Below are 105,489 nucleotides of genomic sequence, written 5' to 3' on the forward strand. Positions count from 1 at the left end.
GCTTCCAGGTGGATGAGGCAGGGCTGCCCCGAGGCCCACCCTCCAGGGCAGCCTCCAGGGCCCCATCCCAGGGCAGGACCCGCCGGGTGGTGTGAGCGGGAGAGGGGGCGGAGTTAGGGGCAGACCCGCCGGGTGGTGTGAGCGGGAGCTGGAGGGGCGTTAGGGGCGGACCCGCCGGGTGGTGTGAGCGGGAGAGGGGGCGGAGTTAGGGGCGGGCCCGCCGGGTGGTGTGAGCGGGAGAGGGGGCGGAGTTAGGGGCGGACCCGCCGGGTGGTGTGAGCGGGAGAGGGGGCGGAGTTAGGGGCGGACCCGCCGGGTGGTGTGAGCGGGAGAGGGGGCGGAGTTAGGGGTGGACCGGCCGGGTGGTGTGAGCGGGAGCTGGAGGGGCGTTAGGGGCGGACCCGCCGGGTGGTGTGAGCAGGGAGAGGGGGCGGAGTTAGGGGCGGACCCGCCGGGTGGTGTGAGCGGGAGAGGGGGCGACGTTAGGGGCAGACCCGCCGGGTGGTGTGAGCGGGAGCTGGAGGGGCGTTAGGGGCGGACCCGCCGGGTGGTGTGAGCGGGAGAGGGGGCGGAGTTAGGGGCGGACCCGCAGGATGGTGTGAGCGGGAGAGGGGGCGGAGTTAGGGGCGGACCCGCCGGGTGGTGTGAGCGGGAGCGGGGGCGGCGTTAGGGGCAGGAGAACCCCAAAGCTGTGTGTCTGCAGGATGGGCGTCCGGTTCCCCCGCCCGCAGGTGCGCTGGGAGCCCAGGTCCCCGCCGGGCCCTGTGGGTCGGCCGGGGTGCATGGCCTGCGTTCGTGGCGGCTGAGCAGCATTTGGGGCCCGGGCAGCTGTGTTGAGGGCGCCCCAGTGGAGGAGGGGCAGGGCCTGAGACAGATGCACCGTGCCATCGGCGAGTCTTTTCCCACAGAGGCCCCCCCTGCAAAGCCGACCTCCCGCCCCAAGAACAGGGTGCAGCCCTTTCTCTCCCCCGAGGCCCGGAGGGAGGGAGGCCGCACAGGGTCCCGCAGCCTCGCCCCCCCCCTCCTCCCTTTCTGACGATGTAATAGGGTCCAGCAAGGTGGATGGCCATGGGCAAGGGAGCGGCCGCCGGCCTCCCGCCCACCCCACGGGCCCTGGGCGCGCTGCAGGCCCTGCTTGGGGCAGGGCCGGGGGCTGCCCGGAGGAGATGCCACACGGAGGCTGGCAGCAGCCGCTCACTCCTGCCCCCAGCCCGGGCCTCCTGGCCTCACCCTGACTAACGGTTCGCTCCCTGCTCCCGCCCTCCCCGCAAAGAGGCCCTGGGCCTAGCCTGGCGGGGTGCAGAGGGCCCCCACCCAGTCCCCCGGCTGGAAGGAAAGAGCTGAGCGGCCTGCAGGGTCCCCCTGAGCCTTGGCTCCCTGAAGCCTCTGAGGGCTGGGAGGCCTGCGAGGCCCTGCCAACGGGGTGGCCAACAGGGTGGCCAACAGGGCGCGGGAGGGGGACGGGGGGGCCAGGACGGGAGAAGACGGGCTCTCCTGCTCCTGCCTGGACAGCTTCTCACATTGGTGCCGGGAAGTGCTCTGGGCCCGGCGAGGCCGTACCGGCGCAGAGCTGACCTGCGGGTGTGGGATGGGGGGTCTCAGTACCCCTGGCCTGGGGTGTGGGGTGGGAACTGGGTCCAGCAGTGCCCGGGCAGCTCCGATGGCTGCTCAGGGGGTGTCTGCGCACAGAGGAGTGGACGATGGTGTCGACGATGGTGTGGATCTCGGTGAAAATGACAGCAGCGCCAGGTCCGACGCCCCTGAGGGCAGGTCCCTCTGGACTCAGACCCTCCTGGGGCTCCTGCGCCCAGAGCCTGAGCTGAGTGGGGTCCTCCCGGTGCCCCGGACCTGGGCAGCCAAAGCCCGCCACCAGCCACGCTCCTCCCTCCCCACCACCGCCCACCACGCCCCGCCTGCCGTGGCCCCACTGCCAGGCCCCACACCAGAGCCCCCCAGCCCCTCTGGTGGTCCCTGGCCCCTGTCTCCCTTCCTCTGTGCCCCTGTGTCCTGCCCGCCTCCACCCTGTGCACGCCTGGCCCACCTGCAGCCACAGGCTGGCCTGGGAGGGACTGGCCCGGGGACATGTGTCGTACCTGTGTGTCACCTGGCGGGCGGGAGGGGGTGGCCTGGGTGGTGTGTGCCCCCCGCTGCTCACAGGAGGCCTGGGCACCGCCCTGCACTCCCCGCCTTCGAAGGCCCCAGCCCCTGAGCCGAACTGGCAACCGACGGTGGGAGCAAAAGCCAGGCTGGTCACGCTGTGGTCCGGGTATCTGGGCTGTTCAGACGCGGCCCCTGTGCTGAGAAATTAAGTGGCTGCTAATCTCCCGGCCCAGGGGCAGGTGGGCGGTCAGATAAATACCCAGGTATTCTCATGGGTGCAGAGCAGTCACGGGGCGTCTCCTGAGGGAGCCCCCAGGAGGAGGAGGTGGGGCAGGGGTGCTCAGAGTGGAGAGAGGGCGCCAGAGACAGGGCCACGGGCTGACGGGGCCCAGGAGGCGGCCCATGGGGGACCAAGGGGGGTGGACAGGAACGGGGGTGGGGCTGGCGGGGCCTCTGATTCGGGGAGCCAGGCCCCACGAGCCTGGTTTCCGATGGGTTTCAGACAGGCCTTGGTGCACCCCACTTTTCCCGCGCGTACGGTAAGGAAGGCCGGCTGTAAGGAGTCTGTAAAGGGGTGCAGAGCGGCCCCGGCTCAGGGGCTGAGGAAGCGGGGCCTCCCCCGGGCTCCGGGTGAGCTGGTGAGCAGCTCCCTCCGGGGGATTCCAACCGCCAGCCCGGGGTCATTGGGGCCGATCGGCCGCTGTCCACAGGCCGCGGTCATCGAAGGCTGGGTGTCTCAGCTTCCTGGCCGTGCGGGGCCCGTGGGTGCCCTGGTCACGGATCTTCCCGAGTCTGTCTCCTGGGGACCCCTCGCCGGCTGGATGGGGGAGGCTGGCCCGACCTCCTCCGAGGACCAGGGCGGCCCTGGGAGGGCGTTCTGGCCGCAGCGTGGGAGCGGGCGGGGGCTCACTGAGCAGAGAAGCTGAGGTGGGAGAGAGGTGCCCCACGGTCAGATGCCAGACAGGCCGGGCGGCCGGGCACCTCCCTGAGCCTGGACCCAGGAGGCCACACTGGCGGACGCGGGGTGACAGGGTTCCTCTGAGCCTGGCGAGCGGAGAGGGCTGGCGGCTGGGCGTGCACATGCCAGGAGCTCCGGGGACAGCCGGACAGCCAGGTCCTCGTGTGGCCCGGGGGCTCGCTGGGCGGTATGCGGGCGAGAGCTCACCTCTGCTGGCGCCCCTGTGCTGGCCGGGCCAGCAGGGGCCATGCCCCCAGTCAGCTCAGAGCGGCCCCACGGGGAGGCCCCCTGCCCGCCCCAGCCTCGCGCTTCTTCAGAGCCGAGACCCAGGGCTGAGCCGGCAGGACAGCATGTGGGGGGACCCTCAGCCCTCAGGGCCTGAGCCACCTGCCTGTCTCTCAGCCTCCACTGGAGGCCTCAGTGCCCGGAAGGCCAGGGGGCAGCAGTGCACCCTGGGACAGCGGGGCATTGCTGTGTGTGCTTTCACCCCGGCCGCTGGCGGCTCTGTGCCCCCCCCCCCCCCCCCGCGTCCCCACAGGAGCCCTGAGGCTCCGCCCATCGCCCCTCCTCCCGCTGGGCAGGCGGACTCGGCCAGGAGGGTCTGACCCTCAGAGCTCCGGACCGGCTCGCACCCCAGGCCTGGGTGCCAGGAGCCGGGCGTGGGGAGGCCGGGAACAGCGTTCCCTCCCCGGTCCCTGCCCCTGGGGAGGAGGCGGGGCAGAGGGGCGGAGGGCCCCTGTGGATGCCTGCAGCCTGCGGGCCGGGCTGGGGGGAGGCAGGTGTGCGCAGTACAGGGTGCTGCCTGAAGGGGGACCCGGGTGCTGCACTGCCAACAGTAAGGTTCCTGGCGGTCCCCTGCGTGACCATGTCGCGTGGCCACAGCAGGAGGGCGGGCATGTGTGAGTGTGTGTGTGAGTGTGTTGGGGTGTGTGAGTGTGAGTGTGTGAGTGTGTGTGAGTGAGAGTGTGTGTGTGTGAGTGTGTGTGAGTGAGAGTGTGTGTGTGTGAGTGTGTGTGTGAGTGTGAGTGTGTGAGTGTGTGAGTGTGTGTGTGTGTGTGTGAGTGTGTGTGTGTGAGTGTGTTGGGGTGTGTGAGTGTGAGTGTGTGAGTGTGTGTGAGTGAGAGTGTGTGTGTGTGAGTGTGTGTGAGTGAGAGTGTGTGTGTGTGAGTGTGTGTGTGTGTGAGTGTGTGAGTGTGTGAGTGTGTGTGTGTGTGTGTGAGTGTGTGTGTGTGAGTGTGTTGGGGTGTGTGAGTGTGTGAGTGTGTGAGTGTGTGTGTGAGTGAGTGTGTGAGTGTGTGAGTGTGTGTGAGTGTGTGTGTAAGTGTGTGTGTGTGAGTGTGTGTGAGTGTGTGTGAGTGTGTGTGTATGTGTGTGTGTGTGTGAGTGTGTGTGTGTGAGTGTGTGTGTGAGTGTGTGAGTGTGTGTGTGAGTGTGTGTGTGTGAGTGAGTGTGAGTGTGTGTGTGAGTGTGTGAGTGTGTGTGTGAATGTGTGTGTGTTGCGGGGGGGTGTTGCGGGTGTGTGTGTGTGAGTGTGTGAATGTGTGTGTGTTGTGGGGTGTGTGTGCTGCGGGTGTGTGTGTTGCGGGGTGTGTGTGTTGCGGGGGTGTGTTGCGGGGGTGTGTGTTGCGGGGTGTGTGTGTTGTGGGGGTGTGTGTTGCGGGGTGTGTGTGCTGCGGGGTGTGTGTTGTGGGGGTGTGTGCTACAGGGGTGTGTGTTGCGGGGTGTGTTGCGGGGGTGTGTGTTGTGGGGTGTGTGTGCTGCGGGGGTATGTGTGTTGCGGGGGTGTGTGCTGCAGGGGTGTGTGTTGTGGGGTGTGTGTGTTGCGGGGGGTGTTGCGGGGGTGTGTGTTGCGGGGGGGTGTTGCGGGGGGTGTGTGTTGTGGGGTGTGTGTGTGTGAGTGTGTGAATGTGTGTGTGTTGCGGGGTGTGTGTGTTGCGGGGGGTGTGCTGCGGGGGGTGTGTTGCGTGTATGTGTGTGTTGTGGGGTGTGTGTGTTGCGGGGGTGTGTTGCGGGGTGTGTGTGTGAGTGTGTGAATGTGTGTGTGTTGTGGGGTGTGTGTGCTGCGGGGGTGTGTGTGTTGCGGGGGTGTGTGCTGCAGGGGTGTGTGTTGTGGGGTGTGTGTGTTGCGGGGGGTGTTGCGGGGGTGTGTGTTGCGGGGAGGTGTTGCGGGGGGTGTTGCGGGGTGTGTTGCGGGGTGTGTTGCGGGGGGTGTTGCGGGGGTGTGTTGCGGGTGTGTGTGTTGCGGGGTGTGTTGCGGGGTGTGTTGTGGGGTGTGTGTGTTGCGGGGTGTGTTGCGGGATGTGTTGTGGGGTGTGTGTGTTGCGGGGGGGTGTTGCGGGGGTGTGTTGCGGGGTGTGTGTGTTGCGGGGTGTGTTGCGGGGTGTGTTGCGGGGGGTGTGTGTTGCGGGGTGTGTTGCGGGGTGTGTTGCGGGGTGTGTTGCGGGGTGTGTTGCGGGGTGTGTGTGTTGCGGGGTGTGTTGCGGGGTGTGTTGCGGGGTGTGTTGCGGGTGTGTGTGTTGCGGGGGGTGTTGCGGGGGGTGTACCGGGGTGTGTGTGTTGTGGGGTGTGTGTTGCGGGGGGTGTTGCGGGGGTGTGTTGCGGGGTGTGTGTGTTGCGGGGTGTGTTGCGGGGGGTGTTGCGGGGGGTGTACCGGAGTGTGTGTGTTGTGGGGTGTGTGTGTTGCGGGGGGTGTTGCGGGTGTGTGTTGCGGGGGGTGTGTGTTGCGGGGTGTGTTGCGGGGGGGTGTTGCGGGGTGTGTTGCGGGGTGTGTTGCGGGGGGTGTTGCGGGGGGTGTACCGGGGTGTGTGTGTTGTGGGGTGTGTGTTGCGGGGGGTGTTGCGGGGGTGTGTTGCGGGGTGTGTGTGTTGCGGGGTGTGTTGCGGGGGGGGGTTGCGGGGGGTGTACCGGAGTGTGTGTGTTGTGGGGTGTGTGTGTTGCGGGGGGTGTTGCGGGGGTGTGTTGCGGGGTGTGTGTGTTGCGGGGTGTGTTGCGGGGGGTGTTGCGGGGGGTGTGTGTTGCGGGGTGTGTTGCGGGGTGTGTTGCGGGGTGTGTTGGGGGTGTGTTGCGGGGGGTGTTGCGGGGGGTGTACGGGGTGTGTGTGTGGGGGGGTGTGTGGGGGGGGGGGGGTGTGGGGGTGTGTTGCGGGGTGTGTGTGTTGCGGGGTGTGTTGCGGGGGGTGTTGCGGGGGGTGTACCGGAGTGTGTGTGTTGTGGGGTGTGTGTGTTGCGGGGTGTGTTGCGGGGTGTGTTGCGGGGGGTGTTGCGGGGGGTGTTGCGGGGGGTGTTGCTGGGGGGGTGTTGCGGGGGGTGTACCGGAGTGTGTGTGTTGTGGGGTGTGTGTGTTGCGGGGTGTGTTGCGGGGTGTGTTGCGGGGTGTGTTGCGGGGGGGTGTTGCGGGGGGTGTTGCTGGGGGGGTGTTGCGGGGGGTGTTGCGGGGGGTGTGTGTTGCGGGGGTGTGTTGCGGGGTGTGTGCGGGGTTGTGTTGCGGGGGTGTGTTGCGGGGTGTGTTGTGGGTGTGTTGCGGGGGTGTGTTGTGGGGTGTGTTGCGGGGTGTGTTGTGGGGTGTGTTGCGGGGGGTGTTGCGGGGTGTGTTGTGGGGTGTGTTGCGGGGGTGTGTTGCGGGGGGTGTTGCGGGGGGTGTTGCGGGGGGTGTTGCGGGGTGTGTTGCGGGGTGTGTTGCGGGGTGTGTTGCGGGGTGTGTTGTGGGGTGTGTTGCGGGGTGTGTTGTGGGGTGTGTTGCGGGGGGTGTTGCGGGGTGTGTTGTGGGGTGTGTTGTGGGGTGTGTTGCGGGGGGGGTGTTGCGGGGTGTGTTGCGGGGTGTGTTGCGGGGGGTGTTGCGGGGGGTGTTGCGGGGGGTGTGTGTTGCGGGGGGTGTTGCGGGGGGTGTTGTGGGGTGTGTGTGTTGCGGGGGGTGTTGCGGGTGTGTGTTGCGGGGGTGTGTGTTGCGGGGTGTGTTGCGGGGGGTGTTGCGGGGGGTGTTGCGGGGGGTGTGTGTTGCGGGGGGTGTTGCGGGGGGGTGTTGTGGGGTGTGGGTGTTGCGGGGGGTGTTGCGGGTGTGTGTTGCGGGGGTGTGTGTTGCGGGGTGTGTTGCGGGGGGTGTTGCGGGGGGTGTTGCGGGGGGTGTTGCGGGGGGGTGTTGTGGGTGTGTGTTGCGGGGTGTGTGTGTTGCGGGGGGTGTTGCGGGGGGTGTTGCGGGGGGTGTTGCGGGGGGTGTTGCGGGGGGTGTGTTGCGGGGGTGTGTTGCGGGGTGTGTGTGTTGCGGGGTGTGTTGCGGGGGGTGTTGCGGGGGGTGTTGTGGGGGGTGTTTGGGGGTGTGTTGCGGGGTGTGTGTGTTGCGGGGTGTGTTGCGGGGGGTGTTGGGGGGGGGTGCCCAGGAGGAATGAGGTCCCACCCAAAGGGCTTAGGCAGGGAGAGCTGTGTCTCCGGGGGCTCTTCCGCCCCTGGGAGGGGCGTCCTGGCCGCAGGCAGACGAGCTGAGACCCTCCCCTCGTGGCCAGTTCAGGACGGCGCCCCTGGTCAGGGGAGAAGCGAAGGCCGAATGTCACCACGAAGAAACTCACCTAGAGTAGCTGGTGGGAGGGGCAGGGGCCGGCGGGGGGATCCAGGTGGGGTGGCAGGAGGTGGGTCATGGTGGAAGGGGGTGAACCCCAGACATTTTCTCAGTGGGAGACCCCGAGCCCTTCCCACAGCAAACCCCAAAAGGCTTCCCGGTGGGTAAATGCTCCAGGCTTCAAGGCCCCCCCAACCTCTGGTGCCAAAGACCCACTGAGAAAACCGCCTTTCTCCTCCAGCCTCAGTTTACCAATGGCCTGTCCAGGCGGCGGGCCCGCGGGCTGGCGGGGTCTGTGGGAAGCCCCGCGAAGGGCTGCTCTGGGGACAGGCACCAGCTCGCTCCCCGGACCTCTCCACCCTCCATCCCTGCACCGGCTCGCTCCCCGGACCTCTCCACCCTCCATCCCTGCACCGGCTCGCTCCCCGGACCTCTCCACCCTCCATCCCTGCACCGGCTCCCTCCCCGGACCTCTCCACCCTCCATCCCTGCACTGGCTCCCTCCCCGGACCTCTCCACCCTCCATCCCTGCACTGGCTCCCTCCCCAGACCTCTCCACCCTCCATCCCTGCACCAGCTCGCTCCCCGGACCTCTCCATCCCGCAGCGCGAGCGCCTTGCTTTATGACGCCATCAATAACCGCCGGCCCCGGCCACATCCGTAATATTTAACGCACGTGGAGGGCGACAGAGACAGATGGGCATTCCCGATCCCAGCAGGCCATTCCGTCCGCTCACGTCTGTCAGATAAATATTGTGGATCATTTCCCGTTATCTTTATGGGCAAGTCTCCGTCGCTGATCCTGGGCCGGGGGCTCCCGCGTGTGTGGCCGCTTATGTGTATGTCCTAGTGCACAGGCGGGATGGACGCATGTGGCCGATGTCCGTGTCCTAGCGTGTGCACAGGCGGGATGGACGCATGTGGCCGATGTCCGTGTCCTAGCGTGTGCACAGGAGGGACGGGATGTGCACGGCCGGCTGAGGGCCTCGCCGCGCCTTGCCCTCTGCGCGCGCAGTGCGTCCACACGGGTTTTCCCGTCACGTGTTCCCGCGGCCACAGCGGCCCTGGAGGCACTGGCTCTCCTCGCCCCTCACAGGAGAGGAGGCCGAGGCTCAGAGGGCGCCGCGGGCGAGCTGGTGGCTGGGCAGATGGTACCCCCCGCCTGGTACCCAGTTTTCCAGTCTGCGGCCTGACGTTCTCCCTGGACTGGGTCTTCCCTGGCCCCTCCTGCCCACCCGCCCGGACAGGCAGGAGGGGGTGCAGCCCGCTGAAGGCGGACTCTGTGCCGTGGCTGCCCCGGGCTTCCCCGGGGTCTGACTGTTCTCCTCTGCCACGGTGACTGGACAGGGACGGGCTGCACACAGACAGGCTGGCCACGTCAAAGCCACGTGTGCTTGTGGGGACAAGGGCCCCAGACCCCTGCGAGGTCCTGCTGGTCGCCACTCGGGGTCACAGGGGCCCCCTTTGCGGGACGGAGCCGCTGAGGTGCCTCCTGGGGGTTGCCGGAGCTGCTGGGGGCCGCCCACCCCGACGCCAGCCTCAGGAGCCCCCGCCCGGCAGACACCCGCCTTTAAAAATATTATTCCCGGCGATCCGGAGACTGTTTACAAGACGGAGCGAGACAGGCGCGCGGAACGGGCCCAAGTCCTTTAAAGAGCGTCCTTCAGGGGGAACAGAGCCCCAAACAGAACACAGCGAGCGCTCTCAGCTCCCAGGTGGTAAATAGATGGATATTATACGAAAATAGCTCTGGCCGCTGCGCAGGCAGGAAGGCCGGGCGGGTTTTTCCACGGCTGGCTCGGACCCGGCCGCTCCAAGCCGGGCAGCCGCTGTCTGGGGAGGTGTCGTGTGTGTGAGTGTGTGTGTGTGTGTGTGTGACCGTTTGCACCAAAGGGGAGAGTGAGAATAGAAACACGGAGCCATGCCCGCATGTTCCAGCCGAGCCCTGAGGCCGGGCCCCTCCCTCTGCCGACTCCCAGGCAGGGCTCCTCTCCCGAGCACCCGCCACCCCGCACCCGCCACCCCGCACCCCCACCCCGCAGGTGAGGGGGCCGGAGAGCAGGCAGCGTCTGCAGCCGAGGCTGGCTGGCTGCCAGGCCTGCGGGGTGCTGGGCCCCGCTCCCGTCCACGTGTCCCCCGGGAGAGCGGAGAGTGGCTGAGGTCTCTCTGGGGAACAGAGGCCCTCAGACCCTGACAGCCTGGCCTGGGCCTCCCTGGAAAACTGCGTGTGGCTCCCCGTCTCCAGGCGCCGCCTGTGCCAAGCGGTCTCGAGTTTTTCCGTGGCAAGGGTGCCATGGAGGCGGGGGGCGGGGAGGCCAGGTGCGGCTGCCCCGGCGGAGGCGCCCGCGACGGGAGCCCGGCCTGCAGGCTCCGGACGGTTTCCCACCAACGCCCGGCCTGCGTGCTCCGACCTGCTCGCCCCAGGGCTACCCGCGGCTCCGCCCGCTGCTCCCTCACCCGCCGCCGGTGCCTCCCACCTCCGGCCTTGCTCCTGCCTGTCCTCCTGCCTGGGGCGCCCTCACCCGCCTCCGCCAGCGGGAACTCCCGCCTCCAAAACGCCGGGCAGGAACCCGCCGCCCGCCGGGGCCTTGCTCTCCCGCACCCTCGCCGTCCCCGGGCTTCCTGTCTGCCCGCAGCTCCGTCCCAGGGAAAGTTCCCGTGGGCGTGTCCGGAGGGCGATCCCTCGCCTCCTAACAGTGGAGGTAGAAGGCCCGGCCAGACTCTCCGTGTTATCTCCGTGAGTCAGCGGTGACTCAGGGAGGAAGGCGTGGCTCTCAGGTGAGGCCAGATGAGGAAACCGAGGCGCAGGGAGGAGAGAGGCCTGGTCAGGCGCCGCTGGCCCTGCCTGTCGGTCTGGGACCACACCTGCACCCGAGTCAGTCCCCTGCCCAGCACAGCGGGCCCGAGCCAAGGTTTGCTGGAGGAGTGGTCCCGACTCTGAAAACAGGGACCATTCCTGCCCCCCTGCCCCCTACCCTGCCCCGGAGCGAGGACGGGCTGTCCACGGGGCAGGGGCAGGCAGGCAGGCGGGCCTGCGCCACGGATCCCCGGCTCACGTCCTTCGATGGCCCAGAGCAGGGTTTCCCAACGTGGGGTACCGGGGGGCCATTTGATTTTTAAGAGGGACAATTCCAGAATGTGTTTACTAAGGGCCCAGTGCACAGAATTTGTGCATGAGGGCGGGGGGTGTCTCCCAGCTCAGCCTGCATCCTTTTGCAATCCAGGACCCCTCAGATCGGGATGTCTGACTGCTGGTTTAGGCCCGATCCCACACAGGGCCTAAACTGGCAGGCAGACATCCCTTTTGCAATACCGGACTGCTGGCTTCTAACCACTCGCCTGCCTGCTGATCGCCCCTCACCACTTGCCTGCTGCCTGCCTGATTGCCCCTAACCACCTCCCCCTCAGCCCCAGCCACTATAGCTTTGTCCAGAAGGAGGTCCGGAAGGTTGTTTGGCTGCCTGGTCTAATTAGCATATTACCCTCTTATTATTATAGACATTGTGATATATTTATGCACTTCAGTTCTCTATTGGAAACTTTATTTGCTGCTTTTTATCACTTCACATTATTATTATTTTTTAACAATTTCCTAGCGATTTCTTCCTCCGTACTTCAACTGTCCTTTCGTCTTTTATTTCTCTCTCATGGGTGCCGTGTTCTTTGGAAGCTTGCTTAGACCAAGTTCATGGCCCTTGAGGCTTCCTACATGTGACTAGGAGTCACTCTTTGAAAAATGAGAATGACATGTCCCAGGGGGCATCAGGGTTTTAGACGCTCAGGTGGGGTGGCCAAAAGAGGTTGGGAACCCCTGGTCCAGAGGTTCCGAGGACAGGTCCTGGTTCCACTGCCGGCTTCTCCTCTCTGCCTGCGCCGTGCCATCCTGTCACCTCTCCCGGCCTCACTGCCCTCACTGGTCAGGTGGGTTAGCAGTACCCACTGCCCACCAGTGGTTGGGGTGACAAGCAAACTACTTTCTGGTGCCACGGCCAAGGGCAAGCCAGGGGCGATGGAGCCAGGCCCGAGGACCAGGCTGACCCACGCACCCCGTCTGTCCGCGGGCCTAGGTTTGCTCCGTGTCCAACCTGTCCCCCGTGATGCCTGCCCCAGCCCCGTGATGCCGCCCCCAGCCCTGAAGGGAGGGAATCAGGGCTAACCGTGCCGGGGCAGCAGGGAGGGGCGGGCATAGGAGGTGTGTGCTGGGGGCCAGGTGGGCAGAGGGCCCAGGAGCCAGCACGGAGGACTTTTTCCAGAGCAGGCCTCAGCTGTGGCCTGGGGTGTGCGGGGGGAGGCTCCCCAGCCAGCGCTGCCCCCCAGACCTCCAAGGGGTTCCTACCCAGAGGCAATCAGCGCTTCCCTCCTGGACAGGCCCCTCCTGGACAGGCTGCCCCGTGGAGGTGGGCCCTGATTCTCCCCCATTTCTCAGACCAGCGTGCGCCTGACTGCGGTCCCGCGGGGCAGTGAGCACCAGGCGGGAGGGCCTCCGGGGGGCTGTGTCTGTGTCTGGGCAGCCAGGAGGGCCATGCCACCCTCTCCATCACCCCCTGGCCCCAGGGCCACCCCAGGTGCCTTAGGTAAGCTCTCTGCCCCCAGAGCCCGGGCCAGCACTGGGAAGGCAGGTCCAGGTGGCAGCGAACTGGTGAGGGTGGTGAGAGGAAGCCGCCTGAGCGGGCCGGCCCGGAGCAGGGCGCAGGGCGGTGGGAGCGGGGCGCAGGAGCGGGCGCAGGGGGTGGGCCGGCCCGGAGCGGGCGCAGGGGGGCGGGAGCGGGGCGCAGGGCGGTGGGCCGACCCGGAGCGGGCGCAGGGGGGCGGGCGCGGGCGCAGGGGGGCGGGAGAGGGGTGCAGGGGGGCGGGAGCGGGCGCAGGGCGATGGGCCGGCCCGGAGCGGGCGCAGGGGGGCGGGAGAGGGGCGCAGGGGGGCGGGAGCGGGGCGCAGGGCGGTGGGCCGGCCCGGAGCGGGCGCAGGGGGTGCAGGTAACTCACCGCCCCCCCAGCTCCAGCAGCCCAGGCTGCCGGGGGCCGGCGGCTCCCTTCCATTTCCACACAAACCCCGAATTTAAAAGTCGGAGCAGAGGACGACCCAGGGCACAAAAATAGCCGCAACCACAAAGTCAGGGCTCCGCTCCCGGCTCCTCCCGGCCCGGTGCCTCCCCAGGGGTCCCCGGGGTGGCCCCACGTGCAGCGGAAACGGCGCCCCCGCGGCCGTCCGGGGGATGGGGTCCCCTCCGGTGTTTGCTCTCCCGGCGGGAAGTGCGGGGAGGACGGAGCCTGGGGGGCCCAGGAGAGCCCCCCCCCCCCCCCGGCCTGCTCCCCGGGCTCGGCGCCGGCCTCAGTGTCCCCGCCGCGGCGGAGCGGGTCGCGGGCAGCTTTGTGCGGCGCAGACAATGGCCCGCCGCGCGCTCCGGCCTCTCCTCCCGCCGCCCGCCCAGCGGCGTTTTGATTTTCCTTCTTTCTTTTGGCAGCAGCGGGGGGAGCCCTGCCCCGCCGCCCCGCCCCCGCGGCTCCGGGAACCCCGGGCGGAGGCAAACTTGCAAGTTTGCACGGCGCTGGCGGGCTCGCCGCGACGCGGCGGCGGCGGCGGCGGCGGCGGCGGGGGCGCGGGCCGCGGGCGCGCGCGGGGGCGGGGGCGCGCGGCGGGCGGGCGGGGCCGCGGGCGGGGCGGCGGCGCTGCGCCGAGTCCGCGCCCGTCGCGGGCCCCCCGCCGCCCCCCCGCGCCGCGGTCGGACGGAGCGGCCGGGCGGGCGGGGGCGCGCGGCGGGCGCGCGCACAAGTAGTTACATTGTTGGGCGACTTTTGCAACAACTCGCCGCGCCGCGGCCTCCGCGCGCCGCCGCCGCCCCGCCGCCGCCGGCTCCCGCCGCCCGGGCCCGGCCGGCCGCGCCGGGGGCCGCCGCGCTCGCCGCCGCCATGGACACCAAGCACTTCCTGCCGCTCGGTGAGTGCGGGCGGCGGCGCGTCCTCGCCGCGGGCCCCGCCGGCCTCCGGAGTTGGGGCGCCGGGCCCGGGGCGGGGGCGCCAACTTTTACCCGCGCGCGGGCGGGGGTCGCGGGGCCGGGGCCGGGGCGGCGGGCGGGGGGTGCCCGGCCTGGCAGCCCGCGGCCGGGATCCCCGCTCCAGCCGGCGGCGGGGCCCGGGTCCGGCGCCGGAGCAACTTGTGCGCTCGCAGCCCCGGGGCCGCGATCCGGACGGCTCCGCGCCGCCGCCCGCAGGCCGCCCGGACCGGACCCTCCTCCCCGGAGCGGCGGGCGCGCCGGGCAGGGCCGCCCCGGGGCCGGCCGCGGGGACGCCGGTCTGGGAGTCCGGTCCCGGCACGGGGCCCTCTCCGGGCACTCGGGCGCCTCCGGGGCCTCCCTGGGCCGGCCCTGCGCTCGGAGAAGGACGCCCGGAGGCCGGGGTCAGCTTTCCGTCCTCCCTGGCCGCCCCGCTCCTGGCTCCCTGGCCGCCCGCTGCCTTCCCACCGGCCGGGACCCTCCGCCCCCGGCTGGGTCCCTCCCGGGAGTAGGAGGGGGCCTGGCCCGGCGCCCCGGGCCGTGGGCTCCGGGTCTTGGGCGCCGGGAGGCAGGGGGAGGCGGGAGACTTTACAAATGAGTGCCGGGAAGGGCCAGCAGCCAGGCTGTCAGGCCGGTGAGGGATTCGTCCTGGATGGAAATTAAAGCAGCTGATTCTGAGCGAACCCCACGGTCAGCCCCCCCTCCCCGCACACACAAACACTCCCCCGTCTGCCCTCTCTGCAGCCGGGGTGCAGCCTGGCCCTGGGCTGCTGGTCAGAGCCTGGCCCGGCTGCAGGGCCCTGGGGCTGGGCACTGGCCCCAGGGTGCAGGGTGAGGGTGGGCATGGGGCCCACTGGTGACTGCGAGGCTCCGGGGCTGTCAGATCCGAGACCCCCTCCTGACTGTATGACAAGGACCTGGGCTCCCCCAGCCCCCACGGGCATGCGTGCCCATTTCACAGACAGGAAACCTGGTGGCACAGGCGGAGGCCACAGGTTACAGGCCCCGTGGAGTGGGGCATGTGGGGCAGGGACCAGCTGATGTGTCTGTGACCTGCTGTCCGGCCTGGCGGGCCCCGATGGGCTGACATCTCCCCATTAAAGCTTTGCATGTACTCGAGCACGCATGTGCACACACGCACACACACTTACGTACACACTCACACACTCACATACACACACACACACACACACACACTCACACTCACACACACACACACACACTCACACTCACATACACACACACACTCATACACACACACACACACACTCACACTCACATACACACACACACACAAACACACACACACACACAAACACACACACACACACACACACGGCCCTGTCCCTGACGGCCTGGGAGCTGGCCCGGGGGGCCCAGGTTGCAGGGTGGGTGCCAGCGGCCCTGCAAGGAGGAGCTACCGCCCAGGACCCCGATGGACGCCCCCGCGCCGCCAGGAGGCTGCAGGCTTCTCCCCACACGCGCCCGTGGCCTTGGGGCAGTCTGCACACCAGGCCTGAGCGGGAGGCGGGGGCTGAGTACGTTTTATTTCTCCTGAGCCCCTGGCCGGCGCTGAGGTCCAGCGGAGTGGAAGGGCCGTTTAAGCGGCCAGTGGCCTGAGCCCCTTGCCAGCACGGCCTAACCCCCCTGGGGGGTGGGGGAGAGGGGTGGGAGGCCTGGCCCGTGCCCCCCTCGTAGTTGTCCGGCCACGTCCAGGGCCTCGGGCCCCAGGCTTCCTCCTCGCGGCGCCGTGGGGCTCGGTGGGTGCTGTGGGCACTTGCCCTCACCCGCCCAGGGCCTCCCGGCTGCCGCCTGCTCAGCCCCTGGCGAGGGGCAGCATGAGCCCATGGTGCAGGTCTGGAGGCCGAGTGACCCCCCCAGGTGCCCCTGCCGACTGCCCCTGCTGCCGGGCCGGCCAGGGGCCCGCACCCTTCGGCGGGCGAGGCTGTGCTGCCATCGGCCTGGGCAGCAGGGCTGGGTGGCAGCGGGACTGGGTATCTGGGATCTGGGACCACACCAGACCCTCCCGGCAGCCAGTGACCCACTTGCCCGGGGGGGGGAGGGGGGTGGCTGCAGCAGAGCGGCAGAAACACTGGCCACTCGTGGGGACCCGGCGAGCCTGGAGCCCCGGTGAGGGGCTTCTGGTGACATCGGAGCCTCCGGGACCCAAAATAGAGCCGTTCCGGGGCCTCCCGAAATAACAGGGTCACGTGACTCCCGGGAGGCCGGGCCGGAGTCCGCCTGCCCAGGCAGCTCTGCCTCGCCCGCTGCCCGGGCCCTGCCGGCTGCCCTGCCGGCGTTGTTTGGTGAGCTCCGGAGCGGCTCTGCTTGTTGACGGGGGTGCGAGAAGCGCTCTCAGATACGGCCGGGCCGTGGCCGTGGCCTTGCCGCCTGCATCCTGCCCCGGGGCTGGCCGTGGGCCCGGGCCCAGCGTGCGGCCCCGTCCCCCGCTGCCAGGCCGTGGGTGGGACCAGCCGGGGCCCCCGGGACGGCCGGCGCCCTGAGCCAGGGTGAGGCCGCTCCACCAGCTCTTCCGGCTGCGCCTGTCCTTCGGGGCCCGTGGGAGGCGGCACCTCCTCCAGGAAGCCCTCTGCTTGCCCGCCTGGGCACCCACCCACCCCCTCTGGCTGGGGGGGCAGTTTCGGTGGGTGGTCTTCGTTTCCTCTCCCGGGAAGGAGGCCCTGGGGGCGGGCAGTTGTGGAATTACTGTGGGGGCACACGGGGTGGGTGCCCGGGGCGGCCCCTGCCGGGGGCAGGCTGGGCGTGCAGGCCGGGGGCTGCGGCGCCATGAGAGGCCCCGGGGGAGTGCGGGGGGGGGGTGGATGGGAGCTAAAGGAAGGGGGGCAGGGGGTGGGGGTGGCCGGTAGGCCGCGCAGAGCACTGGAAGCTGATGAGGGTCTTAGGACTGTGGCTGCATGGGCTCTTTCCGCGGTGGGCGTCTCAGAGCCGAGGCCAGCACTGCCAGCTGGCCGTGCTTCAGGGCGAGAGGGGTCTTCCCCGTGGCGCCCGTGGGGGCAGCACAGCGGCTGGGCTGGGAGGACAGAGCGGAGCCCGCCGCTGCCTCGGGCCAGGGCTCCGCAAGCCGGGACCTGCCCTCCCTTCTGCACTCCCTCCTCCCTCCCTCCTCCCGCTCCCCGTGTGGGGCTCACAGTGCCTCCCCGCCAGGCCGAGAGGTGGCCCTTAGCGGGTCTATTTCCATGGGAACTGGCCACGGTGAGGCGGGGGCGGGCAGGGTGCTCCAGCCCGGCCGGCACCTGTTTGGGGCTCCCCTGCCAGACCTTTGCCCCGGCGTTTGCTAAGCAGGTCAGGTTCAGGGATGCTGGGGAGGGGTGGAGAGAGGGTGTCCCTGCACCGCCCCCCTTCCCTGCCTGCGCCCCCTGCCCCGCTTCCCTGCCTGCGCCCCGCCCTGCTTCCAGCATTCAACCTTAACTTTTCCTCCCCTGCCCCCCCTCCTGCCCCTCCCCCTCGCGTGTAGGCCCCTGTGTCACTTGCTCTCCCACCCTCTCTCTCTGGAAGGATGTGGCCTTCCCTTGGGGGGACCCCAGGAGCTGTACCTTCCTGGGGGGCTGTGCCCTGTGCTGGCCAGGCCACCGGCGTCCTTCCCTGTCCTTGTTGCCGCGTGTGTGGCCTGCCCGTCCACCGCAGAGCCGCCCCGTCCATCTGTAAAGTGGACGCACGTCTGGGCTCTCCGGGGCCTGGCAGAGCGGGTTCATGGGGCCTGTCCCTCTGCTCCTGCCCAGCCAGGTTGGGGCCGGGCGGGCCGGGCCGGAGTGTTGGACCAGCTGAGCAGGGGTGATGGCTGGTGCCCCAGCGTGCGCGGCAGCTTCAGGAACGGGGTCCCCCGCACGGACTCTCCCGAGGCCCACAGGGGCGGGTGGGACCGGGGCCCGCGGGACACCCATCCGAGCCTGGTGCGCCGCTCTGAGCCGTGTGCCGCGCCTCCCAGCCGGGAAATTGCGCCCTGGAGTCAGAGCCGGTGTCTGCTCAGCAGCCAAGTGGTGTGAAATGGAGCAGAAAGCGGCTGCATGACACCCGCCGGCCGTGCAGGGAGCGTGGGGTGCGCACACGCGTGCAGGGCCTAGGCGTGAGGCTCGCGCGTGCTCACACTCCCGCCCAGCCCCCTGCCTGCAGCTCCGTCCGCACTGTTTGTTGTGTGTCCCTGTGACCTGTGTCCCTGTGTTTGTGTGTCCGTGTGACTGTGTCTGTGTGTCCCTGTGACCCGTGTCCTGTGACTCTGTGTCCCTTTGACCCCCGACCCTATGTCTGTGTTCCTATGATCCCACGTTCTGTGACCCCGTGTCCCTGTGATTGTGTGTCCCTGTGTCTGTGTGACCCTGTGACTCTGTGTCCCTGTGTCTATGTCCGTGTGATCCCGTGTCCCTGTGACTGTGTGTCCGTGTCCATGTGCCTGTGCGAGGTGGCTGCTCGGGCCTGAGTGCCGTGGAGATGTGGGCGGGTCTCCCCGTCTCCTGCCCTCGCGTGTTCCTGTCCCCCGCTGAGCCCCCGCTGTGCACCGGGGACTGGATTCCCGGCCGCGTGGAGGCTGAGCTGTGCGTGAGCAGTGGGAAGCGGAGCCTCCGGAGGCCGGCCTGGCTCTGTGCGGGGCCGGCCGGGGCCCCAGGCGGCTGCACACCGAGTTCCCCGCTGGGGGCCCGGAGCGCCCGCTGAGCAGGCCTGTCCGGGCGGGGTGCTGCCCCCGGCCCTGCCGACCCTCAGCTGGGCCCGGCTGCTCCTGGGCTGTTCTGCTCCGTGGACGCTGGGGGGAGGTTCGCCCTGTCTGCTCTGCCCTCTCCACCCGGGAAGGCGTGTGCGGACGAGATCCTCAGACCCCTCGGACCTCGGCCAGGGTCCCTGGGCGGGGGTGGGCAAGCGGGTCTGTTGACGGACTGGTGCCCACCTCCCCGCCCCCCCCATAGGAGCTGTCTGGAAGCAAATTCCCAGGGACCTGGGCGTGGCTGGGAGTGGTGGGGGTTGGGCAAGGATGGTCACATGGTCCCTAAGGCTGGGTGGGGCCTTGGTTACACTGTGGCCTCCATCCCAACACACATGTACACACACGTGCACACAAACACACATGATGGTGTGAACACACACACAGGCAGACCTGGCGTACACACACACTGGCACACATGTCCACACATGCCCGCGCCCAGCCTTCGTAGCAGGTCCTGACCGTCTCCACAGCTCCGTCTGCAGCAGGAGCCAGGTTTGCCGCTGGTCACGCCCCCTGGCGCCCGGGCCCGCCTGCTCCTGCATCTCTGGGACGGTTCTGGTGCTGCTGGTGCTGGTGCTGGTGCTGGTGCTACTGGTGCTGGTGCTGCTGGTGCTGGTGCTGGTGCTGGTGCTGGTGCTGCTGGTGCTGGTGGTGCTGGTGCTGGTGCTGGTGCTGCTGGTGCTGCTGGTGCTGGTGGTGCTGGTGCTGGTGCTGCTGGTGCTGGTGCTGGTGCTGGTGCTGCTGGTGCTGCTGGTGCTGCTGCTGGTGGTGCTGGTTCTGGTGGTGCTGGTGCTGGTTGGGGCTTGGGAGGCAGAGTTGCAGCAGGTGGAGGGGGGCCTCCCGGGCAGGGGCGGAGGCCAGAGGCTGCGGTGGCTGCAGCGGAGGGGACAGCGGAGGGGACGGAGGTGACGCCGTGAGAGGAGGCAGGAGAGGCCTGGAGCGGACGGGCCCTGGGCGGGTCCGGCGTGTGGGGCCCGGGCCGCGGTGCTGCGGGCACAGCCATGCTCCCGGTTGGAATCGAGCCTCCGGCTCTGGGCAGAGGGTGGGCTGGAGGCAGGCAGGGCTGGAAGGAGCAGGGTCCCAGGAGGCTTGGAGCCCGAAATGGCGGGTCCCCGAGTGGCCTGTTCCCCTCTCTGCCGGGATGGGAGACCCCCTGGCTTCCTGGGCTGGAGTCGGGGGGAGGGGACCCACCCCCAGCTCTTGCTCTCGTCCTCGGAGAGATGCCGGGCTTGCTCGGTCAGCTGTGGTCTCCAGCCGTGCCTCAGTCTCCCTGACGGTGCCCGGGCCTGGGGCTGGCGGTGACGGGCCTCCGGCTGCGTCCTGCTCGGGCGCCCGCAGTGCCGAGGGGCGGGGAGAGCGGGCTGGGCCCGGGCCAGGCGGTGAGTGAGCCCGGTGCGCATGGACCAGCCCCGCGGAGTTCACAGCCGCCGTGTGGGCTCGCTGTAACGAGGTTACTGATTCAACCGGCTTCCCGTCCCGCGCCCGACAGGGGGGCCGGCGCCCCGGGAGGGCCTGAGTGTCTGTAATTGACCAATTTAGCTCCGGAGGCCGCACTGGCCCCGGGCAGGGTCAGGCGGTGACAGGCCAGGTGGCTGCCGTGTCTGCACTGTCTCCCCCGGACGCCCTCCGGACCCCGAGTCTCCGTCCGGGACCCGCCGGCCGCCCTCTGGCCTGAGGCGGGACCCATCGGACGCCTGGCTCTTGGGCAGGGTGAACACTGGCCTCCCGTCCGTGCGGGGGGGGGGGGAGGGGGGGAGAGGTGGTCTGGGGGGCGGCTGGGTGGAAGCGAGGGCTCAGGGCGTGCCGGCCGCCCTCCCTGTCCGTCGTCTCTTGTTTCCGAGGTCCCCGAGGGCAGGGCCGGCCGGGGCAGCGGGGGACGGAGGGTCCAGCCCGCTCCAGCAAGGCCGCCTCCCGGGGCCTGGCACCTGCCCTGCGGCTGCTGCCCCCGGAGGCGGGGCTGGGGGACTGCGCTGTCGGTGTGGGGCAGGGCCGGCCCGGGCGCTGGTGGCGGGCCAGGGTGGCGGAGTTTGGGGCCGGTTCCTCAGGAAATGGCTCTGTTCCCACCTCTGTTGAGGCACAGGGCCTGGGTGGGGGGCGAGGGAGCCCGGGCCTCTGAGTTGGCCGGGCGGGTGCCTGGTCACGCCAGCTGGGCCTGGTTCCGGATTGAGCTAAGAGGGTATGGAGAGACCCTGGCGGGTGAGCAGCCTGGGATGGGGAGATAACGAGCCTCACTCACTGGCCCAGCGGGGACAGTGGGGCCCTCTGACCTCACACGCTGGAACTCTCCCCGCCCCCCGCCCCCCGGGTGGGGCCAGGCCTCTGCTCAGTGCCACACCAAGCACCACGCAGTCTGCTCCATGGCTTTCCAGTGTTTGAAACACGGTGGGGACTGGCTGCCCTGTGTGCTGAGTGGCTGCCGGCTCCGAGTGGGGGGGCCCAAGGATTTCACCTGCCTGGGCCTCAGTAGCCTCCGCTGTGAAGTGCCTGCGGAGCCAGGGAGGCTTCAAGGAGGAGGTGGTGGTGTAGATGGGTTTTGAGGGATGAATAGGAGTTTGCTGTCGGAAGGGAATCGGGCAGAGAGAACGGGTGGACCCTTTCCAGGGAGTCCTGGCCCCGCCGAGGGTGTGGGGAGGGGATGCCCATGGGGCCGAGGGTCGGGGTCTGTCCAGGGGGTTTCAGAAGGGTCCCCTCGCAGGGCCAGGCCCCCGCGGCCGTGTGAGCGGGGGTGTGGTCAGCTGGTCTGGGAATCATTAACCGGGAAGGAGGCGGGGCTGGGAGTGGGCCTGGTGGGACCTGGAGCCCCCAGAGTCGGTCCCCTGCTGCCCGATGTCCCCTCCTTCCTGGGCCCTGGAACCTCCCGGCCTTGAGCATGACCCCCGCCGGCCCCCCGCGCGGTGTGACCCCATCTCGGACCCCTGGCGCCTGGGGTGAGTGCCCTTGTCAGGCCCCTCCTCTGCCCGTCTGTCCGCACACCCTCGGCGCCCCCGGCCCGCTCCACGGCGGCTGCCGGCGTTGCTTGCTCAGGAGCGTCCGTGCGTGCTGGTCTGTCTGGGGGCCGCGCCCCTCTCCCCGCCGGGACCCAGGAAAACAGCTCTGATGGGGGGCAGAGTCCAGGGAGGCGTGCAGCGCCCCGCCCCACCAGCGCCTGGACTTTCTGCCCCGGATCAAGGTCGAAGGGCTGGGAGGTGGGGCTTCAGGCACGGGTGCCGGCCACTGGCTCCGCCGTGGGAGGTGGGCCACACTGGAGGCCGGGCAGCGGTGGCCGTGGCTCCTGGGCCAGCTGGGGGGAGCGGGGGGAGGGGAGCAGGGCCTTTGCTCTTCTGCTGCTCTCTCCCTGGCACAGGGCAGGGCAGCAGCCCACCTTCCCCTGAGGCCGGGACCCTCCCCACAGGAGGCCGAGCCCCCGGTGCTGGGCGAGGGGCGCACGCTCGGGCCTGCCCGCCCCCCTCGGTTTGCCGGGTGGACTATGACCTCCTCCCGTTAGCCGGGCTCCTGTGTGTGAACGGAAGGAGGGTGCCGTCGAGGGCGAAGTGGGAGGCCTGGTTGTGTCAGGCCCCGGGAGGCGTTGCTCACGGGCGAGGGGCTGGGACCTCAGCCCGGCTCAGTGTCGGGGTTGGTTCCGAGGTCTCGTTGGCAAAACCCAGATTGCCAGGCGCCGCGCCTCCCTCTATAGCCTCCGTCTCAGAAACGTCGTGGGGATGAGCCGTCCCTCGCTGGGGTCCCGCTGGGTGTTTAGCTGGTGCCCTTTAGGGGGCGCTGGGCTGGGACCTGCCCTGGGGGCCCCAGGCCAGTGCTCCGTGCCGGCCCTGGGAGCCCTCAGGGAGCCTGCAGTCGGGCTGTGATTGTGGGCGTTCCTATCCTCCGTGAGCCCTGCCCTCGGCCCTGCTTGCTTTGGGCGCACCTGCCACCCGCTGCTGGGCAGCCCTGGCTGGGATGGTGCCCTCAGCCATTGCGACTGCTTCCTTCCCAGTGACCTCGTTTCCTTCCTCTGCTGCCAGGCCATGCTGCTGGGGGTGGGTGGGGAATCAAGGCGTGGCTGAAATTTCAGAGCACAGTCTGCTCGCTGTCCTTCCGTCCGTCCATCCGTCCATCCATCCATCCGTCCATCCATCTGTCCATCCATCCATCCATCCATCCATCCGTCCATCCATCCATCCATCCATCCATTCATCTATCTGTCCGTCTGTCCATCCATCCATCCATCCATCCATCCTTCCGTCCTTCCGTCCTTCCGTCCATCTGTCCGTACATCCATCCATCCATCCATCCTTCCATCCTTCCATCCATCCGTCCATCCGTCCATCCATCCATCCTTCCATCCTTCCATCCTTCCATTCTTCCATCCATCTGTCCATCCATCTGTCCATCCATCCATCCATCCATCCTTCCATCCTTCCATTCTTCCATCCATCTGTCCATCCATCCGTCCATCCATCCTTTCTTCCATCCATCTGTCCATCCATCCATCCATCCATCCATTCATCTATCTGTCCATCCGTCCATCCATCCATTCTTCCATCCATCTGTCCATCCATCCATCCATCCTTCCATCCATCTGTCCACCCATCCATCCATTCATCTATCTGTCCATCCGTCCATCCATCCATCCATCCATCCATCCTTCCATTCTTCCGTCCATCTGTCCATCCATTCATCCGTCCCTCTGACCAGCTGTCTGTCCACAGATGCCTGGCCCCTGCTGGCCGCTGGGGAAACAGAGCTGAGGGAGGCCCAGCCTCCAGGGGGTGAGTGGAGCTTGGGGTCCAGACAGTGTGTCGCCTTGGGTCAGACTTTAAAGCTCTGCTGGGCCTCAGCTTTCCTATCGGGGGAGCCCTGGCTGACCGGCGAGTCCTGCAGGGCTGGTCCCAGGGGCGGTGGCGGGGCCGGTTCGACCCCCATGTGGGCCTCCTGGGCTGTCGGGGAGGCGGGACCCACCCAGCTTCCCCTTCTCTTCTCGGGTCTCGGTGGCCGGGCGCCCGCCTTGCTCCCACTGCGGGGTGTCTGTGCCCGCATCCTGAGGGCCTGTGCCCACCGAGCAGCAGCCCGAGGCGGCATGGGGCACCCGGGCCTGCCCTGAGGGGCGGGCCTTGTCTCCCTGCGGTGTGGGTGGTGCCCCCAGCGGTCTGGGGGAGCCCCAGGGAGCTGTGTCCGAGCTCACGTGTGCCGCTCCCATCCTGGGCCCTGGCCCCCGGGACCCGGCGCTGGGCTGGTCGGCCCGGTCGGGGTGCCGCTCAGGTGCCAGGTCGGCGAGGGGGGCCCCCAGCCCAGCGCCGGGGTTCCAGGAGACGCCGCCTCCGTGAGAGCCGGGCCTGGCTCTCCGCCTCCCGGGCCCTGCACTGCGGCTCCGTCTGGGCCTCTGTCCTTGGCCGGGAGGGTGGGCACCCGGGCTGGCACAGCCTGGCCTGGCACCGGCCAGCACTGGGCATGCGATCCTGCCGGCCGGCTTATTTCTGGCTCCCACAGCTGGCGTGGCCGGGTTTATAAAAGGCACACGCGTGGTGCGCGGGGCCGCCTGGTGTCGTGGCGTGACCTGGCCAGGTGGCGTCCTGGTCCCTCTGACAGGCCCGGGGTCACGGGCGGGTCACGGCCCCACGTGGGCCTCACCGGTGGGAGAGCCGCGCTCCCCTGGCGTCTGCCAGCTGCCCGGGAGCCTGGGTGCGGGCGGCCTCCCCGCCGAGCCCACGCCCGGGGCTTCTCTGCGGTGGACAGACCCGCTGTGCCGTGGGGTGGGGGGCTCTCGGCCCCACGGGCCCTGGATGGGTGATAAGCTGTGGAGCCTGTTATCTGAGGGGCAGCCAGTGCCCCCCACACAGCCCTGCCCTGCGCCCAGCCTCTGCCCGCCCAGCCCTTGAGAGTGGGGGCAGGGCTGGCAGGTCACAGCCAGGGAGCGGGCAGGCCTCCTGCCGACCTGGGTGTCTCGGGCCACCTGGGCGGGGAGACCCCTGTAGGGCACTGGGGACGGCCTGCCTCCCTCCCCGCTACCCCGCGCCCTCTCGGTGGCTGACCCCCCCCCCCCCCCCCGTTTCTGAGCGTGGAGAGGACGTCCCCCCCTGGCCAGCTGACTCTGCACGTGGTGTTGTCGGCCAGCACTGGCCCGGCCCGGGGCTCAGCCGGATCTGGGGCATGGCCGTGTGCCATTGGGTGGGCTTGTCCCCAGGACCCGGAGGCTGAGGAGTCAGGCCTGCTGCCCAGCTTACGCTCCCACCCTTGGGGCTCCCCTCGGGCCCTCTGGCCAGCTCTGAGGGTCTGTGCTCCCCACACCCTCCATGTCGGTGAGGGGCCAGGCAGGGCCACTCCTATGGCTGGGATCCAGAGCGAGAGCGAGCGAGAGCGAGAGCGAGAGCGAGAGAGAGAGAGAGAGAGAGAGAGAGCGAGAGAGCGAGAGAGAGAGAGAGAGAGAGAGAGACCGGGTGAGCCTGCCCTGGCCCGCTGGCCCTGCCTTGCGCTCGGGAGGGTGTCGCAGCTCCAGGATCGAATGTCTGCCTCCTGTGCGTTCTGCACCTCCAGAGCCGGAGCCGGAGCCAGCGCCAGTCAGGCACGCTGTAGCGCTCGGAGCCGGTGCCAGCCTGGAAGGCCGCGGGAAGGAGCGGAAGCGGCTTCCTGTGATTGTGTGCACGCGGAAACCGAGGTCTGACTGCCCGCGCGGGCGAGCGGCAGCCGGCTCCTCCACTCTGCGGACGCCCCACCGTGGCCGTGCGCGTGCCCGTGGGAGAGGCGCGTGGCAGGGCCAGGAGTGGGTCTGCCCCTGTCGCTGAGGACGGGGCCCATGCACAGGGAGGGGGCTCCGTGCAGTCCTTGCCCGAGGCCACCGGCTGGCGATGGCACGGCTGGGATTCGAACCTGTTTCTCGGGTTCCTTCTCTGCTCCCTGGCCTGGCCCCGGTGTGAGGTGAAGGCCTGATGGCAGCTAGAGGGGGGGTGGTGGGGTGGTGGTGGTGGTGGGGGACACGCACCGTCTGGGGGGCTGGAGCTGAGCCTGCCCCTCGGTGGGAGATACCTCATTTCCTACACAAACAGCCAGGGGCTGGAGCGATTTTGTTTTATTTCCTATTTTTACTTCCCTGTTGGTTCTTTTTAGTAACAGGGGTTAGATAGCCCCGCCCTTCAGGCTCCGCCAGCTTCCTGGCCCGGCCCTGGGCCCCTGGAGGAGGCGAGTGTGTGACCCTGGGCCGGGAGGGCCCGCAGCGTGGCTTGCACACGCCTGTGACGGGGAGCTCCCCCCCCCCCCGGGTGTTCCGGGGGGTAGCCCTTCCTCACCCCCGGAACCAGGCCCGGGGAGCTGGTGGTGGCAGTGGGCGCGCCCCCGTGCGTGACTCAGTTTCCTCACTCTCCCCGGGTGCTGTGGGGAGGGTTAGGTGGGAGTGGCTGTGCCAGCGGAGGAAGGTGGCCGGGGTGGGTGTGGGCGCTGGGTGGGCCGGGCCCGAGACCTGCAGGCAAATAAAGACGCAGTGTTCCCGCCGAGACAGGGCTGAGGGGGGTGTGGCGAGGGCAGGGCTGGGCCGACCTTTCTCGAACCCTGCCCACCGCGGGTCCTGGCCCGGCCCTGCGCCATGCTGCAGGGGCAGTGAGAGCGCCCGGGGCTGCTGGCAGGTCTGGGCAGCTGGGTCTGCCTGGGACGGGTGCTGCTGGCGGGGAGGTGGGGAGGCGCGAAGACCTTGGCTGGAGGGGATGTCTCCCCGGGGCGCGGGGCCCTGTCGTGGGTGAGGGGACCCACGTGGGCACCGGGGGGCCTGTACTGGCACGTGGTGGGTGGGGCCTGAGCCGTGAGGTCAGCTGGGGAAGTGCTGGGCCCACGGCGGTGCCCCGGCCGGAGTGCCATGCCAGCCTCCCTGTGCGGTGCGGCCTGGGCTCCGAGAGGACCGGCACATCCTGGGACCACGCAGCTGCCGTGTGGGCGCCGTGCCACGCCCTCTCCCTGTGCTCCCCAGGCACAGAGCGGGCACCACTGCCAAGTCCCATAGGTGGCCGGGGCTCGGTCCTGCGTGGCCCCGGTGCCTGGCACCTCTGCCAGCCCGAGGTGCAGAGTGTGCTGCCCGGTGCAGCCCACGGGCCTGGCTCCCGCCTCCACGCCGGCGTGGCTGTGCCCGGGCCCGTCTGCGGGCGGGCGGGCGGGGGGACTCTGGCCTCAGGGGGGCGAGGGGTATCGAGGGGCACCCGCCGGCCCCTCCCGGCCCTCCCTGCCGGCCGGCTCCAGCCCCGAGGAGGAGCGAGGCCCTCGGGGCCGGCAGAGCCGTGTGGGCGGCGAGGCCACCGAGTGGCGGCGGTGCGCACGTGTGGTGCCGGGATTGCCGGTAATCCCTTGATTAGAGGCTCGGAAACCGAATCCACGGCGGCGGGCGGGGTGGGCACCTCCCCTGGAGCGGCCCCAGGCCTGGGGTTTCCACCTGCCCCGCCCAGGGAGGCGCACGGCAGAGGGCACCTGGCGCCAGAGCTCCCTGCCGCTCCGGGGAGGGCTTCTCCGCGGGGCCGGGGCCGGCGGCGGGCGGGCGGCCCTGTGCCGGGAGCAGCCCCTGCCGGCCCGGCGCAGCCCCGGCAGGCGGTGCCGAGCAGCAGGGCCGTGGTGGGGCCTCTGTCCCCGCCGTCCGCCCCGGTGGTGGGGGAGGCCTTCTCGCCCGTGTCAGGGGCCACAGGACGTGCCGAGCGCTCAGGCCCGGGACCCGGGAGGAGGCTCTGTCCCGGCCCCGCTCCCGCCCGCCCCCCTGGGAGGCAGTGCCCCCGGGGGGGCATTTCCGTCAGCTGGTCAGCACCTTCCCGGGCACGGGGTTTCCCAGGCGGGAAGCGGCCCCCCCGCCAGGCGCGGCTTCGACAGACTCGGGTGGAGTCCCCGTGCTGCCCCACGCCGCCGGCCCTGCCGCTCAGGTTCCCGGGGAGGGCCGTGTCCGGGAGCCTGGCCCCCGGGGGGTGGACTGGGGGTGCACTCTGGCCCTCGGGGACCCGCCAGCGCAGGATGTGTGACTCCGGGCTCGCCTTCTTCTCCGGAGCAGAGAGGATCTTTCGAAACTGTGGGAAAGAGTGCTTCCCCCCGGGGGCGGGGCCGGCCTGCGCGGGACGTCCTGGCGCCCTCCTGCCGGCCCTCGGCCCGTGGCCCGGGGGGGGCACGCCTGGCAGCCTGCCCCGGCCTCGGCAGACTCCATGGGGGCCGCGGGCCCAGGGAGTCCCGAGAGGTCCTGGGGGCTGTGCCCCGTGTCCCCCCGCCGCCCGTGCCCCCGTCCGCCCTCATCCCTGCGACCGGTTCCAGGGCGTCGGCCCCTGAAGCCGCGAGCCTGCCTCTCTGCCCCCGGCGGGTCCGTCCACATCTGCTCCGCGGCCCGGAGGGGTCGGCCAAGCCCCCTGTCCGCCTGGCCCTGTGTGTGCCCTCCCCTAAGGGACCTGTCCCTCTGGTGCCGGAGGCTGGGGTGCTGTGGCACGTGGTCCTGGGGAGGGGGCGCCGGGCATGGGGGACCTGGCACCCCCCTCGGTCCCGCCTGGCGTGCAGGAAGGGCTGCGGTCGGGCCGCCCGCCGTGCTCCTGACTCAGCAGCGCAGGAGGGAAGCCGGAGGTTTCTCCACAGCAGCCCGGCCAGCGCCCGCCGTGCGTGGCCCAGATTTTTCCCGTGAAGGAGTGGGAAGAGGAGCTCTCGGTTCCCGCCCGGGGTTCCCGGGCACCTGCCCCCCTTCCTGGGCCCGCTGTCCGACTGCCCTCTCCCCTGCCCCGCCCCTTGGCGGTCAGCAGGCTCTCGGACCCACAGCCCGTCCCGGGGCCGGCGTGGAGGAGCTTGGGATCTTGGGATCTGAGTCCAGGAGCCCGGCCCAAGGGCCTTGATAAGCAGGGACCCCGGTGGTGACGGGCACCGGTCCGGTGGAGGCCTGTCCCTCTGACCCCGCCGTCCTGGCCGGCCTTTCCCGCTGGTGTTTCCACTCAGCGTCTGATCGCGGCCGAGGGTCTCCGCCCACAGCACCAGCAGCGCTGCCTCCTCCAGCTGCCGGCCCGGTCCCTGACCGTGTTTGTGAAGCATCGAGCTACCAAAGGCTCCCCCTCCCGCCCCCCACCCCCCGGGGGAGAGTGAAAAGTAATTAGAGTCTCGGCTCTCGCCCGGCTCATTCATGACTAAATCTGGGTCAGCAGATAAGCACACGCGTGGTGGGACGGCGGCAGTGCTCCGGAGCCGACGCCCCCTCCTCCGGGAAGCCCTCCTTGGTGCTCCCCCGGGGAGGACCCGTCCCACCCCTCGGCCTCGAGCCTCGTGCATCTGATGGCGTCTCCCCCCGCCTTTCCTATAGGGGCTGTGCTGGGAGTGAGGGTGGCAGCCCCTAGGGCCGGGGCACATGGGGGGGGTGACAGCCGGAGCCATGCACTGTCAGGACTCGTTCGCAAACGCTGGACCCCGACCGCATGTCCTTCCGCGGTGCCTCCCACGCTGCCGGGGCCCTCGGGTGAGGCCCGGCCTGCGGGCACCAGCCGCTCCGCTCCGCTTCCTGTTGCTAGAATGTTCCCAGCGCTTCCCCTCTCAGGCCCCTGGCACGTGCTGTTCCTCCCGGCCTGCGCGGCCCGCGTGACCCCGTGGCTGCTGCCCGGTTCCTTCCGGTCTCACTTGGGTGTCACCCCCAGGCCCCGGCGCTGTGGCCTCGCCCGCCCCGCCCGCTCGCTCGCTTCCTCCCGAGGAAGCACATCCTGCGAGGGGCGTGAGGTGGGGCCAGTCTGTCCCCGTGGGGCACCTGCCCGGCCCGCCCCGGAGCCCCCCATGCCCGTCAGCGTGGCTGGTGCGGGGGGTGAAGGGAGGGCCGCCTCGGGGGTCGGCCCCTGGCAGCTCTCGGGGCCTCCGGTGCTGCGGGGGGTGGAGTCGGGACGGTGGTGGGTGGAGTGACAGCTGGGGCCTAGTGAGACCCCCCCTTTCTCCCTGGTTCCTGCCGCTCCCCACTTTCTAGACCGGGTGACAGGCAGAGGAGCTGTCCCGGCCGCAGGCCCCTGGGGAAGGTTCGGGAGGCCGGCCTCTCCTCCTGGCTGCACGCCGGGGCAGGCCGGGCGGTGGAGGGGGACCTGGGCGGTGGGGGGCCCGGTGGTCACGGTGGAGGGACGGGCGGTGGGTGTGGTGGCGCCCGGCCTCCTCCAGGCAGAGAAGGAGTTAAGGACGGAGGGAAGGAACAGCGTCTCTACTTTCCCGAGTGATTTAATAAAAATGTAAATCGCCGGAGGAGGGCGAGCCACGCTGCCACGCCACGGCGGTGACTGGGATGGCTGTGGGCCCGTGGTCAGCCTGCCTTTGTCTCCGCCCCGAGGCGCCGGCGCGGGCGCGGCCAGGTGGCCAGGTGGCGGGGGCCGACACCGGGGCGGGGCCCTGCAGGAGCCCGCCGTGGCCTGTCCGTCCGAGCCAGCACCCTCGGACCCCACACCCGATCCAGACGGCAGACGCCCCGGGGCCTGTGAGGATGGGCACGTCCCAGGTACGGGGGGCATCGGAGCCCAGGCTGCGGGACCAGGAGGGGCGGCGGGCAGGGGGGGGAACTGCGGCCGAGCCGCACGTGCCAAGGCCCTGAGGCGGGGCGAGCGGGGCCCGGTCTGTGCAGAGGCGGTGGCGCTGGGTCTGGCAGTGAGGGCAGACGGGGCCATGCGGGCGCCCGGGCGCGCGGCCTGTCCTGTCCCGACCCCAGTAAGGAGCCAGGGTGCAGGCCCTGGGGTCTGGGAGCCCCGGCCGCTGTAGAGAATGGGGCCGGGGGTGGGTGGGGGCCTGAGGCCAGGAAGGGGAGACCCTGAGGTCTGGCCCGGGGGGAGGGTGGCGCTGTGGGGGGCGGCGCTGTGGGGGGCGGCGCTGGGGGGGGCAGGGGGGGCGGTTGGGCAGGGAGACGGAGGAGCGGGGGACGCCGATGCCTGGTCTCGGGGGGACGTGGCACTCGGTCTGCGGTCAGCATGAGTGTGTGGCACGGTGTGGGCCCTGGTGTCCGCTCTGCGCCCGCGGGCTCAGCCCTCAGAGGGCAGCTCGGAGCAGGCCGTGCGGGCAGGCTGCTGTGACGGAGGACGCCCACACCCGCCGCCCTCCCGCCGGCCACCCCGCTGCCCGGAGGCCCTGGCACCGCCGCCCCTCCCCCGGTGCTGGACTCGCTGCCGGAGCACACACAGGCCCAGCCAGAGCGGCCCAGCAGATGGCCAGCGGGCACAGCTGCCCTGGGGCTTGTGGGCTTTGATTGAAGGGCCTGCCGGGCGGCGGGGCAGCTGGTCAGTGTCAGGCTCGCCGGGCAGGATGCTCGGGGGCAGGAGGGAGGTGCCGGCGCGGGGGCGGCCTCGGGGCCCTGGCATCAGAGCCGGCGGGCCCTGCCCCGGGGGCCCCTCTGCCCTCCGCTTTCTCCCCTGTGAAGGGTGCTGACCTTGCCTCACGGCGGGCGGCGCGGAACCGCGGGGGCTCAGGCTGTGTGTGCACGTGTGAACACGTGTGCACGTGTGTGTGGGGGGATGGGGCCCACCATTCTGTTACCTTCCGTGTTGGTGGGCACCTGGCTGAGGGCCCAGGGAGAAGTGTGCCAGGTGGGCAGCCGCCGTGCCCGCTGCCTTCGCTCACCTGCCGGCTGCCTGGTGGCCATGCCCCAGACCGGCCTCTCGCTCCTTGATGGGATTCTCCTGCCGCCCGGGCTGCTCCCGGGAGGACTGGCCTCCTCTCTGCTGCCTCAGTGTCCCCTCCTGCGAAATGGGGCAGCCGACTCGGCCTTGGTGAGCCGCGTGGCCGCCGTGAGGTGTGAACGGCTGACGTGGCGTCAGGAGCCGGGAGGCCCCAGTGCGGGCTCAGACACGGCAGGGCTGGGGCCAGGGGATTACCCTCCACAGGCAGGGGCGTGACCTGTCCGCGCAGGGGAGGGGACGGCAGGGGTTGCCCGTGGCCTGTGACCCCCCAGGCGGCCCCCCAGGCGGTGTCCCCGGCTCGGAGCCCGGCGCGGCGGGGGCTGCACTGGGAAAGGCGATCCCCCTCCCCGCCGGCCCTGAATATTTCATCAGCGGATTGGATGTGGAAGCTGAGCCTCCCGCGCCGGAGGCGGAGGGCGCTCCGAGCCGCCCCGGTGGGTCGCTGATGGTGGAGTCCGTCCGTGAAAGGGACGCGGTGGACGCCCGGGCCGGCGGGCGCGGTAGTTCAGGCCGAGCTGCCCTCGGCAGTCTCGCTGCCAATGAGTCTGGACCGTCCGACGGGGTGGACGGAGCGGGCACCGGGCCGCGGAGACCTGAGAGGCTCAGCCGGGCGTGGGCGTGGGCGTGGGCGTGGGCTGGCATGCGCTGGGTGGTCCTGGTCTCTGTGTGTGGGCTGTGGGGTCTGTCTGTGCGTGTGCACGTGTGCGTGTGTCGGGCAGGGCGTGCTGGAGCCGGAGGTCTCCTTCCTGGTGGTCAGGAGAGCTGACACGTGTGCAGCCCTCCTGGTTCCCCGTCTTCCTTACCTCCCCGGAGTTCTGGCCGGACTTGGGGCGTCCGTGTCCCCAGGGGGACAGAGTCTGGCCTGCGGTGCCGTGGGGTGGACGGGGGGCTGGGTGCAGGGACAGCGCCCGGGAGCCCGTGCGTCCAGGTGCACGCTGTCGGGGGGCAGAGGGGAGCTGGGGAGCAGGGGCGCCCACTCGCCTGGGGCCGGCTGTCGGGGGGCAGAGGGGAGCTGGGGAGCAGGGGCGCCCGCTCGCCTGGGGCACGATGGCTCCGGGCCTCTCCAGGGGCCGTGGGAGCCGAGGCGCTGCAGCGTTCGGGGCAGTTGGCTCTCCAGGACCCCATGCGTCCTCGCGTGGGTTCTCCCTGCCCTCTCCCCGAGGGGCCTGGCACCCCTGGGTGGGCATGGGTGCCCTCTGCGTTGTCTGGCTGGGCCCGGGCTGTGGGCTGTGGGGGCGAGCAGCCCGGTTCCTCTCTGCCCACCGCCCGCCGCCTGGGGTACAGGGAGGGGCGGAGGGGGGCTGGCTCCAGGGCCGTGGGGAGGGCGGGCCTTGGCTGGCGGCCTGGGGAAGCAGAGCCCACGCGGGAGTAGCCGGCCGCGGGGGAGGAGGCTGTTTATTTTCCTAAGTGGGTCTGAAGGGCTGCTGGAGCCTGTCAGCCTCCCAGAGGGAGGGCCTGACGGCCCTGGGCTGTGGGAGCCCGGGCCGCGCGCGCGTGTGTGTGTGTGTGTGTGTGTGTGTGTGCGCGTATGTGTGTGTGTGTGTGTGTGTATGTTGGGGGGGCGGGGGGGGCGACCCAGGGGCCTGGGCTGCGTGTGCCGCGTGGATGTGTGTGCGCACGCGGGTGCATGCCCCGCACACGGCTGCTGGGCTGGGCTGGGCTGGGCTCCAGCGGCCGGGCACAGGCACCGTTGCTCGGGGTAGACTCACTGCGGTCAGACGTGCCCCTGAGCTGCTCCGAACCCGGGCGCCAGGCGCCCACCGGACCCGCCCCTCCGAGCTCACCCTCCTCCGGGTGAGCATGGGCCCTGCGCTGCCCTCCCCGGCAGACGGAGCCCTGCTCGGGGTGTCAGCCTGGGGATAGGCGGCCCTCGGAAGCCGCCTGGGCCTGGGCACGGGCTCGCTCCCGGCTGGGGGCAGCTATTGGGCAAGGCAGCCGCCGTGACCCGAGATGCTGACCTCCTGCTGGCGGCGCTGGCGAGGCACAGGGACAGCCCCCCCCCCCCCCCAGGCTGAGCGCAGAGCGGGGCCGTGTAGGCGCTGCTGGGGGGGGCTGGGGTGACCGAGGGGTGCTGCTTCAGAGCCCACTCCAGGGCCCTGGACAGAGGAAGGGGGGACTCAGGCCGTAGCTGCTCTTGCTTCCCTGGGACACCCGTGGGGGCCGGGCCTGGGAGAGCCGAGGCCGAGCCGTCCACATGCTGTTCCCGTGGCCACCCCCGCCGGGCTCGGCGGTGAGGGTTCGGGGCCTCCGGCAAGGGGCTGGGGCGGACTGGTGGGGTCTGCCGGAGGCCGGCGGAGCAGGTGTGAGCGGAACCTCAGCGGCCAGGGCCGGCCAGGGCCTCGCCCCCCAGGAGGGGCAGACGGCACCCCCACCCCCACCTCACTGTGGTCAGGGGGGCCTCTGCTCTTCAGTGTTGGTTCCGGCTCTCCCGCTGGGACTGCACCTTCCCAGCCCAGGCCGGGGGCAGCCAGCCCAGAGGAGGGCCAGGTAGCGGCTGTCCCCGGAGCGGCTGGGAGCCCGGAGCCTGCCCCCCCCTCGCCCCCCTCTCCCTTCTCCCCCTGGAAGGCAGGTCCTGTGGCACCGGGGTGGGGGGGGGGGGGCAGGCAGGGCCGGCCCCTGTGCAGTCGCAGCGGCGGGTGGGGATTCCTCCGGCTCCGGCTCTTCCTGCCTGAAGTCCGCGGTTTTGGGAAAGCTTTGTGGCCCCTGGGTGGCTGCCTGCTCCCAGGCAGGTTTGGGGGGCAGCCACCTGCCCTCTGGGATGGCTGCCCAGCCTCAACACCCCCTCCCCGCCCCCCTGCCTCCCGCACAGAGAGAGGCAGGGCCTGTCCCCACCGGAGCCAGGGAGGCCTCCCCCGCTTCAGCGAGGGAGCCTGAGGCTGGCTGTGCAGGCCAGGCCTCCTCCCCGGGCAGGAGAGCTGCCCCTGCTGGCCGTCCTGCCCCTGCGCCCCTGTGGCCCCTGCGGCCCCTGCGGGCTGGGGCAGGGCTGGGGCAGGGCTGGGGCAGGGCTGGGGGGAGGGCTGGGGCAGGGCTGGGGGAGGGCTGGGGCAGGGCTGGGGGAGGGCTGGGGCAGGGCTGGGGGGAGGGCTGGGGCAGGGCTGGGGGGAGGGCTGGGACAGGGCTGGGGCAGGGCTGCGGGGAGGGGCGGCGCGGAGGCCCTTCGTGGGAAGCTGCTCTAACCCTGTGAGGCTGGCAGGCTGGTTCCAGGGAGAAGGGGGTGCCCAGGCCTTCTGGGGGACCCCGTGGAGAGCAGGGGGCCGTGGGCAAGTGTCTGAGCCTCCCTGAGCCCCACTTCCTCCTCAGAGCCGCTGGGAGGGCAGTCCCGCCTCCTGAGGGTCTGGAAGGCGGGAAGGTGTCCACTCACCGGACACGCCAGGCCTCGGGCTGCAGGGCTGACCCCGGGCCCTGCCGGGCGGAGGGGGCCCGCGTGTGCTCCGCGCCCGTCCCACGGCCTGCAGCGCGGTGTCCACCGCCGGCCGCTCCCTCATGCCTGGCAGGCGGCCCCGTTCTCCGGCTCCGGGACCAGCCGGGCCTCAGCCGGGAGGGCACGCTCCGTCCGTCACGGCCCTGCAGCACGGGCAGGCCACCGCCTGGCGGGGGCACGCGTGACCTTGTAGGTGGGACAGGGTGGCTCTTTTTGGGGGGGTAGTGGTGTGTGTACCTGCCCATCCTCACCCCCCGCCCTGTGACAGAGGGTCCCTCCCCGCTTCTGTGCACCCAGCAGCCTGCGGGTGGCCCAGGGCGCCGGCCCCCTCGGCGCCCCCAGGAGGCCTCCGGCCGGTAGGGCTGGGAGCGGAGCGGAGCGGGCGCAGCGGGGCGGGAACCAAACAGAGCAGACGCCCTCCCGCCGCCCGGCCTCCTTATCTGCCTCCCGCCTGTCGCAATCGCCGGTGCCGGTTGAGAAATGCGATGGGCAGATAGTCGCCAGGCGCTGGGCGCTGGGCAGCCGGACAGGTTTAGTCCCGGCGGGGCGGGCGGGGCTCCCCTCCCGGGAGGGAACCTGGCGGAGGTCAGGCTCCCGGCCCGGGCTGCGGGCGGGGGCTCGCACGGAGCTGGCGGCTCTGGGATGCCCGCGCTTCCCGCCTCGGCGAGCTCGCCTCCCGGGGGCGGGAGAGGCCGAGGCCCGGAGCCTGGCCCGCCGTGGCGGACGCAGCCCTGAGGGTCTCAGACGGGGTGCCCCCCTCTGCCTCGCCGGCTCAGCTCAGGAGACGGCGCCCGCGGGGGCGTCTGTGGACGCCGGTTATCGGTGTCGCCGGCGCCTTTGACCTGTTTTCGCGGGAGGAGACGGGGGTGGCTGGCAGCTGAGCCGAGGTCGGCAGGGACGGGTGGCTGCCCAGGGGGCGGGAAAGCACCGCCCGTGGCCTGGGCCGCTCGGCAGAGGACCGGGACCCCGAGCCCGAGTGCAGGGTGGTGGCCCAGCGGCCTCTGCCGCTCCGGGGCCGGAGGTGGGTGCTCGAGGGCAGACCCGGTCACTGTGCACCGACGGCCGTCTCCTTCACCGGCCCGGCCCGGCCCCCCCAGGTCCCAGCCGGGGGCGGGGGGGGAGAGGGAGCTGCCGGGAGCTCCTTGCAGGGTCAGGGCTGAGACAGCCAGTCCTGCGCAGCCCCGCTCCCGGACAGAAGCCTGGGACGTGTGTGTGGGGCCGGCCTGGTGAGGGCCCGGCCGGTGGGCCGTGTGCTGGGCGGGAGGCCGGTCGGGGGGAGGGTCGGTCTCAGGCAGGCCCAGATGAGGGCTCGGGATGGTGGGGTGAAGACCAGGACACGGGCGGCGACAGCCCGGGGGAAAGGCCGTCACCCTGGGCGGGAGCGGGAGGGAAGGCTCCTGGAGGAGGTGGTGACCAGGGGCCCAGGCTGGACGGGAACAGCGTGTGCAAAGGCCCCGAGGTGAGAGGCGTCTGTGCTCGCTCGGGGAGGGCGGGGCTGAGGTGGGTGGGCCTCCGAGTCCCCGCGTGGGGTCTGGACTAGACTGTGGGGCTGGGCAGCCTCGTGGGTGGGAACCAACGAGTCTTGGTTCTAGAAGGTTCTCCAGGAACCCGGCTTTCCAGGCTCCTGTCTGGGTGTGTTCCAGCCGAGCGGCTCTGCCCCGGGCCCTCCGCCCCGCCTCCCGGGCCTGGGCCGAGCTGCTCCCGGGGCAGGCCCGGCCCGGCCCGGCGTGGGAACGTGGGCAGGCCGAGCCGTCCGCGGGCAGACGGCTGGGCAGGGAGCCCGCCGCGGAGGGAGGGGGGTGCAGGTGCAGGCCTCGGGGCCACGGCTCACCCCCAGGTGGTGGCGGGGCCGGGGAGCCGGTGCCCCTGGCAGAGGGGCCCGCACAGCTCAGGGAGCCTCAGGGAGCACCTCGGGGGTACAGAAGTTTGGGGTGAGGCCCAGGAAGAGTCGGGGTCCGGCTGGGCGGGCCTGCAGCGGGGGAGCAGGGACCAGCTTGGGGAGCTCTTGTGGCTGCGGGTGAAGCCGGAGGCGAGTTGTTCCCCTCGGCTGGGGCCGGGATGCCTTCGAGGCACTGATCCCACTGTGCACCTGGGGAAACTGAGGCCCAGGAGACGAGGTTGAGGGCCCGAGGGGGTGTGCCCGCTGCCCCTGCATTGGAGCCTGGTAATGAGCTGGCAATCAGGAGCTAGCGAGTCTTCGCCCTCCCCCAGCCCTTGCTCACCTGGGGCTCCTGGCCTCCGCCGCCCGCCCACCTGCGGCCGCCCGCCCGGCCTGGCCGTCCATCCGGGCCCTCCCCGTCTCTCTGGCCGCCAGCCGGTGGGAAACGCACTCCATGAGTCCTCTTCCTGGTCTTTCTCGGGCTCCAGCCGTTCTTGGAATGGAGTGTGGCCTTGAGTGTTGTCTGGGGAGGGGGAGAGGCGGAGGGGAGAAAGGCGGGACCTGGTCCCCACCGTGAGTGGGCGCGCGTTGAGTGTTCCTGGGAATTGGGGATGAAGGACCTGGCTGACCGCTGAGTAAGTCATAAACCCAGCCGGTCAGGGTGTGGCCCGGGTCCAGAGCAGCCACCCTGGGCGCTGGACGGGGCGGGCAGCAGGCCACCCTCTGTGTTGCCCCGACCCCCAGCCGGCTTCTGCCAGGCTCCGTGACGGCCCTGAGGACGGGGTGGGGGGCAGGCGGAAGGTTCCGGAGCCGCCGGGCCGGGGCCGGGGAGGTCTGGGAGCCCGGCGAGTTGGTGGAGGGTGGTGCCAGGTGGAGTGCCCGCCGTGTCTTCGGCTGCACGTCCAGCTGGCTTCACCACGGCCCCCTCGCCCGGAGGTGGGGAGCCCGGCCCCCCTGCAGCCCCTGCTTCCCCCTGGGGGTGGCCTTCCCGGGGCCCTGGGTGCTGGTTGGTGTCGGCCGCAGGGAGCCGGCGTCAGGCTGCAGCTACGCTCGCCTCTCCTGGGGGGAGTCGGGGTCCGGGTTCCAAGCAGCCTCCCCAGCCGCTTCCTTTTCCCGGACGGGGTGGGGGTGGGGGTGGGGCAGGTGTGGCTGCCCCCTCTCGGGTCCGGGGACCCTTCTTCAGAAACGGGGAGCCCCCGGCCTCCTCAGCCATGGCGGAGGCGTCTGGTGGGGACAGCCCACCTCAGTCCCGGGGTTCCTGCGACTGGGGTCCGGGAGCTCCCTGGGCAGGGGGTGGGCACCCGGGGGAGGGCACCCGGGGGTGGGCACCCGGGGGAGGGCACCCGGGGGAGGGCACCCGGGGGTGGGCACCCGGGGGAGGGCACAGGGGGGAGGGCACCCGGGGGAGGGCACACGGGGGCGGGCACACGGGGGAGGGCACATGGGGGAGGGCACATGGGGGAGGGCACACGGGGGGAGGGCACACGGGGGAGGGCACCCGGGGGTGGGCACCCCGGGGTGGGCACCCGGGGGCGGGCACACGGGGGAGGGCACCCGGGGGAGGGCACCCGGGGTGGGCACACGGGGGTGGGCACACGGGGGAGGGCAGGGCTCCGAGGATGCCTGTCTGTCCGCCAGGGGAACCCCGTCTGTCCTCGGGGCTGGCACCTGGGCGCCCCCTCCGGGTGGTCCGGGAACGTGGGGGCCTGGCAGGGTTTGGAGGTGCCTCTGCCCGCGGGGCCCCCCCACATCTGCCTGAACCCCACACGGCACCCTCCGCCTGCTCGCTGTCTGACGGGAGCGAGCGAGCGGCCGTCGCTGTCGACTTTCCCACGTGCCCTGCGCCTGACTCACCGGTGGATGCAGTGGCCGTGCTGCTCGTCTGTCCATCAGCTAATTGGTTCCGGAACTTTCTCCGGGTCAGGCACCCGGCCCAGAGCCAGCAGGGAGCTGGGAGGTCCTAAGGCGCAGACTGCGGGTGAGGAGACAGCCTCCCCCCGGCCGGCCGCCACCCCCGGCGGGTGCTGCCGCTGCCCGTGGCGGGCTGGGCCCCTGTCCGCGTCCGGCCGGGGGTGGCCGGCCGGGGGGGGTCCGATGCGGCCGAGGGCTGAGGTGCTGCTCCCGCCGGGCTGTCACGGCTGGTAACAGGCTTCGCCATGTGGTTTGTGTGCTAATGGCCGAGCGAGCCAGCGTGAGGCTGATGGACAGGGAGCTCTGGGACTCCTCAGCGGGGAGCCGGCTTGTGCCTCTGGGGCTGCCACCGCCTGCCCAAGCCACCCGGCAGAGGCGGAAGGTTCTGGAACATGAGAGCAGGACCTCCTGGTCTGGCCTGGGTAGGGGAGCCTCCTGTGGCTGAAGAGGGCAGGAGCAGGGTGGGCGGGGGCCCAGTGCCGGGTGCTCGGTGGCCGGGTGCTCATTGGCCGGGTGCTTGGTGGCCGGGTGCTCGGTGGCTGGGTGCTCATTGGCCGGGTGCTCGGTGGCCGGGTGCTTGGTGGCCAGGTGCTCGTGGCCGGGTGCTCATTGGCCGGGTGCTCGGTGGCCGCGTGCTCAGTGGCCGGGTGCTCGTTGGCCGGGTGCTCATTGGCCGGGTGCTCGGTGGCCGCGTGCTCGGTGGCCGGGTGCTCATTGGCCGGGTGCTCGGTTGCCGGGTGCTCGGTGGCCGGGTGCTCGGTGGCCGGGTGCTCGGTGGCTGGGTGCTCGGTGGCCAGGTGCTCGGGGCAGTGCGTGGAGGCGGGCACGGGGCTTGTGTGTCCAGGGCCCTGAGGTCCAGCGAGCATCCTCTGGGCACTGGGAGCCGCTGTGTATCGTGGGGTCCCTGCCGGGTGGGGGCGGGCCCGCTGACCTCCTGGGGCTGGTCTTTGCTGACAGTGAGGGCGGCAGTCCTCCCGGCGCCTGTCGCGGGCACGGGCCCTCTACCTGGCTCCAGCCCTAGTGGGCAGCCCTGGTTCCAGGCAGGGCCCTGCCTTGCCCTCCGGGCCCGCTGGGGGCTTCCTGGTGGGGGTGTGGGTAGAGACGGAGCACCCCTGGGCCAGCCCCTGGGTAGTCCATGAGGGGCGGGGGTGGGGGACCATCGCTGGGCCAGGCGGTGCCCCCTGCCTGCGGTGACAGGAGAGGAGGGGGCGTGGGGGCGGGCCGTGACTCTGGCTGTTTCTGAACATCGTAGTGAGAATCTCCAGTCCCTCTTGCAGCTGGGGAAACTGAGGCTGGGAGGCTGTGCCTTGCAGGGGGCAGGCCCTCCCAGTGTCAGGAAGGCTGTGACGGGTCCGGGGGCAGCAGTGAAACCGGGCCCTCTGCATAAGCTTGGGGAACGGGGGCAGTAAGAGGTGGGGGTCAGGGGTCAGGTGAGCAACCCCTAGGAGCTTTGTCCTGTCTGAGCTGGAGCCTCGAACTCCAGGATTTTGTCTGGCGCCTGTGTGCACCCCGCCCCTCTGGGGGGGCTGACACTCTGCATCTCGGGCCAGGTCCGCGTGTCAGCAGCAGCGCCGGGAGGGGGGGCGCCCCGGGGGGGTGCTGGCCCGGGAGGTGCTGGCCGGTAGCGGGTGCGAGTCAGGCTCGCAGACGCCGGGGCCCCAGCAGGGAGGCGGTGGGAGCCTGCGGGCCGGTGTCTCCGGCACAGCGCTGCCTGGGTGGTCTCGGCGCCTCTCGGCTCGCACGGCGGCCCTCCCCGTCCACGGGCCTTGGCACGGGCTCAGGAATTCCGCATTATCTCGGCCCTTCCCAGCTTCCTCAGCAGGGCGCCCTGCTCCCGTCTTCCCGCACATCTGGAACCAGTTACCCGGGTGTCGGCGCGGGGGCTGCTGCAGCAGGCGCCGGGGGAGTGGAGGACACGGCCTCCTTCCTGGCATCGGCCGCAGCTCCCCCCTGTCCCTGAGCCCGTCCCTGAGTTCCTCCTTCCCGTCCCTGAGTTCCCCCTCCCCGTCCCTGAGCCCCCTCCCCGTCCCTGAGCCCCCTCCCCGTCCCTGAGCCCCCCTGCCTGTCCCTGAGCCCCCTCCCTGTCCCTGAGCCCCCTCCCCGTCCCTGAGCCCCCTCCCCGTCCCTGAGCCCCCCTGCCTGTCCCTGAGCCCCCTCCCCGTCCCTGTGCCCCCTCCCCGTCCCTGAGCCCCCTCCCCGTCCCTGAGCCCTTGGGCGGGCCAGGGCAGCCGGGCCTGTGTTAGCTGAGCTCACCCATGGGAGCCCCGAGGAGGCAGCCCCCATGCGCTTGGGCCTCCGCCCGAGCCGGGTCTCCCGCTTCCGGAAGCTGCACTGGAGAGAGGTGTCGGGGTGAAGGGCTGAGGGACTGTCCAGCAGCCCCGGAGAGGGGGTCCCGTTCCCGAGGCTGTGCAGTGCCCAGGACAGGACCAACCCGCCTCCTGAGGGCCAGTTCCTGCCCTGCGAGGAGGAGGCAGCCAGGAGGGGGCCTCCACTCTCGGGGGGCAGGTGGCACAGAGCTGGGATGTGGGTCCAGCTGGCCCTTAGCCACCTGCCTGGCGTGGGGGCTCTCTCGTCTCCGCCTTCGCGTTGGTCATTGCATCTGCCTCTCAGCCCCTCCCAGGCCTGGACGTGCCCCGGTGCAGGGGCAGGAGGAGCGCAGGGCCCCTGCGGGCCCGGGGTGGGGAGCCGGGGTGATGCCGCGCTGGTTCGTGGCCCCTCCTTGGCACCTCTGGGTTCTGGGCCCTCGCGGCTCGACACGCAGGGAGCGCCCGCTGGCTCCGGCCGCTCAGCCGGCCGTTCTTGCTGACCCTGAGCTGCTCACAGTGCTCCCAGCTCCCACAGCTCCCGCCTGCGGTGGGGGGACCGGCCGGCAGGGCGCTCCCAGCTCCCACAGCTCCCGCCTGCGGGGGGGGGGGGGGGGGAACCGGCCGGCAGGGCGCTCCCAGCTCCCACAGCTCCCGCCTGCAGGGGGGGGACCTGCCGGCGCATCCCAGCTCCCGCCTGCGGGGGGGGGACTGGCCGGTAGGGCGCTCCCAGCTCCCACAGCTCCCGCCTGCGGGGGGGGGGGGGGGGGGGGACCGGCCGGGTGCTCCCAGCTCCCGCCTGCGGTGGGGGGACCGGCCGGCAGGGCGCTCCCAGCTCCCACAGCTCCCGCCTGCAGGGGGGGGACCAGCCGGGCGCTCCCACAGCTCCCGCCTGCGGGGGGGGGGGGACCGGCCGGGTGCTCCCAGCTCCCGCCTGCAGCGGGGGGACCGGCGGAGAATCCGCGATAAGACACTCCCCGCCGCCCGTAATCTGTCCCTGAACAAACACGGCTGGTCACTGCGTTGTGCCGCTGCCCCTGGCAGGCGCCAGTCTGTGCGGCTGCGCTGCTGGCCAGGCTGCCCGGGGTGTGTGTGTGTGTGTGTGTGTGTGTGTCCGTGTGTTTGCACGTGCACATGTGCATGTGTGTCAGGTATGTGTAAGCACATGTGTGCATGTTCGTGACAGGTATGCATGTATGCCAGTACATGTGTGTGTACGCGTGTGTGTCAGGTACATGTTTGTGTGCGCGTGCACACACACGTGCGGGGCTGCAGCCTTGGCAGACCTGGGGTCCCACCGTGTGAAGGACCAGGCTTCACCCTCACTCTGGCGGCCCCGGGACACCCCTCCCTCCTCCGTGCCACCTGCACAGGTTGGCTGCCGGTTCGCCGACGGGGAGGGGGCCTCGGAAGTGAATCTGTCCTGAGAGGCCTCCTCCCCGAAGGCCCTGTCTGCCCGCCCCCGCCCCGCCCCGCCCCGGGCTCAGCAGGCCCCCCCACCCTGCTCGCTGTGGCCTTTCCTGGCCACTGTCTGCCAGCCTCCCCGCTTGGTGACCCCGTGACCTGCTTGTTTCTGTGCGTGTCACTCCATGGCCCCGTGGCTTCTCCGCCTTCCCCAGGTCGGCCCTCGCCTGGCGAGCCAGGCCGGCTCCACGTCTGAGGAAGGCGCGTGGCTGGCCCTCGTGGGCACGCCGTGTCCCGGGGTGGCCTGGCGCAGAGCGTCTGGGGTTTGAAGCCACGGCGCTGTGAGCCCCCCCCTTGTCCTCAGAGCCGCTGGACGCGGTGCTGGCCACAGCGAGAGGGCAGTCGGGCAGGAACGTGTGTGGCGGGGCCCCGAGGTCCGGGTGGGGGCGGCGCGCACACGGAGCTGGGACCAGGAGGGCAGGCCATGGGCAGCGTGGGCCGGGCTGCCTTCGGCGCTCGGGACCGTTTCGGGGTGCCCGTGGGCAGTGGCTGCTGTCCCGCCCCGCTCTTGTCTTCGCTTGGGGTTTGGCAGAAGTGGGGGCAGCGAGGTGAGCGGCAGGGCCAGGGTGAGTGTGTGGGGTGCCCTGAGCTGGGCACTGTGCCAGCGGCCGCGCCGCCCAGGCAGGAGGCAGCTTCGGGCCTCTCTCTCCGGAGCGCCCCTTTCCCCAGCCTCGGGGCGCACAGAGCAGCGCCTGGTGGCCCGGTTTGGGCCTGTCCCCCGCTCACTGGCCTGCAGCCGGGCCGGGGCGTGGGAACCAGGCTGGGTGGGGGGGGGCCTTGCACCTTCGAGGGGCCCCTCCTCATCTGAGGACGAGGACCCTCCCCGTGGGGGCGGCGGGGGGGGCAGGGGCCGGGCGGCGGGCGGACGGAAACCAGCGTGACGTGGCTGCCGTGTTGAAACTGGGGCTCGTGGGTTTCCCAACATCCTGCCGGCCCGTCACAGGACTGGGTGTCGGGCCCCGGGTGCCAGGCCCGGCCCAGCCTCCTCTCGGCGCCTGGCTCCGCTTCCTTCCCCACGGCTGCCGGGGCAGGGCGGAGGCCGTGGCCGGGGCAGGGCGACATGACTCCGGGCCCACGGGCCCCTCGTGACCTGCCCGTGTGAGGGAGGTCAGGTGCCTCGGCGAGGAGGGCGGGGTCGGAACCCAGGCCGGGAGGCTGTGACGTGGCTGCCCGGAGGCCGAGGGCTTCCTGCCGGCGTGGTGGGCAGATGCCAGTCAGGAGGCCGAGGGTGGCAGCCACGGCCCCGGCCCCGGCCCGCGCCCTCCAGGGCTGGGCCTCTCACCATCGGGAAGATGGTGGAGGCGGGAGCTTAGGCGGCTCTGGGTAGCGTCCCTCTCCCCGGGCCGGCGTGGGGCCTGGCACCCGGGCTGCCTGCGGCGGGCACGCCGAGCTCAGGGGAGGAGGCCGGGGCCAGAGAGGCCGAGGGGCCAGTGCGCAGGCTGCTGGGTGGTGGAGGCCATTCCCGGTCCCGCGGGCCAGGCCGGGGGGAAGGACGCGTCGGCTCTGCCGCCGGAGCCGTGTGACTTCAGGCGAGTAGCGGGCTCTGGTCACGGGATGGGAGGCCTCCGGGGGCGCTGGTGGAGCGGCTTCTGGAACCTGCCGTCCAGGCGAGGGCAGGCCAGGGGGCTCAGGACGCCTTCCCTGGGAGGGCCGCTGCAGACCCAGCCCGGCCCCCTCCGCCCCCCTGTGGGGCCTGGGCTCTGGAACTGGTGGCCATGCCCGCCGACGGCGCCCGGGAGCAGGGAGGGGCCGGGACGAGCCTCTCGGGGTGAGGAAGCCGGGCCCAGAGGGCGAGGGGCCGGAGCAGGGGGCGTCGGAACCAGCTGTCTGTAGGTAAGGGCCTTCGTGGTCGGCGGGAAGGGAGTGTGGGTTTCGGCCGCGGTCTTCGCGCCTCCACGGGATTGGGAACGGCAGTGTGGGGGGAGGTGACCCCGAAGCCACCAGGAGCCGTGTGGCTGCCTGCCACGCCAGCTGTGCGCTGGGCTCGGTGCTCGGCTCCCGCCACGTGTGTCCTGGGGCGGCCCGTTTTCCAGGTGAGGACACGGCAGCCCAGGCAGCGACGCTGTTTACCGTGGTCCTTGGCCGGGCGAGGGGCTGGACCCCAGTCTCCGTGCCGCCTGCTGCCAGGGGCCCCTTCATCTGCCTCCCCCCTCCCGGGCGCCGTGGCCGTGGCGGCTGACCTCACAGTGGGCGTGTCTAGAGGCCTGGCCTGTTGGTCCCCAGCTGTGTGTGGCCTGTTCAGGTGTGGTTTGGGGGGATGTGGGAGTCTACGGTGTTGTAGCTGGCGGGAGGGGAGTGGTGCCTCCTACAGGAAGCCCTCCTGGATATCTGCTCCCGGACGAGTGCCTCCTCGCCTCCCCCCTCTTCTGTGCGTGCCCCCCCCACCCCCCCCCCCGCGCCACCTTCTGCTGCTGCATCACTGATGGGGCTGCAGGCTCCTGGGACAGGCTGTCGGTCTATCTCTGGCGGGACGGGGTGTCCCCGGGCAGGGCCCTGCCCGGCTCACCTGCCTGTTCCTGGTGCCGAGGGCCGTGGAGGGGGGTAAGTGTCTCACCAGCAAGCACTCCATGACGTGGGAGGGAGCGGAGGCGAGGCCCTGTCCCTGTCTGAGGACGGGCACACGTAGGCCGAGCGGGGTTAGTCAGATGCCCGGGGCCCCGCCCACCGAGAGTCATGTGGCCAGGACTCCGCCAGGTCTGCTGGCGGGGGGGGGGGGGGGGGGGCCCCCTGCACCTCCCTGCCACGGGCACCACCTGTGGGGACGTGCGGAAAGGCCGGCTTCGTGGCCTGACCCACCCTCCCAGCCACTTCCTCCATCGGTGACATCGCTGCAGAAGAGGAAATACAGGCTCAGAGAGGCTGCTTAACCTGCTCGTGGCAGCACAGCTGGCTGGTGCTGTGGGGTCTCTCTGAAACCGGGTGCTCGCTCGGCCGGTTCTGAAGGACCGTGGTGACCCCTAGCTCTCCTGCCCCCACCCATCCATCCATCAGCCTGCCTTTGGCACCTGCGGTGTGCCAGTCCAGGGATGCCAGGGACCAGTGGTGGCCCCTCCCCTCCGGCCCCAGACGGCAGGCGGGGGCGCCTGAGCTTGCGAGTACTCACGGAGGGCGCGCAGGAGGAGAGGGCTGTGTCCTGGCGGGGGGGGCAGGAGGGCTGCCTGGAGGAGGTGTGTAAACTGGCTGGAGATGCTCAGTGGGAGTTTCTGGCCCAGGAACTGCATGTCCCAGCCTGGAGGCGAGGGAGCGTGTGTTCCTGGAAGTGGCCCGGTTCCCAGGGCTGGGCTGGAGAGTGGGCAGGCCTGGAGCACGGGCAGCCAGCAGGGCGGGAGGCGGGGAGCGGGGGCGGCTGTGTGGCCGGGGCTGGCCGGGGCGCCCAGGGGACCTTCCTGCCGGGAGTCTCGGCACTGGGCACCGGGCTGGCGCAGAGGGCTCTGGCCGTGGCGAGCTCCGTGGAGGAGGCGTGGGGCCCGTGGGCCTCGGCCCTCCCGGAGCTCCGGGCTCAGGCCGGGGGTGCCACCCGGAGCGGGTCCCAGGTCCCGGGCGGGCGCAGGCTGCAGGCGGGCCCTGGCCCAGAGCAGGCCGGTTCATCACGGGGTGGGGTCAGCCCAGGACCCTGCGGACGGGCTGCTGGTCGGCCGGCTCGGCTCAGCGCCCAGCACACAGCTCTGGCCTCCTGGAGCCTGCCAGCCTGGGGTTGGGGGCAGGGGGGGCGGTGAAGGGCTCTGGGGTGGGAGGGTCTTAGAGGACCCGAGTCTGCGGGTGGCTGGGTGCGAGCTTTCCCTCCAGGGTCTGTGCGAGCAGCGGCTCAGGGAGACGCGGAGATTTTGTGAAACGCCCCCAGGAGGAACCTCCAAATCACCCTCCCCAGCTCTGTTACCAAAGCGGACGGAGGAGTCAGCGCCCGCCCCATGCCCCCGCCCTAAGCAAACCCGGGGCCTAGCATTCCGTTTTTGTCGCTGTTGGGACCTCCCATGGGAGGGAGGGACCCCCCTCTGTTGGGGGAGGGGGCTGGCCCCTTGGTGGGACTGGCCTCCCGCGCCCCTGTTGTTAGCACCCCCTGCCCCCCTCCTCCCCCCCCGGTTCCTCCCTGCCCCTGGGCCCAGGCAGCCTTGGGCGCGGGGCTGGCCTGTCCCTGACCGGCTGTGGCCTTGGACGTGGCTCGGCCTCAGCCCGCACACACAGCGATGCTGCGGGCTGAGCAGGGGCCGTCCCCGCGGGCGCCTCGCCCGGCTCCCGGCTGGGCTGCCAGGTGCTCCCGGAGCTGTGGCCCTGGCGGGAGGGGCGGGAGCGGCTGCCTCGGGACCAGGACTGTTGGGGCGCAGAGCCCCAAACCCCCTGCTTCCGGCTGGGACCAGGGAGCCAGCTGTCCGTTCCCAGGGCTGCAGGCGAGCTGGCAGCACGGTCCTCCCCAGCCGGGGGGCATGGGGTCACCGGCGGGCTGAGCTGGCTGCCACCCTCACGACCTTGAGCTGCCCCAGCACGGGGTCACGGCGCGTCCTGCTGCCGCCTGACCCGAGGCCGGTGGGGCGGGGGCAGGTGGGGCCGGGGCAGGTGGGGCCAGGGCAGGTGGGCTGGGGCAGGTGGGGCCGGGGCAGGTGGGCTGGGGCCCTTGGGGCCGGGGCAGATGGGGCCGGGACGGTGGGGGTGGGGGTGAGGCCCAGCGTGGGGGAGCTCCCTGCCTGAGGGCGCCCTGTGCTCGCAGCCGCTTCCTCCGTGCCCGTCGCCCGGGTCCCGCTGTCGCTTGGTCTCTTGGGATCACGGCATTGACTCTGGGGCCGCCGTCGTGTCTGTCCTGCAGGAGGCAGGACTCTGCTGTCTGCCACGTCACTGGGAACCGGCCGCTAACGGCCTGCGGGTCTGGCCTCGCGGCCGCCTCACGCCCCTGGCTGCTCTGGCGCCCGGCTGCCCGGGGATCCAGGTTCCCCTCACCTGCTCGGCACACGCGGGAGCCTTGCCGCACTGTCACCCCAGGCCGCAGGGCCATCCCCCCGCGCAGGGTTTTGGGGAGCGAGGAGGACAGGAGAGGCAGCACCTGTTTTTGGGGCTTGATTTCTCTCTAAGATTCTCCGTGTGTTTTCCCCGGTCACCGGCTCCCGGTCCGGACAGACGTGTCCTGCCCCCTGGGGCGGGCGGAGCCGGGAGCTGCGGGAGGGCCTGCCCGTCGCCCGGAGGAGCTGAACGGTGGCAGGGCCGGCGAGGGGCTGTGGGGGCCGGAGGCACCTGGCTGCCCTGGGGGTGCAGCCCACGGTCCCGCCCCGCGCTGTCCCCGGGCAGTGGGCAGGCGGCACACTCTGCAGGAAGCTGGCAGCCACCCTTGTTCTGGGCAGAGGGTGCGGGGAGGCCCGGAGTCCCCAGGCCCAGGGTGCCAGCCGCTCCGTTCCGAGCTCTGCTGTGCTGGATTGTGCACAGGGTCCTGGCCCCCAGCTGCTTTAACGCCGCCTCCTGAGCAGACCACGCCATCGGCCCCAGGGGTGGAGGAGGGAGAGTGGCGTCTGGCCTGTGTGTGTGTGTGGGGGGGACGAGGATGCCTGCTGGTTAATCAGTGCTCTAGGGTCCCTGTCCCCATCCCCAGGGGCGGGGTGAGGGGTGCTCTGCCCCCAGCCAGCGCAGGCCGTGTGCATGGAGGTCGGTGTGAGAGCCTCGGCCCCCAGCCAGCACGCTCTGCCCGGCGGCCGGCCGCTCCTGGGCGCCTGGACCGGCTGTGAGTCCGTCTGCGCCGGAGTGCCGGGCTTGTGCCCGGGGCGGCCCTCCGGCCACCGCTGCCCGCGGGAGCTCCGGAGCTGCGCGCCGGGGAAGCCAGGCTGCCCTTGGCTGTGACTTTGTTTTGTTTCCTTAAGTCAGATTGTCCTGCTCCATCCTGTGCCCGGAAGAGAGGCTGCTCTGCCGTGGGCGGGGCCGGCCCGCGCCTTCCCCAGTGGGGGTGGGGCGCCGCTGGCCTCGTCAGCAGATGTCCACGCTGCCGGGCCCTCCTGCTGACACAGCTCCTGGGCCGGGGCCAGCCCCCCCTCCCCACATCTGTGCATGCTGCTCCCTTCCACCTGCTTGTCCTTGCCGTGCTCTTCCCGGCCCCTGGCCGGCGTGGGTGGCCCTGCACCCGTCTGCCCGCTCCTGCGGGGCCCCTGCTGCGGGGGAACGGGTGACCCCGGGGCGACAGGGAGGGGCGAAGGGAGCGAAGGCTGGCCCAGGCGGGCACTCGGCACACGGGGCTCCTGGGGGCTTCTGGGACTGGCCACCGGCGGGGCCAGAGGGTGGCGAGTGGGTGGTGGACGTCCCCGCCCAGGGACCTGGTGGCCTTCTGTGCTGCAGGCCGCTGTGAGCCAGGCGTGACTGCCCTGTCCCACACCGACCAAGCCAGGGCCTGCCCTCCCGGTTCCTCGGAGGGACAAGACGTGCCCGCCGACAGCGAGGAGCAGGGCCCCTGTGCCCCTCCTGGGGGCGGCCTCCCCGAGTGGCCCGGCCAGAGCCCGGGGCCAGGTGCTTGTGGCCCAGCCCAGCCTCCCGTGGGAGAGGCAGCGCCAGGCCTGCGTTCGGAGGGTGCGCCGGGGGCTGGTCTCCCGCTGGGCGAGTCCAGGAGGGGCTGGCTCCCTGGGCCCTGGGCCTCGGGGTCCTCGAGGCTGCAGCCCTGAGGGGCTCCCTCCTAGGCCGCCTGCCAAGCGCGGCTCCTGGTCCCCCTGGGAGCACCCCCTGGCGCCGAGCGTGGCCGGCCCGCCTGCTGGGACACCCGCTCCCAGGCCCGTCCTGCGGTCCGCTGGCATCAAGTCCGGGCAGGTGTGTGTGCAGGGCGGCCGCCCAGGTGGGGGCCGGAGGCGGCGTGCCGGCCCCGTGAGTCACGCCGTCCCGGACGGGGGTGGCCCGGCCCGCTGTGCCGACGTGCCCGGGCATGCTGCCGCCGGGCCTGGGAACCTCTGGGCCCGACCCGCCGGGAGGGAGGCTGGGCGCCGCCCCGGGGCCCACCTTCCAGCCGGGAAAGCCCGCTGGAGCGGAGGGAGGCGGAAGGCAGATGGGATCTGAGTGCGGGCTCCACGGGGGCGGCCCCTGAGCGTCCAGGGAGCCTGAGGGGTCGGCCTCCATGGCTGCCTCCAGGCTGCCCTCCTGTGTGTGTCCCCCGGCTCCTGTCCCCAGGCCCCGTCTCCCAGGCGCCTCCTGCAGGCCCTTTGCCGCGGGGCCTGGGGGTCAGCAGCGGACGGAGGGCCTTCGCAGGGCTCCAGGGTCCCGGGCCGGGGTCAGGGGCTTAGAGCTGGGGGCCCAGGGCGGACACCAGCCCCTCCTCCTACCGCAGCCGGCACCCCGCTGCCCCTCCGTGGCAGAGACAGCCAAGCCAGGAGGGGGCTGTGCCAGGGCAGCCAGCACGGCCGGGCTGGCACCCTGTGTCCTGGGCCCAGCTTTTTGGGGAAAACGGACCGTCGGGAGGACAGTGTGGCTGGGCTGGTCACGGGGGTCCTAGAGGGGGTGGGGCAGCTGGGGTAGGTCAGAGGCTGCAGAGGCTTTGGAGGGGAGGGGGGTGGACCCGCAGGCTGGGGTGATGGGCTCAGACCGAGCTAGCACCCAGGGCAGGTGGGGGACCCCTTTCCTGCCAAGAGCCACATGGATATTTACGTCATTCACGCGCCGTACGAAACGACCAGTTTAAAGATCAGCGTGCTGCGTTCGGTCAAACCTTAACTAGCTCACCCCTAACTCCTCGGTGGGGCCCGTGGGCCGGGTGTTCCCCACCCCTGGCCTTCAGGGGGCCTCCGCTCTGGAGGGGTGTTTGGGGCGGGGTCCGGTCTGGACGTTTCTGCACTGGCAGGGGCGGGCAGTGAGGGCCTCCTGGAGGAGGTGTCTGTCCAGGGAATGGCAGTGCCCGCTCTGAGGACAGGCTGAGGGGCTGGGCGGGGCTGGACACGAGGCTGGTGTGCGACAGGATGCCCGCCGCACCGCGTTCCCGGCCCTCAGAGTGGGGGCAGGGCGGGCCTTGCTGAGTGGGGCGGGAGACCCCTGGGCTTATTGGGGTTTCCCAAGCGAACGGTCAGCAGTCCTGGCGGGAGGTCCCCCGGGTGACTTCCTGATCGCGGCTTGGGGCGGGGGCTGGGGGTGGCTTCACCTGGATGGGCTCTGGCCTCCCTGGGGCTCAGCCTGTCTGCGGACGCACAGTAGGGGCAGCGGGCGGTGCCCCAGTCTGGCTGCACACACAGTAGGTGCTCCTGCAGGGCTCCTCCCGGCTTGGGGCCGCTCAGTCGGGGGGCCTCCCCGGCCCCTCTGAACCCTGCCCCCCACCAGGCCTGTGGGGGCGGCCGGCCGGCCTCTGTGGGGACCGTGGTCTCTGTGCGGCCTCCCCATCCTGCCAGGATGTGGATGGCGGGGGGGGGCCAGCAGCGTGGGGGCCGGTGTGCCCGCCGCGGGGCAGGCCCTCCCCCTCCGCTCCCCCCGCTGCTGCTCCTGCTGCTGCAGGCCCGGCCGCGTGTGCAGGAAGGAAGCGGAGGCTGGGTGGTGTGTGCGTGTTTACTTTTGACGGCTCAGGGCGCTGGCCAGGGCCGGGCGCCTTGGTGGGGAGCGAGGGGCCTCGACGGGGCGGGGCTTCCTGGGGCCGGGAGCTGGGTGCTGGGCAGGTCCCGGGCGGCTGGTGGGTGAGGGGCCTGAGAGGGGGCAGAAGGCCTGCCGTCCCGAAGGGTGACCCGGCCACCGCCTCATGCTGCTGCTGGGGAGGCGGAGGTGGGGCCGGTCGGGGCCCGAGGACCCCGTGTTTGGAAGGAACAGCAGGTCTGCGGGACTGAGCGGTACGGGGTGGGGGATTCCAGGTCACCGTCCACCCTCCCTTCTGCAGGGGACGCTGTCTGGGCGGGCGGGCAGGAGCGGGCCTGGCCTCCCCCCGCTCCCCTCCTGTTCCGCGGTGTGAATGCTCCCGCCCACGTCCGGCTCGGCCAGGGGCTGGGGAGTGAAGGATGGAGACCTGGGCTGGTCAGCGTCCCTGGGTGCTGGCCGGCCGGGCCGGGGGTGCCCCGAGCTGGCCTGAGCCCTCTGCCCTCCCCGCTGCCCTCCCTGCCCCGCCTTTTGGCCCACCCAGAGGCGGCACATGCTGCTTGCCGTTCTGCCAGCTCCTGGCATGTTCCCGGCGCTTGCCAAGGGTTTGAGCGCCTTTGGCTGGGCCTGCCCGGGCGGGGCCCATGGTGAGACCCCACGGGGGCAGGGGGCCGCGGGCCCTGCTCGGCTGAGGCTCTGGGACGTGTGACCACGTGGCTGTGGGTGATGTGCGAGGTGGGGACAGCGGAGGCGCCGAGCCCGGCCCTGTGAGAGCCCCCCCCCCCCCCCCCCCGGCGTCGGCACGCAGGGGGCTGTGTCCAAGCCTCACCACCGAGGCCACCCAGCCACCGCGCCGTCACCTGGACTCGCTCTTCTGCCCATGGCCCCTGGCAGGCAAGTGGGGGAGCGGGCAGGGGGCCCAGAGGCTGGGTCTGCCATCATCAACGTGCCACGTGGGGGTGGGACCAGATGACGTGGGACCTGCGGGGTTGGGGGTGCTGGGGGCCCGGGGTGTTGTGAGCTGTCAGGACCGGCCCCGGGCCTAGCCCTGGTCCCCGGTGCCGGGCTTGTGGCCCCCTGTGGCCGGGGGAGCGGGGCTCCGGCACGGCCCGCCCGGGTGCTGACGGTGGCGGGAGCAGCTGTTAGGGTGAGGCTCGTGGGGCACAGTGACTGACTCAGTGGGTGAGGGCCGGGGGATCACACGGGAGCCGCCTGCCCGCCTCGCCCGGAGTGCGGGCTGACGGCCAGGCCCTCCGGCGGCCGAGGAGGATCTGGGGGTCACGGTTGACCAGCAGCCACAGCTGAGCTGGCACGGCTGCCTGGGGAACAAAGCCGGGATGCTCACCCGGCGGGACCGCCCAGCCCGTCCCTCAGGGAGCCGCTCCGGTGTGGTCCCCGCGCCGAACCGGCCGCGCCGGCCGCTGGGAGGCCTGAGGGACCGGCCAGCCCGGAGCAGGTGAGCGCCTCGGACTGGCCAGGGTCCTGCTGAAACCGGCTGCCGGAGGTGTGCGCATCGTTGTCATGGGAACCTGTGCCCACGGCCGCGAGCCCCGCCCATCGGTCAGCTCGGAGGACGACGCCCTCCCGCCAGAGCGGGCCCCGCCCCTCGGCCCCCGGGGAGCCTGGACGCCCTCCCACCGCGAGCGTCACCCTGCTGGGGCCCGGTGTGCGGACCCGCACTGGCAGGCGGGGTGAGCGGGGTACGAGGCCCCACAGCAAGCTGGGTTTCAAGTGAGAGGGGGTGTTAGCAGAGGGCTGCCCTGCGGCCAGGGGGCGCTGGAGAGAGACCGAGGCAGGGCTGCGGCCCTTCTGTGAGGTCCTCAGTGAGCCCCCGCCCACTGCACTGGTGCCCCCTCTGCCTCCTGCCCCCCTCTACACCGCTGCCCCCGCCCGTTTTTCTGCACCGCTGCCCCCCTGCCCCCGCCCGCCTGCACCGCTGCCCCCTGCCCCCGCCCGCTGCACCGCTGCCCCCTCTGTCCCGCCCACTGCACCGCTGCCCCCTGCCCCCCGGCCTGACTGCACCGCTGCCCCTCCACCCCGCCCGGCAGCACCGCTGGCACCCTCAACCCCGCCCTCTGCACGCTGCCCATCCCCCCCCGCTGCACCGCTTGCCCCTGCCCCGCCCGCTGCACCGCTGCCCCCTGCCCCGCCCGCTGCACCGCTGCCCCCTGCCCCCGCCCGCTGCACCGCTGCCCCCTGCCCCCGCCCGCTGCACCGCTGCCCCCTGCCCCCGCCCGCTGCACCGCTGCCCCCCTCCACCCGCCGCCGCTGCACCGCTGCCCCCTCCACCCCGCCGCTGCACCGCTGCCCCCCCGCCCCCGCACGCGGCCCCCTGCCCCCGCCCCGCTGCCTCCGCTGCCCCCTCTGTCCCGCCCGCTTTGCACCGCTGCCCCCTCCACCCCGCCCGCCTGCACCGCTGCCCCCTGCCCGCCCGCTGCACCGCCCTGCCCCCTCTGTCCCGCCCGCTGCACCGCTGCCCCCTCCACCCCGCCCGCTGCACCGCTCCCCCCTCCCCCGCCACGCTGCACCGCTGCCCCCCCACCCCGCCCGCTGCACCGCTGCCCCTCCACCCCGCCCGCTGCACCGCTTGCCCCTCGTCCCGCCCGCGCACCGTGCCCCCCGCCCACTGCCCCGCTTGCCCCCACCCCGCCCGCTGCACCGCTGCCCCCCCCCGCCCCCGCTGCACCGCTTGCCCTCCACCCCCCCGCTGCACCGCTGCCCCTCCCACCCCCGCCCGCTGCACCGCTGCCCTCCACCCCGCCCGCTGCACCGCTGCCCCCTGCCCCGCCCGCTGCCACCGCTGCCCCCTGCCCCCCCCGCTGCACCGCGGCCCCTCGGCCGGCGCGGGGCTGTCCTGGCAGCGGGTTCCAGGGCCAGGAAGAACTTGGCCCCGCTCCCAGCGCTGGCCGTGGGCTTTGGGCCTGTGCGTGCAGCCTGGGCGCAGCCTGGGCAGGCACCCACGGGCCTCCTGGGGGGATGGGGGCCCGGGGGCTGCAGGCTGTGTGCCGTGGCCCCTGCGCCACTTCCCGGCCAGCCGCTGGCTCATGGGCCACAAAAGACATCTGTGCCCGGAAGAATGACCCGTTGTGTGGCTGGAGGGCGGCCAGCGCCGGCAGGCCCCTTCCCCCCTCCGTGCTTCCTGCAGAGCCCCTCCCCCACAGAGCCCTCTCCTCCCCCCCAGAGCCCAGCCTGCGGTCCATCCAGCCCTCAGCCCTCCTCCCCACTGCTGGCTCTGCTGTGCCCGCCTCGGCCCTCCGCCCTCCGCCCTCCGCCCTCCGGGCTGCTGAGCTGGCTCCCCCTCTGGACCTCACCTCCCATCCTGACCACCTCCTCCCCCCCAGCTGCTGGGCAGCACCTTTGCCGTCCCTCCTGCAGGATGCTCCTGACTGGCGCTCAGGGCCCTGTGCACAGAGTGCCTCCTGCCAGGGCTGTGGGGTGGCCAGTGCCGAGGGCATGCGCCCTCCCACAGTGCCTCTTGGGCTTCTCCAGGGCCACGGCCCCAGGCCAGGCGGAGAGGAGCACAGGGATGCAGTGGCTGGGCGCTGGGCGCCCGATTGCCCGCCGCCGGCAGCAGGCCGGCCAGCGGGAGGGTTTGAGCTCAGGTCCGCCGCGGCCCCGGCCCTGGCCCCTCGCCGTGCCGCCCGGACTGGCCCCTCGCCGTGCCGCCCGGACTGGCCCCTCGCCGTGCCGCCCGGACTGGCCCCTCGCCGTGCCGCCGCCCTGGGCTGGCGTGTGCCGGATTGAGGAAACGAGCCGGTCCCTGTCCTTTTCCAAGAAGCGCTCGCCCGGCCAATGGGAGCTGCTGTGGTCGCAGGTGTCTGGGAGGGCGGCGGCAGCGGGAAAGGGGAACTCAGCGCCGGGCAGCCGAGCGCCACTCATTCCTGACGAGGTCCCAGCGCCTGGGGAGCCGGCCACCCGGTCTCCTCCTCCCGGCCTCCTCCTCCGGGCCTCCTCCTCCCGGCCTCCTCCTCCCAGCCTCCTCCTCCCGGCCTCCTCCTCCCGGTCTCCTCCTCCCGGCCTCCTTCTCCCGGCCTCCTTCTCCCGGCCTCCTTCTCCCGGCCTCCTCTTCCCGCCTCCTCCTCCTGGCCTCCTCCTCCTGGCCTCCTCCTCCTGGCCTACCTCCTCCCAGCCTCCTCCTCCCGGCCTCCTTCTCCTCCTTCCTCCGGGCCTCCTCCTCCCGGCCTCCTCCTCCCGGCCTCCTTCTCCTCCTTCCTCCCAGCCTCCTCCTCCCGGCCTCCTCCTCCCGGCTCCCTCTCCGTTCCTCGCCTCCTTCCTCCGCCCTTCCTCCCAGGCCTCCTCCTCCCGGCCTCCTCCTCCCGGCCTCCTTCTCCTCCTTCCTCCGCCTCCTTCCGGCCTTCCTCCGGGCCTCCTCCTCCAGGCCTCCTCCTCCGGCCCTCTCCTCCTCCTCGGCCTCCTCCTCCCGGCCTCCTCTTCCAGCCTCCTCCTCTCCGGCCTCCTTCCTCCTCCGGGCCTCCCAGCCCGCTCCTCCTCTGGGCCTCCCCTCCCGGCCTCCTCCTCCGGGCCTCCTCCTCCCGGCCTCCTCCTCCTGGCCTCCCTCCTCCGGGCCTCCTCCTCCCGGCTTCCTCCTCCTGGCCTCCCTCCTCCGGCCCTCCTCCTCCCGGCCTCCCTCCTCCCGGCCCTCCTCCCCCTCCCTTCCGGGCCCCTCTCCTCTTTGCCTCCTCCTCCCGGCCTCCTTCCCGGCCTCCTCCTCCCGGCCTCCTCCTCCCGGCCTCCTTCTCCTGGGCTCCCTCCTCGTCAGCGCCTGCACCGAGCCGCCACGCTGCATCGCCGCCGGAGGCTGCGGGACCCCGAGCCCGCGGGCGGGGGGCCGATGGGGCCGTCGCCGTGGTGGGACCTCCCGCCCGCGCTCGCCATGCGGCTGCACCTCCTGGCCTCTCTCTCGGGCGGCGGCCTGGGCTGGCGGGCCGGCGACCGCAGGCGGCTGGCAGGTGAGGGCCGGGCTCGGGCGGCGCGGCCGCGGGGTCCGGCCCACGGTGAGCGCTCATGCAGGTCTGTCTGGGAGGCCGGCGCTGGGCACGGGCCGCCTCACAGCACGCCTCCCGGTGCCCGGCCCGGCAGCCGGCCCGGCGCTTCACGCGTGGCCTCTCTCACAGCCGGGCAGGGCCACCGGGCGGGCCGGCCCGGCGTGGCGTCCCCGGCGGTGCCGGTCGGGAGGGGACTGGCCGCTCTGCCTGCCTCAGGGCGCTCTGGCTCTGCCTCTCCCCTCCCCAGGGCGGGAACAAAGGCTGGGACGGAGGGGGTCTCCCTGGAGGCTGCCGAGGACCGCCGTCCTCCTGGCCGCGAGGAGCTGTGGGCCCGGCTCGCGGGGCCGTGGCGGAGGCCTGCGTGCGGAGGGGAAGCTGGGCCCGGGCTCACCCTGTGGTGCGGGAGTGAGGCTCCAGCCGCAGGATCGTCCCGGAGTGGTTCTCGGCCGGCGTTCCCGTGGACGGCCCACGGCCGCTCCCTCGCGCGGGGACGGGCACCGGGCGGGCGCCGTGTGGGGCTGCGCCGTGTCTCCGGGAACTCCTGGCGGTGGAGCTGGAACGTGAGATCGGAGGACGGGCACCGGCCGGCGCCGTGCCGTCCACGACGCCCCTCAGACTCCCCGCTCTGTGGGCGGGCGAGGGTCAGGCCCAGGTGTGTGGCCCCCACACTGTCCTGCGGCCCGAGAGCCTCGCGCGCCCCGTCTCCCTGCCACCGGGACCGTGGCCGGCCACGCAGCTCCCGCCTTGGCGTCCCTGTCTGTGAAATGGGCAGAAGGAGACGTTTCCGGCCAGGCTCTCAGCGTGACTGAGGGTTGCAGTCTGTGCTTTTACCCAGAGACACGCTGGGCTGTGAGGCCTGCTGTGTGTGTGTGTGTGTGTGGAGGGGAGTCCCGGCCCTTGGCGCTGGGCCACCCCCCCGAGTCCTGCAGACGTGCCGCCTGCCTCGTGTGTAGTGACCTGGGATGGTGGCTCCGGCCGCTTGCAGGAGGCCGGTGCCTGGACGCGCCCCTGTCTGCCGGCTGCTTGGCCGTGGGTGTGCCCGTGGCCCTGCCTGCGGGCTGTGGACCATGTGTGTGCCCGTGGCCCTGCCTGTGGGCTGTGGACCATGGGTGTGCCCGTGGCCCAGCCTGCCACCTCTTCCAGCTCATTCTCTGGAAATCAGCCCGCACAGCTTGTTAGCGTCATGTGTGGACTCAGGTCGCCAGCCACGAGCAGGGTGTCTGCTGTGAGTCCCACGTGTGGCGTCGGCCGTGAGGGGTTCTCGCTGACCCGGGCCTTGGTGTGCCCGCGCCTGGCCCGGCCGGCTCTGTGGTGAGGGCGTGGCGCGGCGGCGGGCGGTGTCCGCGCTGCCCTCGCTGACGGCCCGGGGACAGCCGAGTGCCCGCGGGCCGGTGCTCGGGGTCCCCAGGCGTCGGGCGCTGTGTGTCTTCGCTCGGGGGCCGCTCCCCGGACTGCATGGGGTCAGGAGCTGAGTTCTCGGACCTGAGGGCATGGTTCGGGGTCCCTCTCCTCTCCGCCCGATGCCAGAGGCCCCCACTCTCCGGAGGGTCTGAGAGCTGGGCTGCTGGGCTTGCTCTCCAGGCTCGGTGCTGCCTGTCCCCAGGGGGGTGGCCCTGCCACTGGGCCACTCATTGGCCACTTGACTGGCCCAGGGCGGTGCGCCCAGCCCTGCCCCATCCCCTGTGCCCGGGCACTCAGATAGCAGTGAAAGCTGTCCCCGCGCCCTCCCCACGCGACCGGCCTCAGCCACCCAGGGGTGCTGGGGGACCCAGACAGGTGGACGGTGACAAGGCCGAGAGGGTCAGGCCGGGGCGCTGGCAGGGACTGCAGGGCGGAGGCGCCTACCCAGGCGGCCAGAGCAGTGGGCCCGGCGGCTGGGGAGGGGCCCTGGCTCGGCCTCGGGCGGGTCAGGCTTCGGGGTTTGGGACGGCAGGTGGGAGCGGTGGGAGGTCCTGGCAGTGACTGAGGAGGCAGTGGCCGTCCTGCCAAGTGACCACGAAGGGCTGGCCGTGGGCGGGCGCGCTGAGCCCTCCTGGGGTCTCAGTCTGCCCCTCCCCTTCCGCCTGAGGCCCTGTGGGCTGGTGGCTCGCTGGGTGCTGCCATGGCACCCCCCGGCACCTGCCCGCCCTCCTGTCTGTGGGGTCAGCAGCCGGTTTCCTCCACTGTCAGGGAATCGGAGACGGGCCCCTTGGCCGCCACCCCAGCTGGGCCAGGAGGGAGGCCTTGGGTTGGGGACGTGGGTGGATGTCCCGTGAGGATGGGGGTGGAGGTTCTGGGTCCGAGGGTACACCTCTCGCCCCTGGGCCTTTGTCTCCTCAGTGCAGAATGCAGACCCTCCATCCGCCTGCCCCGTGCCTGCCAGGGACCCTGGGGGCGGGGGAGGGCAGAGCCTGGCACAGCAGGTCCAGGGTGGCTGGGCGGAGGTGGCCAGCAGTGAGGGCCCGGCTGGCCTGCGGGGCCGGGTCTCAGGGCAGAGCCCCGGGGCTCTCGGGGTGAGGGGCCAGGCTGAGCCGGGCGTTGACAGGCAGGTGGGGGTGCGGTAGGCTGTCTGGGTGGGTGGGAGGTGGGTGCCTCTGTGCTGGCCCAGGGGAGCCCCACGCAGGCCCGCCCATGGGAGGCGCCGGCCCCGTGGCGCTGGGGAAGCCCCTGGCGGCGGGCAGACCTGGCGGCGGGCAGGCCTCCGTTCTCGGTCTGTCTCACCGGTGAGGCCCCGTCTCCCGCCTGCAGAGGCCCGGCCGGCCCGGCCCCCGCACCTGCCGTCTGAGTCAGTGCCGTGGGCGAGCCTGCCTCTGCCAGGCGGGCGCCGTGGGGGTCTCGGTGCAGGGCCTTGTGCTCACGCCCTCGGCAGCGGGGGTCTCGGGGAGCCGTCTCGAACCCGTGGGGGCGGGGCTGCTCCTCCGTGGACGCCCGGCAGGCCCTGGGTGAGCCCATGTGTTTGTCCTCCAGCGGGGTCCCGGGAGGAGCCAGCCGTGCGGGGCCCCGGAAGCTGCGCCCCGAGCGCCCCCCTCCCGGGCCCATCGGGACGTGCTGGCCGCCGCCGGGCGTCGCCTCCGGGCCCCCCTGCACCGCAGGTGGCCGGGCCGTGGCCTGTCTGCGAGCCTCGGGGGACGCGCCGACGACGACGAGAGACGGGCGTCGGTTCCACGACAGACAGGAGCCGCGGGCGCTCAAAGCGAAAGAGGAGCGCCCCTTTCCTGTTAGAGAGAAACCGCCCCGCCAGCCGCAGCCGGCCTGGCTGCTGTGGGAGCCGGGGTTTCACCAGGAATTCCCCCTCCGCCACCCTCCTGCCGGCGGGCGGGCGCCGGGGGGTGCGGCCGAGGGGGACCTGCCTGGACGGGAGGCCGCTGCGCCCGGAGCCCTCGGCCTCACAGGTGAGCGTGCTTCCCGCTGCCCGCGCCGGCCCCGCCGGGCCCCGCCGGCCGCCCCTGCCCGCTCCCCTGGCGGGCCCGGCTCTGCACCGCGCGGCGCGCCGGCGGCTCCTGCTCTGGCTTGGAGTGGCCTCGGCCTCGCCGGCCCCTCGGCTCCCCCACGGGGCGTCAGAGCCGTAAGGAGTGCCGTGTGGTGCGCACGTGGAGACACGTCATAGGGCTGCCGCTTAGACGTGTCCTGGTCAGAGTCTCTGTCCTCGGGGGACGCACAGCCCAGGGCGGGGCAGGGCCCTGTGCCCAGCGTCTCGCTCGGTCCCTGGGCCCGTGGGCTCCTGTCGGGTGGGCCGGGCCGTGACAGCATCACCAGCTCCGTCTCCACGGCCTTCCTGCCCCACGCCGCCCCTGAGCCACCCATGCTGCACCGCGCTGCCTGCCCGAGTCCCCGCAGGCCTGGGGCGGACTGCCCCTGCCCCCCCGAGCCTATTACACCACTGGGCGAGGGGCCTGGGCCAGCTGCCCGGCAGCAGACCGGTGTCTGCCGGCTGCACCCGGGAGGGAGGGTTAGGGGTGGCCAGTGTGTGCTGTCCTGCACCCCCCCCCCCCAGCACGTTCCCTAAGCGGGAGGCGCTGGGGCATGGACGTGGCTTTGGAGCAGATAGAGCCCCCGGCTTCAGGGTGCCGCTGGGCAGCCAGGGCCCCCGTGCCGCCGTGGGCATCTGTAGGAGTGCCGCCAGCTGGGCGGGGGGTGGCAGCATCCACTGAGGATTGCGGGAAGGTGGTGCCGGTGCGTTTGGTTGACTGTGGCTGGGCTGGCGTGAGGCCGTGGCCACAGCCCCCGGGCCCGTGGGCCTCCGGAGGGTGGGCACGGGGTTGGGGCAGCTTCCTGCCAGGCCCTGGCCCTCTGCCCAGTGCGTTGGCTCCATCACTCCTCGGCTCCTTCTCCAACACCTCCACGCCCAGGCCCCGATGGCTGGTCACAGGTGTCCCTCCTGGCCACACCCTCCTCCTGGCTGGGCCCCCTCCCCCCACAGCTGGGCTCCGGCCGCACCTGCCGCTCTGGGCCAGCCACAGTGCCAGGCTGTATGAGTGGCTGAGCGAGGGCGGCTGCTGCCCTGGGCACCAATTTCTCCTCCCCCTCCCTGCCCCTCCGCTCTCCAGCCCGGGCTGCTCCGTCTCCCCGTCAGCCTCCCTGGCTCATCCTTTTGTTGTGCAGTGGGCAGGGCGAGGGGTTGCTCACATGGTGACGATGATGACGATGATGACGATGATGATGGTGGTGGTGGTGGTGGTGATGACGGTGATAATGACGATGTTGATAGGGATGATGATGGCGATGGTGATGGTGATGGTGGTGATGGTGGTGATGGTGAAGGTGGTGATGGTGAAGGTGGTGATGGTGAAGGTGGTGATGGTGGTGATGGTGATGCTGGTGGTGATGACGGTGATAATGACGATGTTGATAGGGATGATGATAGCGATGGTGATGGTGATGGTGATGGTGATGGTGGTGATGGTGAAGGTGGTGATGGTGAAGGTGGTGATGGTGGTGATGGTGATGATGGTGGTGATGACGGTGATGACGGTGATAATGACGATGTTGATAGTGATGATGATAGCGATGGTGATAGCGATGGTGGTGGTGGTGATGGTGATGGTGAAGGTGGTGGGGATGGTGATGGGTGATGATGGTGATGGTGATGGTGAAGGTGGTGGGGATGATGGTGATGGTGATGGTGGTGGTGGTGGTGAAGGTGGTGGAGATGATGGTGCAGACGTGTTTGTCATCGAGGGCTCATTGGGTGCCGGTGCACCCATCATCCTGCCCTGAGCTCTGTTACGGAGCGTATTGCACCTTCCCCTTCCCTGCCCCTGGGCACCCCGTGTGGGCCCGGGCTGGGGGCAGGTGGAGGCAGCACTGGGAGAGGCGGGCAGTGGTCTCCGGGAGCAGGTGGGGCTGACATTCCTTACAGCCACTTCCTGTGGCCAGAGGGTGGGGGCAGGGATGAAGGAGGTGCATGTGTTGGTCCCCCCTCGGGGGGCCGGGCACCACCTCTTCCTCCCCCTCCTCTTCCTCCCCTCCTCTCTCCTCCCTCCTCTAGGGCTGGGAGGGTCTGGGCCAGCCCTGACTCCCGTATGGAGTGGCGCCCGAGTTCTGGCCCCTCCAGCTGACCGACTGCGGGGCCTGGCAGAGGGAGGTGCCCGGGTCCCTTCCGGCCAGTTGGTGGCCTCTGCCTAGGGCCCTGTGCTGCCTGGTTGCACCCTCTGACCTACGCGGAGGCCCAGGCTCTGGGAGGCACGCCGAGGTGTCTGGTCACCCCGAGGGCACCGCTGACAGGGCTGAGATTTGGGGCCGGGGCCATGGGCTGGGCAAAGGGCAGGGTGGCCACGGAGGAGCTGAAATTTCAGCTGAGCACTCGAGCCGTAAACTGACCTGGCCGGGCCGGGGGGAGCCCGCTCTGGGGTCAGAGGGCCAGGCCCCGAGCTGGCCTGCAGTCTGCAAGGAGGCCAGAGCGGGCACTGGTGGTGTCCGTCCCCCCTGCCAGGCCCTGCCCGCAGCCCTGCTCTTGGCATTCCCGCTCACAGCCGGGACCCTGGCGGAGCCCCTGGCACCGGGGCCAGCACGCTGGCGCAGGCCTGCCCGCCTCAGTTCCTGCCTGCAGGCCCCCCTGTCCCCACACCCGCTTCCCCCAAACCCTGGCGCGCCGTGGTCCCACCGCAGCCCCCGCCGGCGGCCACTTCTCCTCCGGGCGCAGGGGAAGCGGTCCTTCCGGAGGGGGGGCTGAGGGGGCGCCTCCCTGCAGGGCTTCCGTTCTGGGGGCGCGCCAGGCCGGGCTCCGAGATGCAGGGCGGGTGCTTATGCTCCAGCCTGGCCTTCTCCTGTGGCTGCTGGCTCTCCGAGGGGCCTCTTACCCTTTGTGCCCGCCTCCCCTCCGGGCACCCCCCTGGGCACCCCTCCCAGGCACCCCTGTACTCCATGCCTCTCCTGGGTGCTCCTGGCCCACTCCAGCCCCGGGGGACCCTCCCCTGCGCCTTGGTGTGGACCCGGCTGGACCTGCTGCCCGCATCGCTCCTGCAAACTCAGGAGGGCCTCGGGGGACCTGCAGTCCCCTTTCCAAGAACTAGGGGTTCCCTGCCTGCCGGGAGGGGCTGAGTCTGGGGCTCCCCCAGCAGCACACGCTGGCATTTCCTGCCTCCCCGTCCTCCCCCGCCTGCCAGGCAGAGGCCGGAAGGGCACGGTGGGGGTTCCCGGCTGCGAGGCCCGGGGGGGCCCAGGGCCGTGCTGGGGGGCCTGTGCAGCTCAGGAGCGGGGTCCGGTGGGGCACCCCTCTCCGGGGCCTGCGGCAGCTGCCGCGGTGGAGGTGGCTCTGCTGCAGACGCCCATCGCGGAGACTCGCCACCTCCGAGCGGCCGGGCGGCGTCCCGCGAGGACACTGCACTCCAGCTTGGAGTGCGACCTCGCCCTCCGCCTCTCCCCGGCCCGCCCGGCGCTGCCTGAGCTGCCGAGCGGCCACCGCCTCCCTCTGCTCCTCGCTCCCGCTCTGGCCTCCTGGTGTTTTGTGGCCTCGACTCCTCCTTGTGCCGGATCTGTCTGCCGCCTCTTCCAGGCTGCCTTCCCGGACTGACCCGGCAGCTCTGTGAGGCCCCTTCGCCGGCCGGGCTGCCTGTGTGGACAGGGCCTGTCCCTTCCCGGAGGTCCCTCCCCCGAGGCCCACCGGAGCTGCTGGTGTACGGGGTGAGGGGCTGGGTTTGTCCTCCCTCAGGCCCCGTGTGTGCGCCCCTCGGCGGTGGGTGGGCCGGGGCTGTGCGCAGAGCGAGGATCAGATAAGCTGTGGTGACGAGGCCGGGTCCCCAGTAGGACTTTCCAGAACCTTATCGCCTCATCTGCCGCTCGGCGGTGGGTGGGGCCCGCCAGCGGGAGGCGGGCCAGGCTCGGGGCGCAGGGCCTGCCCCGGGGCGGCTGGGGTGCTTGGCCTTTTCTTCCTGACATTCCTTTCCTGGCCCGAGTGTGTCTGCAGAAGATTCCAGAACACACACCCGGCCATTGTCACCGGCCTCCCAGCGTGTCTGTGGCCGTGTGTAAACAGGAAGGCCCCGGGGGCCGGGCAGCCATCCTGCACGCAGGCACGTGGGCCCCGGCTCACAGGCTGCTCCGGGCTATGGCTGCAGCCCCGACCCTGGGGTGCCCAGGACGGGGCACAGGACGGGGCGCACAGGACGGGGCACAGGACGGGGGGCACAGGATGGGGGGCACAGGACGGGGCGCACAGGACGGGGCACAGGACGGGGCACACAGGACGGGGCACACAGGACGGGGCGCACAGGACGGGGCACAGGACGGGGCACACAGGACGGGGCACAGGACGGGGCGCACAGGACGGGGCACACAGGACGGGGCGCCCAGGACGGGGGGCACAGGACGGGGCACACAGGACGGGGCGCACAGGACGGGGGGCACAGGACGGGGCACAGGACGGAGGGCACAGGACGGGGCACACAGGACGGGGCACAGGACGGGGCGCACAGGACGGGGGGCACAGGACGGGGGGCACAGGTCGGGGCACACAGGACGGGGCACAGGACGGGGCACAGGACGGGGCACAGGACGGGGCACACAGGACGGGGCACACAGGACGGGGGGCACAGGACGGGGGGCACACAGGACGGGGCGCACAGGACGGGCGCACAGGACGGGGCACAGGACGGGGCACAGGACGGGGCGCCCAGGATGGGGGGACACAGGATGGGGGCGCGCCTGAGGAGCCAGGCCCCTCCCGTGGGGACGGGCTGCACTCGGAGGCCAAGGCTCCTTCCCGTGTCTCCCTCCTCCCGGGGCCCCTCTGCGCTCTCCTCTCCCCCCACTTCCCCTCCCGCTCACTGGCTCCCTCCTCAGGGCTCTGGGCTGGTGCTGTGGTGCCTGGGGGCTGGGGGAGCTTGGGGGCGCAGCCTGGCAGCCACCTCCCCCCTCCCTTCCTTCCGGCCAAGCTTTCTCCGGGTCTCCCTCCCCTTCCTGCCCCGGAGCAGCAAACAAACAAGACGCAGCCCAGGCCCAGCCTCTCAGCCGCAGGTCCCTGCAGACGTGTGTCCCTGCAGACGTGTGTCCCTGCAGACGTGTGTCCCTGCAGACGTGTGCCATTGCAGGCGTGTCCCTACAGACATGTGCCATTGTAGACGTGTGTCCCTGCAGACGTGTGTCCCTGCAGACGTGTGCGGCCAGCAGCCCCTGGTTCAGGGCCCTCCGTCCCCGCCCCAACGCCCTGCAGAGGGCGGAGAGAGGGGGCAGCTGCGAGAATCCAGGGTGCCCTCGCCCTCTTGGCCATCGCAGTCACAGGCTGGGAGGGAAGATGGGCGTCTCCCTCGGGGCAGCCAGGCCCACTGGCTTCTGGGATTGGGCCCCCCCCAGGCTTTCCGCAGACACCCCCGTGGTCGCCTCTGCCCCAGTGTGGGCTCTGGTGATGTTGGCAACATACATCTTCCCTCTCTCTCCCACCCGGACGGCAGCAGCCCGGCCGGGCCCTGGTCCCCCTCGGCCTCTGCGGAGCGCCTGCCTGTCCGCCCCGCGGAGATGCGTGCAGGCGGGGGGCGGGCACTCCGTGTCCCCGCAGCGGCCTGTGGGCTTCTGGGATGTGCCTCCCAGCGCCTCAGCTCCTTGTCTGTCGGGGGAGGTCAGGGCTGTGCAGGTGCTTCAGGGTCACGTGCCGGCCGCCCGGCCGCGCGACGCCAGGGAGCGATGGCGCACAGGCGGCCGTGTGCTCCCCTGCCGTCGCGGGCTTCCTCGCCTTGGTGCCCGTTCGGGGGGCCTCCTCCAGGCCTGTGCCTGGCGAGGGCTCCGCGGCAGAGCGCCCCTCGCTGTGCAGGCAGGTGCCTGGCAGGCCCGCCGGCGGGAAAGTGGACTTCCGGGAGGGGAAGCCAGAGGCAGTGCTGGCAGCGGGGCTGCGGGGTGGAAACTGGCAGCTGATGGGGAGGACGGCCCGGCGGGGCCTCTGAACCTCCGGTTCCCGCGGGACCCCCGCTCGAGGTGCCCGCGCCGTCCGCCCGAGGCCGGCGGAGGGCCTGGGCCCGGCCGGAGCGGACCCGGGGCGGCCGGCGGGGAGGGGAGGGGAGGGGAGGGCATGGGGACGCGGCGTGCGCGTGATGCTCAGCCCGTGATGCTCTGAGCTTCGGGGGGTCCGAGTCGTCCGGGTGTGGAGGGCTGCCTGGCTGTTGGGGGCGGACAAGCTGGGGGGGGGTGCCCTGACGGGGTGAGGGGACCGGACTCCCCATAGTGCCACGGCCTCTGGGCTGCTCAGAAGTGTGGGCGCTGCCCCTGGCCGGGTGTGGAAGGCTGAGGCCCAGGAGGGGCAAGGCTGGCCCGGACACCCTGCGGCTCCAGCGGCTCCTGCTCAGGCCCCGGGCGGGCGGGGTGCCCACCTGAGCGCGGCTGGGTCTCCTGCTGCCCAGCCCTCGGGGTGGGGTGAGGGGTGTTGGGTGGGAGGCTGACCTGGCGCTGGTTGGGCGTTGAAATCTCTGAGGTGGAAGGCGGGTGCGGACGGCCATGCCGTCCTGCGGCGCCCGACGCCAGGCCTGGCACCCACTGGGCCCCTAGACGCCACCCAGGCCGTGAGTCCGGTCCTGCTGGTCTGTGTGGCCGGAGCGGGCCCAGGCCGGGGGCCGGGAGTAGCTGGCCGTTCGCAGCCAAGGCAGGTGTAGAACACAGGTCCCCCTCCCCCTGTGAAATGGGGTGATGGCAGCCCCCCTCCCCCAGCTCCCGCCTCCGCCTCCCTCCAGGCATTGGTCTGCCCTGGGCAGGGTGCTGGTTCTGCCCCCCAGGGGGCTGTCTCCACAGGACAGCCTGCAGTTTGGCCCCTGAGTACGTGGGAGGGGCTGGCTCTCCGGCTCCCAGGCATGCTGGGGGACAGGCCTGGGCGGTGAGGGTTCGAATGGCAGTCGTTGGCCTCCTTGCTGGACAGGGACCCGGAGCGTCCCGCCGGCTGCCAGCGTCTCGTCCTGCATCTGCCCGGGGCCCTGAGCCTGAAGGCCGAGCCAGGCCGGGTGGTGCGGTGGAGGGAGCCGTCCCTCCGCCTGACCGCCTGGTTGTTGGAGATGGGGGGGGGGGTGAGCCCGGGGGGGGGGGACGGAGCCTGTGTCATTGGGGACGGGGGCGGGGGACGGAGCCCGTGTCGTTGGGGATGGGGGGGGGTGAGCCCGGGGGCGGGGGACGGAGCCTGTGTCGTTGGGGATTGGGGGGGGGGTGAGCCCAGGGGCGGGGGACGGAGCCCGTGTTGTTGGGGATGGGGGGGGGTGAGCCCAGGGGCGGGGGACGGAGCCCGTGTTGTTGGGGATGGGGGGGGGGTGAGCCCGGGGGCGGGGGACGGAGCCGTGTCGTTGGGGATGGGGGGGGGTGAGCCCGGGGGCGGGGGACGGAGCCTGGCTGCTCTCCTCCTGGTCCCAGCCGGGGTGCTGACGGCCCCCTGTGCTTCTGTCTTGCAGACTTCTCCACCCAGGTGAACTCCTCCCCGCTCAGCTCGCCCACCGGCCGGGGCTCCATGGCGGCCCCCTCGCTGCACCCCTCGCTGGGGCCCGGCCTGGGCGCACCGCTCGGCTCCCCGGGACAGCTGCACTCGCCCATCAGCACGCTGAGCTCGCCCATCAACGGCATGGGTCCCCCCTTCTCCGTCATCAGCTCCCCCATGGGCCCCCACTCCATGTCCGTGCCCACCACGCCCACCCTGGGCTTCGGCACCGGCAGCCCGCAGGTAAGTGGGGCGGACCTCGGTGGCAGCCCGCGGCCCGGGGCAGCGCTGTCATGGCCCCTCATCTCTGGGAAGCCGAGCCTGGAAAGGTGACCTCGGCCTGGGTTCGAGCCTGGGTCTGGGTGAGCCCGTGGCCCTCAGAGGTCACCACTCCAGCCTGGCCCTCCCGTAGGGTACGCTGCTTGCGTGGCTCGGCGCTCTGCAGGGGGAATCCGTGCTCAGGCTGCAGCCCCGGGGCCACGTCCTCTCAGGGCCCCTCCTGGGCCTGTCCTTCCCCTCCGTCTGCTCACCCAGGCCCTGAGGCCGCAGTGCTCCCGCCCAGACCCTGGGCAGACACGTCCCTGCCGGGGTGCGGGGCTCGGGCCCGCCTGGCCCCGCTCACGGCCCGGCTGGGGCCTGTCTAGCCAGGCCCGGGGGAGAAGCCCGCCGGCTGTTCCGGGGCGACCGTGTCTCCCCCCTCACCGGGCTGGGGGTCAGCGCAGGCTCCCGTCCCGCAGGGCCCTAGCCCTGGCCTCCCAGGACCCAGAGGCGGGGGGCAGCAGGGCACAGTCACTTTCCGGGCTGCTCTGCGGGTAGCTGCCGCCCCCTCTTGCTGGCTGCGGGCACCGGAAAGGGCAGCCGAGACGGCAGCGGGCAGTGGGAGCTGACGCCCTCGGGCCTGGCCAGCTTGGTGCTCACAGACCTGCCGCCCGGCCTGGCACCCGGGCTGTGTGCGAGGTGGGGGATGCCTGCCTGCTGTGGGCTGGGCAGGGGCAGGTGCCCGGAGCCCCCTCCAGGTCTGCCGTGGTGAGGCCTCCCGGGGCCAGTGGGGGCCGAGTGCGATCGGGAGGAAGGGCGGGTGCGGAGAGCGGAGGATGAGCAGGGCCGGGCGTTGGCCAGGCTGAGTAAGGCCCGTCGGTCCGGCGGGAACTGAAATAAGGGCCGAGGATATGAAAGGGGAAACGGGACCGCGCCCTGGCCCCGCAGGAGCCTTCAGCTCCGGCCCCCGGGAGGCGGGTGAGGGGCTGCGGGAGCCACGGCCCAGCCGAGGCCTGGCAGCGTGGCGCCGAGAAGGGGAAGGAGGACCGCGGGCCGAGGACCTGCCGTGGCCGGTGGGCCTGTCCGGCATTGAGAGAAAAGGCAGGGCGGGCCAGCCGGCGGGGCTCGGCGGCTGAGCACCGACCTATGAGCACCAGGGTTCGATTCCGGTCCGGGCACAGGCCCAGGTGGCGGCTCCATCTCCAGTGGGGGCTGCAGGAGGCAGCTGATCAGTGATTCTCTCATCATGGATGATTCTCTCACTCCTTCTTCTCTGAAATCAATTAAAAAACAACAACATATATATATATATATATATATATATATACACACACACACACACACACACACACACACACATATATGGAGAGGGAGAGGGAGGGAGGGAGAGGGAAGGGGAGGGAGAGAGGGAAGTGTGTGGGCAAAGTGGGTGGCCCAGCTCTGCTGGCTCAGTTGGATGTCATCCTGTGCACTTCAGGGTTGCCAGTTCGATGCCTGGGTGGGCACCTGCCTGGGTGGGCACCTGCCTGGGTGGGCACCTGCCTGGGTGGGCACCTGGCTGGGTGGGCACCTGGCTGGGTGGGCACCTGGCTGGGTGGCAGGTTCGATCCCAGTCAGGGACCTGTGGAAGGCCCTGGTTTGTGGCCGCTCTCACATCGGTGTTTCTCTCCCTCCCTCCCTGGGGCCAGTGGAGGGGCTCCAGCCCCTCCTCTCCCACACGGGCAGGGCCTCCAAGGCTCCCAGCTCCCGCCGACTCTGTGCCCGAGGGCCGCGGAGCCCGGGCGGGCAGGGACCTGCCACCAGCAGCCGGGGAGTCACTGACCCAGACACACCTCCCGCCCATCCAGTCTGCTGGGACCCGGCCAGCCTTCCTTCCAGCCCTGCCTCAGTTTACCTAGGGCAGGCCCGTCCAAGGACGTGCACGTGGGGGGCCGGGAGACAGGGCAGGTGCCCCTTCCACCCAGCATGGGCTGGCAGCCCCAGGAGGGAAACCTTCATTCCTGCCCCGGCCGCCAGCTGACACAGCCGCGGGCCGTGGGGCGGTCCCCCCTCGGGGAGGCTGCAGCCGGGAGCGGTCCCCTCACAGCCTCGGGGGCCCCACAGCTGGCTCCGCAGGGCCGTCCCCCCACTCTCAGGTGTTTGGCCGCAGCCCCTCCCGGTGCCGGCGGCCGGCGGCCTCCCCTCTGGGAGACGGGAGTGGGGGTGCCGGGCGCCTTAGCCGGTCAGTCCCCGCCAGCGGCCCGCAGCCCAGGCCCTGCACTCGGACTTGTGCTCAGAGGCTGACCTCCCGGTCCCCGCGGAGGAGCAGGATGGGGGATAAGCTGCGTCCCCGGGCCTGCAGCTGCGGCCGGCTGTGCGGGTGCCCGGCGGGGTCACTGTGGGCTCTTCTGCAGCCAGTGGGGCCACACCGGGGGTGGGGCATTTCCCGTGGGTTCCCACGCCCCGAGGCCGGCCGGCACAGCCCGGGCGCAGCACGTGGCACGGGGGCGCCTTCTCTCAGCTGCGGTCCCCTCATCGGGCCGCACCCTGCCTCCTGCGGACGGCACCGGCCATGCCGGCCGCCCCGCTCTGCGGTGGGGCCCCGGGATGCCAGCCCGGGGGCTGGCTCTGCGGCTGCAGCCCACCGTGGGGGCGGTGCCCGTCCTCAGCACCCAGCCCGCCGGGCAGAGGAGGGCCGGGCCTGGGGGGCGTGAAACGCTGTTCGGGGCCGTTCCCAGGCGTGTGCCTGAGCGCCACGCTCTTCCGGTCCCGTGAGGAGGGGGTGGGATGGGGGGCCCGGGAAGGAAGAGGGTGAGGTTCCTGTGTGGGGCGGCGCCGGGCTGCCAGGGGGCAGCAGCTGCGGCCGCCGTCCCCCGGTTTCCGCCTCGGCCGGGGGTTTGCAGAAGTGGGCGCTGGGGGCCGCCCGGCCGGGGTCCCGGTGCCTGGGGGGCGGGCGGGCTTGCGGGTGCAGCGGGCAGCACCGTGGGGCCTTCGGTGCCGGCGCGAGAGCCGGGCAGACGCAGCGGAACCAAAACTGCTGTGTCATTGCAGCCCGGCAGCTGTTGCCAGGGTGACCGGTGAGTTTCCCACGCTTCCTCCGAGCGGGCGGCCTGCAGGGCGCCGGGCGCGGGGAGAGGCAGGGGGCCCTGGCCGTCCCCCTCCCGACACACGCGATCGAGACCCCCCTGCCCCCGAGGCCGGGCATGTGGCCGCTGGGCGAACCCCAGCTCTCCTCCCTCCGCGCTGTGCCTGGGCCTCGCTGCCCCGCTGTGTGTTGGGGAGCCCCGAAGTGCCCGGCTCACCGGGACGGTTATGGGGCTCACACCGGCCGGCCGAGGGAGTGCCCAGTAAGGGAGGGGCCGTAGGCGGGCAGGGGCCCGGGCAGCCTGCACCATCGGGCCCACCAGCGGGGGCCGCTCGCTCTGGAGCTCCATGGGGCTCACCCTCTGTTCCCGGCTGTGGCCTGGGGCGGGCAGGGCCCCCTGAGCCCCGGTTTCTCTCTGTAAAGTGGGGGTGCGGCGGGGCGCCACGGCGTGTGCCCAGGGCTCCCGGCGCCGCCAGGCTGAGCCCGCGCTCCCCCCGCAGCTCAGCTCGCCCATGAACCCCGTCAGCAGCTCGGAGGACATCAAGCCCCCGCTGGGCCTCAATGGCGTCCTCAAGGTCCCGGCCCACCCCTCAGGGAACATGGCGTCCTTCACCAAGCACATCTGCGCCATCTGCGGGGACCGCTCCTCAGGTAGGCGGGCGGCACGGGTGGGGCGGGGGCGGGGGCTGGGCCGGCCAGCAGTGAGGGCGCTCGGGCTCCGGGGTGGCCCCGAGGCCCCGAGAGGAGGCAGCTGCTGGCGGTGACGCTGGCACAGGAGCGCAGTGCGGCTGGGCCCGGGTGCGGGGCCGGCGCTCACGGCCCTGCCGCCCGCCCAGGCAAGCACTACGGCGTGTACAGCTGCGAGGGCTGCAAAGGCTTCTTCAAGCGGACGGTGCGGAAGGACCTGACCTACACCTGCCGGGACAACAAGGACTGCCTCATCGACAAGCGCCAGCGCAACCGCTGCCAGTACTGCCGCTACCAGAAGTGCCTGGCCATGGGCATGAAGCGCGAAGGTAGGCGGAGGCTTCTGCTCGCACACCTCCGCGACGGGCGCTCACTCCCCGCGAGGCCGCTGTGGGCAGCGTGTCCGGGGCCGACCCCTCCCGCGCGCCAGCAGAGGGCGGCCTCGGCCCCGCACCCGGGTGGCGCCCAGCGCCTGGGGCAGCCCCTGCTCAGACCCTCTCCGAGGGCGCAGTGCCCAGGGCCCAGCACGGGCTCCGGGGAGGCGGGCAGAGGCAGAGGACGGTGAGGGCCACGCTGGAGGTGGGCGGTGGGCGGGAAGGGACCCAGGCTGGCACAGGAGTGTGGGTGCCCGCAGGCTTGGCTTTGTGGGACCGTCTCATTTCGTTGGCTGGGGGCGGGGCCGGCAGGTAGCCTGGAGGGCCACGCCTCCGAAGTCACTGCAACTGTCCGCAGGTGCAGCCAGCCCTGCTCTGGGCCCTCAGGCCTGGCCGGCAGAGTGGCCTCCCCCTCGCTCCTGGCTGTCCGTGGCCTCAGTTTCCCCTTCGGGAGGTTTGATGACCCCTGCCCTCAGAGGGTGGGCCCCTGGGGGTGGGGTCTCGCTGCCTGTTCCCTTCTTCACGGCGGCTGTTCCGTGGCCCAGGCGTGGCCCGCCTGCGCCCAGCTCCTTCCTGCCGCTGCTGACTGCCCTCTGGTGGCGGCTGCAGTTTTTGTTTCTGCTCCTCCTCAGCCTCAGTGTTCTCGTGAGAAATCGCAGCCTCAGCGGGCAGTGGTGTCCTGCAGGACCCTCCCCGAGGCTCCGGCGGGGGGCACGGTGATGTGGGCGGGGCTTTGGTGACCGGCTCGTGTGGCCAAGGCAGGGGAGCTCAGGGCTCCGGGGCTGCGCTGGGGGCCGGCCGGGGCCGTGCCTGTGGGGAACGGAGGCCCAGGAGGCCAGGGCTGGCCCGAGCGCGTGCGGCTGTGTCGGCTCCGGCTCCCTCGGTTCTGATCCCTTCAGGCCCCTGGGGAGGCGTGTGCCCCCGATGGCCCTGGGCGCCCGGTGCCGTCAGGGAGGGCTTGCTGGAGGTGGGGGGACCCGGCCCGGTTGAGGGTGAGGTGGGCAGTGGGTTGGGTTGGAGCCCGGCCAGAGTGCTGGGCTCCAGTGCGCCAGGGCGAGGTGGGCACCCTGGCCTGAGCCCGAGGCCGCGGCACAGAGCAGGCTGGGAGCCCACCACGCCCGGCGCCGGGCACCACGATGGCGCCGGGCACACAGTGCGCTGGGGGTGTCCTCCGTGGGAGGTGGCCAGGCCACTGCCTGAAGAAGGGGGTCAGGCAGGCCGCGCGCCCGCCCGCCCGAGGGGCCGGAGTGTCCGAGGCCGGGGTGTCGGGAGGTGTGGCACAGCGCAGGGCAGGGCGCCGTCCTGCGCCCCAGAGGGTGCCCTCCACAGCTCAGGCTGGTCCCCGGGCTCCGTGCTCCGGCTGAGCTCCGGGCATGTCGGGAGGCGGGTGGGCCCTGGGAGCCTGACCCCCGGCCGGCGCTCCCGGCTCCCTCCCGTGTCTCACATCCACGGCCCTCCTCGGAGAGTGACTCGTGGCCCCGTGGCCTCAGGGCCGCCCTGCAGGCTGCTCCCGGGTCTCCCAGACGAGGGGCCCAGAGGGGCCAGGAGGCACGCCCCCATCTGTCCTGCACCCCGAGCTGGACGGGACGGCCCAGCCCCTGGAAATGTCCTGACACAGCTCTCTCCTCTGCGGGCCGGGGGCTCCGGGCTGAGGGGGAGGCGGGCCTCTGCTGCTTCCTTCCTCCCGACCTCACTTCCTGTACCCCATCTCCGGACTCTGAGGGACCGGGGTGCGGAGGGAGCAGTGTCTGGTGTGTGTGTGCGCACATACACATGCACACGTATGTACGTGTGTGTGCACGCACAGGCATACGTGGCCCCACATTTCTCCTGAGGAGGAAGAGCCGGCTGGGTCAGGTGCCTGTCGCCTTCGGGCAGGTGACTGCTCCTCTGGCCTCAGGGTGCCTGCGGGCAGCGAGGGCATAGGCAGGTGGCAGCACGGTGCCTGGTGGGGCTGTGTGTGTGTGTGGTGCGCATGTGTGTGCCCTGTGTATGCACATGTCACGTGTGTGCCCTCTGTGTGCACATGTTTGTGCCATGAGTGTGTCCTGTGTGTGCACATGGTGACTGACTCAGGGGCAGACTGTGTTCTGGGTCGCGTTCCTTAACGGAGGACGGCCAGGCCCCGGGCTCAGGACCCGAATTCGCTGTGCGCCTCCGTCAGCGCCCCCAGGGTCCAGGGCCGCCCGCAGGAGGGGGTGGGCAGCGCCTTTGGCGATCCAGTCCTGCTTCCCGGGGTCACATAAGGTCAGGACGGTGCCCGCTGGCAGTGCCCACAGCAGAGGAGGCAGCAGGGCCAGTGCCCGCCAGCCCGGACGCCCCTTCCCACATGCTCGCCCTCCCGTCAGCGGGTCTCTGATGTTGGGGACCCTGGTGTGTTGGGGTGAGTGCCCCCAACTGTGTTGGCTGCTGGGGAGGGTCTTCCCGGGGGCCTCAGCCTCCTCCGCCTGCTGTGCTCAGCCCCGAAGCTCCTGGCGCCGGCGGGAGCCCGTCAGCGGGACCCCCCGGGGGACCGCCCGGGGCCGCCTGGCAGGGCCCGGCTGGCAGCCCTCCTGCCTCTGCGTCTCGGCCCCTCTCCCGGGAGCCCCGCTCTCCCTCTCCGGCTGGGGTGGCTGCTCCTGGGCCGGGCGGGCGGGGCGCGTGGGGACCCCGGGGGGCCCCGGGGAGCCGGTGCGAGGGCTCTCCGTCTCAGCCGTGCAGGAGGAGCGGCAGCGGGGCAAGGACCGCAGCGAGAGCGAGGTGGAGTCCACCAGCAGCGCCAACGAGGACATGCCGGTGGAGAAGATCCTGGAGGCCGAGCTGGCCGTGGAGCCCAAGACGGAGACGTACGTGGAGGCCACGATGGGGCTGAACCCCAGCTCGGTGAGTGCCGCCGCCGCCTCCCCAGGGACTGCGGGCCAGCCAGCGCCCCGGGCCGGCCTTTCCGATTCCTGCAATCAGAGCCGGACTCTGCCCTTACCCTTCATGCTTCCTGTGGTCCCCGGCCCATGGTCCAGCGGGTGGTGGGGCCCCACATCGGGCCCAGGCCCCGGGCAGCGTTACGTGCAGATTTCACCCGTGTCCCCGTGGGCGCCCAGCCCACCCTGACCATTCTCCCCCGGCTCCGTGGCCAGACACGTCTGCTGGGCCGCCCACCTGCCCCAGGGCCTTTGCACATGCTGCCCAGCTGACTCCTCAGGCTCCCGTCTCAGCTTCGGGGCCGCTTTCTCAGGGAGGCCTGCTCCTCCGGGCGGCCCGGCCCCGTTAGGTGGGCTGGGCCTCAGTCTCTCCACATACCCCCAGCGCTGGTGACTGCGGGGCGTGCGTGTGTGTGTGTGTGTGTGTGTGTGAATCCCCCCTTGTCGCCACGAGGCTGGGGCGCACTGAGCCGCTCCTCACTGCCCACCTTCAGTCAGACACAGGACACCTCTGTGTGGCAGGTGCGCACCCGTGACCCTCTGCCCCAGTCAGAGTGTGGGGGTCCCCTCTTCTCTGCTCAGGAGGCTCCGGCAGGCTGCGGCCCCCAGCTCCCTGCACTCCGTGACCCCACGACCCCAGACAGCGTGGCCTGGCGTGTGGCCGGCCTGTCCCGGCCCTTCTCTCCCGTCCAGAGAGGGGGAGGCAGCGGGGAGGCTTCACGGTGGAGCAGAAGCTCCACAAGCAACCAGAGTCCCGGGCGGGCGGGCGGCAGAGTTAGTTCTGCCTAGTGAGGGCGCTGTTCGGAGAGAAGGAGCTGGCGCCTGGTCTCCCCAGCTTTGGAGGAAGGGCCGAGGCGCAGGTCAGGTGGGCAGCCGGCGGAGCGCAGGGCGGCCGGCAGGGGGCGCCGGCGTTCTGTGGCCTCTGCGAGGTCCACGCCTCCCAGGACCGGAAGGCCACCCCTGGGTGCAGGGAGCTTGTGGAGCTGGGGCCGTTGAGGTGGTTCCGTGGGAACCGGGGCTCAGAGACGATGGGGGTTCGCTGGAGGCCACACAGCCGCATGGAGCTGGGCCCCCGCAGCCCCGCCCAGAGGGAGCCCCTGCAGGGCCCCCACCTCAGAACCCTGCCCTCGGCCACGTCGGGCTGGGGCCTCGGCGTGGTGTCCGCGGGGGCGTCCGCGCTGCACCGGCCGGGGGCCTGGGCTGGCCGAGGCCGCTGCCCGCCTCTCACTGCGGTGCCCTCCCCGCCCAGCCCAACGACCCCGTCACCAACATCTGCCAGGCGGCCGACAAGCAGCTCTTCACGCTGGTGGAGTGGGCCAAGCGGATCCCGCACTTCTCCGAGCTGCCGCTGGACGACCAGGTCATCCTGCTGCGGGCCGGTGAGTGCGCTGGCCGGACGAGCCGTCCGCTCCGCCTCGGCTCCCGCCTGGGAAATGGCCACATGGGGTCCTCCTGAGATGTCAGCCGGAGCCAGGCGTGCGGCTGACCTGTCACCGCTCTGAGCGGCTGATGTCCCCTGGCGGGAGGCCGGAGACACCGAGCACAGAAAGGTTTTAGTTTTCTTCCCGTGCCGGCCCCCCGGACCTCGCCTCCCCCCGCTCCCGCCTGCGGCCAGCTCTGGTTTCCCGCCCGCATAGCGAGAGCGCCTGCTTCAGGTCCATGGTTTGCTGTGGGGTCCACGTAGCACAAGGTGACCCCTGAGAGCGGCTGTTGGACCAGGCTGGCAGCTGCTGTCCCGTGGCAATTCTGTGGCCGCCCCAGAGAGGATTGTGGGAGCGCTCCCAGGTGGTTCGTGGCCGCCCCAGAGAGGATTGTGGGAGCGCTCCCAGGTGGTTCGTGGCCGCCCCAGAGAGGATTGTGGGAGCGCTCCCAGGTGCGCTGTGGCAGAGCATCCTGCATTTGCAGAGACCTCCCTGGCACACGGTTTGAGTGCCACAGGAGATGCTGTGCAGGACTTGCCAGGGCCTTTCCTGCACCCACGTGCACCGGGGAAGAAAGCCATTCCCAAACGCAGGTGCTTGGGAACCTCTTTCCAGGAGAACGTTCCTGGGGTTAGGGTTCCACGTAGCCCACTCTGGGAACCCCAGCCTGGTCCGGGGGTCTGGGACGGGGGCGCGCCGTTCTGGGGGGCGGGGGGATTCTGGGACGGGGGCGCGCCGTTCTGGGGGGCGGGGGGGGGTCTGGGACGGGGGCGTGCGGTTCCGGGGGGCGGGGGGGGGTCTGGGACGGGGGCGCGCGGTTCTGGGGGTGGGGGTGGGGGTCTGGGACGGGGGCACGCGGTTCTGGGGGGCGGGGGGGGGTCTGGGACGGGGGCACGCGGTTCTGGGGGCGGGGGGGGGTCTGGGACGGGGCGCGCTGCCTCTGGGAAGGGGGGCGGGGCTCCGGGAAGGGCTGGCTTGGCCCGGAGACCGGCCGGAGCCGTGACAGGTCGCCCCCCGCAGGCTGGAACGAGCTGCTCATCGCCTCCTTCTCGCACCGCTCCATCGCCGTCAAGGACGGGATCCTGCTGGCCACCGGGCTGCACGTGCACCGGAACAGCGCCCACAGCGCCGGCGTGGGCGCCATCTTCGACAGGTGGGCGGCGGCCGCGGCACGCGCGTGGCACTGCGTGGCACTCCTCTGTCCACGAGGCTGGGAGGGGGAGGGGGTGCGAGACGAAGGCTAGATCCCTCAGGACCGGCCTGGGGTCCTCCCGCTCTGACCGTGTGGGGAGGAAGCTGCTCTTCAGAAATACGCCTTCCCGTTGGCTCCGGAGCAAGCGGAGCCGGGAGCGAGAAACCTCAGGGCCTCCTGCACGCCCCACGCTGGGCGTGGAGCCCGCAACCCGGGCCTGAGCCCTGACCGGGAACCGTACCCTGACCTCCTGGGTCCTGGGTTGACACTCAGCCCCTGAGCCACGCGGGCCGGGCCACAGCTGTGCTTTGTAATGAGTAGAAGTGGTCACTCCGTGTCCCTGTGCCCGAGTGCAGCACAGCCACGTGGGCCCTGAGAAGCCCCCTGACCAGCCGGCTGACAGGCTCCTGTCCCCCGGTGGAGCCTGGCCTGCCCCGTCCACCCGGCCCCCCTCTCTGCAGCCACCCCTGCCCACGGGCGTCGGGCCAGAGGCCACATGATGCCAGGACACGTTCTCCCCCGCAGGGAAAGGCCTGGCTCCTTGGCTGTCCAGGCCCCACCTGGGCCACCTGCCTCCGCACGCGCCCCCCCTCCCCCCCACTTCCTGGCTCCAGCGGCCAGGCTGGGCTGATGGGCGGGGAGCCAGGCCGTGTGGGCGGCGTAGCTCGTCTGGGGCTCAGGACACGCCCTTGCAGGGCCCGGACCCGGGGCTGCCAGTTCTGCCCCGAGGGTCCAGCAGGCTCTGTCCCTGAGGCTGCTGGTGGCTCTGCCTGGAAGGAAGTGTCTGGTGAGGAGGGGACAGGCCCCGGAGAGGCAGGTCCGCGGACGGCCGTGCTTCCTGGCCTGTGGGTGTGGGTTGGGCCAGCACCCCAGCGCATGCCTCAGGCTGCCCCGCCCGCCTCCGCAGCTCGGTCCGGTGGCCGTGGCCAGGTCCCGGCTCATCGTGGCTCGGCCCCACGGGGTCCTCAGTCTCCAGGTCCCAGAGTAAAGCCCTGTGAGACCCTCTCCGGGCAGAGCGGAGAGCCCGCGGGGGGAGGGCCGGGCTGGTGTGGCGGACGCTGGGCCAGGCGTGGCAGCTACAGGGTTGGCCTCGACCTTCTCGGCTGTCCTGTGGTCTGCGTGGGCGTTTCTGGGGGCAGCGTGGGCACGGTCTGACGTGGCCTTGGCGTTCGCCTGCCTCCTCGCAGGGTCCTGACGGAGCTGGTGTCCAAGATGCGGGACATGCACATGGACAAGACGGAGCTGGGCTGCCTGCGCGCCATTGTGCTCTTCAACCCGGGTACGCCGTGCGGACTGCCCGGCCACGGCACCCACGGCCACGGGTGCCCACGCCCACTGCGCCCACGCCCACGGCGCCCACGGCGCCCACGGCCATGGCACTCACAGCCACAACACCCCCTATTCTGCCACCCCCCAGCCATGGCACACCCAACCACAGCACCCACCACCCTGCTGCTCCCCACCCCAGTGCCTCTGGTTACCATGGGGCTGGCCCGTGTGAGGGCCCCAAGAGGTGGTGTCCATGGCTTCGGGGCTGAGGGCGGGAGCCAGCCAGCCAGGAGGTGTCCCTGGTGGCAGGCCTGTCCCGGGTCCCCTGCACCAGCCGCCCGCCTTCGGTGCTGCCGAGCGCACGGTCCCAGCAGCTTCGGGAGGGCTCTGACCTGCGGCCCTTCTTCCTCGCAGACTCCAAGGGGCTCTCGAACCCGGCTGAGGTGGAGGCGCTGCGGGAGAAGGTGTACGCGTCCCTGGAGGCGTACTGCAAGCACAAGTACCCGGAGCAGCCGGGGAGGTGAGCCGCCCGCCCTGCCTGCATGGGCCTCGTGGCCTCCCGTCCACCCCCGGGCCCGGGCAGGGCACCACCGGGCACTGCCGTGTGACGAGAAGGCGGCCCTCCTGGGCCGAGGGCAGCCCGGGAGCACAGCACAGGGCAAACACGCTCACACACCCAAAACGGTGGCCCACAGACGCCGCACACAGTGGGTGCTGCCTCTGAGGGGAGCGTACAGGAGGCCGGGCTCCCCCCCTGAGGGGACCACCAGAGGCAGGCGTGGCCTCACCCTGGCGGGGACGGACTCCAGCGCACAGCGGGTGCTTTGTAAACGCAGGCAGGGCAGGCAGATGGGCTGGCCTTGGGTCGGCTCACGGCTGGGTCCAGGGTGCGGGCACGGTGGCTGTCTGTCAGGAGGAGGCGGGCTCACTGTCCGGTCATACCCCGCCTTCCGAAGGCCACTCCGGGCACAGGCCCGCCCCGCCCGCCGGCGCGCACACGGTTAACGCGGCCGGCCGGGCCATCTGGTTTGGTTTAGAGGAGCTTCTCGGCAGCCCGCTTTCCTGGCGCCGCCGCCGCCAGCTCAGCACAGCGCCCTGGCCCCGCTCCAGCCTCGGCCGTTCGGCCGGGAAAGGCGGGCGCGGGGCGGGGGGCCCGGCGGGCCGCACACGGAGGGCCTGCGCCTGGGCGCCCTGCAGGGACGCTGGGCCCGTTGTCTGCGCCTGATGTTCCTCCTCCAAGTCCCCCGCCCCTGGGACACAGGAGCTCCGGGCCGAGGGCCACTCCAGCAAAGCTGCTTCTGGGGGGTGGGCCTGGGGGCACCGGCCGGCCTTCCCAGCCCAGGACCAGCTCCTCCCCTCAGCCCCCCGCACCCAGCGGCCTTGCTGTCCTCACTCTCCAGCTGCACACCCTCCCTGTGGGCGCCCCCCGCCTTCGGAGGCAGCCCGCGTGGTTTGAATTCCCGCAGCCATAGCTGGCCGCCCCGGCCCGGCCACTGGCCCTTCCCTCCCGGGCTCCTGGCTCCGCGCCCTGCGGCTCTGTTTCCTGCCGAGGGCCCCTGTCCCCCCAGAGCTCAGTGCAGGCGGCCTCCTGCGGGTTTGGGGATCCGCCCAGGGGGTCAGTCCTGTCCTGGAGGCAGCCAGGAGGGCGCAGGGGCGGGGGGCCGGGGGCGGAGGGCGGAGGGCGGGGGGCGGGGGTCCGAGGGCGGGGGGCCGGGGGCGGGGGGCGGGGGGCTGAGGGCGGAGATTGGGGGCGGAGGGCAGGGGGCGGAGGGTGGGGGGCGGAGGCTGGGGGGCGGAGGGCGGAGGGTGGGGGGCGGGGGTCCGAGGGCGGAGGGCGGAGATTGGGGGCGGAGGGCGGAGGGCAGGGGGCGGAGGGTGGGGGGCGGAGAGTGGGGGGCGGAGGGCGGAGGGCGGAGGGCGGGGGGCGGAGGGCGGAGGGCGGGGGGCGGAGGGTGGGGGGCGGAGGGCGGCGGGCAGGGGGCGGAGGGCGGAGGGCAGGGGGCGGAGGGTGGGGGCCCGGGGGCGGACGGAGGGCGGAGAGAGGGGGGCGGAGGGCGGAGGGCGGAGGGCAGGGGGCGGAGGGCGGAGGGCAGGGGGCGGAGGGTGGGGGGCGGAGAGTGGGGGGCGGAGGGCGGAGGGCAGTAACCCGGAGGCACTCATGCCCGCCGCCCGCAGGTTTGCCAAGCTGCTGCTGCGCCTGCCCGCCCTGCGGTCCATCGGCCTCAAGTGCCTGGAGCACCTGTTCTTCTTCAAGCTCATCGGCGACACGCCCATCGACACCTTCCTCATGGAGATGCTGGAGGCCCCGCACCAAATGACTTAGCCGGCGCCGCCAGCCGCCCGGCCGCGCCCCCCTGTGCTGGAGGCCCCGCACCAATGACTCAGCCGGGCCAGTGCTCCGGCCGCGCCCGCCCCCGCCCGGCGTGGACTGCGGGCGGCTGTCACTGCTAAGCCTAAGAGATGTGTTGCCACCCCACCCCATGCTGCTTGTCTTTGGACCCGGCAGGGCACTGCTTTCCCAGCGGCCAGACGGCCGGACGCACGGCCCCGCGGCCACCGGCTCCCGGAGGCCGGGCGTCCCCCAGGGCCCGCCCCCAGCGGGCGGGCGGGAGGGTGGCGTTCTGAGTTTGGGTGCAGCCCCGCCCTCGATGGGGGGGCCGCAGGTGGGTGGGGGTTTCCTGCAGAGGAAGACGGGGGCCCTGGGCCGGCACCTCCGTCCGTGAAGGGGGAGCCCCCTTTTCCAAAGATGACTTGGGGTTGCCCCAGCGCCACGCCAGGAGCTGCCCTCCGCCGGGTTTGGGGTCCCCGCGAGGCTGCAGGGACGAGGGTCGCTGCCCACCTGTCTGCTCTGCATCGTCTCTGCTCCGCCCTGCCCCCCCGGGGTCCCGCCTGCCCCGGCGAACAGACCGGCCCGTCTCTGCTCCATCCCAGGCGTCTCGCAGGCTCGCCGTCTCGCAGTCTCGCAGTGCACACGCTGCTGTCCGCCCTCTCCCGGGCAGTTTGCCCCCAGGAGGCCCGCGGGATGTGGGGGAGGAGGCTGCCCCCAGAGGGTCTCCATCCTTTGTGGGCTCAGGAGCCGCAGGAGGGACAGGTGGCGCCTGTTCGACTGCAAAGCTCAGCCAGGAGCCCGTGGGCACAGACCTCTGCACAGCTCGGCTCGACGCCCCTGGGAGCAGCCGGGCTGGTCTGGGGGCAGAGTCTGTGTGGGGCCAGCACCCCGTCAGCCCAGCACCCCTGCAGCGTTCCGACCAGCCCAGTGGATGGCGCTCGGGCCTGCGGGTGGGGCTTGTGGGTTGAACTGGCCTCAGGCACAGTCACCCCCCTCCGGTCTGTGCTTCCCATCCTCACGCCACACCCCACGGCCCAGCGCCGAGCAGAGGGGCTGAGGGGGTGCGGGGGACCTGCCTGCTCAGCCAGGGGTGTCTGATGGCAGCGTCCCTCCCCCCAGCCTCCCTCGGACACTGCCCACCCAACCCGTCCAGGGTTGCCTTCCCCAAGGTCACCAGAGGGGGCAGGGTGCCGGGCAGGGGCCCGGCGGGAAGAGGCGGTCCTCGGGAACAGTTCATTCTCTGCCTCCTGGAGCCCCTCCCCGGCTGAGCTGGGGCCCCGGCCAGAGGCCGCCTGCTGGGCACTGCCTTGTCCACTGTGAGGTGTGCCAGGCCCGGTGCCCTCTGCAGCCGGACGCACCCCATCGCTCCCTCCTGCTCCCCTGGCCTCTTGGGGACCTGGGCGCTCGGGTGGGGCGTCGGCTTCTTGGGGACAGCACGGTTACTGGCTGACACCCCACAGGGCCCTGGGGGCCAGGCCACCACCTCCCCTGGGCAGAAGCCCCCTGGCCCCGGCCGCTGGGCCCCCAGCCCCGCCCGCACCAGCGCCCCTGCGGCCGTGCTCCTGCCTCCCCGCGGGCAGATCCTGTGAGTGCCTGCAGGTGCAGCCGCCCGCGGTTAGGGTTACCCGGCCTCCAGCCGTCACCGGCCTGGCTCAGTGCGGTTATGCTTGGTGATCGCCGTCCTGATGGGACAATCTTTAATTTTCTAAAGATGGTGAGACATCAGGGCCTTCGCCGCCCGCCACCCCCACGCCACCGATGCCTCCCGAGGCCCGGCACGCCATGTCCTGTGCGCGGAAGGTGTTGGCAGGGCCGGCCCGCCCCAGCCGCTGGGGAGCGGCCTGCGGGACCCCTATTCACCCAGGTCGCCCCCGGGAGTCCCCCCAGGATGTGCGGGGAGCAGGCCGGGCCCCCTGCAGGGCCTGGCGGCCTGGCTGGCTGAGCAGAGACAGGTGACCGGCTGGTGGCGTCCCCATCACGGAACTGGGTGCGTGGCCTGTGCTGCCCGCTGGGACGGTGGCGGTGCCGTGTGTGCCCGAGAGCCGCCCGGAGTGGACGCCGGACACGGACATGGACACGCGTGGTGCCCGCGTTCCCGAAGATGCCCGGTCCGTTGGCTTCGCGTGAGCACGTCCGCCGGGACCCGCGGTGACGCCGTGAGCGGCTCCGGCCGGGACCGCATCTATTTTAAGATGCTTCGGCGCCGACTGCGGCCGCCGTCCCTCGGCCAGGCCTTCGGGGCTGCAGCAGCCGCTTCGGGTGAAGCTGGAGGAAGCGAAGACGAGTGTCTGAGCAGCGGAAAGGAGAAGAAATCTATTTTTGTACAAATGTAATTTTATCCGTCATGTACGCGTGCGGAGGCGGGAGGGCTCGCTGTGTCTGCCGGGTCGCGAGGTGGCCGTCCGGAGGCGCCCGGGGAGCGCGGAGGCGGGCCCGGTGGGCTGGTGGCACCCCTGCCCGGCCGCCCTGCCCCGGGGCTGTCCCCGCCGCTGCCGCCCGCGGCGCTGCCTGACGCCCTTCCGCCGGCCGCAGCGCGAATCGGGAAGGAAAGGACGGACGCGGAGGAGAAACACGATGCGAGCGTTTAAAATACCACGTCCTCCAGCCTCGTTTGTTCCGCCGGTTCCCGTTCGGGTCCGGGCGTCGGAGCGCCAGGGGGCTCGGCCTTTCTGCCCCCGGGGGGTGGGCGGGCGGCCGTCCTCAGCCTGACCCTGGGGGCGGGGGGCCGGCGAGGCCTGGGCCGGCCCAGCCCTCCTGTGCTCATCCAGCAGCCCCTCTGGGGGCCCTGGGCACCCAGGCAGATGGCACTGAGGGCGAGAGCCACCCCCAGCCGAGAGGGGTGGACCTGGTAAGGGCCCTAGAGGCAGGCTCTGATGTCCCCCCCACAATGGGCTCACACGCTCACCTGTGTACACACACACACAGGCAAACTATCATCCTGTGTGCACACACACACAGGCACACACTCAACCTGTGTACACTCACAGGCACACTAATCCTGTGTGCACACACATACAGGCACACTAACATCCTGTGTGCACACACACACACACACAGGCACACTAACATCCTGTGTATATACACTCATACAGGCATACACTCAACCTGTGTACACTCACATACAGGTACACACACTCCACCTGTGTACACACTCACACATACAGGCACACTAACATCCTGTGTGCACACTCACACATAGGTACACACACACACAATCTGTGTACACACACAGGCATACTAATCCTGTGTACACACACACACACAGGCACACTAACATCCTGTGTATATACACTCATACAGGCACACACTCAACCTGTGTACACTCACACACAGGCACACTAACATCCTGTGTGCACACTCACACACTCAATCTGTGTACACACACATACAGACACACTAATCCTGTGTGCACACACACAGGCAGGGGCTGGCCTGGTCCGCAGGCAGGAAGGGCAGGCATGGCCACGGGGCGTCCTGGGGGGAGGCCTGGGCACGGGCGGAGGACACAGGTCGGAGTGGGCGCCGTGCTGGCAGCAGCCTTCAGAGGGACAGGCTGTGGGTCTCAGACCTCAGGCGGAGGGCGTGCTGAGGGCGTCAGAAGGGCCACATAGAGATCCAGTGCCCAGCCCTCTAATGCCCCAGTCCCACCCGTCTCCAAACTCGGGGGTCCGGTGGGTGAGGTCTGACCCTGACCCTGACCCTGACCCTGGCCAGGACGAGGGAAGCTGCTGCCCTAGTGCTGTGGGCCTGGCACGGAACCTGGCACGGAACCTGGGGAGTGACTCCCGTCCCCAGGGGCACCGCCGCTGTGACCTCAGTCTGAGTGGACGGCCATTCAATCTAACGTCCTCCCCCGCCCCGCTGCCCCCTTCGGCGCAGAGCCTTCTACATAGACCAGGGAGAACCCAGGGCAGGCGGGCGGGCCTAGTCCCCGGTTGCCCCCCCCCCAGCTCCCTGGGAGGAGTCCTTTTGGGGGGCAGACTCCAGCCCCCCCCCCCTTTTAAATATTGTTTTTCTTTTAAAAATATTTTTATTGATTTCAGAGAGGAAGAGAGAGGGAGAGATTGAAACACCAATGATGAGAATAACTGGTCAGCTGCCTCCTCACGCCCTCTACTGGGGATGGGGCCCGCAACCTGGGCATGTGCCCTGACCGGGAATTGAACCCTCACCTCCTGGTTCATAGGTCAATGCTCAACCACTGAATCAGGCTGGCTGGGCACCAACCTCTTGGTTTTGATGGGGCCCAGGCTGCCTCAGAGTGGGGGTAGGGGAGGAGGGCACCAGGTCGCTCAGGACAGCTCCAGGGGAGGTGGCTAGCCCGAGGCAGCACTGCCTCCTGCTGGTGACACTGGTGCTGAGCCCACCCGGACCCCGTCCTGTCCCTTCCTGTGTGCGGGGTCTGCTGTACCCCTCCTGCAGGGATCCCCACTCTGGCCCCAGGACCCTGACCCCCAGGCGTCCCCGGCCGATGCGGTCAGAGGGGGCGCGGGGATGAGAGGCTGTGGCAGGCGAGGAAGCAAGGGGAGGCGAACCGGCGAGGCTGCTCCCAGGGCTCGGGGCGGGGGCTGAGCTGCCACGTCCAGGTCCCTGGGAAGGAACGGGCTCCCGGACACAGGCACAGCCGGCCGACCGACGGATGCACGGACAGCGGCACCGGGGGCCCTAAATCAGGTCGTGTCGGACGGTAACTCCAAGGATAACTTGAACACACAGAGGACAGTGCAGGAAGGGCCAGCAGGGGGCCTCACGGAGCTGAGGAGCCAGGGCCGGGTCACCGCGCTGACCAGCCATGGTGACAGCGCGGGCGGCTGTGACGGGCGCCTCCCTCTGAGGCCTTCTGCCCCAAACCCACCCAGTCTGACTGCAAGAAACACGCCTGCACGTCCAGGTAAGGACAGCCCATGCCATGCCACACCACACCCTGAGACAGGTAGGGGGCCAGAGACACGGATGGGACTCGAAGCAGGCTGCCCCACACCCACGCGTGGCAGGTAAAACTGGGGAGGGACATCCGTGCTCCGGGCGCTGAACCCTGCCTGGGGCCGGGGTCCTGGGCTGGGATGATGGCTCAGACTTTTCATGTCTTTTCAGTTTTCTGTTTGACTGGAGCTGGGTGTGGAGGTGCCAGGGAAGAGGAGAGGGTGGTGGGACTGGGATCTGGTGCCAGGAGGGCCTGATAGGTCACCAACTCCGCCTCTGGCTCACCTCCTCTCTCCCTCCCTCTCACCACCTCCCTCCCTCCAAGGTGAGGGTCACTCCCTAGGTCCTTGTGACTATGCCCCAGCCCCAGTTTGCCCAGGAGTGAAAGCCTTTGGGGGTGGGCGTGACCCCAATCACAGACCATGGCTCAGCCTGCAGGCTCGGAGGTCAGCCACACAGGAGCAGCCTGGACCCCAAAACAGGGAAGACTGCACTCGGGGCCCAGTTGTCAGCGACTCCGTTCGCCACCAGAGGGCAGCATCGCCTCGCTGAGCGCCATCCGCCGAGGAGCTGGTGGCCTCTGCTGATTGGCTAATCCCTACCGTCTCCCTGGCAACCATCTCCACCGCCCTCTCCCCGCGCTCCGCCCGCCGCCAGGGCCCGTGTGATGCTCTGCAGCTGCTCGCGCTCAGGCCCAGGCCCCGCGGGGGCAGCAGCCAGGGGCCCATCCCAGCAGCATCTCTGATTGCTCCGTGGCCGGGGCGTCCCTGTGTCCGCTTTCCCACTCCCTGCTTGAGACTGAGCGGGGGACGGAGGGCGGCTCAGGCAGAAACCGGGGACCCGCCCGGTCCCCACAGACCCCGAGGTGGCCTTGGGGAGCCTTGACCTGAGGTCAGCGGGGGAAAGGTGTCTGTCCTAGCCCGGGCCGCAGCCTTCGTCCCAGGAGGCCCTGGGGTACCTGTCCAGACCCTCCTGCATGTTCTGGGGGGTCCCTGGGCCCTGGGCACCTCCTCCACCTGTCTACCTTCTCCGTCTGCCCACCGGGCACCCACCGGGCACCCACTGGGCACCCAGAGTCCCCAGAGACAACCAAACCAGTGCCCGTGGGGCGACATGTTGGCCGAGGGGGGGACCTGGCCAGCCCACCTGCCGCTCAGGGTGCTGAACTTCAGGGCATGGGAGGCCGGGAGGGGCGTGGCCTGGCAGGAGGGTGCTGGGCGGGTGGGCCTCCAGAGGCCAGCGGGCTCTCTCCTCTGGGCCACGCAGCCCCTCCCTATTGCCCTCACCGAGGCTGCGGTGGCACCCTCGTGTGCCGGCCCCCGGCAGCCAGGCCGCGGCCCCCGCCTGGGAGCCCAGTCCTGCCCGGGGGAGCCTGGGCCTCCCTCAGGCCCGGACGTCCATTCTCCCATGAGCCTCTGCCTGCCCTCCGCTCAGCTGCACACCTGCCTCCAGGTAGCAGGTGGGGGTGAGGCCCTCCTGACCCCGGCCCTGGTCCGGGGCTGCTTTCGTGGGAGCTCCGCCTGGAGACGTGGCTTCCCCACGGCCACCCGGGCGGTCAGCGGGGCTGGGCTCGCCCCTGGGTCCATCCAAGCCCGGTCCGGCCTCGGTGCCCGGCGCGGTGGGCTGTGGCCTCGTGGCCGTGTCCTCGGATGTCCAGACCCGAGGGTGGGGGTGGGGGGGCGGGAGCTCGATCTGGCGGGGCCTGCGCCTCCCGGCTGCGGACGTGGCCGCCACCCCGCCCTGCCACGTCGCCTGCTCCGCTGCCGGCAGGAAGCGCAGCCTGGAGATTTTGGAAGGTTGTTGGTGCAGGAACATCTGGCCGGGGGCCAAGGAACATAACAGAGAGGGAGAGCGGGAGGGAGGAGCGGCGGGGGCGGGAGGCGGGGGACCATCTGATTTCACTTTGGAAGACAACGGCAATTAGGCCGCCGGGCCCAGTCACCGCGGATTCGAACCAGCTGTGACGTCAGGGGGAAGGAATGAGGGCTGGTTTGTGGCAGCCGCACCGCAGGCCGCTCCGCCGGGCGCACGGGGCCTGCTGGGGCCCTCGCTTCGCACTCACGGCGGCCTGGCCAGCCCGAGAAGCTGCCTCTGTCGCCGGCCGGGCCTCTGTCCTGGGGTCCCAGGCCGGGAGGGCCCCCGGGCCCGCGGGGGGCGGCTCCGTCCCAGGACTCCCCTTGCTCTGCGGCCGCCGGGGCCTGTGCAGCCTCCTTCTGCCCCAGCGCCCGGCTCCCGCGCTGTCCCTCCCGCCCCGGGCTGTTTGGTCCCTGGTCAGGCCCTGCTCCTCCCGCACCTCCTCAGCCGCTGCCCCAGAGCCAGGGCCACGGGGAGGCCGAGGCCTGTGGCTCCTGGGCGGCCCCACGGGGGGCTGTGCAGGTGGCCTCGCCTACAGCAGCTCTGAGGGGGCCTGTGACTCCGGGGGGCCTGCTGGGTTGGGGTGAGTGACAGGGTGGGGCCTGGTGGGCGTGGCGCCTGGCAGGGTGTGTATGCCTGTTGGGGGGTCAGCTTGCAGGGGGCCCCGCCGCAGGCCGGCCTGGCCCGGAACCAGCTGTGTGTCTGGAAGCAGCAGCGCCTGAGTCACGGGCTGGGGCCTCCGGGCGGGAGGGGGGAGGGGGTCTGAGGACACTTTTCCGTGGGAAGCAGCCTCTGGCTGTCTGCTCACGGGGAGCCCAGCCCCCCTCCCCCCGCCGCGGGGGCCTGGCTGCGCGGGCTGTCCTCTGGCCGGTTCCCTTCGCAGGGCTTCCTGGGGGGAGCGTCCGGTGGGGCAGCTCAGCCCTGTCTGCGGAGCCGGAGGGGTGGGGACGGGACAAAGAACGCCCAGGTCCCCGTAGAGACAAACCCCATCATCGGGGAGGTGGGGGGAGGTCGCCTGTAGGGACTGCTGGGGGGGGGCAGGCCCTGGGTGCCCCTGACCTCAGGCGCTCGGAGTCCTGGGGCTGGCCGCCGGTGGCCCCGGCCGTTCCCGCAGGGACAGGCTGTGATGGCTGGCCAGACCCTCCCGGAGCCCTGAGCCTCATGGCTCCGTGGGGCCGGCGCGGCCAGCGGGCAGGCGCCCGGGGCCTCGGGTCGTGGCTGAGGCAGGGACAGAGCTGTGGGCGAGGTCTGTGCCGTGGCCGGCGGTGCAGGCTGTGGCTGTGACGTGATGGCTGGGTGGCCTGGGGCTGTGGCTGTGGCTGTGGCTGGGCCTGTGGGCAGGCCGGCCGGAGGCAGGGAGCGGGTCTCCAGCCTGGACGTGGCCCCTGGGCCGGGTGCAGGGAGCACAGAACCACACGGCCTCAGCAGCCCGGCCCCCTCCCCCCCCCCTCCAGGAAGCCCTCCGGGGTTCGCTTCTCCTGCAGACCCTGCCGGCTCCGCACGCGGCCGGCAGTCTGACCTCCGTGTGCTCTCCCCGGGAGCCAGGGGCAGGGCGGGCCCGGCTCGGCTCCCCGAGGACCTCCAGCGGTGCCAGCTGTGCCGGCCACGTGGAGGCGGGTGGGGGCGGGCACGTGGTGGTGCCCAGGCCCGCGGCGGCGGGGGCATGGCTGCGCCTCGATGGGGGGAGCGGACGGGGCAGGGCCTGCCCTCGAGGCCGGTGCGCGGCGGGTGGGTTCCTCCCGCTTCCCGCCGCCTCGGAGCAGCCGGCCCTCCAGGGCGCCCCCGGCACTTTCCTCCGAGCAGCCGGCGGCCAGGGCGGAGGCCGGAGGGGAGGCTGGAGTGGGAGGTGGGAGCGGAGGCCGGAGCGGAGGCCAGAGAGGGAGCCTGGAGCAGGAGGCCAGAGCAGAGGCTGGGGAGGGAGGCTGGGGAGGGAGGCTAGAGCGGGAGGTGGGAACGGGGGCCGGAGGGGAGGCCGGAGTGGAGGCCGGAGTGGAGGCTGGAGGGGAGGCCGGAGCGGAGGCCGGAGGGGAGGCGGGAGCGGAGGCCAGAGGGGAGGCCGGGCGGAGGCCGCAGTGTGGGCAGCGCCGAGCTGGCGGAGAGGAAACAAGCTCAGAACAACGGGCAGGAGCCCTGGCAGCCGCGCGGCTGATGAAACGGGGAAGCTGGCGGCCGCGGCCCGGCCTCCCGGGCCATCTGGAGTCCGGCCATGGGCGTGCTCCCGGCCTGCCCCACGTTCCAGAAGGTTCCACACATCGCTCCCAAACATCGCCATAGCAACCGCCTCATGCGTGGCTACTCAGGGCTTCTTATTGAACACGAGAGAAGGGCTTTACACGGAGCCGAGACAGCCGGCTCCCAGGGAGGGCTTGGGGGTCTGCCGCTCGCTCAGCTCCCCAGGTTCTACTGGGCCCCTCCTGGCCGTCAGTCACGCTGAGGGCCGGGACGCCTGGCGGGTGGGGGGCCCCCTGGGAGCGGCTGTGTCCCGGCCGGGCCGGTCCGCACGCAGGCGATGGGGGCCCGGCGTGGGGCGGCTCTGACCCGGACGGGGGCAGGCGGGCCGGGTGCGAACAGCTAACGCCCTCGGCCTCCGTCCCGGGTCATGCCCTGCTGGTTTGGGGCTGAGCCATCCTCGGGCCCCCGTGTCCCCCTGCCTCTCCCCGGGGTGCAGGGCTCAGGCGCCACCCCGGGCTCCCCGAGACCCTCTGTGAGGCTCCGGGCCCGCCCCGGCCTGGATGGTGAGGTGTCGGGGTGCTGGCCCCGGGCAGGCTGAGCTGGGGCAGGGGGGGCTCTGGTCCTGCCGCCCTCGCTGGACGCTGCCCCTCCCGACCCGGCGCTGGGCCTGGCGGTCCCGGTGCCGGAGCCGGTGTTCGGAGCGGCTGCTTCCCGGTGAGGACGGTGAGCTGGGGAGCCCGGGGCAGCGGCCCGAGGCCCGGGCACGCTCTCGCCGCTCTGGGCCCGGCGTCTCCGTGCACCGCGAGGGTCTGCACAGCCGCCCGGGCCTCTGCCCGGCGTCCCCGGGGTTAGCACTCCAGCCCGGCCAGAGCGGGTTTGGCCCAGAGAGGAGGCGTCGGAGAGGGCGGGCTGCCCCCGCCCCCGTGCCCGCCGAGGGCTGCCCCCCCCCCGCCCTCCGTGCCCCCCGCGGGCTGCCCCCGCCCCCCGTGCCCACCGAGAGCTGCCCCCCCATGCCCCCCGCTGGCTGCCCCTGCCCCCCCGTGCCCGCGGCGGGCTGTGTCCCCTCCCCCGTCCCCCCCGCGGGCCGCCCCCCCCGTCCCCCCCGCGGGCCGCCCCCCCCCGTCCCCCCGCGGGCCGCCCCCCCCCGTCCCCCCCACGGGCTGCCCCCGCCCCCGTGCCCCGCGCAGGCTGCCCCCGCCCCCGTGCCCCCCGCAGGCTGCCCCCGCCCCCCCCGTGCCCCCCGCTGGCTGTGTAACCCCCCCGTCCCCCCCGCGGGCTGCCCCTGCCCCCGTCCCCCCCCCCCCGTGCCCGCCGCGGGCTGCCCCCCCCCGTGCCCCCGCTGGCTGCCCCCCCGTCCCCCCCGCAGGCTGCCCCCCCGTGCCCCCCGCTGGCTGCCCCTGCCCCCCGTGCCCCCCGCTGGCTGCCCCCCCCGTGCCCGCCGCGGGCATGCCGGCAGAGGAGCCTGGCTGGGCCGGGAGAGCTGAGCCGGAGTCCGGGCTGCGAGGGTGCGGGCCGGGGCAGGCGGGGCCTGTTTCTGTCGGATGGCTGGCCGCGGAGGAGCTGGGAGCTGCCAGAACAATGTTGAAAACATCTCGGAAAATGTGCGGCCACTTCTTTCCACGGGACCCGTGCCCAGTCCTCCCTCCTTGGCTGAGGCTGGGGCCTGGCACGGAGCGGGAGGGGCACCGAGACCCAGCTGGCGCATCTCTGCCCAGGCCTGGCGTGTCCCTGCCCCTCCCCCTCCTCCTTCCCCCTCCCCACCCCTCCCCTTCCCCCTCTGCCCCCCTTTTCCCACTCCCCTCTCTCCCTTCCCCCCCCCCCCCCCTCCCCTTCCCCCTCTGCCCCCCTTTTCCCACTCCCCCCTCCCCCTTCCCCCCTCCCCACCCTCCCTTTCCCCCTCTGCCTCCCTTTTCCCACTCCTCTCTCCCCCTTCCCCCCCCCCCCACCCCCCCTTCCCCCCTCTGCCTCCCTTTTCCCACTCCCCTCTCTCCCTTCCCCACTCCCCACCCCCTTCACTCTCCCCTTTTTCCACTCCCCCTTTCCCACTCCCCCTCCCCCTTTTCAACTCTCCACCCCTCCCCTTCCCCCTCTGCTCCCCTTTTCTCCACTCCCCTCCCCCTCTCTCCCTTCCCACTCCTCCCTCTCCCTCCTCTCCCTCCTCTCCCTCCTCTCCCCCCTCCCCCCTCCCCCACCCCCTGCCCCTCCCCGCTCTGTTTCCTGTGCCCCACACCGCCCTGGGCTGGGCATCACCCCCTCGCAGATGGCCGCTGGGCCCGGAGGGGCGTGGCGCTGTGACCTGCAGAGGGGCCTGAGCCCACAGCTCTGCCCTCGAACACCAGCGAGGACCTCCAGGGCGGCACTGGCTGGGCGAGGCTCTGTGGCTGGGACGCCGTGGGTCTCCCTCCGCCCCCTCCCTGGGCCGCCCAGCCCCACCTCAGCTGCGGGTCCCGGGAGCTCTCCCAGGACCAGGGCCCCGTGGACAGAGGGGGACACGGCTCCCGCAGGCCCGGGGCCACATGGATGCGGCTCCCGGGCCGCCACGCGGAGCCGCAGCCTCTCCCGGCCGTCCGGGAAGTGACCCTCTCCCTCCTCCCGGGCGGCCTCCCGGGAAGGCGGGCCGCTGCCCCGCTTGTGGGGCTGGGGCTGGGGCTGGGCTGAGCCGGCAGCCAGTCCTCAATGCCCCTGCTGCACCAGGCCCAGCTCCGGCCGCACCGTCTGCCCACCGGGGGAGCCCTGACCCCCGGGCTGTGTGGGTGTGCAGGCGCCTGTGTTCGGGAAGGCAGAGGGTCAGCTGCCTCCACCCACATCCTGAGGGCGAGCTCCCTGGGTTCCCCTGGTGACTCCCCCCGGGCCTCAATTTACCCATCTGTGGGAGCGTGCGCCCAGAGCGGCTGGGGCGGCAGGACGAGTGCAGACGAGACGTGTGGGGTCGGACACAGGCTTTGGGGGTGACAGACGGGCTCAGGGTCCCAGCGTGGCCATGTCTCAGCCCCGCCCAGAGCCTCAGTTTCCCCGCCTACGAAGCAGACCCTCAGCAACGGCTCGGTCTCCACTGGCTGCCGCTGGGCCCCGCCTGGCGTGCCGGCCGCACGGCCACCGGGAAGGAGTGGGCGCCGGGGGCCAGAGCCACTTCCCGGAGTCGGCCCGAGAGCCGGGCTGTGCTCAGCAAGTCCGGGGCCGGCTGCGGCCAGGAGGCCAGGCCCCCCCGCCCCGCAGCCCTGACTCAGCCGGGCGCCCAGAGCCCGGCCTGGGGGCCGGAGGGAGTGCCCGCTGCCCCGGGCTGCCCCGGGCAGACCGCCTGTGCCCTGCGGCCGGGATCCGAGTGCAGCGCTTTCCCGCTCTGGGAATGAGACACTTCTCACTGCCGTCCCCCCCCCCGCCCTCCGGCCTCGCTCTGCCCTTCTTCCCCGCTCCCCCCCTCCGGCCCCCCCACGTGGCCCCTGTGGTGGCCTGAGGCCGCTGGGAGGGCGTGGGGCGTGGACGGAGCTGCAGGTCACCTGGCTGCACGGCTCCCGCAGCTCCTGGGGTCCCCTCAGGGGGCTCTGCCTCTGCCCCGCGCTGGGGGGTCCCCCAGCCCCCGCCCAACAGGCCAGTAAGCGGGCTGCCCGGGGAAGCTGGGGGGCAGGCGCTGGGTCCGCCAGCCAGGCCCACCGAGGCCGGGGACGTGCTCTGCTCCAGCCCATGCCTCCTCCGCACCCTCCCCTCCCCCTCTCCCCCTCTCCCCCTCCTCCTCCCCCTCTCCGTCCTCCCTCCCCGTCCTCCCTCCCCTTCCCCGTCCTCCCCTGCCCCTCCCCCTCTCCCCCTCTGCCTCCCTCCTCCGCACCCTCCCCTCCCCCTCTCCCCCTCCCCCCTCCCTCCTCCCCCTCCCCGTCCTCCCTCCCCTTCCCCGTCCTCCCCCCCCCCTCCCCCTCTCCCCCTCCCCCCCCTCCTCCCCCTCCCCCTCTCCCCCTCCCCCACCCGATCATGTGCGACCGGACAGACGGTGTGGGAAGGGGCTGTGCCCGGCAGGGGTGCCAGGGGCCGGCACGCACCACAGGACTGCGAGGGCCCGCGGGGCAGCCCGCCAGGCAGGCCGGGGCCCGCGCCCGCCCCCACGCCCGCACCGCCGTGGGCCTGGGCGAGGAAGGGCCTCCGTGTGCCAGGACCTCCTGGTTCGGTCACGTCTGTGCCGGTCGGATCTTCCCCGCCGCCTGTGGCTCATGCCGCCGAGCACAGTGACTGTCCAGCTCGGTGTGACCGACCGAGGCCTCCGCAGCAGCTCTGAGGCCCGGGTTCGAGGCCAGTGGCATATTTGGGGTGATCCAGGAAGCACCGACCCGGAAGTGGGGAGACGGGGCAGGAACGGCCAGGGGGTCGAGGCAGCGTGGGCTGCGAGAGGCCGGGGTGCAGGCCCCCGGTGACGGGCTGAGCGCCTCTCCAGGGTCCCCTTCGAGGGGCGAGGGAGTGGGTATTTCCGACGTGAGCGCTGCACTTGGGTTCCTCCCACGCCGTGGGCTGGGCTTAACCCTCTGGCACGGCGGGCATTTCCTCTGACCAAGGGAGCCCAGCTGAGAGCGCCTTTGGGATGGGAGGCGTCAGCGTGTTACCTAACAGATGCACCCATTTGACAGATGAGCACACTGAGGCTCAGGGAGCCTAGGTGCATGCTCAAGGTGTAAAAGCAGGACAAGGGGAACCCCGGCTGACGGCAGGTCCTGGCGCCTGGCCCAGGCACTCTCCTGCCCCGGGGCTCCCCTCTCCGAGGGGCCTCCTGCCCCAGAGCGCATGGGGCGGGTGGGGGAGGTGGGGCTGGCGCAGTTCCTGGGCTCCTTCTAACGGGGAGGCCTGTCCTCGCTCCAGACACAAACTCGCCGGTGAGACTTCGTTGAACGCTCAGGCCAGCTGGAGCCTAATGCGTCCCCTACGCCGTGGCTTCTGTGTCCGGCTGTGGGACGTTCCGTGTCCGGCAGTGGGACGTTCCGTGTCCGGCCGTGGGATATTCCGTGTCCGGCCGTGGGACGTTCCGTGTCTGGCCGTGGGACATTCCGTGTCCGGCCGTGGGACATTCTGTGTCCGGCCGTGGGACGTTCCGTGTCTGGCCGTGGGACGTTCCGTGTCCGGCTGTGGGACGTTCCGTGTCTGGTCGTGGTTTGGGCGCACAGCTGAGCTGAGCCGAATGGCATGTCGGGGGCTGACTGTCCCGTCCCCGCACAGTTCTGGGCTCCGGACTGAGCCCCTCAGCTCCCGGCCTGTGGCTGGAGGTTTATCCCGGGTGCTAACCACGGGCCCACGAGGTCAGAGGGTCCTGGGCGGGTGGACCGCCAGCCCTCCGCTCCTCCTGCACGTGGGACGGAGCCGGGGGCGGCCCCGGGAGAGCCGCCTGGGGCGGGCGGGCCGGGATCGGCCTCCACGCAGCTCTGGGGGGCAGGAGAGGTGGGGTGCCCGGCCCAGAGCCTCCCACCTCCAGGCCAGGGCCCAGGCCGCCCTGCACCTGGGGGCGGGGACAGCACAGGGAGGGGCCGCCCGGCGAGCGTGCGGGGGACGCAGGGTGGGGGACTAGGCGGCCGCCCTGTTCTGCCTCGAGGCCACTGCCCAGGCCTCCACGCCCTGCCACCTTCTAGGCTGTGCCCTCTGCCAGCTCTAGAGAGGGTGTGCCCACTGCAGGCCGTTCACACAGCCAGGGAGACAGCAGGGACCCAACCTGAGCACCAGGCGGTCCCCCTGAACCCCAGGTCTAGCCGAGCCGGGGAGATGGCCTTCTGGGGCGGTGGGCGGAGCAGTGCCCGCCCAGGCCGGTCTCCGGGCTCATCCCGGGAGCCCCAGGTCCCCGAGTCCCACGCAGAGAGCGAGCGCTGCAGCCCTGCCTGCCAGTCCCCTCTGCCCCAGCTGAGACGTGGTCACGTGGCTCCACCCGCTGCAAGGGAGTCTGGGAAATGTCCCTGCAGCAGCGGCTTCCCAGCAGTGACCCCGGCCCCCGGCCAGGGAGCCGTATCCTCAGGGTCAGCCGGCCTCTGCGTCTTTGCCGGGAGCCCTTCCCCGGGGGATGAGGCAGTCCGTGACCTCATCCACGCTGAGTGGCTTTTGGGTCTAACGGCCAGCATTTGGGAGCATCATGGCCGCCTGCCGACTCCTGGGCCTGACATCTCAGCCGGCGGCCAAGGGGACGCGGAGGACGGCCCAGCGCCGGGGGCCCTCTCAGGGGACCTGTGGGTGAGCAAGCTCCGTCTCCTGCCGGGAGTGGCATTGCACCCACACCCGCCCACGCCCGCCCACACCTGCCCACACCCGCTCACGCCCGCCCACGCCCGCCCACACCTGCCCACCACTGCTCACGCCCGCCCACACCTGCCCACAACCGCTCACACCCGCTCACACCTGCCCACACCCGCTCACGCCCGCCCACGCCCGCTCACACCTGCTCAAACCGACCCATGCCTGCCCGGCCTCCGATCATCTGCACGCTGGTCAGCGGGGCAGGCGCTGTTTCCCAGTGAACTAAGAATTCCTTAGCCTCGAGGCACAAACCAGATCCTCTGTGGCCAGAAAGGAGGCCCGGCCCAGTCAGCACGGCCACCATGGCTCCAGGCCTGGCATACAGCAGGCACACGGCGAAACACAGCAAACATGGAGGACCTACTGTGTGCCGGCACAGTGAGTGCTAACTCCACGGACAGGGCCTGCTCCCCCTTATTGACAGAGGGGGGACCGGAGCGTCCTGATACGGCGCCCTGTGGGGTCACGGAGGGGCAGGGAGGGGAGCCAGGACTCGAACCCCCCTCCAGCGCCTGAGGTTCCCACCTGACTCTGTTTTGGGGCCTGGGCTTCAGGCTCTGCGACACCCCCTCCCCCCCCCCCCCCCCCCCCCCCCCCCCGCGCGCTCTCGGTAAGTGCCGGCCAGTGTTTGCCGAATGATGGGGCGGGAGGGCACCCTGGAGTCGGGTAATGGGTGTCTCAGAAGGTGCCGGAGAAGGCGGGCCTGGTGCCCTCGGAGGCCGGCCACGGCTGAGATGCCCTGAGGGCCCTGGCTCATGAGGCCGCCAGCCTGGAGGGGAACGCACGCCCCCACCGCCGCCGCCAGTCCTGCTGGCCTAGGAATGGCTGCTCTGCCCACCTCTGGCCAGGCCGTGCCACCAGGGAGCCCGGAGTCCGCAGCCCGCAGCCCGCAGCCCGCAGCCCGCAGCCCGGAGCCTGGAGCCCGCAGCCCGGAGCCTGCAGCCCGCAGCCCGCAGCCCGGAGCCTGGAGCCCGCAGCCCGCAGTCCGCAGCCCGGAGCCTGCAGCCCGGAACCTGGAGCCCGCAGCCCGGAGTCCGGAGCCCGGAGCCCGGAGCCGGAGCCTGCAGCCCGGAGTCCACAGCCCGCAGCCCGCAGCCCAGAGCCCGGAGCCCGGAGTCCGCAGCTTGGAGCCCGCAGCCCGGAGCCTGCAGCCCGGAGCCTGCAGCCCGCAGCCCGGAGCCTGGAGCCCGCAGTCTGCAGCCTGGAGCCCGCAGCCCGGAACCCGGAGCCCGCAGCCCGGAGTCCGGAGCCCGGAGCCCGGAGCCGGAGCCTGCAGCCCGGAGTCCACAGCCCGCAGCCCGCAGCCCAGAGCCAGGAGCCCGGAGTCCGCAGCCCGCAGCCCGCAGCCCAGAGCCAGGAGCCCGGAGCCCGCAGCCCGCAGCCCGCAGCCCGCAGCCCGCAGCCCGCAGCCCGCAGCCCGGAGCCCGCAGCCCGCAGCCCGCAGCCCGGAGCCGCTCCCAGACGTGAGCGGAGCCTGGAGCACGGCCACGTGTTCCGGCCTCTCACGCCCGCCGGGCTGCGGCATCTGCAGCGGATTAGGGCCGGGATTAGGGCGGCCTGGCTGGTTTGCGTGCCGCCGGGCGGACGGACAGCGGGGATGAAAGCGAGGCCAGCTGTGCGCAATCTCCCAGATAAGACGGCCCAGCTGGGCTCCGGGCGGAATGCCGCTGCCGCCAGAGCATTCCTGAGAGTCCAGAGGACAGCGAGGCCTGGCTGCTGGCCGCGGCCCGGGAGCCAGCGGCGGGGGCGAGGGGCCCACAGGAGGGCACCTCTCCCTGCCCCCTTCCATCCATTCATTCATTCAATCCTCCCTTCAGTTATTAAGTAGCTGTGGCTCCTGCTCAGGACAATGGTGAGAAAGAATGAGCTCACCCAGCCTGATCCCCCCCCAGAGAAGCAGAGCCAGAGGTTACACCGAGCGGCTGCGGCCGAGTGTAATTACCTGAGAGAGGTGTGGAGAGGGTGGGTGGGAGGAGGTGACGGAGCGGGAGGCCCACCTTCGACCATCCTGGGGATCAGGGAGGGCTTCCTGGAGGAAGGGGCCTCTGAGTCAGGTTTGGACAAGTGAGCAGGAGTTAGTGAGTTGGAGGGGACAGCCAGTGCCCCGTGGCAGCAGAAAGAGCTCTGAGCATGGAGGTCTAGGCAGTGGTCGGCAAACTCATTCGTCCACAGAGCTAAATATCAGCAGCACAACGATTGACATTTCTTTGGAGAGCCGAATTTTTTTTAACTTAAACTTCTTCTAAGGCCACTTCTTCAACACAGACTCGCCGGGCCGTGGTGTTTTGTGGAAGAGCCACACTCCAGAGGCCAAGGAGCTGCATGTGGCTCGCGAGCCGCAGTTTGCCAACCACGGGGCTAGAGCATCTACTAAGACGGTGTGTCCTCATAAGTACTGTGGCGGCCACGGCCACGGCCACGGCCACGGGCCACCGCGGGCCTCGGACATTCCCGTCGGCTCCCATCGGTCTGAACCACTGGCCAGCCACGTCATCAGAGAGGAAACAAGATCCTGCCGAAATCAGCACCAGCGACAGCGTGCGAGGCCGCGGGCCGCGAGGCGGGAGGGGCGCATGGGCGCGTGGCCGGGTGCCCTGGCGGCCTTTGTCTCCTCAGCCGCTGTCCGCGCTGCCTCAGAGGGACCTGCCCGGGAGGGTCCGGGTCCCCGGCTGCGGGCGGTGGCTCGGCAGCTGCCGGTGGCAGCTGAGCGGGAGGCCTCGGGAGGGCGCCGGGCCGAGGCCCACCTTCGGTTCTCCTGGGGCAGGTGCGGGTGCCTGAGGATTTCTCCCAGGAAGAGCCCTGGGCACCGACTGGGCCCCCAGGCCCTGAGAGGATGGACGAGGAGTGTGGTCAGCGGGCAGGGCTGTGGGCTGGACCCAGCCGGGCTCTCTCCTGCCTCAGGCCCCACGACCAGCAGCTCTGGGCCAGGCCGGGAGGCGGCTCAGGGTGGGGATGAGAGGTTGTTCAGTCCGGGGACAGGGAAGTGGCTCAGGGCCGGGGCCTCAGGAGCGCGGGGCTGCTGGGAGGCGGCGGTGGGGACGTGGCATCAGCCCAGGCTGGGCTGTGGGAGGCCCGGGGCTGACTCATTGGGAGCCGAGCAGAGAGGGGCCCAGCTGTCCGCAGCTCGGGATCTCCCCGTGTTGTTGCAAACGGGGCTGGGCGGGCGGAAGGACGGGTCACTCACAGGCCAGGCCTGCCTGCCGGCTCCCTGGGAAAGGCCGCTCAGGCTGGGGCGGGGGCGGCTGCGCGGGGACTGCTGGAGCTCGGAGGAGCCTCTGGTGCTGAAGCCGGCGTGTCCGAGCTCAGGGGACGGGGGCTCCCTCGTGGGGGCTGCCCGCTGGGCAATGTTTGTGGCTCCTGGAGGCACCAGGGCCTGGGCTGGGAAACCCGGGCCCGGGGACTGAGTGACAGCCCCGGCCCCACAGCCCTGGGGCCCGGCCCGGAGCGCTCTGTGCAGACACTGCCGTCTCCTGAGAGCGCCATCCCGCCGGGGCCTGTGCCTGGCTGTGAGCCAGTGCAGCACACACGCGCACACAGGCATGCACACATGTACACACATAGACACACACAGGGACACACCACACACGTGCATGCCCACTTACACACACACGTACACATGTACACATATGGACACAGTACACATGTGCACACACACCTTCCCACCCAGCAGAGCAGCCTCCGGAACCTTCTGCTCCGGTGCCCGGCAGGCAGTCTGTCCAAGGGCCTGGGCTGTGACATTAGGGCCTGATGAGGGTGTGTGGAGGCCCTCTCCCCCCCAAGGCCCCAGCCCGCGCAGGCACAAGCCGAGTGCAGCCCCGGATGTCCCTTCCCTGTCCCAGCCCCACTCAGGGCCCTCCCCCAGCTGACCCCTCGCCAGCTCCGGGGCTCCGGGCGCAGGGCTGCCACTGCCGCCTCTGCCCCCGGGCCCGGCCGCTCCCCCGGTCTCTTCCTGTAAAGTCACTGGCTCAGGACACCTCCTGGCGATCCTGAGCTCATTCCATCGGCCAGACCCTGCTTCCTGTGAGCTCTCAGCCTGGGGCTCTGGGGGGTCCATCAGCCTGGGGCTCTGGGGGGGCGTCCATCAGCCTGGGGCTCTGGGGCGTCCATCTCAGTCTGAGGCTCTGGGGGGGGGGGTCCATCTCAGCCTGGGGCTCTGGGGGCGTCCATCTCAGTCTGAGGCTCTGGGGGGGGTCCATCAGCCTGGGGCTCTGGGGGGGCGTCCATCTCAGGGGACACTGATGAGAGGCAACGTGCATCAGGCCGGGTGGAACCCCGAGCCCAGCCTCCTGTGTTCCGACTCGCAGCTGCGGGGCGGGCGCCGGGCTGGGTGCGGGCCGTGCTCTCCCACGGGCCTGCCTCTGGCCCAGCACCCCGGAAGCCGATCTCCTTAGAGCCCACACGGCCTGTTCCACAGAGCAGAGTGCCCTCCGGGCAGGACTTCCTGTCTGCTTACGGCCGAGCCGCGCTGCTGTGTGTGTGGGCGCGTTCCACGGCCACCTCCACGTCTCGGCGTCGCCAACAGCGCGGCCACAGCCCGGGACGGCGTCTGTCCGAGTGGGCGCTTGTTTCTCAGGTGAAGACCGGAGTGCGGGCCCGGTCCCTGAGGCAGTGCCGTCCTGCGTCAGGAGGAAGCCCCGCACCTTGTCCCACAGAGGCAGGCCGGCGCCCGCTCCCGCCACCTCCCAGCTCCCCGTGCTCCCGCCCCGCCCTCCCCAGCCTGGCTCCTCCCAGCGGCTCTGGCGGCTGGTAGCGCGGACCTCACGCACCTGCAGCCCAGGCAGCGAAGAGGTCAGAGGCCGGGACTCACAGGTGTGGGCGCCAGGGCTGCGCTCCATCTAGGCCCGCGGTCGGCAAACTCATCAGTCCACAGAGCCCGATACCAACAGCACAACGATTGACATCTCTTTGGAGAGCCACATGTTTTAAACTTAAACTTCTGATGCCATTTCTTCAGGATAGACTGGTCCAGGCCGTGGTATTTTGTGGAAGAGCCACACTCAAGGAGCCAAAGAGCTGCATGTGGCTCGGGAGCTGCAGTTTGCAGACCACGAATTCAGGGCATCTCTTCACTCCCTGAGGCCCCGCCCCCCACCTGCCTCTCTGGACATTTCCTTTGAACGAGGTCAGCTGTCAGTCACGTGGTGTGGTGGGTGCTGGGAGCCGCGGTCCCAGCAGGAGACACAGCAGTGACCCCACCAGGCAGGGGCTACCCCCTCCCCGTGTGGGACGTCCGGTCTGGCTCCCTGAGCCCCAGGCAGGCCTCTCTCCAGACCCAGGGCGCAGGAGCTCTGGGTGCCCCCTCCGGCTGTGCCTGGGGCCGCAGCAGGGGGCAGGGCAGCTCAGTGGGCAGGGACTGTGCCAGCAGCCGTCCTGGCCCCTGGGTGCACTGGGCGGTGGCTGCCCTCTCGATGCCCCTGAGGCAGGTCCAGCCCAGGCCTCTGGCGAAGGTGCTGTTATAAGCCCATTTCCCAGAGCAGCAAACTGAGGCTCAGAGATGCTGCTGGCTGCGTGGGGCACACAGCCAGGAGGGGCGCTGGGTTCTCAGCCAGGTCTGCCAGCCTGGCCATGTCTCAGCCTCAGGACTCGGCCGTGGCGTAGGGGGGTGGGGGTGAGGGTCCCTCCTGCCTCCGAGGCTCTGTTTCCTCCCTCCATTTGGGGGTGCCTCCTGGCGCCCCACTTCTTGCCCTGGGCCCCTCCCGTCTTACTTGGCTTCCCCAGAACGGGAGCTATGCCTCCTGACTGTGCCGATGAGGTAAGGCTCCTGGCACTAAGCAACCACAACACAAACCTGAGCTCCCGCCTGCGCTGAGGGCGGCCGCGCGGGCCTGGGTGGCGGGTCTCCGAGGCCCGGCCTCCGGGAGGGCGGCGGAGGCTCTGGGAAGGGGGGAGCACAGTGTGGGGGGTCCCTATGGCTCAGGCTCCCCGCAGTCTCCAGGGCACTCCCGACGGGACAGGCATGTGGCCCCATGGTCAGGTCACGGGTAAATCTAGGTCAGGAGCCACGGCCCTCCCCGAGGCCGCTCCCATGTACCCTCCCCGCCACCGCCTCCTCCGGGGGGCCGGCCTGGGTTCAGACGTGCAGCAGAGAAGGCAAGCTGGGCCTCTCCCCCGAGGCCTCGCTTCTCTCCCCAAAGCTGCCAGAGCCCCGGGCTGGGGCTGAGGGTGGGAGCCTTGTCCTGCAGACCCACCCAGAGGTTGAGGGTTCGAGTCCGCTCAGGGCGCGTACAGAAAGCAACCGATGGATGTTCTCTCTCGCAGCGAGGTTTCTCTCTCCCCGCCTCCCTCTTTCTAAAACCAATGCCTGTCCTCCGGTGAGGGTTAGAGAAAGCTGCCGAGCCGCCCCCGGGAGCAGGGAGCCAGGAGGACAGCGCCTGCTCGGCCCGGACGCACAGCCAGGCCTCGGATGTTTCCACTCCGTGTTTGGCTAGGAGGCACCGGCCGGAGGAGGCGGGAGCGGGCTGAGTCGGGGTCCGGGCCGAGTTGGGGTCCAGGGTCTCCTCCCAGCATTCCCTGGCCGTGGCAGCAGGACCAGGGTTCGGGGGGGGGCTGCGGACCCCAGGCCCGGGGTGCTGGCGCTGGCCCCCTCTTGGCAGAGCCGGCTGGTGTTACACAGAGCCGGTGAGAGCCAGGGACCAAACGTTTGTGTGTAACCAGGGCAACGGGGAGCCCCCCCCCCCCGCCATGCCCCGGACCAGGCGATGGGGGCTGGGCTGGGGTGTCGGGGGAGAGGCCGGCACTGCCAGCCCGCAGGCCGCCCGCCGCCCGCTGAGGCCGCCAGAAAGCCCGCTCACAGACCAGCGCGGCCCGAGCGCTCGCTGGCTGGGGGCCGGCACCGGCCTCTGGCTCCGGTTTTTCCCTCACGGAAGCCTGGCCTCTCCCCCCAAAACCCGCCCGCCCGCCCGGGCCTCGCCAGTCCCCACAGCACAGACCAGGCGAGCCGCGTGTCTGGGCCACTCGGTGGAGGGACGGCTGCACAGCCGGACTCGGTGCCTGTGCCGCACGCCCCGGCCGCGGGGAACTGCCGCGTGTGCGCCACCATCACGGCCGTGACACAGACAGAGCCCGGCCGGGAGACGCGGGCAGACACGGAGGCGGCGCTCCCGTCTCTCTGCGTTCTGGGTCCCTACTGTGCGCCCGCCCCGACGGAGGACGGGGCTGGTACTGAGACCAATCGGTCCCTGCCCTCGGGGTCTGCCTGCAGGCAGGGGGAGGCCTGTTCATCCCCATTCACAAGGACAAGGACGGCCACGGGAGTGCCACGGGGCCACAGGAGTGCCACGGGGCCACAGGAGTGCCATGGGGAGGGGCCACGGGAGTGCCCCAGGGTGGGGGAGGGGCCACAGGAGTGCCCTGAGGTGGGGGAGGGGATATGGGAGTGCCCCAGGGTGGGGGAGAAGCCACCAGAGTGCCCTAGGGTGGGGAAGGGGCCACGGGAGTGCCACAAGGCAGGCGAGGGCCCCGTTTTGGGCAGTGGCCTCTCGGAGACACCTCACACGGAGGGGCAGGAGCTATTGGACCACATGTGGCAGAACCGGCACCACGCTCTGCGGACGGATCGAGAAACTCACAGGAGGTGTTGGCAATGACACTGAAACGACGGTCCATAGTCATCCCACAGACAGAGTGAGGCCCGTGCCAGCCCGGCTGGTCTCCCAGAGGATGGTCTGTGCCCCGGAGGCTGGTCCCGGAGGCTGGTTCCCCGGAGGCTGGTCCCCCAGAGGCTGGTCTCCCGGAGGCCCCCGGAGGCTGGTCCCCCGGAGGCTGGTCCCCGGAGGCTGGTCCCCCGGAGGCTGGTCCCCCAGAGGCTGGTCCCCCGGAGGCATCGCCTCCCTTCCCCCCCAGGACCAGAGCCTCACTCCTGGACCCGGCCCCTCCCTCCAGCTCTGGGCAGGGGCGTCTCCTCCGACCTCTGACCTCTGCTCCAGCCTCACATCAGCTCTGCCCCCGCCTCCTGCCTCTGCCTCCTGCCCCCTTCTGGGGCCCCTAATGGCATCGGGCCCACCCATGGTGCAGGGTCCCTCCCATCTGAGGACCCTCAGGTCCGTCACGTGTGCGAAGTCCCCTAGGCATGTCCTGCCGCGTGGCCCCGGCTCGGGGAGTGGGCCGTGGTCTGGGGGCTGCTGTTCTCACCACCGCGCAGGCGAGGGGCGGGCTCGGCTGCGGGAGGAGGTGGGGGGGGGCGGTGTGTGTGGCGCCGCCTGTCGGGCAGTTGGGGTTATTGTTTGTTGGGGTTACTGTCACTGTTATTTTGAGGACCTAGGGCAGTGTCGGGGCCCCCTTACAGCCCTGCACCCCCTTCGCGTCCCCCCCAGAGCGCTCAGCCCCTGCCCACGTCTCACGCCATGTGGACGCCTCCCCATCAGGACCGGCCGGCTCCGGCCCCTTTGGGGGGATTCCGGACCGTGTCCCCGAGTGCCCATCGTGCCCCCTGAGGGAAATGCTGCACCCTCAGGCCGTGGAGTGACCCCTCTCAGTGGACAGCCCCGGGCCTTTGGTCCGTTCACAGCGTCTGTCGTGTGGACAGGACCTGGACCAGTTCCAAAACATTGCCACCCACCCCAAACCACACCATCAGCCTGGCTCTGCCTCCTTCCTTCACCCCCCACTCCTCCTTCCCCCGCAACCGCTAACTGCCTCTCCGTGGCTGCCACTTGTCTGCTTTGTACACGCGGAGTGACACACACGCTCCTCCCGCTGAGCACAGTGCGGTTCCTCCACAGGCAGCAGCGCCGGGACCTCACGCCGGTCACAGTCCACGCGTGGAGGGAGCGAGTTCACCCAGCGGCTGCGATGGCCCTGGCCCCCCCACCCTGATGCCGAGCCACAGTCCACGGGGAACGTGGGCTTGTCCAAGTCCGGCCTTCTGCTTCCGGGGGACCCCGGGCGTGGGGGACACTCTAACGGGGGGGGGGCTCCCTCCCCGCTCCCCCCCCCTCCATCCTCCAACCACGTTCGCCCTCTAATCCTCCCCAGGCCGTTTCTGGGGAAAGCCCTTCCCGGGTGAGTCACCCCGGGCCCGAGTGGGGTGTGCCCACGTGCGGGGTGAGGGCGGCTGGCCTTCAGGGCGGGGCCTCCACACGCTTCCCGTGCCCCGGGGCCACCAAACCGGCGGGCGTCGGCAGCGGCATCTCCAAACACCCGCCGGACGAGGCTGGTGTGCGGGGTGTGTGTGTGTGTGTGTGTGTGTGTGCGCGCGCTCGCGCGCGGTATTTCACACTGAAAACCTCTGCTCAGCCGGCCTGGCTCCGTGGTTGGGTGTCAACCTCCGGACCAGGAGGTCAGGGTTCAATCCTGGTCAGGGCCCAGGCCCGGGGTGTGGGCTGGATCTCGTGCGGGGCGTGCAGGAGGCGATTCTCTCATCACGGATGTCTCTCTCCCTTCCTCTCTGAATCGATAAAGACACGTTTTTAAACGCCCGGAGCCCCAGCCAGCACTCCGGCAGCCTCCTCCTCGCCGAGCCCCCTGGCCGTCCGTCCGTCCGTCCGTCCGTCAGCGTTCCCCTCACCCGCGCCCCAGCAGCGGGGCCAGGTGCTGTGGCCGGTGTGGGCCGGGCGGCTGCAGCCCTGGACTTGGCTCCGTCTCTCCGTCTCCCCGCCTGGCCGGGGCGGCCTGGGGACGTGGCCGGGGCGTCCTGGGTGCGGTCGGGACACAGGCTGCTCACACCCGCGGGCTGGAGCCGGGCCGCGTCTGAGGTCAGCGCCAGGAGGCCCTGGGCCGTGGGGGAGCGCGCAGCAGGGCTGTGGCCGCGGGGTGGGAGGGGGTGCGAGGAGCATGTGGGCGAGCAGGGCTATGGCCCGGGGACGGTCCGTGTCCTCCTCCCGCTCCGGGGGCCAGGGTGCCGGTGCTGGCCCGGCTGCTGGCCCGGCCACAGAGCCGTCTGGTCCCGTGTGGCTCCTTTTTCTTTTTAATGTGTTTTTATTGCTTCCAGAGCGGGAGGGAGGGAGGGAGAGAGAAACATCAATGACGAGAGAGAGTCACGGATCGGCTGCCTCCTGCACAGCCCCCACCCCCGGGCCTGTGCCCTGACTGGGAATCGAACGAAGACCTCCTGGTTCATAGGCTGACGCTCACCACGGAGCCACGCCGGCGGGTCCACGGTGGCTTCTGACCACACTTCCGCCCGCCCGCCCACCGCCGACCAGGTCGCCCTGGAGGCCGGGGCTGCCCCGGGCAGCGGCCGCCGTGTCGGACCCAGCGGCTCCGGCGATGACCTCACCGGCCATGCCCGCTTCACACTGTGCCTGACCCGCCCGAGCCTACGGGGCCCGGGGACACAGACACGCCCGGCGCCGGGCCGCACACGCGTGTCCGTCCCAGCACCATGGCCCAGCACGCCTGCGGCCCCGCCTCCGCCTCCCAGGCCGGGCGGCCTGGCCGGGGCCGGATGGGCTGGGGACGCTCGGGGCACGGCGGGAGACGGGAGGGGGCGTCCGCCCCCCGCAGGCCTGCTGTGTCCCCGTGCCCAGGTTAGCTCCTGTCCTCTGGACGGTCACACGGCCGTGGGGGCACCATCAGCCAGAGGGGCTGGGTCCCGGGGGGAGGGCGGCACCCCCTCCCCGCCCCCCGCCCCAGCTGTCCCG

At 71.5% G+C, this 105,489-nt stretch overlaps 1 protein-coding gene across 2 annotated transcripts; it reads left to right on the forward strand.

The window, feature by feature from the left end:
* Positions 1-13,405: 13,405 nt before the first annotated feature.
* Positions 13,406-90,397, forward strand: RXRA (retinoid X receptor alpha). Of its 2 annotated transcripts, XM_045573836.1 has the most exons (11): positions 13,406-13,541; positions 66,195-66,460; positions 70,040-70,190; positions 70,376-70,555; positions 73,293-73,462; positions 74,747-74,876; positions 75,939-76,071; positions 77,298-77,389; positions 77,794-77,899; positions 79,555-79,739; positions 79,785-79,939. In XM_045573836.1, exons 1-10 carry the CDS (start codon positions 13,514-13,516, stop codon positions 79,700-79,702), a joined length of 1,404 nt encoding a protein of 467 aa, XP_045429792.1. In that variant the 5' UTR covers positions 13,406-13,513; the 3' UTR covers positions 79,703-79,739; positions 79,785-79,939. The 2 variants fall into 2 exon arrangements, with proteins under 2 accessions (XP_045429792.1, XP_036272790.1); XM_036416897.1 differs by lacking the exons at positions 13,406-13,541; positions 79,785-79,939 and adding an exon at positions 90,382-90,397 and having other exon boundaries at positions 79,555-79,732.
* The last annotated feature ends 15,092 nt before the right edge of the window (positions 90,398-105,489 follow it).

The sequence above is a fragment of the Pipistrellus kuhlii genome, unplaced genomic scaffold (genome assembly GCF_014108245.1).
Source record: "Pipistrellus kuhlii isolate mPipKuh1 unplaced genomic scaffold, mPipKuh1.p scaffold_m20_p_57, whole genome shotgun sequence".
Taxonomy (NCBI): domain Eukaryota; kingdom Metazoa; phylum Chordata; class Mammalia; order Chiroptera; family Vespertilionidae; genus Pipistrellus; species Pipistrellus kuhlii.

Bases quoted from the DNA above. Each gene is read 5' to 3' on its own strand.
- RXRA (XM_045573836.1), top strand. From the start codon at position 13,514: ATGGACACCAAGCACTTCCTGCCGCTCG. The intron at 66,461-70,039 runs GTAAGTGGGGCG...CTCCCCCCGCAG, and splicing joins TCGGCACCGGCAGCCCGCAG to CTCAGCTCGCCCATGAACCC. The intron at 70,191-70,375 runs GTAGGCGGGCGG...CCGCCCGCCCAG, and splicing joins CTGCGGGGACCGCTCCTCAG to GCAAGCACTACGGCGTGTAC.